This window comes from Pseudophryne corroboree, chromosome 4 (genome assembly GCF_028390025.1).
Source record: "Pseudophryne corroboree isolate aPseCor3 chromosome 4, aPseCor3.hap2, whole genome shotgun sequence".
NCBI lineage: Eukaryota > Metazoa > Chordata > Amphibia > Anura > Myobatrachidae > Pseudophryne > Pseudophryne corroboree.
In genome coordinates, this window is record NC_086447.1 from 386,973,799 (window position 1) to 387,117,977 (window position 144,179).

At 45.2% G+C, this 144,179-nt stretch overlaps 1 long non-coding RNA gene across 3 annotated transcripts; it reads left to right on the forward strand.

The window, feature by feature from the left end:
- Positions 1-1,065: 1,065 nt before the first annotated feature.
- LOC134911446 (uncharacterized) lies at positions 1,066-73,834 on the forward strand. Of its 3 annotated transcripts, none has more exons than XR_010176580.1 (3): positions 1,066-1,288; positions 4,156-4,333; positions 73,188-73,834. It is a non-coding gene; the product is annotated as an uncharacterized LOC134911446 (long non-coding RNA). The 3 variants fall into 3 exon arrangements; XR_010176579.1 differs by lacking the exon at positions 73,188-73,834 and adding an exon at positions 26,844-27,507; XR_010176581.1 differs by lacking the exon at positions 73,188-73,834 and adding an exon at positions 10,384-10,964.
- Positions 73,835-144,179: the final 70,345 nt, after the last annotated feature.

Sequence of the window (144,179 nt, forward strand, 5' to 3'; positions counted from 1 at the left end):
AGATAATCCCAGAGTGGCTCCTGATTGGTGAGCAGAATCAGATGACATGAATCAAGATTAGTGATGAACGGGTTCGGTTCCTCGGAATCCGAACCCCCCCGAACGTCACCCATTTTACATGGGTCCGAGGCAGACTCGGATTCTCCCGTATGGCTCGGTTAACCCGAGCGCGCCCGAACGTCATCACCCCGCTGTCGGATTCTCGCGAGATTCGGATTCTATATAAGGAGCCGCGCGTCGCCGCCATTTTTCACTCGTGCATTGGAAATGATAGTAAGAGGACGTGGCTGGCGTCCTCTCACTTTGTTTCAGGGGGCTGCAAATATCTGTATTCTGGGGACCAGCAGTATTATAGGAGGAGTACAGTGCAGAGTTTTGCTGACCAGTGACCACCAGTATTATACATTCTCTGCCTGAAAAACGCTCCATATCTGTGCTCAGTGTGCTGCATATATCTGTGCTCACACTGCTTTATTGTAGGGACTGGGGACCAGCAGTATTATATAGGAGGAGTACAGTGCAGAGTTTTGCTGACCAGTGACCACCAGTATTATACGTTCTCTGCCTGAAAAACGCTCCATATCTGTGCTCAGTGTGCTGCATATATCTGTGCTCACACTGCTTTATTGTGGGGACTGGGGACCAGCAGTATTATATAGGAGGAGTACAGTGCAGAGTTTTGCTGACCAGTGACCACCAGTATTATACGTTTTCTGCCTGAAAAACGCTCCATATCTGTGCTCAGTGTGCTGCATATATCTGTGCTCACACTGCTTTATTGTGGGGACTGGGGACCAGCAGTATTATATAGGAGGAGTACAGTGCAGAGTTTTGCTGACCAGTGACCAGGGCCGTAACTAGGTATGTGCCGATGGTGCCTTGCCCACAGCGCATATGCACTGTAGGCGCACCATCCGGCATCACCACCCGCACGGCCGCTCAATAAGAATAATTAATCTACCAGGACCCAGGAGGCGCCCACCGCACCGCAGCTCCGCACGAGTGAAGAAACAGGAAATAAACTACAGCTCCCAGCAGCCCTTGCTGCAGGAAGCTGTAGTTTATTTCCTGTTTCATCACTCAGTCAGCGTGGGTCGGGCATGTGATGCTGCCCTCGCGCTCTTACTGTTGCCGGCACCCCAGCGCAGCACTGCAGGAGAGGAGACAGAGAGACAGCCCTCACTGCTGGGAGCTAAGCTCTCCGGCTGTCAGGGGGCGGAGCCAATCTCAGGCAGACGTTACAGACAGAAGGCCCACACTCCGGAGGAGCAGAGGTGACAGGAAGTGTGTAAGTCTGTCTCTCTCTTCCAGCTCTCTCCTTTATCTCTACCTCTGATTAACACTCTCTCCTCTCTCTTATCTTTCTTATCTCTCCCCCTGTGTAACACTCCCCTCTACCTTATCTCTCCCCCTGTGTAACACTCCCCTCTACCTTATCTCTCCCCCTGTGTAACTCTCCCCCTACCTTATCTCTCCCCCTGTGTAACTCTCCCCCTACCTTATCTCTCCCCCTGTGTAACTCTCCCCCTACCTTATCTCTCCCCCTGTGTAACTCCCCCCTACCTTATCTCTCCCCCTGTGTAACTCTCCCCCTACCTTATCTCTCCCCCTGTGTAACACTTCCCCCATCTTATCTCTCCCCATGTGTAACCCTCTCCCCCTGTATAACTCTCCCCCCTACCTTATCTCTCCCCCTGTGTAACCCTCCCCCCACCTTATCTCTCCTCCTGTGTAACACCCCCCCTGTGTAATTCTCACCCTTACCTTATCTCTCCCCCTGTGTAACTCTCCCCCTACCTTATCTCTCCCCCTGTGTAACACTTCCCCTACCTTATCTCTCCCCATGTGTAACTCTCCCCCTACCTTATCTCTCCCCCTGTGTAATTCTCACCCCTACCTTATCACTCCACCTGTGTAACTCACCCCTACCTTCTTTCTCCCCCTGTATAACACGTTCCCCTACCTTATCTCTCACCCTATATAACACTATCCCCTACCTTATCTCTCACCTTCTTGTATAACACGCTCCGCTATCTTATCTCCCCCCTGTATAATCTCCCCTATCGTATATCTCAGCCTGTATAACACTCTCCCCATAAAATCTCTCCCGCCATATAACACTCTCCCCCACCTTATCTCTCCCCCTGTATAACTCTCCCCTACCTTATCTCTTACCCTGTATAACACTTCCCCTATCTTATCTCTCCCCCTGTATAACACCCTCTCCTTCCTCCTTGTTCCATCTGTATAACACCCTCTCCTTCCTTCTCTCTCCCTCTGTATAACACTCTCCTTCCTCCTCGCTCCCTCTGTATAACACCCTGTCCTTCCTTCTCTCTACCTCTGTATAACACTCTCTCCTTCCTCTTCGCTCCCTCTGTATAACACCCTCTCCTTCCTTCTCTCTACCTCTGTATAACACTCTCTCCTTCCTCTTCTCTCCCTCTGTATAACACCCTCTCCGCGCTCCCTCCGTATAACACTCTCTCCTTCCTCCGTGCTCCCTCCGTATAACACTCTCTTCCTCGTCTCTGCCTCTGTATAACACTCTCTCTCCTTCATCTTCTCTCCCTCTTTATAACACCCTCTTCTTCCTCTTCTCTGCCTCTGTATAACACTCTCTCCTTCCTCCGTGCTCCCTCCGTATAACACTCTCTTCCTCGTCTCTGCCTCTGTATAACACTCTCCTTCATCTTCTCTCCCTCTTTATAACACCCTCTTCTTCCTCTTCTCTCCCTCTGTATAACACTCTCTCCTTGCTCCATGCTCTCTTCGTATAACACTCTCTCCTTTCTCGTCTCCTTCTCTGTATAACACCTCTTCTTCCGCCTCTCTCTCCTTCCTCCTCTCTCCCTCTGTATAACACCCTCTCCGCGCTCCCTCCGTATAACACTCTCTCCTTCCTCCGCGCTCCCTCCGTATAACACTCTTCCTCGTCTCTCCCTCTGTATAACACTCTCCTTCATCTTCTCTCCCTCTTTATAACACCCTCTTCTTCCTCTTCTCTCCCTCTGTATAACACTCTCTCCTTCCTCCGCGCTCCCTCCGTATAACACTCTTCCTCATCTCTCCCTCTGTATAACACTCTCCTTCATCTTCTCTCCCTCTTTATAACACCCTCTTCTTCCTCTTCTCTCCCTCTGTATAACTCTCTCTGTATAACACACTCTCCTTCCTCCGCGCTCCCTCCATATAACACTCTTTCCTTCCTCCATGCTCCCTTCGTATAACACTCTCTCCTTTCTCGTCTCCTTCTCTGTATACCACCTCTTCTTCCGCCTCTCTCCGTCTGTATAACACTCTCTCATTCCTTCTTGCTCCCTCTGTATAACACTCTCTCCTTCCTCCACGCTCCCTCCGTATAACACTCTCTTCCTCGTCTCTGCCTCTGTATAACACTCTCTCTCCTTCATCTTCTCTCCCTCTTTATAACACCCTCTTCTTCCTCTACTCTCCCTCTGTGTAACACTCTCTCCTTCCTCCATGCTCTCTTCGTATAACACTCTCTCCTTTCTCGTCTCCTTCTCTGTATAACACCTCTTCTTCCGCCTCTCTCTCCTTCCTCCTCTCTCCCTCTGTATAACACCCTCTCCGCGCTCCCTCCGTATAACACTCTCTCCTTCCTCCGCGCTCCCTCCGTATAACACTCTTCCTCGTCTCTCCCTCTGTATAACACTCTCCTTCATCTTCTCTCCCTCTTTATAACACCCTCTTCTTCCTCTTCTCTCCCTCTGTATAACACTCTCTCCTTCCTCCGCGCTCCCTCCGTATAACACTCTTCCTCATCTCTCCCTCTGTATAACTCTCTCTCCTTCATCTTCTCTCCCTCTTTATAACACCCTCTTCTTCCTCTTCTCTCCCTCTGTATAACTCTCTCTGTATAACACTCTCTCCTTCCTCCGCGCTCCCTCCATATAACACTCTTTCCTTCCTCCATGCTCCCTTCGTATAACACTCTCTCCTTTCTCGTCTCCTTCTCTGTATACCACCTCTTCTTTCGCCTCTCTCCGTCTGTATAACACTCTCTCATTCCTTCTTGCTCCCTCTGTATAACACTCTCTCCTTCCTCCACGCTCCCTCCATATAACACTCTCTTCCTTGTCTCTCCCTCTGTATAACACTCTCTCATTCATTCTCGCTCCCTCTGTATAACAGCGCCACCTTTCTCCTGGATCTGATGCTCCGCCCCCCTGTAGTGTCTCTAGGGAGAGACATGATGACATGGGGGTTGATGAGGAGGCATTCCAGCTCACAGTGCAGCAGCCCAGTGAGTCCGGAGTCAGACCTCCGGTGACCTTTTCCCCACCTGCCGTCAGTCACAGAGCTTGAGGTGGTGAGTGATGTATAAAACAAGAATGTTATTTTATATTTCTCTACCTGGAGTAATGTGTAAAATGGGACTCTATCTGGTGTAAAGTGTGTAAGTGGCGCTACTGTGCGGTGTAATTTGAGTACTGGAGACTACTGTGCAGCGTAATATGAATTGGTATTATTTTGTGGTCACACCTCTTCCCCTAGAAGCCATGCCCCTATAGTTTTGGCGCGTGCCTACGATGCGCGCTGGCCCTGTTTTAAATATTGGGGGGGGGGGGGGGGGGGGGGGGCGCCGATGCTATTTCTTGCACACAGCACTAAAATGTGTAGTTACGGCACTGCCAGTGACCACTAGTATTATACGTTCTCTGCCTGAAAAACGCTCCATATCTGTGCTCAGTGTGCTGCATATATCTGTGCTCACACTGCTTTATTGTGGGGACTGGGGACCAGCAGTATTATATAGGAGGAGTACAGTGCAGAGTTTTGCTGACCAGTGACCACCAGTATTATACGTTCTCTGCCTGAAAAACGCTCCATATCTGTGCTGCATTGTAGTATATAGTAGGAGTACAGTGCATAATTTTGCTGACCACCAGTATATAATATATAGGAGTACGGTACAGAAGGCCATTGCTCTACCTACCTCTGTGTCGTCAAGTATATTGTCCATCCATACCTGTGGTGCATTTCAGTTTTGCACAGTTTGCTGACCACCAGTATATAATATATAGCAGTACGGTACAGTAGGCCACTGCTCTACCTACCTCTGTGTCGTCAAGTATACTATCCATCCATACCTGTGGTGCATTTAAATTTTGCACAGTTTGCTGACCACCAGTATATAATATATAGCAGTACGGTACAGTAGGCCACTGCTCTACCTACCTTTGTGTCGTCAAGTATACTATCCATCCATACCTGTGGTGCATTTCAGTTTTGCACAGTTTGCTGACCACCAGTATATAATATATAGCAGTATGGTACAGTAGGCCACTGCTCTACCTACCTCTGTGTCATCAAGTATACTATCCATCCATACCTGTTGTGCATTTCAGTTGTGCGCAGTATATATAGTAGTAGGCCATTGCTATTGATACTGGCATATAATTCCACACATTAAAAAATGGAGAACAAAAATGTGGAGGGTAAAATAGGGAAAGATCAAGATCCACTTCCACCTCGTGCTGAAGCTGCTGCCACTAGTCATGGCCGAGACGATGAAATGCCATCAACGTCGTCTGCCAAGGCCGATGCCCAATGTCATAGTAGAGAGCATGTAAAATCCAAAACACAAAAGTTCAGTAAAATGACCCAAAAATCAAAATAAAAAGCATCTGAGGAGAAGCGTAAACTTGCCAATATGCCATTTATGACACAGAGTGGCAAGGAATGGCTGAGGCCCTGGCCTATGTTCATGGCTAGTGGTTCAGCTTCACATGAGGATGGAAGCACTCATCCTCTCGCTAGAAAAATTAAAAGACTTAAGCTGGCAAAAGCACAGCAAAGAACTGTGCGTTCTTCTAAATCACAAATCCCCAAGGAGAGTCCAATTGTGTCGGCTGCGATGCCTGACCTTCCCAACACTGGACGGGAAGAGGTGGTGCCTTCCACCATTTGCACGCCCCCTAAAAGTGCTGGAAGGAGCACCCGCAGTCCAGTTCTTGATAGTCAAATTGAAGATGTCACTGTTGAAGTACACCAGGATAAGGATATGGGTGAGGAAATTGACAAGGAGGATTCTGATGGTGAGGTGGTTTGTTTAAGTCAGGCACCCGGGGAGACACCTGTTGTCCGTGGGACGAATATGGCCATTGACATGGCTGGTCAAATTACAAAAAAAATCACCTCTTCGGTGTGGAATTATTTTAACACAAATGCGGACAACAGGTGTCAAGCCGTGTGTTGCCTTTGTCAAGCTGTAATAAGTAGGGGTAAGGACGTTAACCACCTCGGAACATCCTCCCTTATACGTCACCTGCAGCGCATTCATCATAAGTCAGTGACAAGTTCAAAAACTTTGGATGACAGCGGAAGTAGTCCACTGACCACTAAATCCCTTCCTCTTGTAACCAAGCTCCTGCAAACCACACCACCAACTCCCTCAGTGTCAATTTCCTCCTTAGACAGGAACGCCAATAGTCCTGCAGGCCATGTCACTGGAAAGTCTGACGAGTCCTCTCCTGACTGGGATTCCTCCGATGGATCCTTGAGTGTAACGCCTACTGCTCCTGGCTCTGCTGTTGTTGCTGCTGGGAGTCGATCGTCATCCCAGAGGGGAAGTCGGAAGACCACTTGTACTACTTCCAGTAAGCAATTGACTGTCCAACAGTCCTTTGCGAGGAAGATGAAATATCACAGCAGTCATCCTGCTGCAAAGCGGATAACTCAGGCCTTGGCAGCCTGGGCGTTAATTCACAGGCAACTACAGACTTGATTGAGGTACTGTGTCCCCTGTACCAAATACCATCTAGGTTCCATTTCTCTAGGCAGGCAATACCGAAAATGTACACAGACGTCAGAAAAAGAGTCACCAGTGTCCTAAAAAATGCAGTTGCACCCAATGTCCACTTAACCACGGACAAGTGGAGCAGGGCAGACTCAGGACTATATGACTGTGACAGCCCACTGGGTAGATATATTTCCTCCCGCAGCAAGAACAGCAGCGGTGGCACCAGTAGCAGCATCTCGCAAACGCCAACTCGTTCCTAGGCAGGCTATGCTTTGTATCACCGCTTTCCAGAAGAGGCACACAGCTGACAACCTCTTACAGAAACTGAGGAACATCATCGCAGAATGGCTTACCCCAAAAGGACTCTCCTGGGGATTTGTGACATCGGACAACGCCAGCAATATTGTGTGTGCATTACATCTGGGCAAATTCCAGCACGTCCCATGTTTTGCACATACATTGAATTTGGTGGTGCAGAATTATTTAAAAAACGACAGGGGCGTGCAAGAGATGCTGTCGGTGGCCCGAAGAATTGCGGGCCACTTTCGGCATTCAGCCACCGTGTGCCGAAGACTGGAGCACCAGCAAACAGTCCTGAACCTGCCCTGCCATCATCTGAAGCAAGAGGTGGTAACGAGGTGGAATTCAACCCTCTATATGCTTCAGAGGATGGAGGAGCAGCAAAAGGCCATTCAAGCCTATACATCTGCCTACGATATAGGCAAAGGAGGGGGAATGCACCTGACTCAAGCGCAGTGGAGAATGATTTCAACGTTGTGGAAAGTTCTGCAACCCTTTGAACTTGCCACACGTGAAGTCAGTTCAGACACTGCCAGCCTGAGTCAGGTCATTCCCCTCATCAGGCTTTTGCAGAAGAAGCTGGAGACATTGAAGGAGGAGCTAAAACAGAGCGATTCTGCTAGGCATGTGGGACTTGTGGATGGAGCCCTTAATTCGCTTAACCAGGATTCACGGGTGGTCAATCTGTTGAAATCAGAGCACTACATTTTGACCACCGTGCTCGATCCTAGATTTAAAACCTACGTTGGTTCTCTCTTTCCGGCAGACACAAGTCTGCAGAGGTTCAAAGACCTGCTGGTGAGAAAATTGTCAAGTCAAGCGGAACGTGACCCGTCAACAGCTCCTCCTTCACATTCTCCCGCAACTGGGGGTGCGAGGAAAAGGCTAAGAATTCCGAGCCCACCCGCTGGCGGTGATGCAGGGCAGTCTGGAGCGAGTGCTGACATCTGGTCCGGACTGAAGGACCTGCCAACGATTACTGACATGTCGTCTACTGTCACTGCATATGATTCTCTCACCATTGAAAGAATGGTGGAGGATTATATGAGTGACCAGATACAAGTAGGCACGTCAGACAGTCCGTACGTATACTGGCAGGAAAAAGAGGCAATTTGGAGGCCCTTGCAGAAACTGGCTTTATTTTACCTAAGTTGCCCACCCTCCAGTGTGTACTCCGAAAGAGTTTTTTTATTGCAGCCGCTCACCATGTCAGCAATCGGCGTACGAGGTTACTTCCAGAAAATGTGGAGAAGATGATGTTCATCAAAATTAATTATAATCAATTCCTCCGTGGAGACATTCACCAGCAATTGCCTCCAGAAAGTACACAGGTACCTGAGATGGTGGATTCCAGTGGGGATGAATTAATAATCTGTGAGGAGGGGGATGTACACAGTGAAAGGGGTGAGGAATCGGACGATGAGGAGGAGGTGGACATCTTGCCTCTGTAGAGCCAGTTTGTGCAAAGAGAGATTGATTGCTTCTTTTTTGGTGGGGGCCCAAACCAACCAGTCATTTCAGTCACAGTTGTGTGGCAGACCCTGTCGCTGAGATGATGGGTTTGTTAAAGTGTGCATGTCCTGTTTATACAACATAAGGGTGGGTGGGAGGGCCCAAGGACAATTCCATCTTGCACCTCTTTTTTCTTTCATTTTTATTTGCATCATGTGCTGTTTGGGGACTATTTTTTTGAAGTGCCATCCTGCCTGACACTGCAGTGCCACTCCTAGATGGGCCAGGTGTTTGTGTCGGCCACTTGTGTCGCTTAGCTTAGCCATCCAGCGACCTTGGTGCACCTCTTTTTTTCTTTGCATCATGTGCTGTTTGGGGACTATTTTTTTGAAGTGCCATCCTGTCTGACACTGCAGTGCCACTCCTAGATGGGCCAGGTGTTTGTGTCGGCCACTTGGGTCGCTTAGCTTAGTCACACAGCTACCTCATTGCGCCTCTTTTTTTCTTTGCATCATGTGCTGTTTGGGGACTATTTTTTTGAAGTGCCATCCTGTCTGACACTGCAGTGCCACTCCTAGATGGGCCAGGTGTTTGTGTCGGCCACTTGGGTCGCTTAGCTTGGTCATCCAGTGACCTTGGTGCAAATTTTAGGACTAAAAATAATATTGTGAGGTGTGAGGTGTTCAGAATAGACTGAAAATGAGTGCAAATTATGGTTATTGAGGTTAATAATACTATGGGATCAAAATGACCCCCAAATTCTATGATTTAAGCTGTTTTTGAGGGTTTTTTTGTAAAAAAAACACCCGAATCCAAAACACACCCGAATCCGACAAAAAATTTTCAGGGAGGTTTTGCCAAAACGCGTCCGAATCCAAAACACGGCCGCGGAACCGTATCCAAAACCAAAACACAAAACCCGAAAAATGTCCGGTGCACATCACTAAAATGGTGGCGCCCATGCACTGCTGATGTGGGATGATCCAGGAGATATGCCAAATACTCCTCTGATTGGCATGCACCACACTCACAGATGCCTACGACAACCCTCTAAGTCACCTAAGGCCAAAAAGATGACAGGACTCAGAACCCCAATGTGTGACAAACATTACTGAATTAATATGAGAAAACATACATGTATAAAACGGTATCATATAAGATTAAATAAATGCAATGTGAAAACCAAAAATTTTCAAGACCCCGTTCATATGGTAGTTTACAACCTACTGTGAAAAGGGCACAGCTGAGATGAGTGGATTAAGTGGAGATGGGAATCACTGTGAGGCTGTACCGGGGTGTACTGTATAGGATGGGCATAGCACAAGTTCTAATAAAAAGATGAAGATTTTTGGACTGGTAGAAAGCCTGATCATGAGTAGTAGGAAAAATGAGAAGGCTTATAGCTAGAGATACTGTTGTTATCCAGCAAATTACAGACCAGAGGTCAATCTAAGAGGTGTGAGGCAGAGTGTTTTGAGATCTATGGAGGGGGTGTAGTGTTGAGAGTTTCATAGGTGAGGGCAAGCAATTGAACAATAAATACACAAATGAGTTGGCACCACTAAGGAGGAAAATGCAGAGCCCTTTTGTTCTCCCTAATCACAATTATATATAATTAATATTTATGTAGCATGGATCTTGACACTTAAAGGCCTATATGTTCGTCATAGAAAATAGAGAAAATATGCTAAAATTAAATGTTTATTTCGAAAAATATTTCCAAGGCTTACAGTTTCAAAAATACTTTGAGTGAGTGGACATACTGTACAGATTATAATGTAATTCAGTTTCAAAAATAGAAAAAGTCATTAAAGAAAAAGAGATTTCGTATCACTTACAGCAAGGCCTATATCTCTGTTGTGCAGGAGATCACAGAAAATTTAGATTGGAACATCTCAGCCGTACGACTTCTCCCCGAAAATGGACCGAGACATGGGAGAGTCTGATTCTTATGGTTCTATAACTCCGTCCTCAACCCCTACCTTATTGGATCACTGTAAACAAAGATTGCTGTGATGTGCTCACAGCCCTTTGTGGTTCCAATGCCGGGTCTTCCTGTCAAACAAATAGGCTCCCTTAATTACTTGCTTGGAGGATAGGAACCTGTGACTTGTCACTCCTCTGGCAGTTTTATGGTTTTATCGCAAAGAAAATTCTCCTGACAAATGACCCCTTAACCCAGGTGCCATCACTGGTCATAAAACTGTCTGAGATTTATTTGCCAATTTCCGGGACCTACAGTAATCTCTGAGTAAAGGGCTAGGTGAGAAATTGTTCTCCACACATCATATTGTGAGGACTATACATTCTTGTGTTATCTGGGAGGGTATATGTTCAAGATACCGGCTATCGGAATCCCGGCAGTTGGAATACCAACGCGCATCAGAATACCGACGCCAGAAGCCTGAACAAGTCAACATCCCGATGCCGGAATCCCAAAGATAAATATAGCCCAGAGGGTTAGGGTTAGGCTGCAGGTAGTGCAGGGATGGGGGGGTTTGGTGGAGGGGGTTTAGGTGCCAACCTTGGGAGTTGGGTTAGGCAGTGGGGAGAAGTGGTAGGGTTAGGCACCGCCGGGGGGAGGTTAGGTTTAGGCACTAAGCGGGAGGGTTAGAGTTAGGCTGCAGAAATGGGTGGGTTAGGTTTAAGTACTGCGGGTGGAGGTTATGGTTAGGCACTAAGGGGTGAGGTTAGGATTAGGCTGCCGTAAGATAGGGGTAGGGGGGGAGTTAGAATAGTTACCTCACCCCTGCCGGGATCATGACCATCTGGATGCCGGCGACGGTATTGGGATCGCTGACATCACGTCTGCCAGTCACGCATACGGAGCCCTCTGGGAGGGAGGAGAGCAAACCAACTGTCTCCTGGTTATTTCACTGATAATCACTTGGCTTGCTAATTACAGTGTTTCTTGACAGGCACAGAATAGCAGTGGACATACACTTCGAAAATACTAGAATACAATGTTGGAATAAAATACCAGAATATACAGAATATAAATTGATAGACCATACATTTTGATAATACCATATTTTGGAGGGCCTAACATGAGTTAACCTGACAGTGAGTTATTATAGGAATTTGCAGAGTTATTTGTTAGATCTGAAGCTGTGAGACAGTACAAGGGGCCTGATTCAGGTCCCAACGTACTTGCGACATATTTAACAAAGTACAGATGTTGGTACCTTGCGTATGCGCTGGGCCTGTACTGCACATGTGCAATATGGGTCTGCAATGGCATGCGCAGTAAGGCAGATTGACAGTACAAAATATTAAAGACGCAAACAGTATTTCTTGTTCAGGTGTTTACTCATGGCTGCTTTTGCACAGCAGCTGCTAAAGAACAGGGGTTAGTTAGAACCCAAAACAAAGTATACACAATAAACTTGAAACAGAGCTAATATATTACTAATGAATATACGATGGAATGGATTAGGAGTTTTCAAAAACATTTAATAAGACATGTTTATATATATATATATATATATATATATATATATATATATATATATAAAAATAAAAAAATAAAAAACATTGCATCTAGTGTCTGTGAAATAAACACATGATTGGTAATTTCATATGCATAAAAATAACATTAAATATTCAGCTGTTCTCTTTGACTGAGTGTCCTGCATTTAAATGTCCAGTTTCACAAAGTGCAATATAGAAAACCTTTTCCTAGTATAGCTCCTGGTAGATAACCCACTAAATTGCAATTGTGATATTTGCAATAAATTGACAAGCAGAAATGTTCAGCAGTACATAGTTACCACATCCACAGCTGATTATAGGGATTCCTTACTAGCGGATTTGAGTCACGCAAAGATGTACGTCCCTTGGCTTTGATGAATATTTGATGCTGTATGGTAAGGTTACCAGTATTGGTTGGTGTAGCCCAGATACTCTTCTGCTCTTAACATGCAAGGCTTGGTCCAGGCTTTCGAAAGTTCAGATTCAGTCCTACATAGCAAGAGAACCAGTGGGGGGCGCTGCATCTAATGCATTTTGCTGTGAGTCCCACAGTTTATATACCTGTGGGAAAGCTGTGGGACTCTTAACACTGTATAAGGCATCTGGAGAGAACTCCTTTATTGTCTGTCACATACAACCATTAGCTTTGACAGCATGCTGATAATGTGAAACATATTTGCACATTGGATGTTTTTTCTGGCAACAAAACTTGCAGAACTGAGTAGTATACGGTGTAAATGAATTATCCACATTATTCATTTTGTTCTCTTTAAAATTAGTGCGTGATTGTTGACCTTGCCATATATTGTTTTAGCTTTCATCATATTGCTGCTTCTCCTATACAAGTAATTGATTTACTGTGGGATCGCTTAGTTTGCATACAGAAAAAAAAAAGTCAAGCAACAAAGTAATGAAAAATAAACCAGAAGCATAAAGAGATTTCAGCAAAAACATACTTTGTGTTCATGGACTGGTTTCTGAAGAAGAAATGTACTTAGTTATTGTTCACATATACAGTATGGAGAAAATAAATTAAAAAAAATGAATGAAACTATAGAAATACCAAAAAGATTATGGAGGTTTGGGGATGTAACCGTAAGCCAACCTAAGTTCTTGATAAGTAGGTTCTCAGACTCTGAAGTCAAGAAAAGGCTAAGGTCAGGGCAGGTGAATATAAATCTGTCAGGAAGTGTAACCAACATAAAAGCAAGGGAGGGATCGGTAGGATTTACTGACAATCGGGATGCCGACCGTCATCCCGATCGTCAGTAAATGTGTAGCTCTAGTAAAATTGTACATCTACTTTTGCTGTTGTGGTCATGGTGTGGCCAAGGTAGGGGGTTTCCGGCAACTGGAAACCTCCCTGCTTTTGCCTATACAAGGATACTTGGTGTGTAGTCTGTTAGACAAAACTATAGCACAGGCCATCCAAAATCCAAGATTTTTATTTTGGAGAGATTCATCTAAGAGCAGACTGGAATAATATAACTGGTTTATTTTGTTCATAAACATACTTTGTTGCCATGACAAAGTAGAAGAGCCAGCTCCTGATGTTTGCCAGCTTTCATCAGAATAGTGGATGTAGGGTAAAAGCCATGCTTTATTAATGATCGCATACAATTTTTCAACCTGAGGGTCACGGGGATCAAAGGCATGAGAGCATAACTTCTGCGTGTTTTCTTGGAACTCAGTTGGAAGGACGAGGCATTTGCTAGACGTGGACAGATGAAGAAGCAACTCTGGGCCTAATTCATGTTTGTATGGAAGTGTACAGCCACAAGGAAGTGACTGTGCAATTCCATGTGTTTAAAATTCAAATGCAGTAGAAGACGTCTATAGGAAATAGACGCCTCCTGTCTCCACTCACTTGTCTCTGTGTGAGTGGGGTACGCCCTTTTGTCCTAGAGTTGTGGAAATTATCCTGATTGGTGTGAAACTGTTCTACACATTTGTTCCTTCCTTTTTGTTTTTAATGAATATTGGGATAACTACACGACACTTCAAGAGGAGAAAAAAACAATCAGAGAAGTTTCCAAGCTCCCATATGAAGGATACCATTCTTGTTCAGTAATAAGGGATGTATTTTGCATATTGAGTGTTTTACATGCGCCCTGGACACAGATAAATACCACTCCATTTTTTTATTGTACATTGTTTCTGTAAAAACGGTGATTTTTACTTTGGTGTTTATAGTGGACAGGCAGCATTGTGCCATATAGGTGAACAGTTCAAAAAAAATTTCAATTAGCTCTGTAAGTGTATATAGAAAATACTTTGGAAAATGTGCGCACTAAAATTGGGGTGCAGCTAAACAATCACACATTAATGTGCATCCACAGACACATTAGGAGAATGTATACAAAGAAAAAGCTGTGTAACAGATAATAGCGCTCTCCAGCCACCATGTACGGTAACAACCAGAAACAACTTTTGGTGATATACTTCAATATGAAAAATAATTCAATGGTGAATTATTCTTCATATTGAAATATATCACCAAAAGGTGTTTCTGGTTGTTCCATGGTGGCTGGAGAGCGCTATTATCTGTTACACAGCTTTTTCTTTGTAGCTCTGTAAGTGGAAAAGAGGGTCAACAATAACTTTAAAAGTACCAAAACCTTGGCTCAATCAGCAACCAAGCTAAAACAAAAGTTAAAATCCTTCAAAACTGGATTCCTCATCATCATCTGTATGTCCAAACAGAGCTTCAGCTTTAGCTGGTGTGAGGTTATCAGCATAGACATTGTCATCATCACTGAGTTCGCAGTCATCACCATCACTGCTGTTGTTCTCATACAAAGCGCCGTCTTCACTGCCATCCATAGCATTACTAATGCCACATTTCTTGAAGGCGCGTTGCACCATGTCCTCTGGAATCTCTTCCCATGCATCACGAACCCACTTTGCTATCAATTCTATGTCGGGCTTCATCAGATTTCCAGCTTTTGTCAGTCGGGCTTGACCAGATGACATCCATTCATGCCACATCTTTCACACACGGTCTTTGAAAGGTTTATTTAAACACACATCTAAGGGCTGCAATACAGATGTAAGCCCACCTGGAATAACGGCCAAAGTAACTTGAGAAGACTTTGCCAATTTTTTTATGTCATCAGATGTGTGTGCTCTGAACATATCCCAAACTAGCAATGATGTTTTTTTCTTTAAGGCTGCTCCTGGACGTCCGTTCCAAATTTCTTCCAGCCATTTTTTTGTTCCGTCTTCATCCATCCAGCCTTTAATATGTGCGCGCACTGTAATTCGTGGGGGGAATTTGGGGAAAAGGTCTTTTTTTTTTTAAATAATGACAGGCCGCAGCTTAGTTCTATTAGCCAAACATGACAGAACAACTGTGAAATGTTTTTTTTCATTTCCTGTGGTTCTGAGCAAAATAGTTTTTTCTCCCAAACTTGCCACAGTTCTGTTGCTTGGAAGATCAAAGGTCATATGTGTTTCATTCATGTTCCTAATCTCTCCCAGGTCATAGTTATGGATCCTTCTTTGTTTTATGATGAATGAATGGAATGACATCACTTTTTCATCAAGGTCTTTTGGCAACTTCTGTGAAATCTTTGTTCTTTGCCGCAAACATATGGCAAACCTATTCATGAAGCGGGTACACCATCCTGCTGACGCAACAAAATTTTCAATGCCTGGTACTTTTCATTTGTCATCTTTAGCCATTTGAAGGGCACGTAAGCGAATTCCCATGCGTGTTACGCAGTAACCATTTTGACGACACTCCATAACCCAATTATGCAATTCAGTCTCTAGAGCAGATGATGCAAAGAAAAGAGAAAAAGAGGTGCACTGTGGTCGCTGGACGGCTAAGCTAAGCGACACAAACACCTCAATATCACAGGAATTATTCGTTCTAATCAATGGTATTATTGGTCCAAATCACTGGAAGAAAATGACAAAATCACTGGAATTATTCGTTCTAATCAATGGTATTATTGGTCCAAATCACTGGAAGAAAATGACAAAATCATTGGAATTATTCGTTCTAATCAATGGTATTATTGGTCCAAATAACTGGAAGAGAATGACAAAATCACTGGAATTATTCATTCTAATCAATGGTATTATTGGTCCAAATCACTGGAAGAAAATGACAAAATCACAGGAATTATTCGTTCTAATCAATGGTATTATTGGTCCAAATCACTGGAAGAAGTCTGACGTTTTTGGGATTATGGAGACATAATGTTTTTGAATATAAATCCTAAAGCAGGTGGTGTATTAGAGCAAAAGAGTGCAAGAGACCAGCCATGCAGTTTCTGAAATATTATGACAAAATGTTACTGTATTTCATAAGCACTCATTCCTAACTCTGCTAAGTACTGTTTGGTATACTGTATCTGGCTTCCATGAGGTAGTTGTCCATTATTTCAGCTTCCATTGACCTTTTTGAAAGCGGTAGAAGTTATCGATTCTTTTTTTTCCCCCCTATTTTTAATTTTCTCCTGCATAGCCCAGTAAAATGTTGCAATGTTAAGTATTGACTTGTGCCTTCTGAGGGTCCACTTCTTCACCAAACCCAGCCAAATCTCATCCTGATTCCTAACCCTCTGTTCCACGTTCTCTATGTACCCCATCTGTGTTACCCATGTCTGTCTACCCCTCCCCTTTATATTGTAAGCTCTCATGAGCAGGGCCCTCTTCCCTCATGTGCTTATATACTATTGGTCACCAAAATGCTGCACTATAATACTATATATACTGCTCACAAAAATGCCGCACAGATATGGAATGGATACTTGCAGTGACACAGAGCTGCAAGATACAGCAATGGCCTACTGTACAACTATATACTGTTAGCTGCACTGTAATACTATATATACTGCTCACAAAAATGCAGCACAGATATGGAATGGATACTTGCAGTGACACAGAGCTGCAAGGAACAGCAATGGCCTACTGTACAACTATATACTGTTAGTCACCAAAATGCTGCACTGTAATACTATATATACTGCTCACAAAAATGCCGCACAGATATGGAATGGATATTTGCCGTGACACAGAGCTGCAAGATACAGCAATGGCCTACTGTACTGTACTACTATAATTATTATATACTGGTGGTCCCCAGTCCCCACAATGCAGCACACTGATCAGATATTTGCAGCACACTGAGCACAGATATGGAGCGTTTTCAGGGAGAGGAGGTAGATATTTTTAGCACACTGAGCACAGATTATTTGCAGCACACTGAGCACAGATATTTGCAGCACACTGAGCACAGATTACGGAGCTTTTCAAGGAGAGAATGCTGCCACGTCCTCTCTGTTCAATATCCAATGCACGAGTGAAAATGGCGGCGACGCGTGGCTCCTTATATAGAATACGAATCTCGCGAGAATCCGACAGCGGGATGATGACGTTCGGGCGCGTTCTGGTTAACCGAGTGAGGCGGGAAGACCCTCGGACCCGCGTAAAATAGGTGAAGTACGGGGGGGTTCAGATCCCGAGGAACCGAACCCGCTCATCTCTAGACAAAACCTTAAGTTTTAAACCAGCTTCGTATGACCTGCATTTTTGTTTTGGTCCGGGATTAGCAGTATTGGGATCGATTTCCAGGGCGGAGCAAGGGGGCGTGACCAAAGGCTACATCATTGGTCACAGCCCTGGAGAAGAGCTGCTGCATCGACGCTCATCTGACAGGGATGCGGTGCGCCTCAGGTAACTGCACACAGAAGCGGGCAGGTTCTTGCCCAGCACGGACAACACAGAGGCTGCAGATGCCCGCGGGAGAGACCGGAGTACCCTCATTCGAGACCTTCACTCGAGTATAAGCCGAGGGGGGCTTTTTCAGCATAAAAAAATGTGCTGCAAAAGTCGGCTTATACTCGTGTATATACGGTACTATAAGAAGGACCTCAAATACATATTTGACCAGAATTTCACATTTTCTTGAAGCAATTAAAGAGTATAAGTTGGACCACTGTTTTTTTTTTTCAACAATAACAAATATACTGTTTCATAATGGGGGATTGATTCATAAATGCACAAGTTTATTTATTTATTATTTATTTATTAACAGTTTCTTATATAGCGCAGCATATTCCATTGCGCTTTACACTTAAAACAACAGTAATAGAACAAAACTGGGTAAAAACAGACAGACATAGAGGTAGGAAGGCCCTGCTCACAAGCTTACAATCTATAGGGAAATAGGCATTGATACACAAGGATAGATGCTACCTAGTGCATAATGGTCCACCAGATTGCTAGGTTCTTAATGGGTTGTATGATATGATCACCCCGCAAAGTTGTCCAGGTGTCAGGAGGGCGTGAGAGTAAAGAAAGACATGTGATGTTATGTGTACTGTACAGAGAGGATGTAATTGGATAGGGAAGCATTGAAGGTTATATGGGTGGGTCTGGAATTTGGTAGACTTGTCTGAAGAGGTGAGTTTTCAGGGAATGTTTAAAGGTTTGGAGACTAGAGGCGAGTCTTATTGTGCGTGAGAGGACATTCCACAGAGTGGGTGAAGCCCGGATAAAGTCCTGTAATTTTGAGTGTGAACAAGTAATGCGTGTGGATGAGAGACGCAGATCTTGTGCAAAGCGGGTAGGTCAGGTAGGGAGATATTTTGAAATGAGTGAAGAGATGTATGTTGGTGCAGTTTGGTTAATAGCCTTGTATGTCAGTAAAAGTATTTTATATTTAATACGGTAGAATACCGGTAACCAATGGAGGGACTGACAGAGCGGATCTGCAGACGATGAGCGTCTAGTGAGGTAGATTAGCCTCGCAGCTGCATTCAATATGGATTGTAGTGGTGAGAGCCTATGTTTGGGAAGACCGGTCAGGAGACTATTACAATAACAGAAATTGAATATCTGCACACTCATTTATTCTTATATCGTGGGTGTAGGGGAACCGTCACCCCACAACCACTTAAATAAACCCCTTTTCCCCTGTATTTCAGACAATGCTTGTTAGGTATATGGGGGTGCTGTCAACTACAGTATGCGTATATCAAGGTTGGGAGGAAGAAAGAAGAAGAATCTGTATGGTTGACGCACTGAGAAGAAATTCAATCATAAAACATAACCTTTATTAAATATATTAAAATATAAAGTTGATACGACCCAGACAACAGTGAAACATAAGAGTTAAAATCAGACAAATCAACATATATGTGAATCCTAATAGATTGAAAGGTGCAAATAAAGAGTTAAAACACGTGTCCGCGTGTATGTCCTGTGTCTAATGATTATTAAGTTATATCTATTCCAATGTTATCCTAGATGAATCATTCATCTTGTTTTAGATCGATTATATGTCAACTGTCACAGGCAATGTTGATAGTTCACCCTATCCAGGTTGGCAGCTTTAAATGATCACTCCTATAATTTATATACCTCCTACTCAACAGAAGTATCTCCCGGGAACTCACTCCTCTTATATGGACTGTGAGTACAGGTAGGCATAAATATATGAATTTATTCAGAGTTACATTAGTTGTTCGTGTCACCGACTGTTACCACTGAGAATTCCTAATGTATATAATCCCAATTAGGAGTAGGTTGAGGGATGGGCTTTTATATAACACGGATATCACCTTTATTCTAGCATAAATCACAGTAGGTAATTAGACCATGCATCTAATGGGGAATAACTTGGTCCTGTTATATATAGGGGAAAGTTGCTAAGGGGACAAGGTGGTCCCAATGAAGATGATGTGGGGCTTTAAGGGGTATAGCAATCCCAATTTTAGCTATCTGCCCACGTATAAGCTATCTGCCCATGTATATTGCAGATATTCCCTGGTCCTATCATAACAGACTAAAAATATGTGGAAGATATTACTTCCCTCCGGGGTATGGCAGCCCCACTTATAATTTAGTGCTTGTCTGTATAGACCAGGAATATTCTGCTTAAATGCATACTTCCCTATATCAGAATAGATTCAGATTTTAGTATCTTTTATTAGTTTCATTAAGAGATGTCAAAAAATTCAAAAATGTGACTGCCTTAAAATAAGTCCCCATGCATTTCGGTCACTTGAAGTATATTTTGTTTTAATTACCACTGTATAATACAGATATTAATGTAAAGAGATATTAGGTATTCTAGATGTGAATATCCCAGTGATATCTTTTAGAGTGTCGTGCTATATATTTTAACTATAGCTATATATCTATCAGTAATCTGTCCAATAGTATTATAATTCCCAGCCTTTCCTCCTATATATACTCTCCTAGTGGTTACTGTAACAGTATTCAATTCATTTGGCTGCTATCTGATTTTATATGTTGCCAGTTCACTCACTGCCGCATTGATACATATGTGTCATTTCCTATTTCAGCCATCTGGTTTCCTGATCATGTTTCAATGTAACCAAGCTTTGTGGAGACCTTCATAATGCATTCAGTAACTGTGATAGTTAACACAAGATTAAGGGTCTGTAAATAAGGTTCTGATTGTCACGTATTCCACTGGTTCAAGTATAATAAATCAGATCCGATTATGTAAATAAATATGATCAGTGAACCTGGATATGACTGTCCCATTAGCAGTAATATCTATACATTTTTCTATCATGCTGTGGGGTTCCTTCCTCCACTATCATATAGTACTAACTGCATATATTAACCCTGTTGCTGAATGCTCTATTGCTAGTATAGGTGTCAATTTATGGGTAGCCTTGTATGTCTCAGAACACTACCATTCATATTCATATGACATTAACACATTGTGTGCGAAAGACACTACACACACGCGGACACGCTGTGCCCTACACGCGTGTTTCACTGCACTGAACGGCAGCTTCGTCAGGGAGCAAACCTGACGAAGCTGCCGTTCAGTGCAGTGAAACACGCGTGTAGGGCACAGCGTGTCCGCGTGTGTGTAGTGTCTTTAGCAACAATGTGTTAATGTCATATGAATATGAATGGTAGTGTTCTGAGACATACAAGGCTGCCCATAAATTGACACCTATACTAGCAATAGAGCATTCAGCAACAGGGTTAATATATGCAGTTAGTACTATATGATAGTGGAGGAAGGAACCCCACAGCATGATAGAAAAATGTATAGATATTACTGCTAATGGGACAGTCATATCCAGGTTCACTGATCATATTTATTTACATAATCGGATCTGATTTATTATACTTGAACCAGTGGAATAAGTGACAATCAGAACCTTATTTACAGACCCTTAATCTTGTGTTAACTATCACAGTTACTGAATGCATTATGAAGGTCTCCACAAAGCTTGGTTACATTGAAACATGATCAGGAAACCAGATGGCTGAAATAGGAAATGACACATATGTATCAATGCGGCAGTGAGTGAACTGGCAACATATAAAATCAGATAGCAGCCAAATGAATTGAATACTGTTACAGTAACCACTAGGAGAGTATATATAGGAGGAAAGGCTGGGAATTATAATACTATTGGACAGATTACTGATAGATATATAGCTATAGTTAAAATATATAGCACGACACTCTAAAAGATATCACTGGGATATTCACATCTAGAATACCTAATATCTCTTTACATTAATATCTGTATTATACAGTGGTAATTAAAACAAAATATACTTCAAGTGACCGAAATGCATGGGGACTTATTTTAAGTCTGTCACATTTTTGAATTTTTTGACATCTCTTAATGAAACTAATAAAAGATACTAAAATCTGAATCTAACCTGATATAGGGAAGTGTGCATTTAAGCAGAATATATTCCTGGTCTATACAGACAAGCACTAAATTATAAGTGGGGCTGCCATACCCCGGAGGGAAGTAATATCTTTCACGTATTTTTAGTCTGTTATGATAGGACCAGGGAATATCTGCAATATACGTGGGCAGATAGCTAAAATTGGGATTGCTATACCCCTTAAAGCCCCACATCATCTTCATTGGGACCACCTTGTCCCCTTAGCAACTTTCCCCTATATATAACAGGACCAAGTAATTCCCCATTATATGCATGGTCTAATTACATACTGTGATTTATGCTAGAATAAAGGTGATATCCGTGTTATATAAAAGCCCATCCCTCAACCTACTCCTAATTGGGATTATATACATTAGGAATTCTCAGTGGTAACAGTCGGTGACACGAACAACTAATGTAACTCTGAATAAATTCATATATTTATACCTACCTGTACTCACAGTCCATATAAGAGGAGTGAGTTCCCGGGAGATACTTCTGTTGAGTAGGAGGTATATAAATTATAGGAGTGATCATTTAAAGTTGCCAACCTGGGTAGGGTGAACTATCAACATTGCCTGTGACAGTTGACATATAATCGATCTAAAACAAGATGAATGATTCATCTAGGATAACATAGGAATAGATATAACTTAATAATCATTAGACACAGGACATACACCCGGACACGTGTTTTAACTCTTTATTTGCACCTTCCAATCTATTAGGATTCACATATATGTTGATTTGTCTGATTTTAACTCTTATGTTTCACTGTTGTCTGGGTCGTATCAACTTTATATTTTAATATATTTAATAAAGGTTATGTTTTATGATTGAATTTCTTCTCAGTGCGTCAACCATACAGATTCTTCTTCTTTCTTCCTCCCAACCTTGACTATTACAATAATCAATGCGGGAGATAATAAAAGCATGGATTAGAGTTTTTGCTGTGTCTTGTGTAAGATATGGTCATATTCTGGATATGTTTCTTAGATGTATGTAACATGATCTTGAGACAGATTGAATGTGGGGAACAAAGGACAGTTCAGAGTCAAGAATGACACCTAGGTAGTGAGCTTGTGGGGTAGGGATGATTGCTGAGTTCTCAACAGTGATATAGATATCAAGTTGGTAACTACTATTGGCCGAAGGAAATATAATTAATTCTGTTTTGGAAATATTAAGTTTGAGGTGGCGAGATGAAATGGCAGGAAGGCATTCAGTGACAAGTTTAATGAACACAAGTTAATAAGTTTAATACAGGTTGTGTTTTGTGGATTTCTTAAATCATGCATAGCTGAGTTAATCTATTTTGCTAGATAAGTAGTTATTCCACCTGCTTCAACAGACAGAAATCCTCAAAACATGGCTTACTGGGAAAACTTGAGGGTCGAGTTTAAGAACCACTAATTTCAAAAGAAACAACGTCATTTTAATTAAACTACCATCTCGTGTTCACATCTAAATAAGAGGCACTGGCAAATTAAATCTGCACCAATCCCCCCCCCCCTTCACTTACACACACAAAAAAAAAGTGCGGGTTCCCCTTATTAAAGCCTGACCCAGCTACAGCAATAATGCTATAGCAGGGGGGTGTGGGGTCCCCCTGCCAACACATCAACCACTGCTAAACTGGTCAGCCCACTGTCTCAGAATGTGGGGACCCCAAAAAAATAAAATGGGGTACCCCATCCCATAACCAGCTTACCTGGACTGTAAGGGCCCGTTGGCACCTATAGTCCGTCTGTAAAGAAAATATTAAAATAAAAACAGGACTCACGTTTTTAAAGTTTATTATACATCTTCTTCACCTGGGGGCAGTGACCTTTAAGCTCTTTTGCATGGCCGCCGACTCCCCAGGGCTTTCTCCAGTATCTTCACCTTGGGGACGACGGCCTTTAAGCTCTTTTGCATGGCTGTCGCCTCCTCAGGGCTTCCAGTGTTTTCTCCAATATCTTCACCTGGAGGCAGCGGCCTTTAAGCTTTTTTACATGGCCGCTGCTAACCAGGGCTTCCGGGCATCTTCTCTCTTCGATAGCTCTTGCGTGCTTCCTCCCCACCGGCGGACTGCCAGCCACTGCCTCGTGCTGGCTTATATAAATAATTCTGCCAGATGGGGAGGGGTGATGACATGGAGAGCCATGATTGGCTCATGGTGGCCATATTGAATTAAAAAAATGTTGCAGATGCCGAAACTCTGCAGAATGGTTGGCAGGGACTGCCAGCACAACCCTGTCCACCACCACATCACTGAACCTGAGTATCACATTCAGCCGGTACACTAATGGGGCTTATTTGTGGCAGAAACCTACAATTTAAAAATGTGTCTACCTTTTTTTGTGACATTTTGACCCTGTCGACCTTTTCAACTGTCTACTAATTCTTTGTTGACCTTTTGACCCTATTGACCTAATGCATGTCTACCATTAGTGGTAGACCTATTGACTGTAGACTCTTTAGTGTAGATCTAATAATCCACACCTGACAAATACTGTAAGCACAATTTACTTCATTTAATAATTTTTGCTGAATTTCTCAACAAGCAACTTTTAACCTTGGGGTGCTGTGAAAAGAATGCTGACACTCTAGGGTGCCAGGATTCAAGAAAGTTTGGGAATCACTGGTCAGGGGTGTTTTAAGAGAGGAGGGGGCCCATGTGCAGACTCCAGGTGGACCCTCTTCTGTCAACGGCGCCCTAGGATCCAGCACTGTGCTTGATCTGCATGCGCAGTTCTCCGGAAAAATAGCGCGCCATGGTCTGGAGACAAATTTTACTTCTTCACATGAGTGGCATCCATTTTGGAAGTGTTTTTTGCCATGGATGCTGCAGCTGCAGCACCCATCGCGGGACGCCGGAAAGGTAAGTATAAAACAACATGGGTGCAATTTCTGCAGTGTGGGGCTTCCCCTGGACCCAGGGGCCCATGTGCAGTGCACCCATGATAGAAATACTTATGCCACTGGTGTATGTGTTCAAATTGCTATTTATTTATTTGACTAACTAACTAACAACCAAAACTCAGGAATTTTGCAAAGGTCCGCACTGGTTGGAGGTATGTGTACAGTCATAGGCAAATGCAGGGAGGGTTTCTGATTGCCCAGAAACCCCTCTCCTCTTGCCAAGTGGCTTAAATAGCAATGATATATAATACAAATACTAGAGCTGCTGTCACGTCATGCAGTTTAAGGGACAGAGCAGAGTTGCTGCGCATGCCCAGTGTAGCAGCTTTATCTACCAAGTTTGCTGTGAGTGGAGCTGAGCCTTCAATCAGTGCAATGGACCAGAGAGAGCTACCAGGAAGAAGAGACAGGAGCCTTATCATGAGCTGGGAGAATGTGTGCTTAGAAAGTGCAGTACTGGTTCTATTATGTTTGTGTATTTATTATGGTTTGTTTTCCTTTTCCTGACCACTTATTTATATTATTTAAATACAGCCTATAGACCAACTATAATGTTAAATATTAATACTGTATTCCATCCAGTAACCAGTGTATAAGAAGATTAATGTGAACATTAATGTCCGGGGTCTGTACTAGGTACTTCTACTGCTCTCCCAGACTCCCAAACTTGCTCAAATGTTCTACAGCAGGCATTCCCAACCACGGTCCTCAAGGCACACCAACAGTGCAGGTTTTAGTGATATCCAGGCTGCAGCACAGATGGTTAAATCAAAATAACTGAGATACTAATTAAGTCACCTGTGCTGAAGCAATACTCTTTGGAAAGTTATCAAACAAATTTAAAAAAAATCACTGTTTTCAAATGTTACAGTAGCCACTATAATTTTTTTTAATGTTATTAATACAATGCATCTGATGTTATGAGCTGACAGTCCACAAATCACTATAAACATGACAAAGAAAAAAATTGGTATACGAGAAACATGCCATTAGCCAGCGAGTTTATACAACTTGCATGCAGTTTGCTCAATCTGTCTGGCCAAGACATGTCATTAGCTGTAAGTAACTAGCATTTAATTAAGGGGCCCAAACAATGAATTAATTTATTAATGGGGCACAATAATTTCATAGTATTGTTTTTCTGGGGCAAATTAAAAAATAAATAATAAAAATAATTACATTTTATTTATGCGGATAATGTATTTAATAAATACTAAACAGTCACTAGTATTTACAAATTAAACAAGTCATTAATATTGTTTTTCAATTGAGGCCATTTTATTTAACGATGGAGGCATGTCCATGCTGACACTTATAGCAGGGCTGTTTCTAGCCAATTTGGCTCCCAGTGCGAGATCTAAAAATGCGCCCCCCCCATGACATTAAAAAATGTGCCCCCCCCCCCCCCCCCCACACACACACCTAGATGGAAAAAAAAAACCTTGCGCGCGCTCCCGGCAAGGGGCGTGGCCTAATATAAATGGGTGTGGCCTCATTTAAATGGGCATGGCCTCGTCTGAAAAGACTACCTCACAATCCAGTTTTTGACCCTGCTCCAACAGATCACGACCACCACAGGAAAAAAAAATTCTACCATATTAAGCCCCACACAGTAATGCCCCCTGCACCATATTATGCCACACACCGCAATGCCCTTGATACATTAAATCCCCACACTACGGCAGGCAAGAGTCCCCATTTCACACATTACGGCAGGTGTCCCCATTTTACAGATTGAGAGAGAGAGAGAGAATACTTATAGAGGCGATTACCGCTCTTCGGCCCGCCTCACCAGTCGCTCCTCGCGCCAGCCTTTCCCTCTTCCTAACTTGGATCCCCCTCTGTACTCCACTCGAGGGTGGTGGGGGGGAGTTTCGCAGAGTGACGGGGTAGCGTCGTGATGTAATGACGCACCGCGTCATTCCGTGAAACTCCGCCCCCCGTGCGGGTTACTCGGGGAGAAATAGGAGGGGGAAGCAGGGAGCCACAGTTAGTGCCGCGGCGGGCGCCCAGTGCGGTTGCACTGCTCGCCTGCCCCAAGAAACGGCCCTTAGTAGTGCCACGAGTATGCAATGAAATTGGTAACCCAGGGATTTGAGGTGAGGTAAATGGCTCAGGAGGCAATGGCTAGCACCAGAGCCAGATTTATTGACCCCATAGTTGAGAGAGCTTACGTATATTCATGGATAGTCAGGGTGTCATGGTTCTTCAAGAAGTAGTCTACTCTCCATGCCCATGTCTAAACCTGCAATTCTCCATTCAGAAACAAGGCTCTCATCTAATGAACAATTCACCCAAAACACCCCCGATGCGCTGCATGCAGGGAAGGTGTGGAACGTGAGAGACATCGATGGGAACGAACAAGTGACGGGGTATACCTCCGTAAAGACATCTGATTATTCAGAGATGCGAATTACAATGGCAGCGCTGGGAACCAATGAGCAGCCGCTACAAGACTAATCAGTCTTGGGACTGTGCTAACGAGAGAGGACAATACAGCGTTACTGCCGACATACTAGGACACCAGCTTCACTCTATTCCTATGAGGATGGAGGGAATACATGATCCTGAACACTGGGATCCCGACAGGCGGTATATTAACCACATACCGGATGGAGGTATGGACAGCTGCATACACCCAGGAGAGTCAGGAGATTGGTAAGACAGACCACAGCAATATACCAATTAAAGTTTAGGATGCCATTTGCAAGAACTTTTAAATGAACCGATAGATCTTGCTAAACCCACGGAGGACAGATCCACCTCATGAGGGTAATAAAAATCTTATTACATAAAATCTGTCCCCATCACAACACGTGGAATATCATAAATGGACTTTTTGAAGATTGACACATACCATGGCAATATCTGGACTTTTCGATAGGGCTATTTGAGAGTGAATTGTATGTGTATATGTGCAGTGTTTATTTTATATCCTATATTTATGTAAAAATTATTATTTTTAATAATAAAACCATATATTTTATACTATATGCTCAGGTTTATAGGGACAAATACTATCTGCGCAAACCCCTTTTGTTTAGGAGAATGTCGGTTTGGAAAAAGTGGGGAAGGGAATAGTGTGAAGGACAGAGAAAAATGGAAAAGTTATGAAGAATGGATAGTGAGAGAGACCATAGTGGTCAGGTGCAATGGTTTGCCGAAATGGTGCAGCCGATAGGTAAACTAGTGCCCTTACTAGCATAAACTGGAGTCAAAAACAAGAAAATACCTTGGCGCACCAGGGGTTACAGAGAGAGTACCAGAAAGAATAGGTCAGACTGATTGAATCTAAATTTATTTATGTATAAAACATATTAAAACATATTAAAATCATGAAATTCCATTTAGAGAGTTAACATAATTTTTTCTTAGCATAATCTGATAAACACAGTGGTGTAGTAATTCTGTCAATTTACTGCCTTTCACAGATAATCATACATTGGTGTTAGTGTATCAATGCCTATTACTGACATAATTCAATAATCGCCCCAAAGGCGTAAGAAGAAGTCCCGAGACCTGTTCATCCCACGTAGTTGACACTCAATGTCCTTTAGAAGAGCAGTCTCTATTTGTGTGGACTTTTTTATATATATATATATAGCCGTGTGCTGCCTTGTCCCCGCAGTTCAATTTGGTGGCTCACAAACCTTTTAAAACGGTTACGGGTCACTTCACCCTTCTACTGCGGCCGTTTTTAGTGTACAGGTAACTCCCAGCACTCTCCTATATTGCCCACTATGAATGTATGGGCTGGCGCTTGTTAGGTGATGGTACGTGTAAATTATTGCATTTAGAGTCCTCCGCTTCCGGGGATACGTCTCGTCAGCAGGTCAGTTTGATATATTTTTACAACAAAAGTTTCTCTTATGTAATGAGAACTTCGCCCCTGCAAGGGAGGAAAGAGTTAACATACACAAAACGGGACACCATAGTAAGGACCAATCACTGGAAAGCTCCAGGCATATAAGACATTCTCTATGGCATGGCATCTATCCCTGACGAAGCCCTGTATGGGAGAAACGCGTTGGATCGCTGCATGCTAATCACGGGAGCCGGAGCCTAACCTGACCTGCCGCTGACGAGACGTATCCCCGGAAGCCGCGAAACTGGAAGCCACTGGCCTGCGCTCCACGCTTGCGGGCCAGGCGATACAAGGTGTATCGGAACTCTGGGAATCGGCTGGCCGGACCCACCGGAGGTCCACGAGGTACAACAAGGTACGGACCCGGGAGAGGAGGGGACGGAGGACTCTAAATGCAATAATTTACAGGTACCATCACCTAACAAGCGCCAGCCCATACATTCATAGTGGGCAATATAGGAGAGTGCTGGGAGTTACCTGTACACTAAAAACGGCCGCAGTAGAAGGGTGAAGTGACCCGTAACCGTTTTAAAAGGTTTGTGAGCCACCAAATTGAACTGCGGGGACAAGGCAGCACACGGCTATATATATATATATATATAAAAAAGTCCACACAAATAGAGACTGCTCTTCTAAAGGACATTGAGTGTCAACTACGTGGGATGAACAGGTCTCGGGACTTCTTCTTACGCCTTTGGGGCGATTATTGAATTATGTCAGTAATAGGCATTGATACACTAACACCAATGTATGATTATCTGTGAAAGGCAGTAAATTGACAGAATTACTACACCACTGTGTTTATCAGATTATGCTAAGAAAAAATTATGTTAACTCTCTAAATGGAATTTCATGATTTTAATATGTTTTAATATGTTTTATACATAAATAAATTTAGATTCAATCAGTCTGACCTATTCTTTCTGGTACTCTCTCTGTAACCCCTGGTGCGCCAAGGTATTTTCTTGTTATATGCTCAGGTTGTATACGTTTTATTTTCAGTCTGTTCAGTGGAGTGTGACACCACCCATACCCCCTTTTTTTGTAATGAGACAACTAGTAACAAGAGTGCTAAGTTTAAGACGTCAGTAGTGTCCAAAGTAAAGTCACAGTGATAACACCGAGAGGAATGGCAGTCACAGACACATGACCACAGGAATAAAGCCAGGAAAGTGTCACGTGCCCATCACTTTAACAAGGGGAATGGCTGTGGTCAGCGAGAAGAACACTGCAGACGTGGAATGAGCAAGTATCACACAGAGTATGGAATTATGAGATACAGGGAAATTGCTGGAGTTACTGTATGTGCTCTACAATTGTTCAATGGGGTCAATTCAATTTGCCGACAGCTGAATAGCTCCCAGCACTATTCAATACAGCGCCAAGTGACACTTAATTGGTGGGATTTCCTCTCGCATCCCCCGGGTGTAGAGATGTGCCCTGTGGGTACATCTGTGGTGCTGTCCCTAGCTGGGGACAGCGCTGGGGCAGCTTGTCTGTCCCCAGCGCTGGGTGCGTGGCGGCGGGTGTCCGGTGCAGGGATTACCCTTTTCCCTGCACCGGACCAGAGGCGTTTGAATCTTGGCGCCCTCCGGGAGCCAATCGCGGCTCCCGGAGCGGCAGCCAATCGGAGAGGGACGCGGCGAGCCAATCGGCGCTCGCCGCGTCATAGGCCCCGCCCCCGGCGTCTGACGTCAGACGCCGGGCGGGAGCCTGAAGAAAAGGCCGCGCCGAAGAGCGGCAAGGAAGACGGGCGGGAACAGCGAGGACGGTCGTCGGCGCGCCGGAGCGCAGAAGATCCCGGCGGCGCGAGGAAGAAGACGGAGCTCGGGTGGCCGCGGAAGAGGCCTGAAGACTCCAGCCCTGGGAAAGAAGATGTCCAGCGGCGGCTGGACGCGGCGATGCGATGGCGGCGCCGCTGGCCAGGACGGGCCAGCGGCCGAAGAGGGCACCGAAGATCCCTGGAGCAGGTGAGGCCTCAGTGAGGCAACTTCACCCCCTCCCTTTTCCTCCCTCGACCACCAGGGACGGGCATTAGGCCCGAGGGCACAAGCCAGGCACTAGGCCTGTGGCACAGGTAGGAGAGTGGGGGCCATTTTCTGATTAGGTGGTTTGGGCATTAGGCCCAAGCCACCCTCTCCCGTTGGCACCAGTTAGGCGGGCACTAGGCCCGGGGGCATATCAGGCACTAGGCCTGTGGGGCATTAGAGGGCGCTAGGCCCTAGTGTATTTTGGCCAAGTAGGTACAGATAAGGTGACCCTGGGCACAAGGCCCAGGTCACCCAACGGGCAGCAAGTTAGGCGGGCGCTAGGCCCGTGGGCGAAGTCAGGCCTCCGGCCTGTGTGCAGTTAGGGGGCGCTAGGCCCAGTGAATCAGTGTTTCCCCGAGGTGAGTACAGGTGGCCCTGGGCGCTAGGCCCAGGCCACCCTGAGGTGTTAAGTAGGCAGGCCCGCTCGGCCTGAGCCCCTAAGGAGAGAGTACGGTAGGTGGGTGAGCTGTGCGGCCCCCACTACTGGGTGTTCTGAGTCGGGTAGATAAAGGGACCGTACCGTCGCTTGCATTGTGTATCGTGATGTATGTTACCGTGCGGGGCGATGTGTGAGCTCGTTAAGTGTGTTAGTTTTGTTGCACCACACCCACAGAGCTAGTTTGAGGGCTCTGCCGTTGTAGTTAGTATAGGGTGTGACACTAGGTTAGAGTTAGGCCCTGCACGGCTGTTTGCTTGTTTGTTTATCTCCTTACAGGGACCTGTAAGAGAAGAAGACGTTCGCAGTGCGAAACTGACGGTGAGTAACATCTGTGTGAGTTTGTCCCTTGTCTGTCCCCGAGCGCCGGAATCGGGATTGCTCACGGACGTGAGAATCCTTTTCATCACACTACGTGCGAGAGCGCGAGTGTGTGAAATCTGGGTGGCTGAGGCTTCGTGCCGGTGATGACCATTCACCCAACCGGTGAAGGTCGCGGTCACCCCTGGGGTATCCCCTGTCCCCGTGGAAGAAGGATCGATACCCCCTTTAAGGTATATTATTCTCTCCTCAGCTCGGTCGTCGGTCAGCTCCGAGAGGGAATCGCCGTGTCCGGATCCGACTGAAGATTTCCAGGTCCGTTGGAGGTTCCGGTACCTGAAGGTGAGAGAGAGTGGCGCCTGGTGAGTACAGAGTCTACACCTGCACGGCAGCAGGCACCACCACACAGCAGCCGCACCTCTCACACTTGGCGTAGTCGGCAGGATCAAAGAGACCGGATCACGGACACGATGGAAAAGCGTGGAAAAGAAGAGCGCCGGGAGAAGGGGCGCAAGAAGGCCGCTGTGACGCCCTGCAAGAAATGTCGGCAAACAGGGCACTTTGCCAGCGAGTGTACTTGGCGAGAGACGTCCCCAAAGAAGGTGGTCCAGGAAGCGGACCGAAGACGTCAGAAGGGCTAAGCGAAGAAGGAGTCCTGGTGTTTGCTCTGCGGAAACTACGGGCATGAGCACAACAGTTTTCCCTGGGACGAAGAGTTGAGCGAAGACGAGGTTGATCCCCGGTGTGAAAGCTGTGGAGATCCCCGACATCGGCTCCTGGAATGTCCATGGACGGAAGACAGGACGGACTACGAGGCCACGGTGAAGCAGATGACGGAGTCTCGTCAGCAGCTTTGGGACCGGGTGGCTGCAGAGCCTGTGTGTGCGCTCTGCGAGGCGAGAGGACATGCGCTTCCCGATTGTCCGTGGGATGAAGACCGGATGATTGCGGATGGTCGCGCCCAGAGATGGGAGGAGGAAACCAGGGAAATGGAGCGGAAGGCCTTGCTTGAAGTTAATTCGCAGGTGCCCATTTCCTCTGAGCCGGAACCAACGGGTGAAGATTCCCCAGTGAAGGAGGTGGACCAGGAACCCGTCTTGGAGAAGGTGGCAGTGGCCCTCCCTTGTTGGAAGTGTCGGCGACCAGGACATGCGGCCAGTGAGTGCCCCTGGGAAGATGCCGCGGACCTACTCTGTCCCAAGAAAGTGACCCCAGTAAGGCAGAATCGTTTCCCGCATGAGGCGGAGGTGGACGACTGGGAGGTGAAGAGACTACGCTGCGAAGAAAAGCGTGAAGACCCAGTGACTGAGACGTCCGGAATCTCCCCACGATGGAACCGTCCACGACCAGGACGTGCAGAACAGGAGTGTCCTGGGTACCAAGAGATGCCAGCGGAAGCAAAGGAGTACGCTGAGGAAACAGAGGTGCCAGCGGAAAGGACTAAGTACGCTGAGGAGGAAAATAATACCCCAGTCCAGGTATCGGAGGAAGACTCGGACTACGGTGAGCTGTCCACCGACGAATCCCTTCAAGAACAGACGGAGGACGACTCTGGCATCGGAAGCGCCGACGAGAGTGACTGGCAGGATCGGGTGAAGTCGTGCTCCCAGTTGAATGCCCTCCATGAAGAGGAGGAGATAGTCCTGGAGCAATACCTGCCGGAAGTACCGAAATGGACGGACGTACGGGGACAGGATCGCGATGCCGTGGGAGGACCCGTTCCAGAGGAAGACACCGGACCTTTGGAGATGCCCCACGAGGAAATTCGACATATGATGGCTGTTGCCCGGGAGGAAATGGATGCCCCGGAGGATTCCGCTGTTGGGTGGTGGTCGGTACCACGCCCTGAAGACAGGGACGATGTCCCAGACGATCTGGAAGGCCAAGAGTGGGGAACTGCTGTCCCCGTGGAGGAAGATTCCCCTTGGTGGCCCACGTTGAGCGACCGTGGGGAGATGCCACTTCCCCAGAGGATCCACCGATGGAGGTCAGGAGGAACGAAGAAGAGGAACCCGGAGCTGGAGGTGGAAGGATGTGGGGTCACAGCCTGTCCGGGCTGGACCCTTGAACACAACCTCGCCGGAGGGACCTCGGAATCCCCTGACCCGCGGACAATGGACGTCGTGGAGAACTTTGTAGGGACTATAAAGGAAAAAGGGGGGGGAAATGTAGAGATGTGCCCTGTGGGCACATCTGTGGTGCTGTCCCTAGCTGGGGACAGCGCTGGGGCAGCTTGTCTGTCCCCAGCGCTGGGTGCGTGGCGGCGGGTGTCCGGTGCAGGGATTACCCTTTTCCCTGCACCGGACCAGAGGCGTTTGAATCTTGGCGCCCTCCGGGAGCCAATCGCGGCTCCCGGAGCGGCAGCCAATCGGAGAGGGACGCGACGAGCCAATCTGCGCTCGCCGTGTCATAGGCCCCGCCCCCGGCGTCTGACGTCAGACGCCGGGCGGGAGCCTGAAGAAAAGGCCGCGCCGAAGAGCGGCAAGGAAGACGGGCGGGAACAGCGAGGACGGTCGTCGGCGCGCCGGAGCGCAGAAGATCCCGGCGGCGCGAGGAAGAAGACGGAGCTCGGGTGGCCGCGGAAGAGGCCTGAAGACTCCTGCCCTGGGAAAGAAGATGTCCAGCGGTGGCTGGACGCGGCGATGCGACGGCGGCGCCGCTGGCCAGGACGGGCCAGCGGCCGAAGAGGGCACCGAAGATCCCTGGAGCAGGTGAGGCCTCAGTGAGGCAACTTCACCCCCTCCCTTTTCCTCCCTCGACCACCAGGGACGGGCATTAGGCCCGAGGGCACAAGCCAGGCACTAGGCCTGTGGCACAGGTAGGAGAGTGGGGGCCATTTTCTGATTAGGTGGTTTGGGCATTAGGCCCAAGCCACCCTCTCCCGTTGGCACCAGTTAGGCGGGCACTAGGCCCGGGGGCATATCAGGCACTAGGCCTGTGGGGCATTAGAGGGCGCTAGGCCCTAGTGTATTTTGGCCAAGTAGGTACAGATAAGGTGACCCTGGGCACAAGGCCCAGGTCACCCAACGGGCAGCAAGTTAGGCGGGCGCTAGGCCCGTGGGCGAAGTCAGGCCTCCTGCCTGTGTGCAGTTAGGGGGCGCTAGGCCCAGTGAATCAGTGTTTCCCTGAGGTGAGTATAGGTGGCCCTGGGCGCTAGGCCCAGGCCACCCTGAGGTGTTAAGTAGGCAGGCCCGCTCGGCCTGAGCCCCTAAGGAGAGAGTACGGTAGGTGGGTGAGCTGTGCGGCCCCCACTACTGGGTGTTCTGAGTCGGGTAGATAAAGGGACCGTACCGTCGCTTGCATTGTGTATCGTGATGTATGTTACCGTGCGGGGCGATGTGTGAGCTCGTTAAGTGTGTTAGTTTTGTTGCACCACACCCACAGAGCTAGTTTGAGGGCTCTGCCGTTGTAGTTAGTATAGGGTGTGACACTAGGTTAGAGTTAGGCCCTGCACGGCTGTTTGCTTGTTTGTTTATCTCCTTACAGGGACCTGTAAGAGAAGAAGACGTTCGCAGTGCGAAACTGACGGTGAGTAACATCTGTGTGAGTTTGTCCCTTGTCTGTCCCCGAGCGCCGGAATCAGGATTGCTCACGGACGTGAGAATCCTTTTCATCACACTACGTGCGAGAGCGCGAGTGTGTGAAATCTGGGTGGCTGAGACTTCGTGCCGGTGATGACCATTCACCCAACCGGTGAAGGTCGCGGTCACCCCTGGGGTATCCCCTGTCCCCGTGGAAGAAGGGTCGATACCCCCTTTAAGGTATATTATTCTCTCCTCAGCTCGGTCGTCGGTCAGCTCCGAGAGGGAATCGCCGTGTCCGGATCCGACTGAAGATTTCCAGGTCCGTTGGAGGTTCCGGTACCTGAAGGTGAGAGAGAGCGGTGCCTGGTGAGTACAGAGTCTACACCTGCACGGCAGCAGGCACCACCACACAGCAGCCGCACCTCTCACACGGGGGTGCGAGACAAAATCCGACAAAAGTGCTGGGATGCGGCCGGTGCTAGGCTGATTCTGTCGGGAATCAGCATCGCGCTGGGGAGTTAAGTCGGAGAATCCCCGTTCTCCCGACAAATCAGCCTGTTAAGGCCGGGAGAATGGGCATTCGCCGACTTAACATGAGCAGAATTGAACAGCGACAGGAGCTAATTCCCAGTGCTATTCAACTGTCGGCAAATTGAATTGACCCCAATATTTCTTAAAATAAAATTTAATATATATGTTTGTAATAAACATTATAAAGATGATACTGTTTGAAACAATTTTTGAATTATAATGAATTAATCATCATCTATTAATACTTGTATTTAGCAATATCAATAAAAATGTAAATATTAATAATTTATTATTTTACTGTATCCTGTATAACAAAAGGCTAACGCTGCTCATCACTTCTTTGGGGGGAATCCCGACAGAGCAATTCAAGTGTTGCTCTGTTTGGGCTTATGCAGCAAACGGCACTGACATTACTGTTTTGTTATTCCGTCATTTTGGCGGGTTGGTAACTAGTATATTTATAATTGTTGTAAGATATTATAGCTGAAGAAATAACTTACTGATGCACCTTCAACAGTAGCGGACTTCAAGCAGGACTTTTGCCCGGGCCGCCGCCTTCTGGAGGGCGCCGGCGCCGTCCGGAGGGCGCCGCACCATGGCAAGATCCGCTGCTGCTGTGGTGCCCCCCGCTGCCGCTGCCCCGCTGTCCTGTGAAGGGAAACTAGACGCTACGCGTCTAGTTTCCCTTCGTGGGCTGCCCGCTGTGAAGGGAAACTAGACGCTACGCGTCTAGTTTCCCTTCCTGGAGAGGACTTTAACTGTAATGATGTGCGATGCGCGATGATGTCATCGCGCACCGCACCACAAAGGTCCTCTCCACGAAGGGAACTAGACGCTTAGCGTCTAGTTTTCCTCCGTGGAGAGGACCTTTGCTATGCGGTAAGCGATGACGTCATCGCGCACCGCACATCCTACTACAGTACAGGGGGCGTAACGGACCACGCCCCCTGTATGAAGCCACGCCCCTAATGCTGCCCAGGGCGCAAGAAGCCCCGGAACCGGCCCTGACCTTCAATAATAACACTGTGTAACATAAGAGGGCAGAATATTGTTACAGTTGATTCATCAGTCCTGCATGGTAGATAAAACAAGCGGCGGGTTGTAATGGAGTCCTAGATTCCTGGAGGTGGGAGATGCCAGACAATCTTGGATGTTTTTTAAGGGGGCAATCACTTACAAGACATGGTTTTGCCTTGTAGGTGTTTGCTACTTTAAAAAAATGTCTGAGATCGTCTGGCATCTCGCACCTCCAGTGATCTTGGACTCCATTACATCCCACCAAAGGTGTCTAAATTACTATAAATAGAAAACTTTAAATGCTTTGTTTGAAAGACTAATTACTACTATGGGGATAATTCTGAGTTGATCGCAGCAGCAAGTTTGTTAGCAATTGGGCAAAACCATGGCCCTCATTCCGAGTTGTTCGCTCGCAAGCCGCTTTTCGCAGCAGTGCACACGCTAAGCCACCGCCCTCTGGGAGTGAATCTTAGCATAGCAGAATTGCGAACGAAAGATTCGCAAAATTGCGAATAGAAATTTCTTAGCAGTTTCTGAGTACCTCGAGACTTACTCTGCCACTGCGATCAGTTCAGTCAGTTTCGTTCCTGGTTTGATGTCACAAACACACCCAGCGTTCGCCCAGGCACTCCCCCGTTTCTCCAGACACTCCCGCATTTTTCCAAGAAACGGCAGCGTTTTTTCACACACACCCATAAAACGGCCAGTTTCCGGCCAGAAACACCCACTTCCTGTCAATCACACTCCGATCACCAGAACGAAGAAAAATCCTCATAATGCTGTGAGTAAAATACCAAACTTCTTAGCAAATTTACTTGACGCAGCCGCAGTGCGAACATTGCGCATGCGCAGTTAGCGGAAAATCGCACCGATGCGAAGGAAAATAACGAGCGAACAACTCAGAATGAGGGCCCATGTGCACTGCAGGAGGGGCAGATATAACATGTGCAGAGAGAGTTAAATTTGGGTGGGGTGTATTCAAACTGAAATCTAAATTGCAGTGTAAAAATAAAGCAGCCAGTATTTACCCTGCACAGAAACAAAATAACCCACCCAAATCTAACTCTCTCTGCAAATGTTATATCTGCCCCCCCTCCAGTGCACATGGTTTTGCCCAATTGCTAACAAACTTGCTGCTGCGATCAACTCAGAATTACCCCCTATAGGTACACATATTACTCAGATACAGTACATTTTCATGTTAGAAACATAAGCAGTCATTAGTTATGAGCTTTTATGCCTGCATGTTATTATTGCATATGGTGTATTCCCCAAATGGTTATCACTGTGGAAATACTGATGCTCAATAATAATTAATTAATTAATTAATTAATTAACTAATAATAATAATAATAATAATAATAATAATAATATTGTCTTATATGCAGCTAGTGAGAAGAGCAACACTTCATGGCAAAGTGTTCTGCATATTCTTTTATGCAATGCTGCCATCTTTTGTTCTTATTTGGCATAGTACATCTCAGTGCAGGGGGTATGTTTATCAAATTGTAATATCTTAACTAAGGATATGCTTATAGCGGTAGGCAACATTTACGTAGTTTCCAACCAGTAAAGCATCTCCAGAGAATAGTATGTAAAAATAGCCACAGCTCACACACCTTGTGCACTCTTTACTAACCATAAGGTTATGGTTCTCTGTGTTCTATAGTAAAATTACTGTAAATTAAAGGGCTGTGTATGTATACTACTCACTATATACATATACATATATATATATATATATATATATATATATATATGCATATAGCCATACAAACTCATGAGCTTTGGAACTATGTAGGATGTCTTTTTTTCTATTATATGTGACATGATGATTTTCGTGGAATGATTTTGGGTATCTCACATTACCATATACATCAATATTAACTATGAAACTGAATAATATGAGACACCGCAGCACTTCCTGAATGGCAAAAGTAAGTTACTGTAGTCTGCTTACAAACTATTTTTATATCCTGAAAAAAGTATTTAAATAATGTGAGTTATATGTTATGCATTTACTTGCTCAAAAACAACAGGGTACAGTCTACTTTTCCCTATTTTTCTCTTTTTAACCCTGGGCAGTCAGGAGACGTTAATAGGCCTGCCTTTTGCTAGTACCTATAGATTCAGTATGAAGCTGATACTGTAGTAGCCAATTTCTGCCCAGTGTAAATTGTGTTCACCCTTAAAATAGACTAGCAAGGCCAAGCATACATTTATATATTATATATATATCAAATAAAGACACACCATGGAACATTGTCCTGTATGCCAATTATCAGAAATATTATGGGACACCCCATTTTACTGCAGAATTTTCATCATATTAAGAGGCACTCTGTAATATGATAGTCATCTTATGATTTAGCTCTGTATTGAAAACTTGCCATTAGATTATGGGGCTCTGTTAAGTTGTCTCCTTTTATATACAATTATCAGTAATTCTAATTTCTTCATAAGATACTCGATCTCATTGTATTTGGTATAATATTTCATCTGAGTTGTAAATAAATTTTTTAAAGGTTATTCATAAATGTAATGAAAACCTGAAAGTTTGGTTCCTAAGACCAAAATGTTTTGCAAAATGAATCATGTCAGTTAAGCCTCTTTCAGACATGTTGTTGGAAACTTGCCAGGTCTAAAAGCTGGCAAATTCCCAGATCACAGCTCAGAGCCAGATTAAGGGGGACACCTGTGGGTAAGTACCCCCATGCCCATCATCTAAAATCTCTGTTATGATCCGATCTGAGGCTCTGCACTTCTGTCTCCCTATAGGTTGCCCTGGCAACCTACGAGCAGCAGCGCAGGTGCCACATGGCAGTATAGGACAGCTGAGCAACGGCTCAGCTGTCCAATAATGTGTAAAGTAGCAGCCTGCATTTCAGTTATTGGTACCCACAGTAAGCACCCTGATACAGTAAATGGATCCACCCATAGCTGCAGGGAGACACATTGCAAGATGCTATCCACTGTGCACTGTTTGGCAAGTCTGATTCATTAAATGGCAGTGGATACTTATACATGTGTCTTTTTGCAGGCTGTGCAAAATATAGATTGGTTATTAATTCCTGTGTATGGGGCTGGAAGACCAGGGAATGGTGTGCAGAGAAACCAGCTGTGAAAGGGTACTGGGAATTTGGCATGCCACTTAATTAAGCCTGCTAAGTTTGTGTATGAAAAGCAGGGAAACATGGAGTTGCTGATACAGTTGATGCATGCTGAGTTTACAGAAATAAGAAAAGATAGGCAGCAGCGGGAAGTGTTACAAAAACTTGCACCCTCAGATGATATTGAGGCATTTTTGTGCACCTTTAAATGCACTGCCACATGGTTAAAGTGGCCAGAGGAGGAAAGGGCTGACAGGTTAGCTTCCTGCTTCATAGGGAAGTCGCAACAAGCTTATATTGACTTGACGATATCTGAAGCTAGCTCCTATCCTTGTCTGAAGGAGGCTATACTTAGCAGAGTTGGGGTGAAAAGCCCCAGTAAAGCCCAAGAGTTTCATGAGTGGCGTCTGAGACCCCCAAAAGTCCAGCTGGACAAATTAGCCAGATTGAGTACAGCATGGCTACAGCCAGTGAAACATACTGAAACATATTGCTCCATGTATAGTAGAAATTGTTGCTTTAGACCATGCTATATGGTCAGGATCGGTTCTAGACCTTGTGGCGCCCAGGGCGAAAGTTTCCTTTGGCACCCCCCACCACCACCCATTCGACAGGTAAATCAGAGTTGGTCTGTGCCTTCAGCGCGTGCTCAAAAAGAGGGGTGTGGCTTCATAGGGAAGGGGCATGGCCACAGTTATGGCCCCTGTAGTTGTGCCCCCGGTAGTTGTGCCCCCTGTTGCTGTGCCCCAGTAGTTGTGCCCCCAGTAGTTGTGCCCCCAGTAGTTATGCCTCCAGTAGTTGTGCCCCCAGTAGATTTGCCCCCAGTAGTTATGCCCCCATTAGTTATGCCCCAGTAGCTGTGCACCAGTAGTTGTCCCCCCTGGAGCTGTGCCCCTTGTAACTGTGCCTCCTGTAGCGGTGCCCCCTGTAGCTGTGCCCCCAGTAGTTGTGCCACCTGTAGCTGTGCCCCCTGTAGCTGTGCCCTCTGTAGCTGTGCCCCCCAAAAGTTGTGCCCTCAGTAGCTGTGCCCCCAGTAGTTTTCCTCAGTAGTTGTGCCCCCTGTAGCTGTGCCCCCTGTAATTGTGCCCCCAGTAGCTGTGCCCCCAGTAGCTGTGCCCAGTAGATTTGCCCCCAGTAGTTGTGCCTCCTGTAGCTGTGCCCCCTGTAGCTGTGCCCTCTGTAGTTGTGCCCCCTATAGCTGTGCCACCAGTAGTTGTGCCCTCAGTAGCTGTGCCCCCAGTAGATTTGCCCCAGTATGTCACGAACCGGTCTCTCACCTCTGCGGGTTCTGGGGTTCGTCCGTTGCCAGTGCGGGTGCTCGCGGTGCTGTGCGCCCGTGTGGGGACGCGGCGTGATCAGTGGCACAGGTAATGCAGAGTCTGGGAACTGGGAGTGCAGGGACCAAATGGCCTAAGGCACTGCGGTGTGTCTGCTGTATAGGAGGTGGCCATGTTGGAGACCAAATAGGTAATACAGAGCACTTGTGAAAACACCTGTGGGCAGGTGTAAGCCAATCCCGTGCTTGTGCTGCCTTTAAGTAGGCTGGGATTATGTTACTCTGGGCCAGTGCTTTGTTGTATCAACGCTGTGCTCTAGCTCTGAGCTCTCTCCGTGCATTCCTGTGTGATTCCCGTGGTCCAGATATCGCCTCCGTTCCCAGAGGTCCGTCTGCAGCCTTGACTGCTAAAGATCCACCGGCTCTCCGCTGTGCTGTCAGTTAATTGCACACCTACTGGAAACAGTTGGATTCCCAGAGTCTTGCATGAGGTTACCTTGTCTGCCTGCCTTCAACCATACAAAGTTTGGAGGATTCCACTACCCTCAGCTGTTCGTTTGTTCTACTCTGCATTTGACCCGTTCATCACCTTGTCATCTGCTACAGTTTTCACAGTGATCTCTGGAACCCGCAAGTAACCCAATTCAGTACTTTTATTTTTTATGTTACCATATCAAGGATAATTCTTCACAGACTCTCAGTTAACTCTCAAAACTTAATTGCAAATCCTTACAGTTATTTCTTCATGTCTGCATTACCCAGTTAAACACATTCTGCAGTTCAGCATCAAAGCTTGTTTATATTTGGACAATTCAACATTTATTCATCAGCTTGTTTTATATACAGTTCCATGAACATTTCTTTTATTTGTTTTTGAGATTTATCCTGCATATTATTTCTGCCATTCCTGCAATACTTCAGTATAATATGATGATTAACAACTTGTCATTTAACTCTTTACTGAATTGTTATTTTTAATAAATATATGAAACGGAACTTTCTTCATCCTCCCTGCTTTCTTCATACCCCAGCACCTACACCTGTGGTTGGTCCCGGGTTAACGGATTCACAAAAACACCCAGACCTGACACAGTAGTTGTGCCCCCTGTAGCTGTGCTCCCTGTAGTTGTGCCCCCAGTAGTTGTGCCCCCAGTAGATTTGCCCCCAGTAGTTGTGCCTCCTGTAGCTGTGCCCCCTGTAGCTGTGCCCCCAGTAGACTTGCCCCCAGTAGGTGTGCCCCCTGTAGCTGTGCCCTCTGTAGTTTGTGCCCCCTGTAGCTGTGCCCCCAGTAGTTGTGCCCTCAGTAGCTGTGCCCCCAGTAGATTTGCCCCAGTAGTTGTGCCCCCTGTAGTTGCACCCCCCCTGTAGCTGTGCCCCCAGTAATTGTGCCGCCAGTAGATTTTTCCCCCAGTAGTTGTGCCTCCTGTGGTTGTGCCCCCTGTAGCTGTGCCTCCTGTAGCTGTGCCCCCAGTAGATTTGCCCCAGTAGTTGAGCCCCCAGTAGCTGTGCCCCAGAGTAGATTTGCCCCCAGTAGTTGTGCCTCCTATAGCTGTGCCCCCCAGTAGCTGTGCCCTCAGTAGCTGTGCCCCCAGTAGTTATGGCCCCAGTAGTTGTGCCCCCAGTAGCTGTACCCCTTGTAACTGTGCCCCCTGTAGCTGTGCCCTCTGTAGTTGTGCCCCCAGTAGTTGTGCCTCAGTAGCTGTGCCCCCAGTAGATTTGCCCCCAGTAGTTGTGCCTCCTGTAGCTGTGCCCCCTGTAGTTGTGCCTCCTGTAGCTGTGCCCCCAGTAGATTTGCCCCCCAGTAGTTGAGCCCCCAGTACCTGTGCCCCCAGAGTAGATTTGCCCCCTGTAGTTTTGCCCAGTGTAGCTGTGCCCCCAGTAGTTGTGCCACCAGTAGATTTGCCCCCAGTAGCTGTGCTCCCAGTAGTTGTACCCCTGTAGCTGTGCCCCCTGTAGCTGTGCTCCCAGTAGTTGTGCCTCCTGTAGCTGTGTCGCCTGTAGCTGTGCCCCCAGTAGATTTGCCTCCAGTAGCTGTACCCCCAGTAGATTTGCCCCCAGTAGTTGTGCCTCCTGTAGCTGTGCCCCCAGTAGTTGTGCCCCCAGTAGCGCCGCTTACAAATAGAAAAAAAACACACAATACTTACCAGCCCCGCTCCTGCTTCCCGACCACTGCTGCGCTGCCCTCCATCTCTGACCACCCGCTCCTCTCTATGGGAGAGACGTCATGACATCTCTCCCATAGCAGTGCCATACAGACACTAGAGGTCAATTATGACCTCTAGCTTCTGACAGTGGTGCCGGCTGCAGTGGGTGCCCACACAGCCCACGGTGCCTGCTGTAGCTGGGGAGCAGGGTGTGGGTGGGTGGCCCGCGCCTGTGGGGTGACTGTGGCCGCACCCGCGGGCCGCAGCGCACCGGGTGCCCGCTCTGCTTGCCCTTGTCTAGAACCGCTCTTGTATATGGTTATTGGACCGTTGCATACAACAGTGGGCCCTTCAGGATGACCCTCAAATGTTTGAGGAGTTAGCCATGGCAATGTTAGGGTCTCCTGCCCTGTGCTGCCACGTCGTCATGGCAACCGGGAGACAAGTGCTAGTGGAGTAACCTGAGCGCAGCTGATACTCCGGTTCGGGTCTTTTGCTGTGCAGTGGTTATAGGCTCTGTGCACGGCAGGGGATCCGGTGCTGGTTTTTGTGCTCACAGTCTGTGAGGTCTGAGTGGGGCGTGGACAGCACCTGCTTTATAAGGCCTCTTTTCAGGGTAAGCAGATGCTGCTGAATCTTTGTTGGTTAGTCAGTTCATGAACGTTAGCCAGTACTGTGTAGCTTTGTATTTGTTTGTTGCTTACTGCAAATAGGCCTGGGAATTTGGTATTACACTCTGCCAATCCAGACCTAGCAGTAAGACTGGAGTCAGTCGTTTAGCTTGCTGGGGTTCTGTTACTACTCTGTGAACTTAGCAAGTTTGCGGCTGTATTCTAAGACTTGCCTGTCTAATCCTGTCTCACTGTGCTAGGTGTCAGGGGTCAGTTTAGTGGCAGTAAGCTAAAACCTGTGCACTGCAAGTGAGAATTTGGATTGTGGAGATTCTCCTTGTGTCTATCATTCCATCTCTGACCAAGGAGTTTACTGCCACACCCGTTGGTAACCCTTTAGGGTTTTGCTGTTGCCCTTAGCAACAGCATTTCGGGTACTCTACGTATTAAAACACAACATCTTGCTTTTTCCATCTTAGCAGTTCTAATACAAGGGAGATACCCAGTTCCTTAGCCTCTGGGCTTCTCTGTTCACTTTGTGTGTATTTTGTTACCCTATCACCTTCTGTGTACGTTATGTCATATCCCCCAGTTTGTCTGTGAGTCCATCTGTTTTGCATAACAGTTCAAACACCAGTACATTCCTGCAGACACTGGAGTGCATAACAGTTCTGACACCAGTACTTTCCTGCTGGCACTGGTGTGCATAACATATTCAGCAGCCTAATACTCCTGTTGAAATTTTGTGGGAATATGGAGCATACCCCTCAAAATACGTTGCAACAGGTGGTCGATCAGGTGCAGGTCCTGACTCGACAATTTAATGATTTGTCCATTAAAATGCACACCTCCCAGGCTGCTGGCGGAGCTCCCGCAGCAGCAGCACCTGCAGGGGTTAAGGAGCCGAAAGTAAATCTCCCGGATCGTTTTTCTGGAGATCGCTCGCAGTTCTTTTGTTTCAAGGAGAGCTGCAAGCTATACTTCCGGCTTAGGCCTCAGTCTTCTGGGTCGGAGATTCAGCGGGTGGGCATAGTGATTTCCTTGCTACAAGGAGACCCACAGGTCTGGGCATATGGGTTGCAGCCTGACTGTCCGTCGCTTAACAGTGTTGATGCTTTTTTTACGGCACTGGGCATGTTGTATGATGACCCTGACAAGACGGCCTCAGCCGAGGCTCAGATTTCGATCCTTAAGCAAGGGCGCAGGCCAGTTGAGGTTTACTGTACGGAGTTTCGGAGGTTGGCCCATGATACCCAGTGGAATGACCCAGCCCTGAGACACCAGTACCGAAGAGGTCTTTCTAACCAGATAAAGGACCAACTGGTACAATATCCCTTGCCTGATAGCTTGGATCAGCTCATGCAGTTATCCATCCGGGTGGATAGACGGCTGAGAGAGCGTAGGCTTGAAAGGGAGACTGAGATTTCCTTCCTTCCCAAGGGAACCTCAGACTCTGAGGAATTTTCTGAGGAGCCTATGCAGATTGGGGCTACCCGCCTCTCCTCGCGTGAGAAGACGCGGAGGAGACAGCAGGGGTTGTGTTTGTACTGTGGGAATAAAGGTCATGTGGTAGTATCATGCCCAGAAAAGCCGGAAAACTTCAGGGCCTGAGGGTGATGGGAAATATCCTGTCAGGCCAGAAGTCAGAATTTCCCAAGAAGACTTTTATCATTCCGGTGACCTTGAAGATCCTCGGTCAAACTGTCAAGACTGAGGCCTTTGTGGACAGTGGGGCCGACGGGGTTTTTATGGACCGCCAATTCGCCCTGAAACACTCTGTTCCCTTAGTACCCTTGGCATCGGAAATTGAGATTTGTGGGTTAAACGGGGAACCATTATCCCAAGGTAAAATTACCTCTTGCACTAGCCAGATTTCTTTGTTTATTGGAGCTACACACTCTGAAAAATTGTCCTTTTATGTGACTGTCTGTACTTTTGCCCCATTGGTGTTGGGGTTACCCTGGTTAAGGGCCCACAATCCTCAATTTGACTGGGTCTCTGGGGAGATTCTTAGTTGGGGTACTGATTGTTTCAGGAGTTGCTTGAGCCTTCCAGTCAGGCTCTCGCAGCTAAGTTTGCCAGGATTGCCAGGGTGTTATGCAGATTTTGCGGACGTGTTCTCCAAAAAAGTTGCAGAGGTACTACCTCCCCATCGCCCCTATGACTGTGCCATTGATTTGTTGCCAAATGCTAAGCTTCCCAAGAGCAGGTTGTACTCCCTGTCACGTCCTGAGACTCAGGCTATGGCAGAGTACATTCAGGAGAACTTGGCTAAGGGATTTATCAGACCTTCACAGTCTCCAGTTGGGTCGGGGTTCTTCTTCGTGGGTAAAAAGGACGGTTCGTTGCGACCCTGCATCGACTTCAGGGAATTGAACCGTATCACGATTAAAAACTCATACCCACTGCCTCTCATTTCGGTCTTGTTTGACCAGCTTCGTACTGCCACCATTTTTTCTAAGATTGACCTACGCGGTGCGTACAATCTAATCCGAATAAGAGAGGGGGATGAATGGAAGACTGCCTTTAATACCCACTCAGGGCATTATGAATATTTGGTGATGCCTTTTGGGCTCTGTAATGCCCCGGCAGTCTTCCAGGATTTCATGAATGATGTGCTCAGGGAATATTTGGATAGATTCTTAGTTGTATACTTAGATGACATCCTAATCTTCTCCCATTCCCTGGAGGAACATCGGAAGCATGTACGCTTAGTCCTCCAGAAACTCAGAGACCACCGGCTTGGGGCAAAGCTGGAGAAGTGCGAATTTGAAGTTCAGCAAATCGCATTTCTAGGATATATTATCTCCCCAGAAGGTTTCCAAATGGAGGGTTCCAAGGTACAGGCAGTCCTGGATTGGGTGCAGCCCACTAGTTTGAAGGCGCTTCAGCGTTTCCTGGGCTTTGCAAATTTTTATAGACGATTTATCGCTGGATTTTCGTCTATAGTGGCGCCCTTGGTGGCACTCACTAAGAAAGGGGCGGATGTTGCTCACTGGTCTTGTGAGGCTAAAGCGGCTTTTGCCCGTCTCAAAAGGGCATTTGTTTCGGCCAAGGTGCTGCGACACCCAGATCCAGAGCGTCCTTTTGTGGTGGAGGTGGATGCCTCTGAGATGGGTATTGGGGCAGTGCTTTCTCAGATGGGAGTGTCTGATAATCGCCTTCATCCCTGTGCTTACTTTTCCCGTAAATTTTCGCCTGCCGAGATGAATTATGACGTGGGTAACCGGGAATTGTTGGCTATTAAGGATGCACTCGAGGAGTGGAGACACTGGCTTGAGGGGGCTAAGTTTGTGGTCTCAATTCTCACTGACCATAAGAATCTGGCATATTTAGAGTCAGCGAAGCGTCTCAATGCCAGGCAGGCACGATGGGCTTTGTTTTTTGCTCGCTTTAATTTTTTGATAACATATCGCCCTGGGTCAAAAAACATCAAGGCTGATGCGCTCTCGCGGAGTTTTGCTCCAATCCAGGAGACCACCGAGGAGCCGTTGCCCATTGTTTCCCCATCATGTATTAAAGTGGGCATTACCCAGGACCTCTTATCATTAGTCCTTAGAGCACAGGAGCAGGCTCCTCCAGACCTTCCGGTAGGTCTTTTGTTTGTGCCTCCTAGGTTAAGACAGCGAGTGTTCCTGGAATTCCATGCCAAGAAGTCGGCAGGTCACCCGGGTATTGCCAGAACTCGGGAGTTGCTATCTAGGGCGGTGTGGTGGCCCTCGGTGGCTAAGGATGTGGATCAGTGGGTTCGGGCATGTGACATCTGTGCCCGAAATAAGACTCCTAGAGGGGTTCCTGTTGGCCCATTACATCCACTCTCTATCCCATCTAAGCCATGGACCCACATTTCAATGGATGTTGTGGTGGACTTGCCCAAATCCTCGGGGATGACAGCCATCTGGGTTGTCGTTGACAGGTTTTCGAAGATGGCGCACTTCGTTCCACTGGTTGGGCTGCCATCAGCCAGACGCCTGTCTGAATTATTTATGCTGCATGTTGTGCGTCTCCACGGGTTGCCACTTGATGTGGTCTCTGACCGCGGATCCCAGTTTGTGGCCAAATTTTGGAGGGCATTTTGTTCCGATCTCCAGATTTCTGTCAGCTTGTCGTCAGGCTACCATCCGCAGTCTAATGGGCAGACTGAAAGGGTGAACCAGTCCTTGGAGCAGTTCCTCAGGTGTTATGTCTCCAAGTGTCAGACTGACTGGGTTGCTCATCTGTCCATGGCGGAGTTTGCCTATAACAACGCGGCTCACTCTGCTACAGGGATCTCTCCCTTCCTTTGTGTGTATGGGCATCATCCTAAGGCCAATTCTTTTGACCCCGTGGACTCCACGCCTGGTGGTTCCTCTGTGGTTTCGGTCCTTAGAGGTATTTGGCGGAAAGTGAAGAAAGCCCTTGTGTCTGTGTCATTAGTGACCAAAAGGGTTTTTGATAAGCGGAAAAGACCCTGCAGCTTCAAATTAGGAGACTTCGTCTGGTTGTCTACCAAGAATTTGAAGTTGAGACAGCCATCTCATAAGTTAGGGCCCCGGTTCATCGGCCCTTATAAGATCACCAGGGTTATCAATCCGGTGGCATTTCAGTTAGATCTGCCCCGTTCTTTGGGTATCAATAAAACATTTCATTGTTCCCTTTTAAAACGGGCGATTAGTAATCCTTCTACCAGTGGAAGACCTTCCCCTCTTCTGATACGTGGCCAGAGCGAGTTTGTTGTTGAAAGGATTCTTGACTCCAAGGTGGTTCGGGGTCGGCTGTCATTTTTGGTGCACTGGAAGGGGTATGGCCCGGAGGAGCGGTCGTGGGTGCGCAGTTGTGATCTTCATGCCCCCAGACTGATACGCTCTTTCTTCTCGCAGTTCCCCGATAAACCCGGTGGTAGGGGTTCTTTGACCCCTCGTCAGAGGGGGGGTACTGTTAGGGTCTCCTGCCCTGTGCTGCCACGTCGTCATGGCAACCGGGAGACAAGTGCTAGTGGAGTAACCTGAGCGCAGCTGATACTCCGGTTCGGGTCTTTTGCTGTGCAGTGGTTATAGGCTCTGTGCACGGCAGGGGATCCGGTGCTGGTTTTTGTGCTCACAGTCTGTGAGGTCTGAGTGGGGCGTGGACAGCACCTGCTTTATAAGGCCTCTTTTCAGGGTAAGCAGATGCTGCTGAATCTTTGTTGGTTAGTCAGTTCATGAACGTTAGCCAGTACTGTGTAGCTTTGTATTTGTTTGTTGCTTACTGCAAATAGGCCTGGGAATTTGGTATTACACTCTGCCAATCCAGACCTAGCAGTAAGACTGGAGTCAGTCGTTTAGCTTGCTGGGGTTCTGTTACTACTCTGTGAACTTAGCAAGTTTGCGGCTGTATTCTAAGACTTGCCTGTCTAATCCTGTCTCACTGTGCTAGGTGTCAGGGGTCAGTTTAGTGGCAGTAAGCTAAAACCTGTGCACTGCAAGTGAGAATTTGGATTGTGGAGATTCTCCTTGTGTCTATCATTCCATCTCTGACCAAGGAGTTTACTGCCACACCCGTTGGTAACCCTTTAGGGTTTTGCTGTTGCCCTTAGCAACAGCATTTCGGGTACTCTACGTATTAAAACACAACATCTTGCTTTTTCCATCTTAGCAGTTCTAATACAAGGGAGATACCCAGTTCCTTAGCCTCTGGGCTTCTCTGTTCACTTTGTGTGTATTTTGTTACCCTATCACCTTCTGTGTACGTTATGTCATATCCCCCAGTTTGTCTGTGAGTCCATCTGTTTTGCATAACAGTTCAAACACCAGTACATTCCTGCAGACACTGGAGTGCATAACAGTTCTGACACCAGTACTTTCCTGCTGGCACTGGTGTGCATAACAGGCAATTGAGCGGTACCTGAACCTAGAGAAATTGAATAAAGCTTCCCAAGAGTTTCCACCAGTACCTAAGCATAGGACCAGGGTCCCAGTTGTTAAACAAACCAACCCACCTCCACTTGTGTGTTTTGACTGTGGCGAGCCAGGACATATACATCGAAACTAGCCAAAGCAGAGTTAGCCAATGGATTGCAGCACAGGGGAAAATCACTCGTTCTGTGATCAGCATGGTGGCTGGAAGCATTTTCCCAGCAGAAACTACCCTGTTTCATCTAATGGTGCAGGTGGAAGGATGGGAGGTTTGGGCCATAGTTAACACTGGCAGTAAATTATCCCTTGCCTCTGCCAACCTGGTTACTCCCGGGGCTGATCAGGTGTTACCCACTGTGTGCTATGTATTCATGGGGATATAGAAGAATACCTACAGGTGCACCTGCCGGTGGTGAAAAAAGGACGATCATTAAAAATGGTAGCTGCAGTATCCAACAAACCACCTGACCCACTGATTTTGGGATGGGACTTTCCACTCTTACAAGAGGTGTTTACATGGCATAGCAGAGATGAGCAAATAAAGGCTTTAGACAGTCAGGAAAGCAAATCTGCAGGTTGCCAAAGTTCTATGACTGTAAAACCCTCTTTGGCTGGGGAGCGGCAAGGGGAAAATGAGACTGAGGGGGCTTGGTCTCCCATTTATGAGAGTGTGTATTTACAGAACTTTGGCCAGGACCAGCAGAATGATGGTAATTTGATAAATGCATTTAAAAATATTGTGGAGGTAAATGTAAAGTAGTTACTGCTTTGCCACCAGAAGGTGTGTCATATTTTATGTTGAAAAATTATTTATTGTACTGGGAAACCTACTTGCAGGGCAAGCGAGTAGACGAGCTGCTAGTTCCCCAGAAACATGAGCAAATAGTACTAAGGGCAGCTCACATGCATTTATGGGTTGGCTGCTTGGGGGAGGAGAAGACTCTCCAGTGTATCCAGTTTTGGTTCTTTTGGCCAGGCATTCACACGGAAGTAAAGACATATTGTAAGGAATGCCCAGAGTGCCAAAAGACAGCACCCTTACTTCCATCATTTCCATACCTTTTGAGCGAATTGGTATGCATCTGAAAGGGCAAATGGAATAACCCGCTCATAGGCATCAGTATATACTAGTGGTGGTTGACTATGCTACCAAGTACCCGGAGCTATTGCACTACTTAATATGAAGTCTAGTACTATTGCTCAGTAACTACTGATACCATGGACCCAATTGGGAATTCCAAAAGAGGTCCTGATAGACCAAGGTACCCCTTTTGTGTCTAAATTGATGAAAGATCTATGTCATCTGTTGAGGGTGAATAAAATGAACACTTCAGTTTACCACCCGCAGACAGATGGATTGGAACTGCACTTCAACCAAACCCTAAAGCAAATGATACATAGGGCTGTGTTCCAGGAGAAGTGAGATTGGCACCTAATTTTACCATTACTAATGTTTGCAATTCATGAGTTGCCCCAAGCTTCCACAGGGTTTAGCCCTTTCAAGCTTCTCTATGGTAAACAGACTACAGGTATCTTAGATTTACTGAAAGAAGGGTGGGAACAGCATGCCTCCCCAGAGCCTAACATTGTTCAATTTGTGTCCCATTTGTATGGCCACTTAAGGCAAATTGAGCCACTTCAGAACGAGAATAAGGTTAAGGTTCAGCAGCATCAGATTTGTGATGCTACCGCAGTTAACCGGTCATTTGATCCAGAAGATAAGGTACTGGTTCTCATGCCTACCAGTGAAAGTAAGCTGTATGCTCAGTGGCAATGTTCCCTATGAGACCATGGAGGCAGTAGGACCTTTTAATTATAAAGAGTGCCAGGAGGGTAGAAGAAAGGAGGTACAGATCTACCATATAAAATAATTAAAACAATTGAAAATAATTACCAGTCAGTCCTCTTTGGTTGATAGGAAAACTCCATAGTAACATAGTTAATGAGGTTGAAAATAGTCAAAATGCCCATCAGGTCCAACCTATAATCTGTCTTAAGCCGAGTTCATTATAATGTCCCAACTGAAATAATGTTTTATGTTTAGTTATAAACTGTAAATCATGTTCCTCCCAGATTAACAATGTCAGTATTTTAAATGCTATAACCTTGGATATCTTTTTCAGTCAGAAATTTATCCAATCCGTTTTTAATTGCATATATAGAGTCCACCATTACCACCTTCTCTGGCAGGGAATTCCAGATCCTTATTGCCCTAACAGTGAAGAACCCTTTCCTACGTTGCAAATGGAATTTCCTATCTTCTAGCCTCAGCGAGTAACCTTGTGTCTTATACAAAGTTCTTTTATTATTATTATTATTTATTACCAGTTATTTATATAGCGCACACATATTCCGTAGCGCTTTCCAGAGAATATTTGGCCATTCACATCAGTCCCTGCCCCAGTGGAGCTTACAATCTATATTCCCTACCACATGTACACGCACACACTTACATACTAAGGTTAATTTTTGCTGGGATCCAATTAACCTACCAGTATATTTTTGGATTGTGGGAGGAAACTGGAGTACCCAGAGGAAACCCACGCAAGTACAGGGAGAATATACAAACTTCACACAGTTGGTCCATGGTGGGAATTGAACCCATGACCTCAGTGCTGTGAGGCAGTAATGCTAACCATTACACCATCCGTACTGTCCACTGTAACACCCTGGCCTTTGCAATCACTGACTGGGTAATGACAACTTAAAACAGCAGTATCACAAGGAATTTCACACATACCACATACAGCATTAGACAATACATCCCCCGCTATAGTGCACTGTTATTTCAGAGTTCCTTATCTTCTGCATGCTATAGCTTGACGGAAAAGGTACTTTTAACAGGTTCCAATTGGCACTTTCAGCAACGCTGGTACTTGTAGTTCCACAAACTGATTCTTGGTGAAATCACACACTTTGTTAGCTACTATTTATCAGTCTTTACCAAGAAACATAACACTGTAAACCATTACTTATCTCACATTCCTCCAAAGTGTGTCCCTCTGCAAACTGTCCTCTCTCCAGGGGTCAAAAAGGAAGGTTTAAAATGCATTATCCTCTGTAGGCCACTTAACTTCATCAGACTGGGGTTCTCCCTCTCCGTAGGGCTCTTTCTGTAATAAACAATTCCTCCAATAACTCTTTGTAATGTCCCTTTATATATTTGAAGATATTAATAATGTCTCCTCTTAGACGCCTCTTTTCTAGTGTATACTAATTCAACCTAGTAAGCCTTTCCTCGTACTCCAGTCCCTCTAGCCCTTTAATTAATTTAGTATCACGCCTTTGAACCCTTTCGAGTTCAGAGATATCTTTTTTATAATGTGGTGCCCAAAACTGAACACAATATTCCAGGTGCAGGCGTACAAATGATTTGTACAGCGGCAGGATTACATCCTCGTCCCTTGTCTCAATTCCCCGTTTTATGCACGCTAGCAACTTACTTGCCTTCTTTGCTGTACTTTGACATTGTATACGGTTATTAAGCATATTATCAATGAGTACCCCCAGATCTTTTTACAATACTGTTAACCCTAGATTTTCCCCATTTAATATGTAGGTTGCAAGTTTGTTTTTAGTCCCGAAGTGCATAACTTTGCATTTTTACATTTAGACACCCAGATTTCAAGTTTAGATAAGTCATTTTGTAGACTCCACAGCTATTTCCGAATTAATTACCTGGCACAGTTTAGTATTATCTGCAAAGATTGACACTGTGCTTTCCAGGCCTATTTCCAGGTTATTGATAAATATGTTGAGCAGTAATGGCCCGAGTATGGACCCTTGTCGTATTCCACTGACTACTGGTGCCCAGCTGGAGGACATCCCATTGACTACTACTCGCTGTACCCTGTTATCCAGCCAATTACTTATCCATGTACAAATAGTTTTTCCTAGGCCAAACTCCTTTAATTTGATGATCAGTCTCCTGTGAGGCACTGTATTGAAGGCTTTTGCAAAATCTAAGTATACCACATCCATTGCTTTTTCCTGGTCAAGATTGTCGCTCACTTCCTCATAAAAGCTAACTAAGTTAGTTTGACAAGATCTGTCCCTTCCAAATTCATGCTGGTTCTTGCTAATAAACTTAGTGGCATGCAGATACTCCTGTATGCTACTGTATCCCTTAAAATTCCCTCCAATAATTTCCCCACTATAGATGTCAAACTAACTGGTCTGTAGTTACCCGGATGATTTTTAGATCCCCTTTTAAATAATGGCACTACCTCAGCTATACGCCAATCCCTTGGTACCATGCTTGATCTAATTGAACTATTGAAAATCAAGTATAGGGGTCTTGCTAGTTATGACCTAAGCTCCATAAGATCCCTCGGGTGAAGTCCATCTGGGCCAGGTGATTTATTAATATAATTTTGCTTAGTCTCTCCCGGACTATTTCTTCACTTAAACAAGTATCTAGCCACAAATCATTGCTGTCACTATCATTATGCACTACTCCCACCATCAGTTCTTCTCTGGTGAACACCGATGAAAATTATTTGTTCAGTATTTCCGCTTTTGTTTCATCATTTATCAATACTCCAAATTCATCTTTTATTGGACATACGTTCTCCTTTTTTAACCTTTTACTGTTTATGTATTTAAAAACCTTTATGATTGGTTTTGCTCTCTATAGCGATTTGCTTTTCGTTTTCAACTTTAGCTGCTCTTATTGCTTTTTTGCAACTTTTATTGCATTCCTTGTAGTACTGAAATTACTCCTCCTTTCCATTAGATTTAAAGTTTGCTGCCCATGGGAATGAATTTGTGAATATTGCTATCTAGCAACCCTTTTAACATATCCCACATTTCCATAGTGTTCTTGCCATGAAACAAATCTTCCCTGTCAATGTCGTTTAGTGCACTTCTCAGCATACTGAAGTTAGCCTTCCTAAAGTTATACGTTTTGGTTGATCCCTTATAGCTATGTTTCTTGAAACTGATTTCGAATGTGATCATATAATTTTACCTCTAGTTGGGTCTTCGACTAGTTGAGACATGTAGTGACCCTTTAATGTATTTAAGAACCTGTTGCCCCTAGCCTTACCACATGAATTGTTATTCCAGTTTATATCAGGATAATTAAAATCCCCAATCACCAGGATGTCGCCCAATCCCGCAGCCTTTTCAATATGCTGCAAGAGTTGTTCTTCCTCATGTATGCTAATATCCGGCCGCTTGTAGCATGTGCCTATGACTAGTTTATTTGCATCAATACCCCCACATAAGATTTCTACCCATATTGACTCCACATTATCTCCAATCCCCTAGTAGATAACCTCCTTTAAGTATGGTTTAAGAGATGGCTTAACATAAAGACACCTCCTCCTATTTTGTTAGCCCTGTTTCTCCTGAAAAGAGAATACCCCTCCCAGTTTGCCACCCAGTCGTGAGAGTCATCCCACCATGTTTCCGTAATACCTATAATGTCATACTCAGCCTTTGATGCTATCAATTCCAATTGCCCATTTTACCTGCTAGGCTTCTTGAGTTCGCAAGCATACATTTTAGTTTAGTATTTCCCTTGTCCGTTTGTTTTTTTAAGGGTATCCTATCATTGTTTACAAGTGCCTCCCTAGAGTTACTCTTACTGACAGTTCTTCTGCTCCCTCCCTCTTCTCCCCCCTTATACTTACCATTCTCTCTGATCAACTCATTTGGTCCTTCTAAACTCTCCAGCCCAACATAAATATTTTCCCTTATGCTACCTACATCATTTTCTATATGCTGTAATGAAGACCTGCAATTGTTGTTAGCTAATGTTTTGGCAATACCTTTGGTAATACCCTTTTTAGTACCCTTGTAAGTACACGTGCCGGCTGTTCTTTCCCTCCCCCCCTTCTCCACCCCCATTTAGTTCACTAACACCATCTTTGCTATTCTCACTGCATGACCCGTAGTTTCTAACTAAATCCTCCCCCCGAGGTTCCTAGTTTAAAAGCTCCTCCAACCTTTTAACCATCCTTCCCCCCAGCACCGCAACCCCCTCCTCATTCAGGTGCAAAATCCATCGTGACAAAAAAAGATGGCGCCTGACCGAGAAGACCTTCACACACACTCACCCACTCTCACTCACTCACTCACTCCAACACACACACCGGTGGCAGCAGCAGCGTTCCTCTTGCCGCACGCTCCGCTGCGCTCAGCCCCGGAACCTGCCCTGACTTCCGCCGCTGCTTCACTTCCAGTTTCCGGTTTCCATCAGCGTCCCAGCCTCAGCGTCTCCAAGCGTCTCCAGAATGTCAGGTACCTATTGAAGACACAGTGGGTGCTAGCCAGAAACAAAAAGTGGTGGACTTTGTAGAACGTTATCAGGATGTGTTTTTAGCCCTCCTAGGGAAAACCCAAGTGATACAGTATGAAATTATCACTCCACCTGGGGTGGTTATAAAATAAAGGCCCTACTGTATTCCCGAAGCCAAACAAGTGGCTGTAAAATGGGTAGTGGAGGAGGTGGTGCGCCAAGGGGTTATAGAGGAATCAACCAGGAGCGTTAAGATTTTGTAACGATTTTCACAAATTAAATAAAGGGTCCCAGTTTGATACCTACCTTATACCCCGGGTTGATGAATTAGTTGAAAATTTAGCAAAAAAATAGTATCTTACCACTCTTGACCTAACAAAAGGGTACTGGCAAATTCCTTTACTGAAAACAGCCTTCTCTAACCATGACAGCTTATTTCAGTATAAGGTATTGCCATATGAGTTACATGGGGCTTCTGTGACTTTCCAGAGAGCTATGAACAAGATGCTCTGGCCTCATAGGGAGTATGCTGCAGCTTATTTGGATGACATTGTCATTTTTAGGTCTGACTGCAAATCACACCTTCCAAAAGGAGAGGCAGTATTACAGTGTCTACGGGCATATGGGTTCACCGTTAATCTGGAGAAGTGTGCCAACGGAAGGGTGGAGGCAAGGTACCTAGGATATATTGTGGCAGAGGGCAAGTTAAAACACAGCTTAATAAGGTGGAAGCAGTCCTCACATGGCTTAAACCAAAATGCAAGTCACAACTCCAAATGCAAGCACCTAACTGAATGCCTGAAAACAGTTTCCAGATAAAATAGTGTGGTCTAAGTCGGTAGAGACTGCTTGGCAGGATATGAGGCAAGCATTGTGCACAGAGCCTTACAAGCTCCAGATTAAGGGAAGCAGTTTTTATTACAAACTGATGCCTCAGGAACAGGGTTATGGGTAGTCCTTTCCCAGGAGGTAGATGAAGAGGAGAAACCCATCCTCTACCTTCGCCAGAAATTGCTGCCCAGAGAACTGAAGTACTTAACTGTAGAACAGGAGTACTTGGTGATCAAGTGAGCAATAGAATCCGTAAAATATTATTTGTTGGGAAGAGAATTTAAGTTGATCACAGACCATGCACACTTACAATGGATGCACACGATCAAGGAAGTAAATGCTCATGTGGCCCGCTAGTTCTTGACCTTACAAACATTCATATTTGAGGTGCAGCATCGTCTGGGGAAACAACACCTCAATTCAGATGCCCTTTCCAGAAAATATATATGTTCAACCCTGTGGTGAAGCTAGGGTAGGAGGAAGAAGAGGGGTGAAGAAGGGGAACTCTGGAATATATTGAAGGGTTATGTTCCCGAATGGATGGCACAAATAGAGGTAGGTAAGGCAGAGAGTTCGCCTAGTGAATTCTAAGCTATACCAGGGTTGTTGAAGCTAAAGGGGAGGGAATGTGGCAGGGATAGCACACAAATATAAAATGCAGGATGTCAGATTCAGGCCAGGTATTCTGTGTGCAAAGCTGAATAGCAGGCATGAGTACAATCACCTGTGTGCAGGGGGCGTAACATCATTGGTGCAGCAGGTGCATTGCACCAGGGGCTCACGAGGACAAAGAGGCAGGCCCGGCACTACCCGCTCAGCAAATGGATGCAAAGCAGGTAGGCGCCAGGCTGGAGAGGCGCTCTCCCTGCTACATGACACAGAGGGGCAGAGCTACACAGGACCAGGCTGCAGAGGAGGACAGAAACTGCTATGGCCAGCCAGATGGTAAGTTGCGGGAGAGTAAGTGAGAAAGTGTGTGTGTGAGTGTGTGTGTATCTGTGTGTAAGTATGTATGTGTGTATCTACAGTATGTATGTGTGTGTGTGTGTGTGTGTGTATATGTGTGTGTATCTATGTGTGTGTGTGGGAGGGGGGGGGGTCATAATTTGTATAAATGCCACTTCTGAGGGCATTATATGTAACCGGCGCTACTACAAGGGCTATTATGTGTTTAACTGGCACAACTACAGGGGCTATTATGTGTGTAACCGGCACCACTACAGGGGCTATTATGTGTATAACCTGTGCTACTACAGAGGCTATTATGTGTATAAGCGGCGATACTACACAGGCTATTATCTGTATAACCAGCGATACTACAGGGGCTATTATGTGTATAACCAGCACTACTAAAGGGGCTATTATGTGTTTAACGAGTGCTGCTACAGAGGCTATTATGTGTATAACCAGCGCTACTACAGGGGCTATTATGTGTAACAGTGACGCTACTACAGGGGCTATTATCTGTATAACCAGCGCTACTACAGGGGCTATTATGAGTATAAGTGGCACTACTACTGGGGACATGTGTATAAGTGGTCTACTACAGGGGCTATTATGTGTATAAGCGGCAATACTACAGGGGCTATTATGTGTATAACTAGCGCTGCTACAGGGGCTATTATGTGTAAAACCAGTGATACTACAGGGGCTATTATGTGTAAAACCAGCACTACTACAGGGGCTATTATGTGTATAACCAACACTACTACAGGGGCTATTATGTGTAAAACCAGTGATACTACAGGGGCTATTATCTGTATAACCAGCGCTACTACAGGGGCTATTATGAGTATAAGTGGCACTACTACTGGGGACATGTGTATAAGTGGTCTACTACAGGGGCTATTATGTGTATAAGCGGCAATACTACAGGGGCTATTATGTGTATAACTAGCGCTGCTACAGGGGCTATTATGTGTAAAACCAGTGATACTACAGGGGCTATTATGTGTAAAACCAGCACTACTACAGGGGCTATTATGTGTATAACCAACACTACTACAGGGGCTATTATGTGTATAAGCAGTGATACTACAGGGGCTATCATGTGTATTAGCGGAGATACTACAGGGGCTATTATGTGTATAACCAGCACTACTAAAGGGGCTATTATGTGTATAACAAGTGCTGCTACAGAGGCTATTATGTGTATAACCAGCGCTACTACAGGGGCTATTATGTGTAAAAGCAACGCTACTACAGGGGCTATTATCTGTATAACCAGCGCTACTACAGGGGCTATTATGAGTATAAGTGGTGCTACTACAGTGGCCATTATGTGTATAAGAAGCAATAATACAGGGGCTATTATGTGTATAAGTGGCGCTACTACTGGGGACATTATGTGTATAAGTGGTCTACTACAGGGGCTATTATGTGTATAAGCGGTGATACTACAGGGGCTATTATGTGTATAAGCGGCTCTACTACAGGGGCTATTATGTGTAAAACCAGCGCTACTACAGGAGCTATTATGTGTATAACCAGCACTAATACAGGGGCTATTATGTGTATAACCAGCACTACTACAGGGGCTATTATGTGTATTAGCGGCGATACTACAGGGGCTATTATGTGTATAAGCAGTGATACTACAGGATCTATTATGTGTATAACTGGCACTACTACAGGGGCTATTATGTGTATAAGCAGCGCTACTACAGGGCTATTATGTGTATAAGCGGCGCTACTACTGGGGACATTATGTGTATAAGCAGCGCTACTACAGGGGCTATTATGTGTATAAGCAGCGCTACTACAGGGGTTATTATGTGTATAAGCGGCGCTACTACAGGTGCTATTATGTGTATAAGTGGCGTTACTACAGGGGACATTATGTGTATAAGCGGCGCTACTACAAGGGCTATTATGTGTATAAGTGACGATACTACAGGAGCTATTATATGTATAAGCAGCGCTACTACAGGGGCTATTATGTGTATAAGCGGCGCTATTACAGGGGCTATTATGTGTATAAGTAGCTATACTACGGGGGCTATTATGTGTATAAGCGGCGACACTACAGGCGCTATTTTGTGTATAACCAGCACTACTACAGGGGCTATTATGTGTATAACCAGCGCTGCTTCAGGGGCTATTATGTGTATAACCAGCGCTACTACAGCGGCTATTATGTGTATAAGTGACGCTACTACAGGGGCTATTATTTGCATAAGTGACGCTGCTACTGGGTACATTATGTGTACAAGTGGCGATACTACAGGGGCTATTATGTGTTTAAGCGGCGCTACTACATGGGCTTTTATGTATATAAGCGGCGATACTACATGGGCTATTATGTGTATAACCAGTGCTAATACAGGGGCTATTATGTGTATAACCAGCACTACTGCAGGGGATATTATGTATTTAAGCGGTGATACTACAGGGGCTATTATGTGTATAAGCGCCGATACTCCAGGGGATATTATATGTATAACTAGTGCTAATACAGGGGACAATATATGTATAAACAGCACTACTATGTGCGGAGTAATGTGAATAAGGTTGTGCTTCCTTGTGAGACCACACCTCTTTTTCGATGCACGCTGTCCCTTTGTAAAATATGGAAGGGTGCAAATTTATTGTTTGCAGGGGGGCACCGAACACTCTAGCACCGGCCCTGCAAAGGGGCATGCTGACCAGACCAGCAATGAGTTATCCGCTGGCCCAATGTCAGATGAATGGCCTAGTGAAAAAATCAGGGTGGGCCCCACTGCCTAAGGGACCTGCACTTTACCTTAGGGGGGCAAAAGCTGACCTTGTGTGTACCAGACTGATAGAGAAGTCCTGCCACCTATCAGTGCTGATGATCACAGCTACATAATGCCTCTAATGAACAGACAGCTGTACATTTTTTTTCAGATTCGCTTCTGTCTGTGAATTAAGAACAGCATACACCCTGGTGTAACTGACACTGTCAGAGTCTGCCTGACCCAGTGACACACTGAGGAAAGCACAAGGGGAAGGGGGTCCCTCTCACAGATCAGGGGCAGCTTTGTTCCTGCCCCCACCAAGTACATGTCCCCAGTTCTCCGAACTGCGTAGGACATTGTGCTTGTGCAGTACACTTGTCACTTACTACCTATCCCTTTCACCCTTTTCTGTCATCCACTGCCTCCCCATCACTCACTGCCTCTCCCTGTCACCCTATGCCTCCCCCTTCCTTCCACTGTCACCCTCTGCCTCCTCCTGCCTTCCGCTGTCACCCTCTGCTTCTCTATGTTAACTTCTGCCTCCCCCTGCTTTAAACTGTCACCCTCTGCCTCTCCCTGTCACCCACTGGTTGGGGTGGAGAAGGGGGGCCCAAATTATATTTTTGCAGTTGGTCCCACCACTCACCAGTTCTGATAATGCCTGTGTAAGCCTGATAAAAGAAGCAGCAGAGACACTAGGAAACAGCTCCTGATATAGAAGTAGTCAGCCAGGCCATAGGAGGGGTGTTTGGGAACTACATTAGGAACCACTGGATCTTTGTATCAAATCCATTGAGAAGACTGTACCTTGTTATTAGGGTGGCCAATCCTGGGCCATTTTTTCAATCTAGGGAATCAGGATTATCAATCCCAGAATTCTTGTGATACCCCGGATTGGCTGCTTTTCAATGTATCTCATCCCTCTGCCCTGACCAGCCCAGATAACTCACCATAATCTGGATGGGAGGGAGAGTGGGACACTTGCTGTGAAGTCCGGCGGCCAGTGCAGGGCGCCGGAGAGGTCCGGCAGCTGGGCGGGCGGGTGCAGGGCGGCAGTGAGATCCGGCGGCTGGGCGGGCGGCTGGCTGTGCAGCGTGACCTCTGACTTCACGTCATGCTGCACAGTGCGCCCAGCCAGCGCGAGGTGGAGCTGAGAAGGGGGAGCCGGCCAGCGTCTGAGCCTCCTGAGGACACTCAACGCTGCCCGGCTTAGAAAATACTAAAGTGGTGGCCAGTCCCAAAATCCCCGGGATTGGAAGCTCCAATCCCGGGATTGAATCCTGGACAATTTTAGTCCGGGATCCCGCCGATCCTGATCACGTGATTGGCCACCCTACTCGTTATGGAGACCATATCTCCAGAAGGATATATATACATTAGAGAGTGTACAAAGAAGGGCAACTAAAATGGTGCATGGCCTACATCACAAAACTTACCCGGAAAGGCTAAAAGATCTTAACATGTATAGTATGGAGGAGAGAAGGGAAAGGGGAGACATGATAGAAACTTTCAAATATACCAAAGGTTTTAACAAAGTTCAGGAGGGAAACATTTTTCAAAGGAAGAGAAGTATTAGAACTCGAGGACATACACTGAAACTGGAGGGAGGCAGGTTCAGGGGAAATTTAGGGAAAAATTATTTCACAGAAAGGGTAGTGGATAAGTGGAATAGCCTCCCATTAGAGGTGGTAGAGGCTAAGACTGTGGAGCAGTTTAAACATGCTTGGGATAGGCATGTGAATATCCTTACAAGGAATTAAGGTTCAAAGAGGGTTGCGTTTACCTAAAGGATATAAAAAATGGGCAGACTAGATGGGCCAAGTGGTTCTTATCTGCCGTCAAATTCTATGTTTCTATGTTTTATGCTGTGACTTCTGTTGCTATTTGAAACTGCCTGTTAAACCTGACCTGCGAATCCTGCAAAAAACTGTGTAACCTGCCTGGAAAATAAAGTGAATTAGACTTTAATAAAATGAGTTGGATTTAACCCCATCTATGTGGTTATGTCACAATACTGTATATGTATGTTGATATAATTAATCTGCCTGCCTCTTTATTAGGGGCTCCGCTGTCTGAAGTGCTCCGAGGCCCCTATAGCCTTAATCCAGCTTTGTCTCAGCCCTGACCCTGGTAAAGACCAGGGCTGGTAACAGGAGACTTAGGACCTAATTCAGTAAGGATTGCAAAATTTGTGAATCGCAATCCGCCAGATTATCGAACGACTGCGCATGCACAGCGTTCACATTGCGCACATGCAAGTAAAAATAGTGACAGAAATTGCGTACACATAGTGATCCCAATACAGCCGCTATTTGACTGACAGGAAGCTGGCGTTTCTGGACGGAAACCTACCATTTTCTGGGTGTGTCTGAAAAACCCTGGCATGCCCAGGCGTTTTAAAGAAGGGCCTCTGATGACAGTGATGACCACTTTCAGCCTCTTGTGTCACAAAAATTGTGGATGACCTTGCTTGGCACAGATAGGAAAAATCTTCTATGTTCCAGGAATTACGTATTGTTTTGCAATCAGCCCGCATATTGTGATGCATTCGCAATTTCTGCAATGGGCGTTTTTTCTCTATTTCTGGGCTGCAACTATTTGATCGCAGCAACAGCTTTTTAGCAGAAACTGCAATCCTTCCTGAATGAGGTCCTTAGTACCAGGTAGTTTGCATTCCATGTGCAGAAATTTCGGGTTGATGCCTGTTCACGTGCAAAAACCTGGGATTTAGCTGCATGTGTGAAAAGGGTAATAGTCATCTCTAATAACATAGCGGGAGATTTATCAATGCTTGGAGAGAGATAAGGTACCAACCAATTAGCTCCTGACATAATTCAAACAGTCTGTAAAATAACAGAATCTTATTATTTGGTACCTTATCTCTATTCACTTTATCCCTCTCCAAGGTTTGATAAATCTCTCCAAAATGTCAAAAAGTCCTGCTCTTCAACGTTGACATTAAGTATTCTTGGAAATTGTTCTGAATGTTTTCTGAACTTTATTAAAACAGGAGAACTAAAACATGTAAATCACATTAATGACATTCATATTTTAGTCCAAAATCTGCTGAGTGTTCACACTGAAGATTCCCAGACTGTTCTGTCAGCTGAGATGAAGATTTACATAGAAATGGATGTTTAACATATTTTTCCTAGTCTCAAAGTATTAAGATAAAATTGAAACATCACCGAAACAGTGTTTTATTCATTTTAAAAGTCTAAATGCCTACAATCATTAAACCAACAGAACATTAGAAATTTTCTCTTACATTCAGGCATTTTCTAAATCACACTATAAATTTCACACTCTTGAGCCTTTATAACAATATCAATTTGGATTCATTTTTAGGTTATTGTATAAAGTAAAAAATTGTTAAGTATGACATTCAATACAAATATAGCAAGCTTAGTTAAGACACATTAACACTATAATAAAACTTTTTATATATAAAACAAAAAGTGGACAAATGATAATACTAACACATAGCCATATGCTAAAAGTAATGATAACGTTGATATATGTTGACAAAGTAGACATATATTAAATAATTGCTGTACGATGCCCCCTTCTGCTTCTATAGGGGCTCCAGTCTTTCTGTGCAAGCTGTACCTCATGACCTCTGCTCCTACTCCACTAGGTCCTTTGTGCCCTCTTCTTTGCCCTCTACTTCACTCAATGTCATAGCTGTCCTTCCCCTCCTGCAGTATGTAGTTTTCAATTACTCCCGTGTTCCTTATGTATATACATAGTAACATAGTAACATAGTATCTAAGGTTGAAAAAAGACAATTGTCCATCGAGTTCAACCTATTTGTGGTCTCCTATGCACGATTATTTTGTAGAAAATTTTGACTGAAGTTGATGACTGCCCTTACGTTTTACCCCTCTTTTTTATAATAACCATAGTGCGTGACTATGCCCCGTAACCCTGAATATCCTTATCCATTAGGAATTTATCTAACCCATTCTTAAAGGTGTTGACTGAGTCTGCCATTACTACTCCCTCAGGCAGGGAATTCCAAACACGTATCGTCCTTACCGTAAAAAAAGCCTTTACGCCGTATTGTGCGGAATCTCCTCTCCTCTAACCTGAGCGAGTGGCCACGAGTTCTCTGTGTTGATCTAACCAAAAACAGGTCCTGTGCAAGATCTGTATAATGTCCCCTTATATATTTGTAAATGTTGATCATGTCCCCTCTTAATCTCCTCTTTTCCAGTGTAAACATGCCTAGTCTTGCAAGCCTTTCCTCGTATTCCAGCGTCTCCATACCCTTAATTAGTTTGGTTGCCCGCCTTTGAACCTTTTCTAGCTCCAGGATATCCTTTTTGTAGTAAGGTGCCCAGAATTGTACACAGTATTCAAGGTGTGGCCTCACAAGTGATTTATATAACGGGAGTATAATACTCTCGTCCCTAGCATCAATTCCCCGTTTTATGCATGCTAATATCTTATTAGCCTTCTTTGCTGCAGTTCTACATTGGGTACTACTGCTTAGTTTGCTATCTATGAGGACACCTAAGTCCTTTTCCAGTACAGAATCCCCTAATTTTACCCCATTTAGTAGGTAGGTGTTATTTTTGTTCTTGTTACCACAGTGCATTACCTTACACTTGTCTGTATTGAAGTGCATTCTCTATTTCGCTGCCCAAGCTTCTAATTTAACTAAGTCGCACTGAAGCGACTCAGCATCCCCTTCCGCATTTATAACTTTACACAATTTGGTATCATCTGCAAAAATTGACACCATGCTCTCTAGACCTTCTGTTAGGTCGTTAATGAAAATATTGGACAATAGCGGTCCTAATACTGAGCCTTGCGGCACACCACTTAGCACTTCAGTCCAAGTTGAAAAAGATCCATTAACCGCAATGAGCTGCTCCCTATTATCTAACCAGTTTTTGACCCAAGTGCATATTGTGCTTCCTAGCCCTGATTCTTGTAGCTTGTAGATAAGTCTCATGTGTGGTACAGTGTCGAATGCTTTGGAAAAATCTAAAAAGATTACATCCACCTCTTTACCCTGATCTAGGTTTGCGCTTACTGTTTCATAAAAGCCAAGTAAATTGGTTTGACAGGATCTGTCCTTCATAAACCCATGTTGATTCCTTTTAATGACCTTATTGACTTCAAGGAACTTCTGAATACTATCTCTTAGAATACCTTCCAATACTTTCCCCACTATAGATGTAAGACTAACTGGTCTATAATTACCTGGTTCAGCTTTCCTTTCCTTTTTGAATATAGGCACTACTTCCGCTATACGCCAGTCTTTGGGAACCATACCTGATATTACTGAATCCTTAAAGATCAAAAATAGCGGTTTTGCAAGTTCAGAGTGAAGCTCCATTAGAACCCTTGGGTGAATACCATCGGTACCTGGTGACTTATTAATCTTTAAATGTTTTAATCGGTCACAGACTACTTCCTCGCATAAATAAGTACCTATCAGTGGGATATTCTCATTATTGAGATTATGTGTTAGTCCCTGAATTGGGTCCTCTCTAGTAAATACTGTTGAAAAAAACTCATTTAGTGTGTCCGCTATGTCATTATCATTTTTGCTTAAGACTCCCAACTTGTCTTTTAAAGGGCCTATACTCTCCTTCTTTAATCTCTTGATATTAATGTATTTAAAGATTTTTTTGGGGATTCGCTTTGCTTTCCTTTGCTACTAGTTTTTCAGTTTCTACTTTAGCCCCTCTTATTTCCTTTTTGCATATTTTGTTACATTCCTTATAGTGCTGAAATGACTCTGCTTCCCCGTCAGATTTGTATTTTTTAAATGCTCTCCTTTTCTTGCCCATAAGTTCCTTTATCTTTTTGTTAAGCCACATCGGTTTATGATTTTTATTCCTTTTTTTGCTGCTCGTAGGAATAAATTTGAGTGTATTTTTAGCTAGCAGGAATTTTAGTACCTCCCATTTCTCCATAGTATTTTTTCCTAAAAACAAACCTTCCCATTCAATATCCCTGAAAAATACCCTCATCTTTTCAAAATTCGCTTTGCTAAAGTTTAGAGTCCTATTTGAGCCAGTATAGGGCTGTTTATGAAAACTGATATTGAATGTGACCATATTGTGGTCGCTGTTTTCTATGGCTTCCCCTACTATAATACCTGATACCAAATCCCCATTGTTTGTTAATACCAGGTCTAAGATTGCATTGTACCTAGTTGGTTCCTCAATTAGTTGAACTAAGTAGTTATCATTAAGTGTGTTAAAAAACATATTGCCCCTAGCAGTATCACATGAATCGTTTTTCCAGTTTATCTCTGGATAGTTAAAATCTCCCATCACTACTATGTCTCCTACTCCTGCTGCTCTTTCAATTTGCTTTAGTAACAATTCCTCATCAGATACGTTGATACCAGGCGGCCTATAGCATACACCCAATACTAACTTTTTTATTCCTTTTTCCCCGGACGCAATTTCTACCCATAATGTCTCGACGGTGTCTACAGTCCCCTCCTGAATATCTTCCCGCATATCAGGTTTTAAAAACGGCTTTACATAAAGACACACCCCTCCACCCTTTTTATTTAGTCTGTCTCTCCTAAACAGTGTATAGCCCTCTAGATTGACTGTCCAATCATGAGATTCGTCCCACCAAGTTTCAGTAATGCCTATAATATCAAACTGTTTGCTTGCTGCAAGTATTTCTAGTTCGCCCTTTTTACCAGTAATGCTTCTAGGGTTTACATACATACAACAAAAATAAGTATTTTCCCTTGCGTTAGGGACATCTTTCACCTTATGTAGCAATGATGACCTGTAATCGTCATTGGTTAGTGCTTTGGTAAAATCTCTTTTAGTACCCATGTTAGTAACCTTACCGCCTGCTCTTACCCTCCCCCCAACTTCTCCCCGATTTCGTTTACTACCGCCATCCCCACTATTCTCACTGCATGACCCGTAGTTTCTAGCTAAACCCTCCCCCCAGGCTCATAGTTTAAAATCTCCTCCAACCTTCTAACCATCCTTCCCCCCAGCACCGCTGCCCCCTCCTCAGTCAGGTGCAATCCGTCACGACAAAAGAGATGGCACCTGACTGAGAAGTCCGCCCAGTGTTCCAGGAACACAAACCCCTCTTTCCTGCACCAATCCCTAAGCCACACATTTACCTCCCTAATCTCCCTCTGCCTCCCTGGACTAGCGCGTGGCACGGGTAATATTTCGGAGAATATTACCTTAGATGTCCTTGCCCTATAGTCCCTATAGTCTTTCTTAAGGACATCCCACCTTCCGCTAATTTTGTCATTGGTGCCAATGTGCACCAAGACCGCCGGGTCTTTCCCAGCCCCTCCCAACAATCTATCTACCCGGTCCGCGGTGTGCAGTACCCGAGCACCCGGGAGACAACAGACTGTACGGCGATCACGGTCCCGGTAGCAGATTGCCCTATCTGCCTTCCTGATGATAGAATCCCCTACCACCACCATCTGACTAGGTACCTCACTATCTTTTATCCCAACTGCGCCAGAGGGACCGCTCTTCTGGATGCTAGAGGTAGCAGTCTCCTCTGGCACCATAATTTCTTCACTATCATCCTCCGATTCCTCGTCCAGTCGGGCAAATTTGTTCGGGTTTGATAGTTCGGAGATGTCGAGCCTCCCCCTCTTTTTCTTCCTTCTGTGACCCAGCTGGCTACCTGATCATCATATGTGTCTGTATGTCCCCCTTTAGACATCTTTAACATATCCATCCCTCTCATAGTTATTAAATTTTTCTGCTATGTCTCCTTACTTCCTCCCTTACCCTCTTCCTCCTGTTGGATGATGGACTCCTTGTAGCTGCTGATGTTTGCAGGGTCAGACTGGTTAGCAAGGGAGTCTGGTAATTCCTGGTGGACCCCACTGCTTCCAAGCTCCTCCTCTTTCTGTGAGAGGATGGGCTTAGCCTCTGCGATCATGCAGTCTAAGCGATCGTGGAGGTGGGATGGGGATGCTGCTTTATCCGAGAGATGTCAGGGAACAGTACACTGCTCCGGACCCCAGAAGCCATACCCCCAGTGCTCATAAGCCAGATTCACACTACAGCGATGTGTACCCAAACAATATGGCGGCCAATGGGCCAAAATATTGTTACCATGGTACACATCAGAACGATGTAATGAAGGATGGAACGACACTGTCATATGCAGTCAGGGTGGGATGAAGACTGAGGCTGGTTCTTATGGAGGTGCGCACATTCACTTGGCGAGTTGGTAAGACTTTTATCCTAGCATTGCTGTTGTCATATTTCTTGGCCAAACCCTGTCACTTGTGGAGGGGAACCAGAGGCTTTCACCAGCAAAGGGGCAGAATAAGGCTGTTAAGTAGTGAAGGAAAGGGCAGGAGAGTTGTTGCTGTCTATATTATATGGTGGTCACTGCAATGTTTTCTGCATTATATGGTGGTCACTGTGTTGTTTTGTATTATATGGCAGTCACGGCATTGCTCACTAAATTATATGGTGTTCACTGCATCGCTTTGTGCATTATATAGCGCCCATTGCAACGCTCCCTGCAGTATATAGCAGTCACCCGAATGCCCCTTTAATGTATAATAGGGTGGGCATTGCAAAGCTTTCTTCCACACCCCTTAAATCGGCTGGCCACATCTCTTAATAATTTTGAAAAATGCTCTATTGCTGAAATAAAGCATTTTCAATGTGTGAATGTTTTTCCATATTTGTACTTTTATTCTTAAATATATAGGGCCTGATTCAGGTTGGTTAGCAAACCAAAAAAGTACTCTATTGGGCAAAACCATGGTGCACTGCAGGTGGGGCAGATGTAACATGTGCAGATAGAGTTAGATTTGGGTGGGTTATATTGTTTCTGTGCAGGGGAAATACTGGCTCCTTTATTTTTACACTGCAATTTAGATTTCAGTTTGAACACACGCCACCCAAATCTAACTCTCTCTGCACATGTTATATCTGCCCCACCTGCAGTGCAACATGGTTTTGCCAAATAGAGTATTTTTTTGGGTTTGCTAACCAGCCTGAATCAGGCCCATGGTCTTTATTTTTGAACTCTTTATTTTGTCCACACTTTAGTATAAATGAAAGCCCGAATCTGGCAAACCAATTAAAGACTGAAATTACATAGCGATTTGTTAACCATTATGATTTGGGCAGGTACTACTGGGGCAACGATGAGCTGCAGTCGTTTTTTTACATATATAAATCATTGATAATAGATTATTTTTATCATGATAATAAGCGGCAATAAAATAATGTTACATATTACCACAAAGGGTGTATTTTTAAAAAATATATATACCTAATCTTTGAATTGTACCTCCTGCTTTCAAAAATAATAATCAGCTCCCTGACCATTTAATTTAGAAAAGAGGCATTGAAATTACACTGCTATAAATACACAAATAAACCATTTTTTTTATAATGTGGTTCTTGGTGTATATATATATATATATATTTTTTTTTTTTTCTTTTTTTCTTGTAGACTTAAATACCTTAAGGCAGGTATGCTTAACATGTGGCCTTCCAGCTTTTGTGGAACTACACATCCCAGCATACCTCACCACTGTTTGCTATCAGGGAATGCTAAAACTGCATGCTGGGATGTGTAGTTCCAAAGCAGCTGGAGGGATGCATTTTGAGCACCCCTGCCTTATGCTGTCATATATGTGATTTAATATATGCATATTTACTTTGTACAGCAATGTATTATTTTTATCCGTTATTTATATGACACCACAAGGGTTCCGCAGCATCTTACACAGTACATGAACAAATGAGCAAAACAAGAAAACCGTGCCTTACAAAAGAAAACAATGCAGGACAAGGACATGGTTTATAAATATTGCTGCATCAGCGATCACAACACTCATATAAGCAGCATGAAACAAGGATTAGGTGCCATTGTAGGGAGTATGGAGTAGATGCTAGTGAAAGTAAGTGAAACATAAGTGAATGAGTGAAGAGGGCCCTGCTCATAAGAGCTTATATTCTAAAAGGGAGGGGCACAAAGGCGGTGTAATGCAGATAGCATAGACAGCGAAGAAGGAACAAGTAGCAGTGGGTCAGGATGAGAGCTGGATGGCATTGATGAAGAAATGGGTCTTTAGAGCCCGTTTGAAGTTTTGAAGAGAGATGGAGGGTCTGATAGGGAGAGGGAAAAAATTCCAGTGGTAGGGAGGAATGAGAGAAAGTAAGCAGTTGGCATGAGGGGCGGCATGCATTTCTGGAGTGAAGTGGGTGGGAGTGTGAAAGGAGATTAGGTCAGATAATGTAAATGAGTGTGAGAAGCTTGAATTGGGCTTTGAAGGGGAAGGGGAGCCAGTGTAGGGCTTGTAGGAGAGGGGAGGCATATGTAATACGCTTGGAGAGATAAGATAAGCTGGGCAGCAGGATTAAGAACAGATTGGAGTGGAGAGAGGTGGGAGGCCAGATAGAAGAAGGTTACAGTGGTCCAATCTGGAGATGACCAATGAGCGGATGAGGGTCTTAGTTGCCTCCAGGGTCTGAACATAGATATATTTCTGAGATGGAAATGGCAAGACTGCGAAAGAGACTGAATGTCTTTAAGGAAAGGAAGGAGTCAGGGATAACTCCAAGACATCGCACTTGGGGGCTAGAGGAGATGGTTGTGCTGTCAATAGCTAATAAAATAGTGGGAGATGAGGTTATGTGGGAGGGTGGAAATAGCAATGCCAACTTTCCAATGGGATAGACTCACCTCCCATGCACTACTCAATAGAAGCTACAGAGGCGGAACAGACCAACATAATTACAATCAAGCACACTTTCCTTTTATTAATTCCTCTGGCTCTGCAGAATTGTGGAACTATAAAACACAATATGCACTGCCAGATACTGTAGCAAGCTGGAACTTAAAGTTCCAAAATAGCTGAAGAGCCATAGACTACATTGGTGTATAGCCAGTGGTGCAAGTGGGCGGGTACGGGTGGGTACGGCGTACCCGTAAGAATTTAGCCGTGGGTACGCCGTACCCACACCGACGGGCCGCCGCTCCTCTTCCTTCCCTCCCTCCCCCACGCCGCACCGCCGCACACGCCTCTGATGTGAGGGCAGGAGAGTGCAGCCTGCGCCTCTCGTTCCCCTCAGTCTCCGGTGGGTGTTTCAGTTTACTTCAGCGCCGATCCGTGAGCCAATCAGAGCTCGCACCCGCGAGCTCTGATTGGCTCATGGATCGGCGCTGAATTAAACTGAGACACCCGCCGAAGACTGAGGGGAACGAGAGGCGCAGGCTGCACTCTCCTTCCCTCACATGACAGACAGGAGGACAGCGACGGCAGCGGTGAGTAGGGGAGGGGGGCATGTTATACCTGGCACTGGGGGGGCATGTATACCTGGCACTGGGGGCATATCTGGCACAGGGGGGCATATATACCTGGCACTGGGGGCATATCTGGCACAGGGGGGCATATATACCTGGCACTGGGGGATATCTGGCACAGGGGGGCATGTATACCTGGCACTGGGGGCATATCTGGCACAGGGGGACATATATACCTGGCACTGGGGGCATATCTGGCACAGGGGGGCATATATACCTGGCACTGGGGGATATCTGGCACAGGGGGGCATGTATACCTGGCACTGGGGGCATATCTGGCACAGGGAGGCATATATACCTGGCACTGGGGGATATCTGGCACAGGGGGGCATGTATACCTGGCACTGGGGGATATCTGGCACTGGGGGGGCATGTTATACCTGGCACTGGGGGATATCTGGCACTGGGGGGGCATGTTATACCTGGCACTGGGGGATATCTGGCACTGGGGGGGCATGTATACCTGGCACTGGGGGATATCTGGCACTGGGGGGGCATGTATACCTGGCACTGGGGGATATCTGGCACTGGGGGGGCATGTATACCTGGCACTGGGGGATATCTGGCACTGGGGGCATATCTAGCACAGGGGGGCATATATACCTGGCACTGGGGGATATCTGGCACAGGGGGGCATGTATACCTGGCACTGGAGGATATCTGGCACTGGGGGCATATCTGGCACTGTAGGGGCATTTCTGTATCTGGCACGGGGGGCAATGTATATCTGACACAGTGGGGGCATTTGTGTATCTAGCACTGTGGGGCAATGTGTATCTGACACTGTGAGGCAATGTATGGCACTCTGGGGGCATTTCTGTATCTGGCACTGTGGGGCAATGTGTATCTGGCACTGTGGGGCAATGTGCATCTGGCACTGTGGGGCAATGTGCATCTGGCACTGTGGGGCAATGTGTATCTGGCACTCTGGGGACATTTGTGTATCTGGCACTGTGGGGCAATGTGTATCTGGCACTGTGGGGCAATGTGTATCTGGCACTCTGGGGACATTTGTGTATCTGGCACTGTGGGGCAATGTGCATCTGGCACTGTGGGGCAATGTGTATCTGGCACTGTGAGGCAATGTGTATCTGACACTCTGGGGACATTTGTGTATCTGGCACTCTGGGGACATTTGTGTATCTGGCACTGTGGGGCAATGTGTATCTGGCACTGTGGGGTTATATGTATCTGGCACTGTGGGGCAATGTATATCTAGCACTGTGGTGCAACGTGTATCTGACACTATTGGGGTCATACGTGTATCTGCCCCTCCCCCATATGTGTATCACGCCCCCATTTTCATTGGCCACGCCCCATGTGGCATTTGGCCACACCCATTTTTTTGCGCGCGCACCTTCGGCGCGCGCACACAGTACCCGTAAGACATTTTTTCTACTTGCGCCACTGTGTATAGCTAACCACATAGTACACTTGAGAGGAACTTCCATAATATTCATGGCACATAAATCCACTCGAAGTGTTGGGGAGGGGGCGCTGCTCATGCACTATGTGCCAATGCTTGCTGCTAGGCTAAAATATGGCAGGGATTCAATGGAACTGCAGCCCAGACTTTGCATTGTACTGTAGTTGCTTAATGCTGCACACTTTCATGTCCTACTTAGGTTAGCAGTAACCACTCTGGTTATTGGCCACACCCCTTGAGCAGGTGTCAAAACTTCAAGCTGTTTTCACACTATTTTTGTGGGCTCCATTGCATACCTTAAGTGTGCCTTTCATTTTTTTTATTTATTTTTTAAATCTTTTTCACTTCAACTTTCTGTGTCACCAGGCACGATTTAATACTGGGGAGGAAGAGGCCGGATGTAGCAGGCACTGACTATGGGACCCCAAGCTCCCCAGGCTGTAGGAGAGCAGGTGCCGTTACACATTCATTCTTGTTACACTGGGAGCATCTTCTGATGTTCACACACATTTGTATGTCTAGTTCCTTAAGACAATCACTTGCCTCAAGCATTCCTGATTAAGAGTCTGTGTTATTAATACTGACTACACTGTTGCCTCAGTCAGAATACATCTCCTTATATGTCAGAAACCTAGGGAAGAGATCTAAAAAGATGTTTCTGGTACTGTAAAATACAATGTTGTTGCAAATAAAAGAGAATATATTACGCTATACACAGTAAATATCGTTTTAGGTTACTTCCTCCTGAAGACTTCTCAGTCACCGTTCTAGCTGCTGCACTATTAATCTATAGCTTTTTATTGTCTTGTATGACAGACATACTTTTATACACCGTACATTTATATATAACATTTATTGTCAATGAATAGGAAGTAGTGCCACCAATGCGTGTGTTTTGGGTGATACAGGTTGAGTCTCCCTTATCCAAAATGCTTGGGACCAGAGGTATTTTGGATATCGGATTTTTCCGTATTTTGGAATAATTGCATACTATAATGAGATATCATGGTGATGGGACCTAAATATAAGCACATAATGCATTTATGTTTCATATATACCTTATACACACAGCCTGAAGGTAATTTTAGCTAATATTTTTTGTAACTTTGTGCATTAAACAAAGTGTGTGTACATACACACAATTCATTTATGTTTCATATACACCTTATACACACAGCCTGAGGGTCATTTAATACAATATTTTAAATAACTTTGTGTATTAAACAAAGTTTGTATACATTGATCCATCAAAAAACAAAGCTTTCACTATCTCAGTCTCACTCAAAAAATTCCGTATTTCGGAATATTCCGTATTTCGGAATATTTGGATATGGGATACTCAACCTGTATAAGAAAAACTCCACCAGCAACATTATAGCTCGAATACAATAATACAGTATTAATATTACAGTTCTTGGGAAACTAGGCTTGTTATGCAAAAATTATATTTTGAAATGTGATAACTGCAGGCAGTTCAATTTCATTTTATATGTCTGGTTGGTTATGTTTTTCATTATTAACAATGTCAGCTGCAGTTGCTGTATGTCAGAATAATGTATGTTTTGTGTGTAATTCCAGACTTTCTTGGTTTGTTCTATGGGTGCAAAATTACTATTAAAACATAATAAGACAACAGGGTATTACTGACACAACAATGCGTACCAAAAAAAAGAAAAAAGAGTCAATAAACAACTTAACTAATGTATGTCATATACAGCTATGGTCAAGTCATCATTTAGATTAGGAGTTTGTATCGTGTCTCTTCTGCTTGGATGGTATGCCATCATCTGGCAGATTTAAGAGCATATTTGAAGTGGAGAGCAAAATTATATACAGTATGGGATATAGTTATGTGGTCACAACCCTACAGTATGTTACAGTGAACTGATACTGTAGTAGTTCTCCTGAGGAGATAAAATAACTACTGTATGTAGGCAAAGTGATTAAGGATTAAAGTACTGTATATCTAAAATAACCATATTTTATTATACTAAGTCTGTATATAATAAAGTTATACATACTCTGGCTATACTACCAACATAATAGCAGCAGTGCTCAGCAAACAAGGCCATAACATGTGTGGTCTAGGCGGAGCTCATGCTAAAGGCACTGTGGCTGGTAGGAGGCTCTGTCTGGGACACACTTTGTGAAGAGACTGCGGAACTAGCCCTCGTAGTTCCCATTAATAATCAGATTTCTCTTACCGATGTGTCATGTGACTGCTGTAGTCACATGGTATACACACTGCACAGAGACTGCTGCTGTCCCATAGTCATGGGCAAACAGATACAGTGAAGTGAGTTGAGACACATGACTCAGCTCAGTGGAGTGTCTCGAGACAGTGTCCTGGTACATGGCTCTTTTGTAATGCATTGGAGACTGTGTACATGCAGTGAGTGCAGACCCTGCTGGCAGTGCTGGGACTCATGGAGAGAGTGACTCAGATGGTATCCAGTCTTTAAGTCGACCTAGTCATGTGTCGGCTTTCAGTCAGTGTCGACCTACTCACTATCGACCTTCAGTGGTCGACCTAGTGACTGTCGACCTGGACAGGGTCGACCCAATGAATCACACCTGACTCAGACATCTGGGAGTTGGTCAGCTATTCAGCTGCACTGGATGAATCATTAACGAATCTGATCCATCTCCACTGAGTGAGCACTGTCTCACAGTCAGTCAGTGACTCATACCTCTGCTATTCAGCTGCACTGGATGAATCATTGATGAATCTGATGAGTCTCCACTGAGTTGTGCACTGTTTCAACTCAGTCTCACAGGAAGTCAGGCACAGCCCTAACACGGAGCAGCATAACACTGCTCCCTTCCAGGGGGTGTCACCCAGGAGTGCTGCCACCTAATCACTGTGACTGACTGAGAGAGGCTACTGGGGGCTGTCTCAACACACCAAACTGTGAGTGACTCAAATCATTCCAACTTCTAAATGATTCGACTCATTGTGTTGAGACAGCAACTCAGTAGCCATCTCTACTGTCCCAGGTCCTGCATAAGGTAAGTTAAAGTGTCATGTGAGTCTAACTGTAAGCTGCACTAGGGGGGAATGTTGCTGCGCAGAGGGCTGTATTGATGTGCTAGGAGAGCAAGTTATTGTTCTGGGGGAGAATGTTAGTGTTCAGGGTGGCATGTTGGTGCGCAGCGTGGGAAAGTTGGCATGCAGGGTGGTATTTTATTGTGCAGGTGGGCATGTTGTACATGAGTATGTTGGTGTGGGTGTATGTTGGTGGGCCGGGGGCATGCTGGTGTGTAAAGGGGAATGTTGGTGTACAAGGAGGCATGTTAGTGTGCAGGAAGAGTATGTGCGTGTGCAGGGGCTGTATGACGTTGTGCAGGGGTCATATTAAGGTGGGTACACACTGGAAGATATATCTGGCTATCAATTGATCTGCAGATATATCTATGGACGGATCGGGCAGTGTGCTGTGCATACACACTGCCCGATCCGTCTGGGACTGACGTTATGAACTGGGCGGGCGTGTACACATGCCCGCCCAGTTCAGCTGTCAATCACCGTCGGCCGCCGCATCATGTGTACGGGCGGTCGGCCGACCGCCCGTACACACACAGCGATGCTCCAATATATCAGTAGATATATTGGTCGTCGGCTGTGCTGCGGGGCCGACGCAATACGTCTGTGAACGACGGAGTTCACAGACTTATCAGCCGTACACACTGGCCGACGGACCCACGATATATCAGCAGTTCAAGAGAACGGACGATATATCGGCCAGTGTGTACCCACCTTTGGTGTGCAGGACATATATATTGTTGTGGCAGGGGAAGGGGAATTACAGTGGGTGAGTTAAGGAGGCAAGGAGAGTGATGGTGAATGAGGGGTATTTCTGTGGGTGAGGCATCTCATTAGTGGCGGTGAGTGATGCATATTACAGTGGGTAAAGAAAGGGGTCATTTTGTAATATATCAATTCAAAGTTTAATTGTTTTACATTATTTAAAAATATTAGTAAAATTAAATCTGGTACTATATAAAGGGCCAGAGGGATGCTGACCGCTGGGATCCCGGCCACCGGCATCCCATACCCAACGCATGTATATATGTATGTCCTATCAGCCTCTGTGTATCAATCTCTGTGTTTGAACAAATTGTAATTAGCAAGTCAGGAAATTATAGGTGAGCCAAGCTAGAGGTATCATGGTCATGCCCATTCATAACCATAGATATGATATTTCATAAACTGTGTGTCTTCCCTAATCAAATGTATCAAAATGGCTGACATGCTGTCTCCTGTATGTGACCTGTTTACTGAGCTGCAAAAGGGGTCATTTGTAGAAGGATGGTCTATGGGCAGATCAAGGAAGTGAGCTAACGCTCTCGGACCAGTCATCAAATAGTATGTGAACACAACCGATTAAAGACTGCGCTATATATAAAAGTGGACACAGAATTACAAAGTGTTGCTGCTAAAATGCTGGGTATACTCCAAATTCCCTTCGTAATAAACATAAACAAAAAAGGTATCTTCCAGCACATCCGCTATTGTCATATCACTCAATTTATGAAATCAAAATCAAATTATGTAGGTGCAAAAATAAAAATCTTCTTTATTATTTGTGATAAAAAAGGGGTAGAAAATAATTGATAGAGATGAACATAAATAATTCAAATAAATTATATATATATATATATATATATATATATATATATATATATAAACTGGAGGACACCGGTGAAAAAAGGCTTGTCGACTGAAGGAAGATTACTAGATTGTCGAAGACTGAAGAAAACTGCTAAAGAATGAATGCAGAATAGTCGTGACTGATGAACACTGCAGTACACTGCTGAAGAATGGATGATGAGTAGTTGTGACTGAAGAACACTGCTGAAGAATGAATGATGAGTAGTCGTGACTGAAGAACACTGCTAAAGAATGGCTGCTGATTAGTCGTGACTGAGGAACACTGCGGATGTCCAGAAATCCCCTCTACGGGTACGGGGCACCCGGGGACGCCGCCCGCAGCGAGAACAATGGAGATGCAGCAACAGACAGTAGGAAGACTAAAAGAGCGGAACAGGAGACCTTAGAAGCACAAGAATAACCACAGGGAATTCATGAGGAAGCTCAGAGCTGGAGCTTCTGCACTAGGCAGCAACATGAAGCAATGGCAGCATGCAAGAGTGGGTTGACCCCTTTTGTAATAGGAAGCTGCCTCCCTTTGGATTGAGCATACCACAGAGCTCAGCAATTGGACACAGAGAACCTTGGTCTCCAACATGGCGGCTCCCATTGCTGCAGACACACAGGAGCACACCCTCTTACCAGCAGATTCCCTGTCTCCCACACTCCGGCAGTTGCACCATCACCGCTGCCAGCCCTGCCGAGCCTCACCACGGCCACACAGCACCGTCAGCAGCCGGACGGGCAGACCCTGGAGGTAAGCTCCTGGCTCCTGACACGTAGTAGTATCAGGGCCGGTTCTATGCCTTTTTGCGCCCTGGGCGAGAAATAGGGGCGTGGCTTCATGCAGGGGGCGTGGTCAGTTAAGCCCCCCTGTACAGTAGTAGCGCCCCTGAAATGCTGTGCGGTGCGCGATGACGTCATCGCGCACCGTACAGCAAAGGTCCTCTGCACGAAGGGAAACTAGACGTGTAGCGTCTAGTTCCCTTCGTGGAGAGGATCTTTGCTGTGCGGTGCGCGATGAAGTCATCGCGCACTGCACAGTAAAGGTCCTCTCCACGAAGGGAAACTAGACACTACGCGTCTAGTTCCCTTCACAGTGGGCAGCGGGCAGAGAGGGGCACAGCAGTAGCGGATCTTGCCATGGTGCGGCACCCTCCGGATGACGACGGCGCCCTCCGGAAGGCAGCGCCCCGGGCAAAAGTCCTGCTTGCCGTGGCAAGATCCGCTACTGAGTAGTATCTGTAGAGACGGGGGCAGAGAATTCTTAAATTATCAGTCCAGTCACCTCAATCAATCCTCCTAATGTAGTGTCCAGACGACGGGAATATGCAAATTAACGGATGCACTGGAAGTTACAGTTGTTGACTGTATAAAATATTGTGTTTAAAGTATCTGCTTCATTCATAAATAAACAGACCTCTGTTTAAAACCACTTAACTGGCATGGTCAGATTTCATGCGACTGCGCCGTCCCACCCTGATTAGGAGATCCATTCTGCAGATGTGCATAATATAATGTTTAAATATTTAGAAAAATACTTTTTAAACTTTATTAAATAAAATAAATTTGAAAAAACAATGTTATTAACAGTTTTGAAGGGAAAAATTGTCAGTTCAGTGGTTTTAAAGCCAGTTCAAGAAATAGATAAACTGTACTGTACTTTAAAACTGTACTGTTATGGTGTTAGTCATGTAAGTTTTCCATAATGTCACATATCTGTATAGTTTGTTCTTCGTCCTGGGTAAAGATTCCCACAAAAGTATCTGAGGCATCCTGTACCAAAGTTCCTGATGTGCAAAGTATCTGAAAATGTATAATGTTGACATAGGGCCTAACTCAGTAAGGATTGCAAACCCTGCTAAGTAGCAGAATTTGCAATCCTTGTGCTTGCATGCTGGGGGCCTCCCATCGCAGGTCAAGGCCGCCCAGCATGCTGACCGGCGCCTTCCCACCCCCCACCCCCCTTGACCAAGCAGAATTTAATTTACGATCGCACCGCAATCTCTGCTTGATCGCAAAAAATGGGGTAGCCTCCTGCTGGTGCAGCCTGGATGCGCCCGCAGGAGGGCCGCAGCCATTTTTCTGATCGCAGCGGCTGTACAGTATGTGATGTCACGCAGCCTCCCTGATCACGCCCCCGTTCACGCCGCCATGCCTCCATTTTGATGCCACGCCCCACATCCGCATAAGAAACGGAGCGTTGCCGCCCCCTGCCCCGCAAACACCTCTGCCTGATTGACAGGCAGAGGCGTTCTCATGTTCTGCGGGCGCTCACAGTATATGCAGGAGCATGCACAGGACGGGACCTGCGCATGCACCCAAATCCTTTTAGTAATTTTTGCGGTTGGATCGCGAATAGCCCATAGTGTCTGTATTGAAACCAAGGTGATATTTGTTAACTTTTGACCTGTACATTTCAGTAAATGAGCTTTATGCACTCACTAGTTCAGCGCTGGAGCACATGCCGAGGGCCTCATCCTTCCACTTGAGGGCATAGCAGCACTGGCACTTGTGGCTCATGGTACCCAGGGCTGTCTGTCTCATAAGTCACATTAGGTTCATACGCCATACCTGAATGAGCCTTAACCTTGCAAGGAAGTGCTCACCTTAAGGATAGAGAGACTTACCGGCAGCCCACCATGTTAGCCAACCAATAACTGAGACGAGAACACGTAATTTTGGGCAAATAAAATCAGTCACAGCTTTATTTCTTCATAACACAAACACAACCAATCGCAGGGCAAGGAAAGGAAAGTAGTGCACAAGGCTTATGTGACATTGTATCACCTGGGGTGTGCCCAGTCCAACCTCATAGGCACGTGACCATGCCCCCTACACCCGGGACATGCTCGGCCCAACCTCATAGGCATGCAGCCATGCCCTCTGCCACTTCTGCTAACCCTGGGTGTGTTCAGCCCAACCTTGTAGATGCGCAAAACAACCACGCCTCCTTCCAGCTACCATGCGCATAACACACTTGCACGGTGCGCAACCCATATGGCCGATGCCGCATTTTGCTGGAACCAGACATGCAGCCTACTAATCGGTGACTTATGCAAGGCATTCTGACAATCCCCCACTTACCAAGCCTTGCACACTGCTTTTCCCCACCGACATACTATGACAACCTAATATACACGAAATCACATCTGATATACATAAAGAATTTTTTTTCTTTGTTTTTTTTCTTTTGTTTATTTTTTTTTAATGAAAGAGCCATTATTGGAAAAGAACCCATTACATAACATACACAATACTCATGAATCATCAAGCACACACGTATCAGTTACTGGGCATTTCCCTTTTCTTTTTGTACACACAACTCTCCTCTTGCTGCCCCTTCTAACTTCTGCTGCTTCCTCCTTTTCCTGAACCCAGCCCTGCTGCTTCTCACTGGCAAGCAGGGTTAGATAGGTGCAAAAGGGGGGGTGGGGGGCGTGCTTACATACATACCCCCCCCTTGGAATACATGTTGGCCACTGAGCCGCCTCAGCTTTGCTAAGTGTTCCATAAATTCTTACTTTAAGGCTTAAGCACTTATCTTTGTCGGTGCATTTCGATAAGATCTGAGCATCTATTATATTCATCCATGTACAACAGCTGTATGTGAAGGTAAATGGTTACTTTAACAACTGCTGACTGCTCATATTACTTATGAATATGACGAGCACATTTGCACTTCTTCTTGTAAGAATGTTTGCAGTACAGAGCTGGCAGAGTTGCTGAGAATCACAGGAGTGTCCTGCCAGATTTGTTAGAAGTGCAGATTTCTCTTATGCATGGTTATGAGAGCACTTTTTCCTGGGAGCAAACATTTCACATGACCCACATAAACATTATCCTGTATCGTCACTCCTCTGTTCTTTCCTGTCCTGATCCTGAAGTGCATGAATTACAGTGTAAGCACAAGGCATTATTTTGGCAATTGCTAAGATAAATATGAAAAGATTACAGATTCAGTCAACGAGTCAGCAAGAAATCAATGTAAATGACGTATCAAGCCCATTTTGAGGGGAAGGGGGCATGGAGGAGCACAAACTGTTTAAAAGGCTATAACTTTTACTGTATGTAGCATATTAAATAAAAACAGACATGTTTAAAAAAGTTACAATACCTCTCTATTTTGGAATCAGAAAATTGAGACACCCATATGGTCAGTGACAGACATACATGTTTGGGTCCCTGAAGCTTGAACTGTTATGGGGCCCCCTCCGCAACCAGCAACAATAGGGCAACATTCAACAAGGTTCAAGCGGCCTTGATGCCCCTGCAAAGACAGCACACATCACTCAGTGCCAGCAAAATTATTACCTTATTAGATGCCTCCTTGTCTCAGGCTCCTTCTCACCTTTCATTGCTCTCAGCCTTCTGTCACGACTAGCGAGGTTTGAGGATCCGGCTGCTGAGACTTGCCCAAGGAGGTAGTTGGCTGTGGATGAACGAGACGAGGGGGTTGGATCTAGTTCCTTCTCATGGGACAAGGGGCAATGAAGAACGTAGGCGGAGCTAAGAGTCAGTGGATTGTAGTTCTTATGGACAGGGCTGTGGTAGAGAACTGTGGCTGGTGAACGATGACTTAAAGAAGTAGTTGTAGAGAAAGAACTGCGGGTTGTGGCTTGAAAGACGAGGTTGTGAATAATGAACTGCAGAACTGTGAATAGTGGTTAGAAACGTGGCTGGAGACAAAGGACTGTGGACTGTGGCTTGAAAGACAAGGCTGTAGATTATGAACTGCAGAACTGTGGATGGTGGTTAAAGACGTGGCTGGAGATGAAGATCTGTGGAGTGTGGCTAGAAAGACGAGGCAGAAGACCCAGGACCGACCATGCCCAAAGAGTCTTACTGCACCGGGTTTTCCAGGAGCGCTTCCACAGGCAGCAGCAGGCTAGGAACAGCAGGGCTGCAGCAGCAACAGAGAACCGGCCAAGCAGGGTCAGGAGCAACCAGAATATGGCAAGAATCCTGGAAGCACAGGCTAAAGTGCCTACAACAGGGTTTTAACTTGAAGCACTGGCGTCCCTGTCCTAAACCAGACCCCTTTTATAGGGAGAACTTCCCCTGGATTGGCTGGAAGAAACAGGAAACAAGAACTATGCCTCAAACTTGGTCTCCAACATTGCGGCGCCCAGTAATGCAGACCTTTCTGCATAGCCACACAGCTCACTGCCCCATGTCTCCTAGCAACGGCTCAGCAAGAGCGACCCGCTGCAGCGGCGTCCCGCCGCCACGAGCGGACCCCCTCACTGCCGCTACTGCTGCCCTTGGACCCGGCACAGCAGCCCACCTCCGCCACTGCCCGCATGCCGCCTGAGAAGCCAGCCCCGCGGCCCCAGCGTACCGGTAAGACTCTGGATGCTGACAGTACCCCCCCCCCCCCATTGCGGGTGGACTCCGGACACCTATATGGTTTAGTTGGAAACTTGGCATGAAATGTCCGAAGAAGTCTTGGAGCATGGACATCTTCTGCTTCTACCCAAGACCTTTCCTCTGGTCCATATCCCTTCCAATCAACAAGGTACTGGAGGCGACCATATCGTCTCCAGGAATCGAGGATCTTGTGAATCTCAAATTCATCTCCTTGTGCTGATTGGATCTTGGGTGATTTAGGCAGAGCAGCTCTGGATCGATTAAGTACCAACGAAATATGAAATGCATCAGGTATTCTCAAATGTGGAGGTAACTTCACTTTGTAGGCCACAGGATTTAAAACTTTTTCGATTGGGTAGGGCCCAATTAATCTGGAAGCAAACTTTTTAGTAGGAACCTTCAATCTTAGGTTACATGTGGAAACCCAAACCCGATCTCCCACTTTAAGACTTGGTACAGCTTTTCGCTTTAGATCTGCGTAGGTCTTATACTTATTGGATGTCTTGAGCAAAGCCTTGTGAATTTGTCTCCAGGTTTTAGTAAATTGGCAAAAGTGCTGATTCTGCGGCAGGGACCTCGAGCGTAGGCAGAAGTTGGAAGTCCGGAACTTTCGGATGAAAACCATAATCAATGAAAAATGGAGAAGATTTTGTGGCAGAGTGATATTGTTATGGGCAAATTCTGCGAATGGGAGGAAGTCCAGACAGTCGTCCTGAGAGGAGGACATGAATAAACACAGAAATGTCTCCAGGTCCTGGTTCACTCTTTCTGTTTGACCATCCGTTTGGGGATGATATCCTGAGGAGAAATTCAATTTCACACCGAGAGCTGAACATAGGGATCTCCAAAACTTGGCCACAAACTGAGGACCTCTATCAGACACAATTTCTTGCTGTAGACCATGGAGTCGGATGATCTCTGCTATGAATAATTTTGACAACTGGGATGCTGATGGAAGACTAGCCAGTGGAACGAAGTGTGCCATTTTAGAGAACCGGTCAACTATGACCCATACGGTATTCCATCCGCCAGACGCAGGCAAATCAGCATATATATATATTACATGCTGCCTGAGAAGCCAGCCCCGTGGCCCCAGCGTACCGGTAAGACTCCGGATGCTGACACCTTCTTCCTAGTATGGGCTCTCTTAGGCTCTGCCATTCCTGGAAATGTTACAAAGAGAAGTTCTGCAGACTGCTGGGAATTGTAGTTTAATTAAAACCGATACATGGTTCAAGTATGTACAGAGTACAAATCACAGATTGAGACTACAACTCCCAGCAGTTCCCGAGGTACTAAGTGATGTGTATCCAAGCTATAAGAGCGGCTATACTGTACTAGAAGCCTGGTTATCTTGGTGTTATTGGTGATGAGCTATAACCATACATTACATAAAAACAAGATCTGATTTTTGGTGGTAAAATGCACAAGCAAGACGAGTGATGTTTCTATCACTAGTATGACCTTATTTAATAACACACACTTAAAAGAACTCCATAGATTTTGTTGAAAAATTCACTCATTAAAAAAAAAAGCTTCAGGGATCCTCTAGGATTAGGGGCCCAGAAACTTAAGCTTCACTAGTTTCACAGTAGATCCGCCACTGCATATGGCACGTGGTTTATTCAGTATACAACAGTCGCACCTTCTTATTTTTTAAATAAAGCATTTATGGTATACTGTGGCTGATATTGAGCTGGGAGCAACGCAAACACAGGAGTTACTTTATATCTGGGCAAAACCATGTAGCAGTACAGGTGAGGCAGTTATACATGGCCTGATTTATAGTGCCACGCTAGGCTGATATCAATGCAAACGGGCAATGATTTCCTTCTGTGCGTGCATCTTAGTCACACCATGCATGCCGCCTGATTTTGTTCATAAATAGGCGTAGATTGAATTTAGACTCATGGGGGGATATCCTATTAGCCCCGGTAAAACATTGGCTGCGAAAAACGTATGTTTTCTGCGATTTTTTTTTTTTTTTTGCAGGCTATCCTGATTGATTGCCTGTAAAAAAAATGCCCTTTCTCCCAAAAACACACAGGTTCAGTGAAACCTGTGTGTTTTCGGTAGAAACAGACCCATTTTCACACGAAAATAGAGCTGATTCTGGGGATTAGGATTCTCTTGCCTGTTGCAGGTGAAACAAAATCCCCGATAAACCACATCTCGTGCTGGCTTATAATTTACCGGGGCTAATTGTCCCACCGGGGGCTATATAATTAGCCCCGGTAAATTATTCCCCATGGTGGCAGAAATATACCACGTTCCTGGATGGTGCCTGGGAGGTAACGGCGTGGCTAACATAACACACAGAGATGTTGTGTCGTAGGAGAGTGTTGCTGAAAGTACTTGTGTACAAAGACACTGAATGTCTCACATAGGAGGCCCTACTACATGCCATAGGGCCGGTGCTTATTTCAGTGGTGCGACCAGTAGTGCGTCTGGAGACACACCAAGCTGTATCTAAGTGTAATTGTAGTGTAACAGTAAAGCTGTCCAGCATTTGTGGGCTACATGCAAGAGCAGCCACTTTTATTACTGTATGCAAAAGAAAAAAAGTATTTGCACCCCTTGCATTGCAACATTGATTGTCCAATCCCCATCTCAGTCAATGCTCTGTAGTGGAAGGCAATGGACCTGTCCTTTAAATGCATCTGCAGAAATTACCACTGGCAAATGCACATTAAAGTACTGAAATACTGGAGGGATTGTTAGCTTGTGTTTTAATTTTGTTACTGCACTCTGATGTTTCTCCTGCAGCCACCGTTTTGTATCTTGATGTAGACGCTGTCTTAGTAGTACAGTTGTCTCTTTGTAGTTATGAAGAAATATCAACAGGTTGTCATTCCCAGGAAACGCTGAAGATCGAGTTTGTCCCCAGGGGACGACATTTGCTGAATGGCTGCCATATATTTTAGGACTTGGCTTAACCCCCTTATCAGTGCGGTGGACCTTCTGACACCTAGAACCTGCATTTGTCTGGGTTGAGCTTTAAGTTAGTGGCCTGGATCCTTTTTAGCACCTGATGGAGGCGCTCATTGTAGTCTTTAGTGCTGCAACACAGGTATCCTGCAAACAACTCTTCCATTCAATGTTAGAATCTTCACTGCCAGAGGTCTGGCCATAAGGCATACGTAAAAAAGCATATAATTCAGCTGGTGTCATAAATGCATTGAGCTGGGTAACTCTTTGTCCACAGGTATCTGTCAAAATCCAAAGTGTGCTGAAGATTTTTGCCTCAGGCATATCAGTGATAACTTTTTCAATAATTCTCAGTGGGTGTTGAGGCTTCAACTGTGCTTTCTTGAGGTGCGCAGGTTCTATGCATATTCTGACTGACCTGTCTTCTTTTACTGCAGCTACAATGGCTTAGACCCACTGTGTCACACACCACCTCTGTTGGGGTAATTACACCAAGCTTTGTCATGTCAATGTATATTCTGTATGAAGCTTTGTATTTTCAAATAGTATGTAAAAGTTAAATATTGAAATTAGCAATCCAAGTAATTGAACCTGCTAGGTTGTAAAGGAACTGTGTTACACCCTGCTACACCCACCGCAGGGGTTTGTGTGGGAGCTACAAAGGGCTTTGGCACCCTTATACACAGACACTATGGGGTATATTTACTAAAATGTGAGTTTTTTAGAAGTGGAGATGTTGCCCATAGCAACCAATCGTATTCTAGCTATTATCTTCTAGAAGCAGCTAGATAAAAGTCGAATCTGATTGGTTGTTATGAGCAACATTACCAGTTCTAAAACACTCCCACCTTAGTAAATTTACCCCTATGTCTCCATCTCCAGGGCATTTGGTCAGGTGAATCTCCTTCCTGACAAATCCATAAACCTGCCCAGAGTATTGACACGTCACAGGTTCTTAACCTTCAAACAGAATCAAGCAGGTAATTAAGTGCTTGTTTGACAGAGAAACCTTGTGTACAAGAATAAAGGAGGCTTTGCACACATGCCTCAATCAATTAATTTTTGTACTGAAGGTGTTAATCCCAGAGGTAAGGGCCAAAGAGCAGAACTGCAAATATAAAAATATCTGTTTAGCTGGATCTAGTATGCATTCGTTGGGGGACAACTACGAGTTGAGTATGCATATGTATTTTGACTTTGTGGAACCTCCCACAACAGATTCTTCTAAAATCTCTAATTTCTAACTTATTCCTTATTTTATTTCTGAAATTATTTACAGTCATAACCTGTATGTCATCTTTATTGTTTTAGTAATTAAGCTTTGAAAACATTTTCAGATTAAAATACATTTAAGCTACCCTATTCTCTGTGATTTTTATTGAACTTGCAAGCCTGTGAGGCCCAATGCTACATACTTATGTGTAAGTGTGAAATATTAATATTTGTGCAGAGAACATCAGAGGCCAAATGTAATAGAGTGGGAGTTTCAGAAAGTTAGAGATTTGGTAAGGTACCGTATTTCAGTTTTTATACAGTGGCAATCATTTACACTGCAAAACCAGGTTGATCTTGCAGTTTAAATGATTGCCACTTTAAATAAAAACTGCAAAACCTTACCAAATCTCTCACTTTCTGAATCTCTCACTCTATTACATTTGGCCCAAGGACTCCATATGTTGTCCTCCGTGGTGGCAGAAAACATTTTGGATTTATTTTAAGTGACTGAAGTGCGCACCGCCACGATCCAGCTGCTCTAGATTGCGGTATCGGAATGCACGCTGGAAGTGTGACACAATTGAACAGATCTTTGAATTCCTTTAGCTCTGGATTTTTCTTGTTGTACCATATGCACTTCAGCTCCCAGGTGTATCAAGCCCAGTTTAACACTATTAGGCAATCGATGTAGTAGTCAAACATCACGATCAATGTATTGGCACACACATGAACTCTAGTGTGGCTGTGCTCATGGTTTTAATGATTTGCCCTCTGTACGCCACAAGGTTTACAGAAATTGTCTGCTCAATTAGTGCCTGTGGATTTGTTCTGTGCAGGATGGTCTTGGACATAATATTGCATTTGGAAACAATGTAAATTTTTATTATGTTTATGTTGTGTTTGATACAGAGGCGGGTAAAGATTTCTCCCTTCTCAGCTACCAGATTTACACACTCGCAACATATGTTATTGGCATGTTCTGATACCAACTCAGGGGCTAATTCAGATGTGGTTGGAGTTGCCATCACTGCTTCTTCCTTGGAAGCGGCAGTGATAGCACTGTATGGTAACGCAGCATGCAGCTTCAGATCCCTGAGACACCATCGGGCCACTTGCAGCGCCCATGGTGCCAGATGTAATTGAGTGCGAGACGGACAGAGCTCCGAGATTCCGGCTGAACTCGTACATTTTTTTAAAGCAGCAAACATTTACACGGCAAAACCAGGTGACATCTTTGCTTTCTGATGGCTCAATATATACAAACTTTGTTTTATGTCCAAAATTATTAAAAATACTGTATAAAATTGCCTTCAGTCTGTGTGCATAAGATGTACATGAAACATAAATTAATTTTGTGTTTAGACTTTGATCCCCCAAGATCTCTCATTATGGTGTGCAAATATTCCAAATTCTGTAAACATCCGTAATCCAAAATACTTCTGTTCCCAAGTATTTTTTAAGTGGGAGGCTCAACCTGTAGTGACTTCCATGGTGAACAGTAGCATTAGGAAGCAGATACGTCTGTGTGAATGGTATAAGATCCACACTTAGAATTTGTCAAACCTAAATCACATTTTTTATTTAGAAGTACGTTCAGTATTCTATAACACCACGGTGTAGCATCAAATGCTTAACATAGGCAGCTCTCAGCAACACTAAACTTTATTTCATCACCACTTCACAATTTACCAATCTGTAAGAAGACTGACAGTCATGCACAAAGTGGTCACATCTGCGATTTCTCACACTGAGCATGCTCACAAGGCCAATCAACAGATCTGTAGGGCTATTCAAAGAAGTATGTAAGTCACCTGAATTTCCAATCATTGGGTGCAACTAGGGCATGTATAATTTGCTGTGCGAATTTACCGCCTTTACAGAGGAAAGCGTATAAAAAGATCCAGCACTTTCAGAGGGCTCTTTTGCATCTAGGATAGTGCTGGGTGCGTTACAGCCACATAGGTCTGGATGACTCAGAATACAAGTGGAAATCCACAGCTATTTTTAAGCATGCAATGTGGAAGCATATATGCATTGGTGTAGGAATAGTAGGTACAGGGGGTGCAGCTACTATGGGGCCCAGGATACCTCCAGGGTCCTGCCCTCATGCTCCCCCGTCACCTACTATCCTACGCCTCATCTCCAGTGGCCTGAGGAGGTCCGTGTCTTCTCTTTGAACAGTGTGCATAGCCCAACTCTACCCAGCATCAGTGAGGATGGAGAGATGGATCCGGCTAGGACACTTACAGCAGATGTGCCTGCAGCTGCACACTGCTAGAAGAGGAAAATCCATGAGCCACAGGAGGTGAGTGCTTTTGGAGTGCGGTGCATTTCGGGGGTGGGGATGCATTGGACTGTGGAGTAGGAAGGGGGGGGGAGACTTGTGTTGGTGTTTTGTGGGGGGGGGATGAAATATTTGCTATGGGGCCAATTATGCGTAGCTACGCCCCTGCATGGGTGGCACTCGATATCCTGGTAGTCGGGATCCTGGCGCTCAGCATACCTGTGCCGGGATCCTGACCGCCGGGATACTGACAACTATTTTCCCTAACCGCATCCCATTGAGGAGGCTGGCACTGTCTTATCAAGTGAAATTACACTGAGATTGACTACAATACTATTGCATTTGTGCCCAATATATATCATCTCGTTATATTATCACCTTAGGTTATCTGGTACAGTAATAACTTGTTACAGACTAGACCCATATATGATGCATTAATTATCAGATTATTTATAAAACTATTTGCTTTTTTGTGCCTTCCTTTGGCTAATTTAAACCTTTCATAATTGGATGTTAATATCACTGATAATTCCTATCAGATGGGGAAGACTTTGGGGGTCATTCTGATCCTTTCACACGCTGCTGTTTTTTGCAGTGGCGCGGACGGGTCGGTTCTGTGCATGCGCGGCGGCCGCAATGCGCAGGTGCGTCATTGCCCAACGACGGCCGTCGCTGGGCAACGACAAGAAGAACGAAGAAAGTGATCGCTGCTGCGATCGCAAGAAGATTGACAGGAGGAAGGCGTTCCGGGGTGTCAACTGACCGTTTTCTGGGAGTGGTGCGGCGAACGCATGCGTGTCCAGGCATTTGGATGGCGGATGTCTGACGTCAATTCTGGGACCTGCAACGCTGGATTCATCGCACAGGGTAAGTAACTCTTACCCTGGTCTTGTTCTACACAAAACTTTTTTTGTATAGCAGGGCTGCACAAGCGATCGCAGCCTTGCTATGCAAAAATACACTCCCCCATAGGCGGCGTCTAGTTGATCGCACGGGCTGCAAAAAGTTGCAGCGTGCGATCAACTCGGAATGACCCCCTTAGTTGGATGACAACCTCTTTTATGCAAAATTTATATAAAGTACAAGTTGCCACATCACAAAAAGATTGCAATTTATGATGGTTGTTAACTCTTCTATGAATGTTTCTGTCATTGATAGTGTTCTATCTTCTAATATACATACATTCCTTTTACTACAAGAGCAACCACCTACAGTATATATGTATTCAACCAACTGTGATGATTATTGTGCTGAGCCTTTTCCGGTATATAAAAAACTTTTGACAGTGACTTGTGATTTGGAATATTACTAACCCATCTATGCAGTGGCGTAAGTTCATCACAGTTGCCCGGAGGCAAGATAAATATTGGTGCCCCCCTATTTCCTATATTAAGATAAATATATGTGTGTGTGTGTGTGTGTGTGTGTGTGTGTGTGTGTGTGTGTGTTTCCTGAAAAAAATGTATATACTGTATTTGATTGTCTTTTATTTTAAATCACACATTTCTTAGCAGTCATACCCAGGATTAGAACCCATGACCTGTTACACTAACAGCAGACACTTTACTGATGGAGCTATTTGCTCCTGTAGAGGAAGCATGATAATTCTAACTATATGAAGTTACGTGTAATTGTCAGAGAAGTATCTTCGTATAGTTAAAATTCTCATATTTCCTATACAGGAGCAAATAGCTCCATTAGTAAGGCGTCTGCTTCCAGTGTAATAGGTCGTGGTTTCAAATCTTGGGTGTGACACTTGTAAAATGTGTACCTACAGTATAATGAAAAGGGTGTGATGTGTAAGGTGCAGGTACCAGTGAGGAAGTCGGCCACTGAAAAGACAGCAGCAGCTATCAATTAACTTAATTCAATGGTGTCACAAAATGGGAGGAAAGGTGCCCCCCTTCAGAGCAGGAACCCGGCGGCAGATGACTCCGTTGCCTCCCAGAGTTCTGCCTCTGCATCTATGCATTATTTCAGCAACTGAGACCAATTAGGGTTCTGGGTTGTTTTACATATAGTACTGGGAGGCGATCTGGAGACCGCCTGTCGGGATCCTGACGGTCACAATGACAACACCGGAATCACGACAGACGGTGGAATACCGGCGCCGCAGACTCTTCTCCCTCTGTGGGTGTCCACGACACCCATAGAGGGAGAATAGATCCTGTGGCAAGCGTAGCGAGCGACCGTGCCCGCAGTGCGGAAAGCGGAGCGAGCCTGCAATAGGCTTTCTAGTGCTCCCCCCACTGCCGGCATACTGGTGGCCAGGATCCGGCTGTCGGCATCATGATAGCCCGGATCCCGCCCATCGGTAAATATTATGTATTCCATATTACCTGCGGGTACTGCTTATATATATTTTTGTGCCTTTTGGGTTTGTGCTCATGTGAGAACATACCTTTTTATATGTACCACTATTTAATGCTAAGTTTTGTACAGAAACTGTTTTCTATTCTTGGTAGATGAGTGCCTCACCAAGAGAGTACTTTTCTTTTTCTCACACCTGTTATACTTCTTGCAAATGTCAGAAGAGCCGATGACCTGATGGCCCGGACCAGCATAACAGCCTGGCCGAGCAGCTCTGGTTGGCTGTATGGCTGTCAGACAGCCTGGGTCTGGGTGAACAGCTCTGCCTCCTGACGCTCTCTTTCTGCAACCTGACATACAGATGCCCCTTGTTGCGCACGCTTGCTAGAATGCCATCCCTGTTTACAACCACTGGTTGTCGTCGTTGAAAGAGTGTCCAAAGAGGGGCTTTGACTTAAATAAGGTAAGTACTGTACTGTGCAATAAGCACCTATGGGTAAAGTCATCATTTAACAAAGTGGATACATTATTGTTAAACCTCAAGCTGCATGTGAGTGAAGATCACAACACATTATCAAATTGCATTGTTACTCTCCTAGAAAGTCCAGGAGACTCCTGACAGACTCAAGAAAAAGCCATGTCATTGTTACCCAACCCACCCCTCCCTTACCCCCCACAGCCTGATGTCACTAATGCCAGCATTGAGCTGAAGAAGATGTAACTGCGAAGAGGTGGGTAACATGTGACCTTACCTCTTATCTGTGCTTGCTCTCAGGTATTTCCCAGAAGAAATGTTTAAGATGTAAGCAGCTATGCCACAAGATAGGCAGATAAGAAGTACACTTTAAATAAGTAAAACTCTTGAAAATGTTCAGAGGATGTTGAGAGCATGTAATGGGTTCTCTTTTGAAACACTCATTTTTAAAATGAAAAACATTTTTTAACTTCAATTCCCCCCAAACAAAAAAAGTAAAAAAATCGCATTTGTATTTGCTGTTACAAACTAGTGTTTAAGTAAATATGTAGGAAAGAACTCAACAGGGAGACATAACAGTCTGGAGGTCTCTTCCTGTTCATTATAGCTAGACAATCTATGTTCTCAGAGTTCTCAATATTAACAGGAAATGCTTAACCTGGAGGTCATGTGTTTTTGTAGAATGACGTCTAAAAGGTAAGTCTTTAGCTTTCAGTCATGTTATGAGCCCTGTGCGGGTTCATCTGATAATGAAGGCAAGCCATTTCATGAAAACAATAAATTAATGAGGGCAAAGAAGAGCAGACTGACTAGCAAGGACGTGTTGATTTATTGTATTCATCATGCTTTGCTGTTCTGCATTTACGCCTTACAATGGATAATATTTATATACCACTTCATCAACACTTTTCTTACCTGCACAGATAGATTACTTTCTGTTCAAGATGCAAACTGCGTAAGTGGCAGTGACGTGCGGTGAGGTCATTGGCTGGGGAGGCACATATTTTATATATATATATATATATATATATATATATATATATGTGTGTGTATACACACACACACACACACACATTATAGCACACAGAGTGAGCCGAATTTCACATTGTAGCACATTGAATGAGCCGAAATTCACATTCTAGCACACTTAATGAGCCGAAATTCACATTGTAGCACACTGAATGAGCCGAAATTCACATTGTAGCACACTGAATGAGCCGAAATTCACATTGTAGCACACTGAATGAGCCGAAATTCACATTGTAGCACACAGAGTGAGCCGAAATTCACATTGAAGCACACTGAATGATCCGAAATTCACATTGTAGCACACTGAATGAGCCGAAATTCACATTGTAGCACACTGAATGAGCCGAAATTCACATTCTAGCACACTTAATGAGCCGAAATTCACATTGTAGCACACTGAATGAGCCGAAATTCACATTCTAGCACACTTAATGAGCCGAAATTCACATTGTAGCACACTGAATGAGCCGAAATTCACATTCTAGCACACTTAATGAGCTGAAATTGTGACAGCAGGGACAGCCAGAGTGACGACAGGGAGAGAGAGAGAGAGTAACGACAGAGAGAGAGAGTGACGACAGGGAGAGAGAGAGTGACGACAGTGACATCAGGGAGAGAGTAACGACAGGGAGAGAGAGTGACGAAAGTGACAGCAGGGAGAGAGTGACGAGAGTGACAGCAGGGACAGAGTGACGAGAGTGACAGCAGGGACAGAGTGACGAGAGTGACAGCAGGGACAGAGTGACGAGAGTGACAGCAGGGAGAGAGTGACGAGAGTCACAGCAGGGAGAGAGAGAGTGACAGTAGGGACAGAGACAGTAACAACAGGGAGAGAGGGTGACAGCAGTGGAACATTACCTGACTGTGGTCACCGGAGGCACCCATGGGCAGCGGCGGTGAGGTCCCGCTGACGGTGACTGCCATTTGTTGCAGATGGCGGTGGGTGGTTGGCGGCGGTGAGCAGCGGGTGGTGGGCGGCTGAAGGTGGTGATCGGTGGGCGGCTGTGAGCTAGTATATATATATATATATATATATATATATATATATAATAATCGATGTGTGAGTAGCCATGTGAATCATAGTACCATATCATCGCAGTGGATCAGCAGCCAGCAGGACTCTCCTCACCTCAGGTGCTGCTGCCACTGTTCTGTGTGGCTTCCTTCAGTTCGGGACGCATGGGTGCCGGGGTGGCGCTCCAGTGATGTCACACGTCCTGACATCACACTATATATGCGGTGCAGGGAAGCCAAGGCTAGTGAGACAGCCTTCCACTGTGCCGGCATGACCAGCGCACAGTGCCGCGGGAGCGGCTTAAAAGGCAGTGGGTGGTCGCGGCCGCACGGGGGGGGGGGTTTGGTGGTCGCAGCCGGGGGTCACAATTAACTGATTACACAGTGAGGTGAGGTGAGGTGACACTGTTCGGCCTGACCGCCACTATGTCCGCACCGCCTCCGCATATGCCCGCCCCGCAACCACCCTGTGATGATTGACAGCGGCTCCAGTGACGGAGCCGCTTGCCAATAACATCTCTCCTCACTGACAGGGGCGTGCTTTCATGGGTGAAAGCACTCCCCTGTGTCACAGCGGCACTTCTAATGGTGCCGCTTCTTCATTGATTTCATACAAGCTTATTCAGCCCGCAGCATGGCCCTGCCCCCCGCTTTGTCCCCTGTGCCATTGACTGCTGGAGGCACCACTATCGGTGCCTCCCAAAGTCAATGTACAAGCCAAATTGCTTTAAATACTATGAAGCAGATACTTATGACACAGAATGTGTCATAAGTATCTTCTTTATATTATTTTAATCATTAATGGAATCACTAATGGCAGGGGAGGCACTGCCTCCCCTGACTGCACGTCCCTGGTAAGTGGCCGAGAATTGCAGTAGATGTCCAGCTAACTTTTATTGGTGAATGCAAACATGAGCAGAGTGTAATAATACTAGATGTACTTGTAAACACAGCATGGCATAGTTTCAGTTGTCAGTGACAGTGCTGATGGCACCCTGTGAAACATTGGTAAGGGGGGTGAGGATGTGTAGGTGCAGTCATGTTTTGACTCTCCCTGACTAGACAGTATCCCTCTTTTTGGTATCTGGTTGGAAGATAAACAATAAACACTGTAGAGAGACAGTGAACAGGTCGATGCCAGATGATCGACAGGGTCAAAAGGCCGACATTTGACTGGACTGATCGACATGCAAATTGTACACACAAGAAAAGGTCAGTACAGGGCATAGCCAGATAAGGAGGGGATGCAGAGCATACTGTACCCCAGACCCCCTTTGTCATGCCCCCCCCCCCCCCCCCCCCCGGCCAGAGCACACTGACATCATTAGCTTTCCCTCTTAAGAAACAGCAGAACCAGCAGCCAGAATGCAAGCAGGACAGTATGCAGTGCAGGCAGAGACACAGGTATATCAGGTTTCATGAGCTACCGACAGAACATTCTGACCAGAAGAGAGATAGGAGGGGGGAGAGAGCTGTAAGTGACACAGGGATCCCAGCTTTTCCTCCTCCCCGCCTGAGTCCTGTATAAGCTGTTATGCAACTAAACCATTTGGGTCTAGAGCTAGAGACACACACATAGAGTCCTCCTGAGTCCTGTCCCAGTGTGTAATTAGTACAGAGGCTGCTGCTATTCTTGCATGTGACAAGATAAATAATTTTTCTCTAACGTCCTAAGTGGATGCTGGGGACTCCGTAAGGACCATGGGGAATAGCGGCTCCGCAGGAGACTGGGCACATCTAAAGAAAGCTTTAGGACTATCTGGTGTGCACTGGCTCCTCCCCCCATGACCCTCCTCCAAGCCTCAGTTAGATCTTTGTGCCCGAACGAGAAGGGTGCACACTAGGGGCTCTCCTGAGCTTCTTAGTGAAAGTTTTAGTTTAGGTTTTTTATTTTCAGTGAGACCTGCTGGCAACAGGCTCACTGCATCGAGGGACTAAGGGGAGAAGAAGCGAACTCACCTGCGTGCAGAGTGGATTGGGCTTCTTAGGCTACTGGACATTAGCTCCAGAGGGACGATCACAGGCCCAGCCTGGATGGGTCCCAGAGCCGCGCCGCCGGCCCCCTTACAGAGCCAGAAGGCAGAAGAGGTCCGGAAAATCGTCGGGAGAAGACGTCCTGTCTTCAACAAGGTAGCGCACAGCACTGCAGCTGTGCGCCATTGCTCTCAGCACACTTCACACTCCGGTCACTGAGGGTGCAGGGCGCTGGGGGGGGGGGGGCACCCTGAGACACAATAAAAAACACCTTGGATGGCAAAAAATGCATCACATATAGCTCCTGGGCTATATGGATGCATTTCACCCCTGCCAGAATACATAGAAAAACGGGAGATAAGGCCGCCGATAAGGGAGCGGAGCCTATCTCCTCAGCACACTGGCGCCATTTTCCCTCACAGCTCCGTTGGAGGGAAGCTCCCTGTCTCTCCCCTGCAGTCACTACACTACAGAAAGGGTTAAAAAAGAGAGGGGGGCACTAATTACGCGCAGTATTAAAGATACAGCAGCTATAAGGGGAAAAACACTTATATAAGGTTATCCCTGTATATATATAGCGCTCTGGTGTGTGCTGGCAAACTCTCCCTCTGTCTCCCCAAAGGGCTAGTGGGGTCCTGTCCTCTATCAGAGCATTCCCTGTGTGTGTGCTGTATGTCGGTACGTTTGTGTCGACATGTATGAGGAGAAAAATGATGTGGAGACGGAGCAGATTGCCTGTAATAGTGATGTCACCCCCTAGGGGGTCGACACCTGAGTGGATGAACTGTTGGAAGGAATTACGTGACAGTGTCAGCTCTGTATAAAAGACAGTGGTTGACATGAGACAGCCGGCTACTCAGCTTTGGCCTGTCCAGACGTCTCATAGGCTGTCAGGGGCTCTAAAGCGCCCGTTACCTCAGATGGCAGATATAGACGCCGACACGGATACTGACTCCAGTGTCGACGGTGAAGAGACAAATGTGACTTCCAGTAGGGCCACACGTTACATGATTGAGGCAATGAAAAATGTTTTACACATTTCTGATAATACGAGTACCACCAAAAAGGGGTATTATGTTCGGTGAGGAAAAACTACCTGTAGTTTTCCGGAATCTGAGAAATTAAATGAGGTGTGTGATGATGCGTGGTTTTCCCCCGATAACAACTGATAATTTCTAAAATGTTATTGGCATTATATCCTTTCCCGCCAGAGGTTAGGGTGCGTTGGGAAACACCCCCTAGGGTGGATAAAGCGCTCACACGCTTGTAAGGGCTCTACCCACTCCTGAGATGGCCGCCCTTAAGGATCCTGCTGATAGAAAGCAGGAGGGTATCCTAAAATGTATTTACACACATACTGGTGTTATACTGCGACCAGCAATCGCCTCAGCCTGGATGGGCAGTGCTGGGTTGGCGTGGTCGGATTCCCTGACTAAAAATATTGATACCCTAGATAGGGACAGTATATTTTTGCCTATAGAGCATTTAAAAGATGCATTTCTATATATGCGTGATGCACAGCGGAATATTTGCCGACTGGCATCAAGTCTAAGTGCTTTGTCCATTTCTACCAGTAGAAGGTTATGGACACGTCAGTGGTCAGGTGATGCGTATTCCAAACGGCATTTGGAAGTATTGCCTTATTAAAGGGAGGAGTTATTTGGGTCGGTCTTTCAGACCTGGTGGCCACGGCAACAGCTGGGAAATCCACGTTTGTACCCCAGGTCGGCTCTCAACATGAGAAGACGCCGTATTATCAGGCGCAGTCTTTTCGTGGACAAGCGGGCAAAAGGTTCCTCATTTCTGCCCCGTGACAGAGGGAGAGGAAAAAGGCTGCAGAAATCAGCCAGTTCCCAGGAACTGAAACCCTCTCCCGCCTCTGCCAAGCCCTCAGTATGACGCTGGGGCTTTACAAGCAGAATCAGGCACGGTGGGGGGCCCGTCTCAATGAATTTCAGCGCGCAGTGGGCTCACTCGCAAATAGACCCCTGGATCCTTCAGGTGATATCTCAGGGGTACAAATTAGAATTCGAGACGTCTCCCCCTCGCCGTTTCCTAAAGTCGGCTTTACCGATGTCTCCTTCTGACAGGGAGACAGTTTTGGAAGCCATTCACAAGCTGTATTCCCAGCAGGTGATAATCAAGGTACCCCTCCTGCAACAGGGAACGGGGTATTATTCCACACTGTTGTGGTACCGAAGCCGGACGGCTCGGTGAGACCGATTCTAAATCTAAAATCTTTGAACACTTACATACAGAGGTTCAAATTCAAGATTGAGTCACTCAGAGCAGTGATTGGAAGAAGGGGACTACATGATGTCTCGGGACATCAAGGATGCTTACCTTCATGTAAAAATTTACCCTTCTCATCAAGGGTACCTCAGGTTTATGGTACAGAACTGTCACTATCAGTTCAGACGCTGCCGTATGGATGGTACACGGCACCCTGGGTCTTTACCAAGGTAATGGCCGAAATGATGATATTCCTTCGAAGGAAGGGAATTTTAGTTATCCCTTACTTGGACGATTCCCTGATAAGGGTAAGATCCAGGGAACAGTTGGAGGTCGGTGTAGCACTATCTCAGGTAGTGTTGCGGCAGCACGATTGGATTCTCAATATTCCAAAATCGCAGCTGGTTCCGACGACTTGTCTTCTGTTCCTAGGGATGATCCTGGACACAGTCCAGAAAAAGGTGTTTCTCCCGGAGGAGAAAGCCAGGGAGTTATCCGAGCTAGTCAGGAACCTCCTAAAACCGAGCCAAGTCTCAGTGCATCAATACACAAGGGTTCTGGGTAAAATGGTGGCTTCCTACGAAGCAATCCCATTCGGCAGATTCCACGCAAGAACTTTCCAGTGGGACCTGCTGGACAAATGGTCCGGGTCGCATCTTCAGATGCATCAGCGGATAACCCTGTCACCAAGGACAAGGGTGTCCCTCCTGTGGTGGTTGCAGAGTGCTCATCTTCTAGAGGGCCGCAGATTCGGCATTCAGGACTGGGTCCTGGTGACCACGGATGCCAGCCTGCGAGGCTGGGGAGCAGTCACACAGGGAAGGAATATCCAGGGCTTATGGTCAAGCCTGGAGACATCACTTCACATAAATATCCTGAAGCTAAGGGCCATTTACAATGCTCTAAGCTTAGCAAGACCTCTGCTTCAAGGTCAGCCGGTGTTGATCCAGTCGGACAACATCACGGCAGTCACCCACGTAAACAGACAGGGTGGCACAAGAAGCAGGAGGGCAATGGCAGAAGCTGCAAGGATTCTTCGCTGGGCGGAAAATCATGTGATAGCACTGTCAGCAGTGTTCATTCCGGGAGTGGACAACTGGGAAGCAGACTTCCTCAGCACGACCTCCACCCGGGAGAGTGGGGACTTCACCCAGAAGTCTTCCACATGATTATAAACCGTTGGGAAAAACTCGACAGGTATTGCGCCAGGTCAAGGGACCATCAGGCAATAGCTGTAGACGCTCTGGTAACACCGTGGGTGTACCAGTCAGTGTATGTGTTCCCTCCTCTGCCTCTCATACCCAAGGTACTGAGATTGATAAGATGGAGAGGAGTAAGCACTATATTCGTGGCTCCGGATTGGCCAAGAAGGACTTGGTAACCGGAACTTCAAGAGATGCTCACGGAGGATCCGTGGCCTCTACCTCTAAGAAGGGACCTGCTCCAGCAAGGACCCTGTCTGTTCCAAGACTTACCGCGGCTGCGTTTGACGGCATGGCGGTTGAACGCCGGATCCTGAAGGAAAAAAGGCATTCCGGATGAAGTCATCCCTATCCTGATCAAAGCCAGGAAGGATGTAACCGCAAAACATTATCACCGCATTTGGCGAAAATATGTTGCGTGGTGCGAGGCCAGTAAGGCCCGACGGAGGAAATTCAACTGGGTCGATTCCTACATTTCCTGCAAACAGGAGTGTCTATGGGCCTGAAATTGGGGTCCATTAAGGTTCAAATTTCGGCCCTGTCAATTTTCTTCCAAAAAGAACTAGCTTCAGTCCCTGAAGTTCAGACGTTTGTAAAAGGGGTACTGCATATACAGCCTCCTTTTGTGCCTCCAGTGGCACTTTGGGATCTCAATGTAGTTTTTGGGTTCCAAAAGTCACATTGGTTTGAACCACTTAAATCTGTGGAGTTAAAATATCTCACATGGAAAGTGGTCATGCTGTTGGCCCTGGCCTGGGCCAGGCACGTGTCAGAATTGGTGGCTTTATCCTGTAAAAGCCCTTATCTGATTTTTCATTCGGACAGGGCGGAATTGAGGACTCGTCCTCAGTTTCTCCCTAAGGTGGTTTCAGCGTTTCACCTGAACCAACCTATTGTGGTGCCTGCGGCTACTAGGGACTTGGAGGACTCCAAGTTGCTAGACGTTGTCAGGGCCCTGAAAATATATGTTTCCAGGACGGCTGGAGTCAGGAAAACTGACTCGCTGTTTATCCTGTATGCACCCAACAAGCTGGGTGCTCCTGCTTCTAAGCAGACTATTGCTCGTTGGATTTGTAGTACAATTCAGCTTGCACATTCTGTGGCAGGCCTGCCACAGCCAAAAATCTGTAAATGCCCACTCCACAAGGAAGGTGGGCTCATCTTGGGCGGCTGCCCGAGGGGTCTCGGCTTTACAACTTTGCCGAGCAGCTACTTGGTCAGGAGCAAATACGTTTGTAAAATTCTACAAAATTGATACCCTGGCTGAGGAGGACCTGGAGTTCTCTCATTTGGTGCTGCAGAGTCATCCGCACTCTCCCGCCCGTTTGGGAGCTTTGGTATAATCCCCATGGTCCTTACGGAGTTCAGCATCCACTTAGGACGTTAGAGAAAATAAGAATTTACTTACCGATAATTCTATTTCTCGTAGTCCGTAGTGGATGCTGGGCGCCCATCCCAAGTGCGGATTGTCTGCAATACTGGTACATAGTTATTGTTACCAAAAAATCGGGTTATTGCTGTAGTGAGCCATCTTTTCTAGAGGCTCCTCTGTTATCATGCTGTTAACTGGGTTCAGATCACAAGTTGTACGGTGTGATTGGTGTGGCTGGTATGAGTCTTACCCGGGATTCAAGATCCTTCCTTATTGTGTACGCTCGTCCGGGCACAGTATCCTAACTGAGGCTTGGAGGAGGGTCATGGGGGGAGGAGCCAGTGCACACCAGATAGTCCTAAAGCTTTCTTTAGATGTGCCCAGTCTCCTGCGGAGCCGCTATTCCCCATGGTCCTTACGGAGTCCCCAGCATCCACTACGGACTACGAGAAATAGAATTATCGGTAAGTAAATTCTTATTTATTGTTCTATGTGTATTTTAAGGTTAAGTTGTCTTTGTTCCACTACAAGAAAGGTTTATAAAATAGTTGTCTTTTAATTAGGTAGAGCTATAAACAGTACACAGGCATTATTAAACTATTATTTAAAACTAATATACACCATTGGTTTAAATTAAATATACACAATCTATACCTCCCACCATGACCGATTCCAGGAGGGACAAAATGCTCTCTACCTGGACTTCCTTCTTAATTTATGATTGCAGTCACCTGTGCTGAAGTACCTTTCTTAGCAATGAAATAGTTCGACACAGGTGATGCCAATCATATAGTGGGAAGTCCAGGTAGAGAGCATTTTGTCCCTGGAATAGGACATGTTGGGAGGTATGCACAATTTAATATACATCCCCCACCTTCCATCTGGGCCCCCCTGTCTTGTGTGCCCTGGGCTTAATACAGCCCTGGTACAGGGTTAGGTACCAGTGGCGGTTTAGGTGCGAGCTATCAGCACTGCCACCCGGGGTGCTGTGGCCTGAGGGTATGGCTGCCATCACCCCAGCAGTGCCATCTGATTTGCGTCTGACACCCCCCCCCCCCCCCACTGCCAGCGACATACTGTACACCTCCTGCACCATGCTGTCCACCACCTGACCCTCGCACCGCACTGTCCTCATCCCGGTCCCCACTTCCCACTGGTGACTTCCAGGCAGCTTTGCCTCTGGTGAGAGGATGCGACTGCGGGACTCTGGGGACAGCAAAGGAGAGGAGGCGGCTTGCTTCGTCGGAAGCCCAGGGACCTACTGCTGCATCCGGAGAGCTGGTGAGTGACACAGGCAGCGGATGACTGACACACGCACACACACTCTCATTCTCTCTTGGTGCAATGTGTATAAGGAGCTTTACCTGGCGCAATGTGTATAAGGGGCTCTACCTGGCGCAATGTGTATAATGGGCTGAATATGGTGCGATGTGTATAATGGGCTCTACCTGGCATAAAGTGTATAAGGTGCTCTACCTGGCACAATGTGTATGAGGGGCTCTATCTGGTGCAATATGTATAGCAAACTTTACCTGGTGCAATGTGTATAAAGTGCTCTACCTGGCACATTGTGCATAAAAGGCTGTTTCTGGTGCAATGTGTATAAGGGGCTCTAACTGGCGCAATGTGTTTAAGGGGTTCTACTTGGCACAATTTGTATAAGGGATACTACTGTGTGGTGTAACGGGACTGACGGACATAACTGTGTGGCGTAATGTGAATTGGAACTATTCTGTTGCCATGCCCCTTTACCATGAAGCCATGCTCCTATATGTATTGCTGTGAGACTTTGCCGTGCACTGGCCCTGTTTTTAATGGGGTGGAGGGGGCACCAAAGAAAACATTCGCCCTGGGCTCCACATGGTCTAGAGCCGGTCCTGTTAGGCACTTGGTTGGAGGGTTAGGGCTAGGCTGCTGGAGGGGACAGTTAGGGTTAGGCACTTTTGACTGTTGACCTTTTGACGCTAATGACCTACTGTATTGACGTTGACCATCTGGTGTCGACCTAATGCTTGTCAATCTGAATCTTTTAATCCATTTCTCACCCCCACCCCCTCCCACCGCCGCCCCTTAGCCATGGCAAACAAATTCAAACATCTGGCAATAAAACTATTGCAGGTGCAGAATAGAGGATACGCTATAGAACAGGCATTCCCAACCACGGTCCTCAAGGCACACCAACAGTGCAGGTTTTAGTGATATCCAGGCTTCAGCACAGATGGTTAAATCAAAATAACTGAGGTACTAATTATGTCACCTGTGCTGAAGCCTGGATATCACTAAAACATGCACTGTTGGTGTGCCTTGAGGACCGTGGTTGGGAATGCCTGCTATAGAATCTATAGGAGCAGTATATAGCATTCTGTAGTATATAGCAGATTTGTTTTTTGATTAATTTACATGTATACTTTATTCTGTGCATTTATTTATTTTTCAAGTTTGAGTGTTTTGATTTTAACATTATAAAATAAATGTAGAACCATATTTAAAAACAACCAGAGTCCATAGATATTTTTTACATTACACTTGCACCGGGGGGTCATACGAATATATCTTTGTACGCAGTATATAGCATTGTATTTAGTAAGTTTACCATCTGTCAATGGAATAATTAATAAGCCCATTATAAATAAAATAATTTATTATCTTATAAAGACATTGGCCCTCATTCCGAGTTGTTCGCTCGGTATTTTTCATCGCATCGCAGTGAAAATCCGCTTAGTACGCATGCGCAATGTTCGCACTGCGACTGCGCCAAGTAATTTTACCATGAAGATAGTATTTTTACTCACGTCTTTTTCTTCGCTCCGGCGATCGTAATGTGATTGACAGGAAATGGGTGTTACTGGGCGGAAACACGGCGTTTCAGGGGCGTGTGGCTGAAAACGCTACCGTTTCCGGAAAAAACGCAGGAGTGGCCGGAGAAACGGTGGGAGTGCCTGGCCGAACGCTGGGTGTGTTTGTGACGTCAACCAGGAACGACAAGCACTGAAATGATCGCACAGGCAGAGTAAGTCTGGAGCTACTCTGAAACTGCTAAGTAGTTAGTAATCGCATTATTGCGAATACATCGGTCGCAATTTTAAGAAGCTAAGATTCACTCCCAGTAGGCGGCGGCTTAGCGTGAGCAACTCTGCTAAATTCGCCTTGCGACCGATCAACTCGGAATGAGGGCCATTATACAAATAGGTGCATTTTCTATGCAAAGTGTATGCATCATCTGAGCTGCATTTATCACTTGGGTAACAAGGATTAACTGGAACTGTAAAGAGTGATCATTAAAGAAAGGGCTGACAAAACATAAGCGTTCAGAGTAAACATTGTAAAAACATAGATTAAGCATGTCTAGCACTACTGTTTACCAATAGGCAATGCAAGCCAGACCAATATACCGCAGGGCCGTCGAGAGTGGGGCTAAATTGAGGGAGGCAGACATGGCCACGCCTCCTAAAATGATTCACCATGTGTTGCTTAACCAGGGTTGTATTGAGGGAGGGAGCATCAGTGTGACCGCTCCTACATGCACATCATGTAGGGTGACAGGAGAGTGCTGCTGCTCAGCAGTAGTAACATCCCTGGACCCTAGACAGCTGGGCTGGAGAGAGAAATTGCAGCTGCCCAGGTAAAGAGTACCATCACTCTCGGTGCCCTTGATCTTGCATGTGTTCTGTAGTAGGTGTAAACATTTAGGGGCTGATTGATTCATTTGGGATCAAAGCAAAAGAAAAAGTAGCTATGCACCTGGGTAAATAATGCTGCAACACAAGGGGTGCAAATAAATTTTCGTACCTCCCAACATTTACTCCTGGGTGGTATGGGACTACACTTTTTGGAGCTTGATACCTACGGCCATAGTGCAGCCCTATAGAAGGCTATGGTTACTGATATGCCCTGGGACCCTAATAATCCTACAGAGATATAGTAAAATCTAAAAAAAAATCATTTTTCTGATATTTTACTACAAAAATAGTTTAATACATATTCTCCATAGAGTGGAGGACAGGACGGACAGGACCTGCGCAAATCACACAGTAATCAATGGTTAGTTTGAGTATCTTTATGAATATTGCACAGTGTAGTTAAAGAGCAAGTAAAACCGCTAGCTGACATCAATATACTGTATCCCGAGGGCCCAGGATCCTGGGGACCTGTGTGCACTACACACACTCCCATACCTCCCAACATAACCCTCTCCAGGAGGGACAAAATGCTCTGCTCCTGGACTTCCCTCTTAATGTATGATTACCACCACCTGTGCTGAAACACCTTTCTTATCCACTAACCCAGAGGTTCCCAAACTGTGTGCCGTGGCTCCCTGGGGTGCCTCGGGACACTTGCAGGGGTGCCCTGGGTTGGTGGTCCAGGACCAATTCAAATTATTCATGGTCAATATAATAGGCAAAACCAGTGCTGGCGGCTGTCAGTCATAAAATATGTGGCCAAACAGAAGCAAATCTTGTCCCTCACCGCACAACTGACCCTAAGGATGACATAAACGCAATCTACTTAATTTAATATTTCTTTCTAAATTTCTCAATAAGAAATTTTTGGCCTAGGGGTGCCGTGAAAAAAATTCTGATATTCTAGGGCGCTGTGATTCAAAAAGTTTGGGAACTACTGCACTAACCTGTTAAAAACAGGTGACAGCAATCCTAACTTAAGAGGAGAGTCCAGGAGCAGAGCATTTTGTCCCTCCTGGAGAGGGTCATGGGGGTCATTCCGATCGGGTCGGAACTGCGCATGCGCCAATGCCGCAGTGCGCTGGCGCATGGCAGCCGTCGTTGCCTAGCGATCGCCTCTGAGACAGAGGCGGTTGCTGGGCGGGAGGGGGCTGGGCGGCGGCGTTAGGCCGCCGTTTAAGGGGCGTGTCCAGACCGTTGGGGGGGCGGGCCCGGCGGGGCCCGGCAGCTGTGTGACGTCTCACGTAGCCGCTGTGGCCAGTGTCAGCGACAATCAACTCCCGGCCAGCCGCAGGAGCTGCGCTGGCCGGGAGTTACTCCACAAATATAAAAGCATCGCCGCTGTGCGATGCTTTTGTATTTGTGCAGGGGGGGCCGGACTGACATGCGGGGCGGACTAGCCCTGTGCTGGGCGTCCCCCCACATGTCAGGGAAGATGATCGTAGCTGTGCTAAATTTAGCACAGCTATGATCAACTCGGAATGACCCCCCATGTTGGAAGGTATGCACTCCACACATTGTAAATACACCAGTGCAGCAGACAATGGGGGTAATTCAGAGTTGATCGCAGCATCAAATTTGTTAGCAGTTGTGCAAAACCATGTGCACTGCAGGGGGGGGGGGGGCAGATATAACATTTGCAGAGAGAGTTAGATTTGGGTGGGTTATTTTGTTTCTGTGCAGGGTAAATACTGGCTGCTTTATTTTTACACTGCAATTTAGATTTCAGTTTGAACACACCCTACCCAAATCTAAAGGGGGGTACACACAGAGAAATCCGTGTTTAAAATCTAAGCAATCTGACTAGATTACTTAGATTTTAAGCACAGATCAGTCGTGTGTATGCCCCCCAGCGATAGCGATGCGCGGCCCCGCGCATCGCTATCGCCGGTGCTAGATTGAGCCTGCATGCAGGCTCAATCTAGCGGGTCGCTCACTTCAGAGCTGTGTTAAGTGAGTGGTCTCCCGGTCGCCCTACTGAGCGGGGGGGGGAGATGTGTGCGGAGCAGTCTGTGTTAAGATCGCTCAGCACACATCTCTCCCATCAGTACTGGCCTTCCTTAACTGTCTCTGCACATGTTATATCTGCCCCCCCCCCCCCCCCCCCTGCAGTGTACATTGTTTTTCCCAACTGTTAACAAATTTGCTGCTGCGATCAACTCTGAATTAGCCCTCTTGAGCGACTAACGACCAGCAGATTTGCACTATTAGGATTGCTTTAGTCATACATACACCAGAGTTTATTTGTTTGATCTGTATCAGATATCATGAGGTCACTGTCCTAAATATGTTGGAGGAGAGTCAGCGGTCTGTAATGGATTGGGGAGGTATTTTGGTTTGATTTGGCATGCCTGAGTAACAGTGAACATTGGGCCTGATTCAGGTGCAGCTGTAGTAAACACAGATGCTTCCTTGGAGGCAGCAGCAATGCTTACATACGGTAATGCAGCAGGAGGTGCCCGGTAACGCCTCTTCTTGCATGTATGTGTGATCCACTTCAGCTTCCAAGGACACAGAATAAAATTACTCTGCAACACCATCAGCCGGCTGAGTAACCCTGAGGTTACGCAGGACAGCCACTGCAGCTCCATCGATGAAGCCAGGAAATTGTGAGCAATGATGCAGGACCCATACTGCACATGCATAGCACGGGTCCTGCACATGTGCAGTATACCGGACAACGATACATTGTGTCTTTTCCCTTATAGCAACCGGACCTGAATCAGACCCAATACATTTTGCCTTCATGCTCCAGTAATGGTTTGAAAAAAGCAAAAGACATACTGTACTGTAGTTGCACAACTTTATCTGGTGACCACATCATGATCGATTCACACAGAAAACATTAACAATACTAAACTGCAAAAGTCACTCACATTTACAGTGGTTCAATCTGATACAGATAAAACCTCCACTGATCGCTTCAATACATATATCATCAAAATGAATTTATTTGAAACAAGTATAAGTAGGTCTATGTTTTGGTCTATGTTGTGAGGATTTGGTCACTGTGTCAGAAGCTGCCATGCTCCCTAAAGTGCAGTCTTGGAATAAATATTCTGCTGAGTGGTCTTTCCTCACTTTATTTGCATACGCAGCCATTGCTTATCTGTAAGCAATAGGACTAAACAAGATGGCTGCCTGAAGACTGCAGCTAAGATGAGCTTGTTGCTCAGAAGAGGAGTACGGTAACTGCAGAACAGGAGTTTGTATGTCCAGTTATGACAGAATGTCCAAAGCAGAATCTGGGTTCATTTCCAGAAGATGTATATTGAGATCCTACCTACCACAAGAAAATAGGAGATGAAAAGTGTGCTAGTGAGTTCAGATGAATATCATCTGAAACAGGGAGATGGTAGCAGTCAAACACACAGCTAGATATGCTCAATGACCTCTACCACAATGATACAAATGGAACCACTAGCTTTATTTCTTAATAAAGGCCCATCTTGCCTATCTCCTCAATCTTTCCTTCTCATCAGACACTGTCCCCTCTGCCTTCAAGCATGCTTTTGTCTCCCCATTCTTAAAATACCTAACCTTGATCCAACCACTCTCTCCAACTACTGACTCATTTCTCTCAACTCCTTGAGCGTATAGACTACAACCACCTCACTGTCTTTCTTTCTTCCAACTCACTGCTTGACCCATTCCAGTCTGGTTTCCGTTCTCTCCACTCCACTAAAACTGCCCTCATAAAAGTCTGCAATGACCTCCTTGCTGCTAAATCCAAGGGCCACTACTCTCTGCTTATTCTTGATATCTCTGCTGCTTTTGACACTGTGTTTTTTGTTTATGTAGCATTTTTCACATATCTTTTACACTTGTCCTCTTTCAAATACTCAACAGCTACTTTCACTTCCTAACACTCTGATTTTTCACTTTTATCCTTTATTTGTGCAATGCCCTGGGGTGGTTTGGGGGTGCCCTGCGCTCAAGATGCAAAACCCTATAATGTTCAGGACCTATCTGATGAGGTCACGGTGATGATTGGTCGGCAGGCTCATATACTGGCCAATGTATGTGAAGAACCTCAGCTATAAAGTATAATTAAATGTATTATAATTCTAATGGTTGTATGGTGCACCTGCTCTCTTGTTCCACTTCCTATACTGACCACGCATGTGCAGACCCCTGGCAGCACACTGAGGACATCGCAGAGACAGGTTCCTTTCACATTGAATATGCGATCATTGATAAATGGGCCCCCATGCCTGTTAATCATTAATGTGAAGGGGGAGGGGGGGTGCCTGAGGAACATTTCTCTTGTATAATGCCATAGTTTAGAAAGCGCTAAATTTACTAGTTCGTGAATTACCTATTTCTATAAGCAAATACTGCTTCTCACTCCATGTTTGCTACAAAGTCAAATCCTAATAAAATGATGCTGAATGCATTCAAAGACCTAACAAAGCAACAAAGTTAAAAGACATACAGTAAAGGTGTCCATAAACTAGATGATATTATGAGTGATTTGGCCATTTGCGATGGATCTGAACTGCAAATCGTTCATTCAGTGTCTGAGAACAATAACGATCATGATGCGCGGCCCCGCTGGTCATTGGTCAGAGCTTCTGATCTTCTGCAGGGAAGATCTGAAGCTATCGTCACCAACAGCATGCTCCTGTATGTAGCCACTCACAGATCTTAAGATATATCTTACCTGTATTGTACTATATTGTTTGCCCAGGACTGCCAGGGAGATGCTGGGGAAATCGTTAACGAGAATGCATCATTTACAGGTCGTCTAGTGTATGGGAACCTTTAACGTGGCTAATTGCCACACCAGCCAGATAAAATTAGCAGGGATTCAGCCACGCATGAATCCCAGAGGGTGTATTTGCTCGCAGATTCAGGAGCTGCAAGGAAAAGTCAAAAAGAAAAAGGCACAATCGGCGGTTCACACACAGGGAAAACCTATTTGCATGGAATCAATAAGTTTGTGACTAATAATCCATGATTTTAGGTGCAGGGAAAAGGTTATTTAATTGAACAGCCTTTCCCCACAGCTAATTGAATATGCCCCAGTATCATGACAACAAAAGCAAACATGTTTTCTGCTACAAGTTTTTCTGTATTTACCTATCAGGATTGCCGAGACACTGAGTCACCGAATAGGGGTTATTCTAGGTAAACTTTTTTTTTTTTTAAATCAGCATCAAAATATCAACATGTGCGGCAAGAATAGCAAAGCAAACTTGGACACTCTATAAATAAATTCATCTAAAAATATGTGTTAAACTTTTCAAAGGAGATTTGCATTCGCAGTTGGCACATACTGGCCATTATAAACATTGTTTTATATTTTTTAAAGCTATTACTACAGTATAATGGATTTTTGTAAGACACAAGATTATCTCATAGAACTCTGTCTAACTTTGTTTTAAAGATTGCTCCTTGATTCTTACACTATATTGGCACGTAACACCGATAGTATACATTTATGTACATGTTAACACTTATTTTTCCTTCATGAAAAATGTATAATATTTAGTCCAGTCTTTACTCTGGGCCTGATTCTGATTTATACACAGTACTGGTATTTACGTAGCTTATCGATTATTGGATGACTACGCATGTATATGTCTTGTGGCACCTGCACTGGCAAGAGAAATAGCTCCTGACATGTGCCTATGCATCTGTGCCCAGGTGTACGTCAGTCGCAGTTATGAGAACACGTCCTAACTGTACCGTCTACATTTCACCACTCCTTTCCTTCCAAGTGGTGCATGAACCGATTTGCTTTCTGAGACGAAGAAGTCTTCATCTCTACGATGGTAGATATTCTACCGATGTATTGTTGTGAGGCAGACAGGCTTTCCATACTTACAGGAAATGTGTACATCTTCACTTACATTACTCTGTATTCAGGGGTGTAGCGAGAACTTTGTGGGCCCCAAAGCAACATTTTGAAGGGCCCCCCGTCCCAATGCTTCTGGAGAGACACTTCTCTGCAGCAGTTGTTAATTTTATGCCCTATACTAGTGCCCTAGTTCATTTTCTGAACCACAGTAGAGCCTTATATAATTTTATGCCCTATAATAGTGCCCTAGTTTCTTTTATGAATTGTAGTAGTGCTTAAGTTCACTCTACATCACATTTCAGAGCTGCCAGTACAATTATGCCGCACAGTACCCCCAATTCACATTATGATCTATAGTGCTTCCCGTTCATAATGTGCCTCACTACAGTGCCCCGGTTCATATTATATAAAATTAAAATGTCCTCCAGTTCATTTTATACCACACTACAATGAGCAGGTCCACGGGCAAACCTAGATATATTGCAGGGCCCAAGGAAAAAGTTTAAAAGGACCCCTACGTGCCACTCAATGGCAAAAAAATGTATACAACACATGTAACTTTGACAGGGAAGGTGGGCCCCTCTCACCTCTGGGCCCCATAGCAGCTGCACTGCATGCACCTATGGTAGCTACGCCCTTGTCTGTATTTAAAACATACATTTCTCAGCCTGGGACCAACCAGGCTGAAAAAGGTGTTGCCTCTTTAAAACATCGGGAAGATTCGCCAGAAACTTGACAATGCCTGCAAGCCGCAGGTTATTACATTTACCCTATTGCCTTTTTACAGTCTCCTAAATTGCCCCTTGAATAGGTGCTGTGTTCAAGAACATTCTTGCAGGGGGATTGTATTCTATACATAATAAATGCAAAGTATTAAATATTTTTTAAATCTGCCATTTTATAAATCAAGATAAAAACCATTATTTAATCAACAAAAGAATTAATTGTTTTTTTTGTTTTGTTTCTTTATTACCCGTCTGCAGATAAAAGGAAGCCAGAGTTTTATATAATTTTCACATTACTGTGGTCTGTGTTTTACAATGCATTGTTCTCTTTCTTTTTTATAATTATTTTTAAAAAAAATCTAAAAAGAAACAAAATCATCTGTAAAGTGATATCTTACTGCAATAGTGGGAATAATGACTTATATTACATTAATATGACTGATCTGTTTATAAGTATGAATCATGGGCTCTATTTAATTGTTTCATACAATTGGGAACCCCTAGGAGGTACTTTACATGAAAAGGAAGCCCCAAGGCATGACAGGACATGAGGGTGTGAGCATACAGATTTACTCCAGCTGTAGACACACAGCAGAAAACCCACCAGCCGTGATCAGGAGAACTCGGGGTAATTGTGAATGTTTGCACAATAAGGTGTGAGGCTGGCTGGGTCAGTCCCACTGTGCAGTGTGTGTTTCTTCTCATCTACAGCGCTGTGAAGTGTGAAGTCCAATGAAGTATGATATTATGAGAGAGTTCCATTACATTAACATGAGAACTGTGAGGCACTTTTGGGACATCGCTGCATGTAGTAATAAAACATCCAGCGATCCCGTTTCAGTGACATCTCAGTTGTGAGTCTGTGACATTGTATTGCTTACATTTTATCAGGGCCAAACAATTTAGCAGAATCTGACAAAAGAATCATAATACAATAGTATAAAGCAGTTTATAGTGAACTAATCAGCCGGTACGATAATATATGGAGCCTGTGATACAAGATGAGCAGATTTCTGAAAAGTCCAAAAATGCTGACGCACATACAGTAACACAGGCACTATCAGGATGTAGTAGTGTGACAGCCGCCCCCCTCTAAATCCCGACAGTTGGCATGCCGACTAGCAGGGACTATTTCCACTTGTGGGTATCCATGACACCCATAGAGCGGGAATAGAACCTGTGGAGACTGCAACTTGCCACCGAGCCTGCAAGGGGCTTCATTGCATTGCCCCCCCCCCGCCAGCATTCTGCTACTGGGATCCCGCGGTCGGTATGCTGACTGCCGGGATTCCCAGCGCTGGTAACACATACCCAACCCGCACTTCCTAGCTGTAGTATTCTAGATTCATTTATACTCATATACTTTTCTGTGCATCTGGAATTTAAGTAATCAATCATCATTCCTAAGCAGCCACTTTGGTTGCCTTGTGGTAAATCCGCTTCTGCCAACAGGAGGTGTCCATCTCTGAATTAAGCCCTCAGTTCCCTTAACTTCATGATGTTTCACTTAATGAAAGTACAGTAATTACAGATGTTGCCAAGAAGTCAGTTGAATATACATAATCCACTACCATCCCTGCCATCTGTCGAAACTGAGAGGTATCTTGCTAGATGTTATTATTGTGAATTGGCATGGTAGTAATGCCAGCTGACCCCGACAACCTGTCTCCAAAGAGTTCAGTTTGGACAATCTGATGTCTGTGAGAGTGACAGCAAGGGGAACTGCATTAGCATACAAATAGTCTCCAGAAAACTCAAAGGATAAAAAATGCCTATGTATACATGGAAATTATAAAAATTGGGACAAAAATGCATTAAGTCTGCAAATTCTTAATTGCTGATGTATATAAATAAAAAACTATCACAAAACTTCCTCAATGGGGTAAATTTACTAAAATTCTTATTTTTCCGAATAAGGTTAAAGTTCAAACACTAATGACATCGAAAGTGTAAATTTGCAACTTTTTGAATTTATTACGACTAATTTACTAAGCTGTCGTATTCTGCATTTTCGTATTTACCGATGTCGATGTCATTCGTATTTTTTGGCAGTGTTTTACGGGAGTGAATTGTAAAACACTGCCGACTTTAACACAATGAATCTCGGCCGGATCTGTGAGATCCGTGCTGGGCTTCATTGTGCACCTTTCGTAAAAATTAAAACATTGTTAAAAATAAAAAATAAAAATGCATGAGGTCCCCCCTCCTAAGCAAAACCAGCCTCGGGCTCTTTGAGCCGGTCCTGGTTGAAAAAATATGGGGAAAAAAGTGACAGGGGTTCCCCCATATTTAATCAACCAGCACCGGCCTCTGCGCCTGGTCCTGGTTCCAAAAATATGGGGGACAAAAAGCGTAGGGGTCCCCCGTATTTCTGAAACCAGCACCGGGCTCCACTAGCCAGATACATAATGCCACAGCCGGGGGACACTTTTATATTGGTCCCTGTGGCCCTGGCATTACATACCCAACTAGTCACCCCTGGCCGGGGTATCCTGGAGGAGTGGGAACCCCTTAAATCAAGGGGTCCCCCCTCCAGCCACCCAAGGGCCAGGGGTGAAGCCTGAGGCTGTCCCCCCCATCCAAGGGCGGCGGATGGGGGGCTGATAGCCTTTTTGACAAAATGTGAATATTGTTTTTAATAGCAGTACTACAAAATACCCCAATAAAAACAGGAGACACACACCTTGACCACGCACTGAAAGGGGCCCCATGTTTTCACATGGGACCCCTTTCCCCGACTGCCAGGAACCCCCCTGGATGTCCATTTTTTTATTTTGCAAAGTACGTGGATTACAAAAAGAACAGAAGAGGACAGATCTACACTGGATTATGTGAGTAAAATTTTTCCCACAGGTACCCCATGGATTCTACATGGAGAAGAGGACCGACCCTCGTGTGAACATAGGTAAGTATGTATGTTTGGAGGTGTGGATGTATGTAATAAACTTTTACTTTCAAGGTGTGTGTCTCCTGTTTTTATTTGGGTATTTTTTTAGTAGTAGTACTACAGGTACCAGCGGGCCCGGTTTTCTTCCGCATGCTGGTACTTGTGGTTCTCCAAGTACCAGCTTGCGGGGGAGGCTTGCTGGGACTTGTAGTACTGCTACTAAAAACAATATTCACATTTTGTGAAAAAGGCTATCAGCCCCCCATCCGCCGCCCTTGGATGGGGGGGACAGCCTCGGGCTTCACCCCTGGCCCTTGGGTGGCTGGAGGGGGGACCCCTTGATTTAAGGGGTTCCCACTCCTCCAGGATACCCCGGCCAGGGGTGACTAGTTGGGTATGTAATGCCAGGGCCGCAGGGACCAATATAAAAGTGTCCCCCGGCTGTAGCATTATGTACCTGGCTAGTGGAGCCCGGTGCTGGTTTCAGAAATACGGGGGACCCCTACGCTTTTTGTCCCCCGTATTTTTGGAACCAGGACCAGGCGCAGAGCCCGGTGCTGGTTGATTAAATATGGGGGAACCCCTGTCATTTTTTCCCCCATATTTTTTCAACCAGGACCGGCTCAAAGAGCCCGAGGCTGGTTTTGCTTAGGAGGGGGGACCCTACGCATTTTTTTTCAACAAATTTAACACTTTCCCACCCCTTCCCACTGATAAACATGCACGGATATCATGGATCCGTGCATGCCTATCAGAACACGGTAAAAAAAAGCAGGTCTGTTTTATTTTAGCACTTTTTTACGATTTGTATTTTTTCACGGCAGTGTTTGGCTATTGCCGGCAGTGTTTGTGAATTACACTTTTTAGTAAATTACCGAGTTCTACCAAATTACAGGCGTATTTGACCGATGGTGTATTCATTCGTAATTTTTTTGTTTGAGTTCCAAAAAAATACGAATGCCCTCATCACTGCCGTGATTTGAGTTTAGTAAATTCCCGAGATGACACTTTAAAGAAAAAACACCATCTCGGTCAAAATCGGGAGCTTAATAAATTTCCCTAAATGAGTCTTAATAATGCCATAATCATAATGTCATATTTTAAATTCAAATATGTAGAACAATAATGTCTCTGTTAAATGCCCAAGAAAAGTTAAATCACGTCATTGGTTTTGGATTATTTTTACACCATAGATTAAATTTTACACCCCCATGAATTATTTATTTACTTTGTGTATGAGACGGCAGTGTCGGTTCTGGGGGACTCAATACAGTTAAAGAATACTTCACGTTATTGTGCTTTTTTCCAGGCAACAGACAATATGAACTATATACAGTTTAAATTTCTTTAATTTTTTTATCACTTTTTGATTACTGTATTTGCATTTTTGTATGTTATATATGTTTTTAATTATTTTGGAACCAATATGGAACGGCACTCAGAGGCTTTGATTCATGAAAAAAAAAGTGTATTAAAAATTCAGCAGTACATCACTTCAAAGTATCAACGTTTCAGTGCCAACATGCACCGTCGTCAGGATATGATACAGCACACAACAATAGACACATACAACATGAATACCATAACTCACCCTCCTGAAATACCTGTGTAGTCACCATTATTCCTTCCACCTGTGCACCGGGCGGGACAGTGGCTGGCTTGCGTGCGAAGGCGCATGCTGACAACGTCATCCCGTTGTCAAGGCAATACTCCAGCCAGCGGGGCGCCTCAGTGTGATGTCCTCCCATCATCAAAGCAACCACCAGCACGTGTCTCGGTAACCTTGGACGCTACCGCATCTCCAAGGCCCTCACCATCGCGCTGATAGTGCTGCCACCGTCTGCTCCATCACGGCTATGAACAATTAAAAATAAAAAATAAAAAACCATGACTACTGAGGAGACCAGTATCTGAAACATAATTGAAAAAAATTATCTTTTACCACCACACTTCTACTAATTGAGTTAGCAGACCCATATACTGGAACTATACCCCCCAAAACACATAAGAACAACTCCTGTACCATCACTAAGCTATAAGAAATTATCCAAGCAGCGCTATCAACCACTACCTATACTTAAATACCACGCATATATCATACTACAATGCTACCCAATTCACATGAGACTATTCCAGCAGATTTTTTCATTTAAGCCACGTGGGTCTACAGTGTCCAATCTCATTATCCACTGTACTTCCAGAATTAATAGATGTTTGTTTCTATCACATCCACGACGATTAGCTGGTAAATGATCTATAATCATATATCTGACACTGGCTAATGAATGTCCCCGTTCTGCGAAGTGTTTAGCCATAGGCTGATCACTGTCTCCACTGGATATTTCAGCTCTAATTGCTGAGTGGTGATGCGTAGCTCTCTCCTTGAATGGTCATATTGTTTTACCCACATAATAAGACCCACAGGGGCAAAGTATGATGTAAATAACGTAAGCAGTTGTACACGTTACTGAATGCTTAATGGCGATGTATTTTCCACTATGTGGGTGTCGGAAAGCCTTCCCTGTGTCCATGTGTCTGCAGGTTGTACAATGTATACACCTGTAACATCCCTTGCGATATGTGGTAGCTCCTTTCATTGGATTGTCCATAAAGCCCGTAATATCTGTGCGCACCACCCAATTCTTGATGTTCCTGACCTGACGAAAGCAGGCCATCGGTCTTTTATTTTTGAAGGCACATAGATCGGTGTCTGTACTGACAATTGGCCACAAGGCCTTAGTAGCTTTCTGAACAATATTACTACTAGTTGTATAGTTGGTCGCCCAAATAATTCGGTCATCTTCCTTACGTTTGTTGTTGTGGCCCGTCAGTAACTGATCATGATTTTTTTTTTTACTTTTACTTTATGCTGTAATAACAAATCTTCAGGATATCCCCGTTGGATGAATTTGATCACCATCTCATCCAGCTGTTTTTCCAATAGTAACTGATCACTATTAATTCGGGCCACCCTTAACATCTGTGAATACGGAAGGCCAGATTTGAGGGCTGTCGGATAGTGACTAGAGTATCTCAGTAATGTGTTTCGGTTAGTGCTTTTACTGTATACTGATGTGATCAAATTCCCGTTGATGTTAACAATATTTACATCCAGGTAGTCAATTTCAGAGAAACTCGACTATATGTAAATTGTATGGGACCTTTTAAATTATTAATTGACTCTACCAAAGTCCTAAATGTGTCCTCTGATCCAGACCAAAAGATGATGAGGTCATCAATGTACAGTAATTTACAGTAATCCGTTATTTCAGGAACATTCAAGATTATTTTTACGGTACATTGATGACCTCATCATCTTTTGGTCAATTTCAGTGTATCAATTGAATAAGGCTATAGTTGAGTACACACCTGAACAATTTGGCAATCTTGCACGATCCACCATACAATGACACAATATAGAATTATAGTATCGATGTTAGCAAGCCGCATTGTACGTTGATGTGCAGCACATCAGATGAGAAGATGTGACCGCACAATTGGTGTAGATGCACACACAATTTGAATCACAGGAATCGCCAATATATTGAATAATACATAGCCAGCTTAAGGATGGTTACACACTAGTGCTGCACCAAACCCCAGTGATAACACATGTCAAATTACATCAGGTTTGGTATGCAGTGTAAAGCTCTGTACACACCTATACAAACGTTAGGCCATTCTTTTGATTCTCAACCCGTTCATGCAATATCTCTGATCATGTTTTATTAGAATAAAACTGGACAAATCAAAATATCTGGTGTTTTGTGCAGTTTCATATTCATCAGATTTGATGCTACAATATATGACAAACAGTGTGTATGCACTAGTGACCGTTCTGTCTGACCATTGTTTGGATGCTCCACCAGCAGCTTGAAAGCTGTAGAGTATTTATGGTGCTACAATCTTTTCTTCCGAAATTGTGGACAGATGACGGTTGAAGATCACAAGTGAGATTTCTGAATATTAGTGAAATCGATAGTAAAATCGCATTGAAAGTGTGATTGTAGAGGTGTGTACTCAATTTTACAAGCACTTGCACTCAGATGTATGGGGGGCAGGGTCAGTGGAGAACACGCTATAGTTCCACATGAATTCACTTGTTGTGAACACAAATAAATGGAGCATGCAGTGTACAAAAATGGCATTGCAACAAAAATACTTATTACATGCAATAAGTTCATGCTTTTACTAAAATTAGTAAGTGCTATTTGTATTTTGGTGCAAGTGGGTAGGGGCCCTAAAACAGAGTTCTTCTGTACAGAAGAGCAGAAATATTGTTATAAAATTAACTAATTATTTCTAAAGATTACTATGTATGTAATTCAAATATATCAGACAGGCTTTATTATATATGACCAGAAAGATTTCTTCATGTGGATTAAATAAACCGTTATCTTTTAAAGTTTTTGAAGGAAAGATTGTATAACTTTTAGACGGCAGTTCATTTATAACTGGGCATTTCCACTAATCATCTAGAACTTGTATTCTCTGAACAATTTAATGGTGTGATTGGCTTCCTACACCATATGCAATCACAGTATTTGTAGAAAGGTCTTCCAAAAAAGAGGAAAAAAGGTACCAGAAAATAGATTTATTTTAAATGACCTCCTAAGAGATTAACATAAATACATAGACGTTTAGGAAAGATTGGTAATTGTCTTTGGAATCATGCACAAGTAGTGACTGATTGCTGATGTATGACTAAGGTCAGAAAAAATTAAATAAACCCTTACTTTTCTTGGGAAAGTGAAAATATATCTGGAGAGCAATTTATTTATTTATTTTTTAAATTAAATCTATATTATATTGGGGATTTAGTTCATATGCCGGTGTAGTTCATATGTAGTTCAGGCCGATGCCTGAATACTGAATGCTCAAAATGCCGCCAGTCGGAATGCCAACACACAAGGTCTATTCCCACTCGTGGGTGTCCAAGACACCCATAGAGTGGGATAGAGCCTGTAGTGAGCACAGCAAGCCACCGAGCCCACTGCATGGCGAGCACACCAAGCCCGCAAGGCACTATGTTGCGCTCGCCCCCGTTACCGGCATTCTGCTGTCAGCATCCCGGTGCCGGCATGATGACATACCATACCCAACACATATGTTGTATTTTCTTGTTGTTTATCCTTTTACTTATGATTTGCTGTTTTCTTGTAGCTATATCTTCAAATAACAACTCCTGGGTAACACGCATATCTGCACATTTATTGGCAAGCTGCTCAATCAGATTGTGATGTCACTCAGATGCTAAAAGGGAGGGGTAATTTTTTGCTATCCCTAATGCATTTTACTATCCCTAATGCACACTGAGTGAGAAATAACACAACATAATAATCAGATAACACGCATATCTCCCAACTGTAAAAATTCTGTTGGGTCACTCCCTAATTCAAGGCACTTTCCCATGCATTAAGGACTTTGGGACAGATTTAGTGTTGTACACAATGTCGATTTTGTATACAGTGGAGCTATTTTATTGCCACTGCACATGCGTATAAGTTGCACTGCACATATGCCACCATGGTCTTGTGATGGAGGTCGCAGTGAGGATTTATTCACAAAGTGAGTGACAATAGGGCAGCATCTGTGGGAAGTAACGGGGAGTGGTGACTCAAATGCTGGCATGTTGTGACCATTTCTGTGGTATGTCACAGCTGACTACATGTGACTACAATGTAGTCTACTACTATGCAGTTACAGCGGCTCCAGTGTCTTACTTCCAGCAGCCATGCTGTGTTACCATAGGGCCACCCAGATTGTTAATGTCTGCCAGATGGTTGCGTCAATGTGCACAAGCAGTGGCTGATTATGGGCATTTATATACAACTCCTGGCATCTGCCACATTTGCATATTTTCACACCATATACAGGCAGTAATTTGGTAACCCCCCACACACACACACACACATACATGTATAAGCATTGGTCCCCACAGGGGAAAAAATCACAATAGCCCCCACAGGGGAAATACACACACCATGTCCCCCACAGGGATAAAGGAAAACATACACATTGTCCCTTACAGGAAAAAAAAATCACACACATTGGCCTCCTTAGGGAAAAGAACACACACATTGGCCTACACAAAAAATGTGGCACCTAGGTTCAATGATTGCTCCCACAGGAAGACCAAAAATTACACATTGATTCATTTCCCCCACATCCAGAAAAAAATGGAACAAACATTGATTCCGCCAACTCCTATGGAAGACTGACCTCACGTGCTGTGCTGTCGCAGATAGCTGCAGAGCTAATCACGGGTGACCAGCCTCCAGTTGCTCCAGAAAATCCAAACCAATGAGTGTCTTCCTCCAGACAGTCCAGTGGGTTGGAACTTGGTTCCACTCCCTCCCTCACCATAATCAGCCTTCATCACCTCAGTATGTCATCGCCTTCCTCAGCCCTTCAACTCTGTCCTCAGCCCATCATCATTATCCTCACCCCATCACAATCCTCAGCCACAGCCCCATCACAATCCTCAGCCACAACCCCATCACCTTTCTCAGCCCCAGCCCGCATCAACATCCTCAGTCACAGCCCCATTAACATACTCAGCCACAGCCCCATCACCTCCCTCAGCCCCATCATTTTCCTCAGTCCCCAGCCCCTTCCTTTGCTCCATCACCTTCCTCATCCCCATAATTTTTCTCAGCCCCTTCCTCAGCCTCATAATCTTCCTCAGCCCCCAGCCCTAGCACCTTCCTCAGCCAGAGCCCTTATCACCATCCTCAACCTCTTCCTCTGCCTCATCACCTTTCTCAGCCCAATTTCCATCCTCAGCCCCATAACCATCCTCAGCCACAGCCCTCATCACCTTCCTCAGCCCATCACCACCCTTAGCTGCCAGCCCCAGTCACCATCCTCTGCCACAGCACCATCACTTTCCTCAGCCCATGGCCCTATCACCATCATTAGTCAGAGCCCCTGTCACCATCTTCAGCCACATTTCTATCACCTTCCTCAGCCCACAGTCCCTTCCTTAGATCCATAACCTTCCTCAGCCCCATAACCATCCTCAGCCCTAGAACCATCCTCAGCAACAGCTCCTATCACCTTCCTCAGCCCCATCACCTTCCTCAGCCCCATCACCATCCTCAGCCACCAGCCCCATCACCTTCCTCAGTCCCATCACCTTCCTTAGCCCACAGCTCACAGTCCCATCACCAGCCCACAGTCCCATCACCAGCCTCAGCCAGAGCCCTATCACCTTTCCTTGCCCACAGCACCTTACTCAGCCCCATCACCTTACTAAGCCCCATAACCATCCTCAGCCACAGCCCCATCACCTTCCTCAGCCCCATCACCTTCCTCTGCCCCATCACCATCCTCAGCCACAGCCCCTATCACCTTCCTCAGCCCCCAACCCCATCACCACCCTCAGCCACAGCCCCTATCACCATCTTCAGCCTCAGCCTCATCACCTTACTCAGCCCAATAACCATCCTCAGCCCCATAACCATCCTCAGCCCCATAACCATCCTCTGCCACAGCCCCATCATCTATCTCAGCCCCCAATCATCTTCCACAGCCCCCATCACCTTCAGCCCACAGCCACATCACCTTCCTCAATCCCCATCACCTTTCTCAGCCTCCAGACCCATCACCTTTCATCGCAGTCCACGGCACAGCCTTCCTCAATGTGATGTGGGACCTATGATGTCAAACTGCTGCACCCCTGACTGTAGGGTCATGCCCGTCCTGGACCATGTCTGCAAAGATCCCAGCACTGAACAGGCCAGGCTGAAAGGAAGCAGCACCATGGACAAGGGTCCTGCACAGGCCCCGTGAGGCAATTGTAGTGGACTGGGGTGGAAAAGCAGATGGCCAAGGGAGCCGGGCAGAGGTCTCAATACCCCTGAAATCCTGCGCCTGGAGCACATGATCCCTTAAATCCCCTAATTGCACATGCACACACGTGTGCTTTCTCACCAATACCTACATTTGTTATTCTGCTACCTTTTGTATCATTTGTTCCCTACAACCCCTATATATTTTAAATGCATACTGTATGTGCAGGAAAATCTGTTCCATGTCATTGTATGCTATGTATTTATGCTATGATCCCTCAAAAAACATTGATACGGGGTGGAGGTAATTTATGAACGCTGGGATTGAGATGAAATGAAAAGAGGTAAAGTTTTAACCAATCAGCTCCTGTCATTTTTCAAACATAGCCTGTAATGTGACAGATGGCAGGGCAGTATTATCCATAAGGCTGACTAAGTTGAAGCCTTGGGACCCTGCAGGGACTACGGGCCCATCAATTTTTCTTGCTGAGGCACTGTTACCTGCACCCCAGGGCTCTAATGATTAATGGCACTTTGCACTCTGTGCTGTAGCAGGGCACACTCGCAGTCAGCGGAGGTTTGTTTTAAGACAATGGGGGCAGGAAGACAGCAGACTAAGGGCTCTGTTCATAACGTAAAAAGAGAATTGTTACTTTACACTATATATCGCACCAGTTCAATGCAATATATAGCTTTGTTAAGTAGCATACTTACCTTTCTGATTATGCAATCCGAAAACAAGGGCTCCGGTGATCCTGTCTTCTGCTGTGGTGCTCTTGTTTTACCGTGGAGTCGGAAGTGTGTGTCATGCTCCAGCATCACAAGCTTCCCCATGCTCATTCAACTCTGCTGCATGGTTCCTGTCCTGCTCTTGCTGCTGGGGCTGCACTACAGGCTGGGCTATAAATGTAGCCAAGATTCAGCAGTGAGATTTAAAAGTGGAGGGCTAGTGGCCAGGTGAACTCTCTGATGCGGCACAAATCAGTGGTGGGGAGTGAGAGTAAGCTGTAAGGGAGCAGTTACTGTCTGTATTGGGGTGGCAGAGCAAGTGTAAGGGGGTGTTGTATTGGTGCAGCAGAGCACATCAACAGGCGGGAGGTTGGGGTGTGCAGCAGTAGGTCAGCAGACAGAGGTTGGGAAGCTGAGCGAGCAATCAGTACTCTATACATCAGCTTTCGGCAGTGACAGCGGGGTGGGGGGTTAATGGGTGTCATCGGCAGTCAGAGGTACCCAGGACTCAGCCTCTCTATGCTGAGTAGCCCAGGCACCTCTAATTGGATAGGTAACATGGAAGTGGTGAGGACGCAGGTGATTGGCTTGGTGTCACTGAAGGGGGAGGAGATAACAGGGAGAAAGCAGCTGTCTCTGCTGCTCTTCTCCCCAACCAGGCTACTTACAGTATGTCATCCTAAGATTGCAATTTCTTTTACAGAGCAAAATAAAAAAACTGATCTTTCCATGCTTCTATGAATCACTCACCCCATTCTACTGTATGGGGAAGTAATAGCTATTTTAATCAGGGGCACCACTGGAGAAATCTGAGATTTCTTCATGGTAACCCCTTCTGTGATTAGGAGTACACAAACAAAAAAAGCTCTGTTATCACTGATAAAGAGGTTTTCACTGCTTCATGAATAGGCCCCCAATAGTGCTATTTCAAGAGAGAAAAGAAAAGTTAGAACAATAGCACTGCGAGAAAAGACGTCAGCAGAGTTTATTTCAACTGGGTATTGGTGCCCATGTGAATACTTAGAGTGCAAATGATAGCATAAGCTCTGCTTCCCAAACATCAACTGTACTGTGGTGAAAGATTGACAAGCCGGAGGGGGCCTAAAATAACCAAAAGCCTAGGGGCCCGGACATGGGTTAATATGGCCCTGTTAGGAGGTGATTGGTTTGTACTTTATTTCTGTGCTCTTTATCTCTCTCCAAGGTTTGCTACATCTTCCCTTATAGAATGGCAAAAATTGTAATCACTTTTCTCATACGTCCTAGAGGATGCTGGGAATGCTTCAAGAACCATGGGGTATAGACGGGATCCGCAGGAGACATGGGCACTTAAAGACTTTGAATGGGTGTGAACTGGCTCCTCCCTCTATGCCCCTCCTCCAGACTCCAGTTTAGATTCTGTGCCCAGTGAGACTGGTCACACACAGGGGAGCTCTACTGAGTTTCTCTGAAAATACTTTATGTTAGGTTTATTATTTTCAGGGAGACCTGCTGCCAACAGGCTCCCTGCATCATGGGACTGAGGGGAGGGAAGTCAGACCTACTTCTGTGAGTTTCAAGGCTCTGCTTCTTAGGCTACTGGACACCATTAGCTCCAGAGGGTCTGATCGCTAGGTACGCCTAGATGCTCGTTCCCGGAGCCGCGCCGTCACCCCCCGCGTGGAGCCAGAAGTCAGAGGACGGGTGAGTAGAAGAAGACCAGAAAACTTCAGTGATGGCTTTGAGGTACCGCACAGCGGCCGCGCTGTGCGCCATGCTCCCACACACACAGGCACTGTAGGGTGCAGGGCACGGGGGAGGGAGGGGGTGCCCTGGGCAGCATATAAATCCTCAACAGAGACTGGCAATCGAGTATATAAGTGTCTATGCACTATATTTAACCCCCGCCAGTATAAATATATGTAAGTAATAGCGGGGCTGAAGCGCGCCATTAAGGGGGCGGGGCTTCCCCCTCACAGCTCATTTCAGTGCCTTTTTCTCCTCACAGAGACGCTGGTCCCTCCAAAGCACTGCTGTACAGATCAGAGTGAAAAACGAGGGGGGGGGGGGGGGCACGGTTGTTTGGTGCAATATAAGTTAAAAATAAAAGCACACTATATCATGAGCGCTGTGGAAATGATCAGGTAAACTCCTTCTGTGTTTCCCTGACAGAATGTACTGGGGTCTATCCCTTATAGCCTGTGTAATGTCGGTGGGTGTTTGGTACACGTGTGTCGGCATATCTGAGGCTGAGTGCTCTGCCACAAAGGGAATGACTCTGTCAGCACTGTCGACTCCTAATGGTGCTTGGTACATGTAAATAAATGTCAACATGTCAGTAGAGGTATATTTTTCCCAAGACAAAACTATATGGAGACACAGACGTGGGGGGTGACCCTGTCGGCACCAACAATATCTGACTGGGTAAAAACTGGCATGATAATGTGATGCATATCAGAAAGAGCTATACCTATATGTATATGTATGTATAGTGAGGTTACATAGGTCTGTGGCACGATCACAGACGTGATAATCTTTATGGAGGGAGTCATATTCATAGAATTGATTTCTCTCAGACCCCTCGGGATTGCAAAAATTTTATTTTGCCCAGTTATTACTCCCTGAGAGCGACTCGAATAATGTTCTTATGTCGACCATAATGTTTCCTGATTAGATCCACAAAATCGGCATTCAGTACATGTTCATACACATTAGAACGTATTAACGTCACTAGGGACCCTGCTGTTCCTGACAAAAGAATATAGGTATACGTGTTATATATTTATGGATATATGTGTGTATAGGTGCATTTAAAGGTATATATATGTATATATATAAAAAATTTATAGTGAATGCTGGGTCAAGGATTCCGAGTCTTTATTCTTTTCCCGCCGTGGATAGAATAAAGTGAGATTCACCCCCTGTTCTGGACTGGGCCCTGTCACAAAGGATCGTATGCAGGAAAATATGTGATACCCCAATTATGTGTCCACATGTACGTTGATTATACTTGCATTACATGCGCATGGGGGAGTAGTTGTATGCAGGGTACTCCTTAGGTTGTGTCATGTCTATATCATTGCAGCATACTGCCGTGCGACTACAAGGGATATAGGACTCTTGGGTTCGCGGGCCAATTCCATGGCGGTCTCGACTAGGAGGGCGTTGTGGATTCACCAATGGAATTCTGAGGCTGACTCCGAGAAGAACTGGAGTCTCTTCCCTATGAAGGTGAAACCTGGTTTGGGGATGGCTTGTCAAGTTGATCTCGGCAGATACCACTGGCAAGTCTACCTTCTTGACAACGGTTGGTGACGCATTTTTGTAGGATGCAGTCATTTCGACCGAATGGATACGGTTTTCCCTTTCTTTGCAGGTAGAGGAAGGTGAAAAGGTAAGAGGTCAGCAGCCTTTTCAAGTTCGCAGAAGCAGAAATCATCCTCTGTTTTTGCCACATCCACCGCATGACGCTGGGTCTATCTTGCGGGAGCCCACACTGGTGGGACCACGTCTAATACTCTTCAGTCAGTCCTGGAATGGACATGGACCAGTGAGTTTGAGAATAGAGTCCCAAGGAGGACATACTGGAGTTTCCAGACGATTCCCCTCATTGTTTTTTCAAATAGACCTTAACGATTCTCCTCTGGACGGGGAGGTAGTATGCGACGCCATACAAGAGTTGTGTCAGGATCAGGTCATTGTCCTGCTGTCCCGGTCACACAAAAAAAAACAAGCTGTTATTCAAGCTTTTTCGTGCTTCTGAGGTCGGACGGCTCGGTCAGAACAATCCTATATCTAAAATCCCCAAAATTTCTACTTAAGAAGTTGAACTACAAGATGGAATCTCTCAGGGCAGGGATCTCCAATCTGTAAAAGGAGAAAGAGGGTCTAAGTGCGGTTTCTTCCACATTAGGCTTACCTGGGTTTGCTATTCAGGATTGTCATTAACAATTCGCCGGAGTGATGGCGGTATGATGGTTTTCCTTCGATAGTAAAAGTGTCATTAATATTCTGTACTGGGACGCACTCCTGAGTACGGCGAGGGCAAGAAACAAGTGGTGCAAAACGTTGCTTTCTCCCTGACAGTTCTTCAACAAAGTGGTTGGCTCCTGAACTTGCCAGAATCACTGTGGAACCCAACAACGCGGTTGTCGGCGTTGGGAATAATGTTAGTTACAGAACTGTTGAGAGTTTGTTTCTTCCAGTGGAAAAAGCTCTGAGGATTCAGACAGATCTGCAACAGTGTCAATCCATCAATAAGTTCCGTTGATGAAAAAGATGGTTGCGGTCTACGAGGCCATTCAGTGAGCAGGTTAAATGCCAGAGTGGTTTTAGCGGGACCAGTTGGACATGTGGTCCGGGTCTCACCTGCACATGCACCGGAAAATAATCCTATCTTACAGGACCAGAATCTCTCTCCTGTGGTGGCTGCACAGTTCTCACCTCCTAGTGGGACGAAGGTTCGGGATCCAGGATTGGATCCTGGGGTCCATGGATGCAAGTCTCCGAGGCTGGGCAGCAGTCATTCAGGGGGAAAAATTTCCAGGGAAGCCAGGAAGCTTGTCTGCACATAAACATTCTGGAATTAAGGGCTAGTTACAACGGTCCTCTGCAAGCAGAACATCTTCTTCGCAGTCGGCCCGTCTTGATTCAGTCAGACAACATAACAGCAGTGGCGTACATAAACCGCCAGGGCGGAAAAAAAGAGCAGAGCGGCAATGGCGGAGGCCACAAAAGTTCTTCGCTGGGCGGAAAGACATGCAAGCGCTCTGTCAGCAGTCTTTGTTCCGGGCGTGGACAACTGGGAAGCAGACTTCCTCAGCAGACACGCTCTCCATTCAGGAGAGTGGGGTCTTCATCAAGAGGTCTTCACAGAAGTGGAAGGTCGTTGGGGAATTCCTCAAATAGACCTGATGGCGTCTTGCTTCAACAAGAAACTTCAGAGATATTGTTCCAGGTCGAGGGACCCTCAAGAAATAGCAGTGGACGCCCTAGTGATACCGTGGGTGTTTCAGTCGGTCTATGTGTTCCCTCCACTTCCACTCATTCCAAAGTTGATAAAGATCATAAGAAGAACAAGGGTTCAGGCAATATCCATTGTTCCAGACTGGCCAAGGAGGGCCTGGTATCCGGATCTTCAGGAATTACTCATAGGAGATCCCTAGCCTCGTCCTTTACGAAAGGACCTGTTACAGCAAGGACCATGCGTGTAACAAGACTCATCACAGCTGCGTTTGACGGCATAGTGGTTGCACGCCAAGTCCTAGCCCGAAAGGGTATTCCAAGGGAAGTCATTCCCACACTACTTCAGGCTAGAAAAGAAGTAATGGCGAGACATTTGGAGGAAATATGTGTCTTGGTGTGAATCCAAGAAGGCTCCTACGGAAGTATTTCAGCTGGGGCGTTTTCTCCATTTATTGCAAGCAGGTGTGGATGCAGGCCTAAAGTTAGGCTCCATTAAAGTACAAATTTCGGCCTTGTCAATTTTCTTTCAGAAAGAATTGGCCTCCCTTCCAGAAGTTCAGACCTTCGTGGAAGGAGTGCGGCACAGCCAACCTCCCTTTGTGCCCCAGTGGCACCATGGGATTTTAACGTGGTGTGGCAGTTCCTGCAATCTCATTGGTTTGAAAGCCTTTACTTAAGGTTGAGCGCAAATTCCTCACTTGGAAAGTGGTCATGTTGTTGGCCTTGGCATCTGCAAGGCGGGTGTCTGAATCAGCGGTTTTGTCTCAATGTCGCCAGAACGGCTCAGATTAGGACAATGGAGGCTCTTTTGTCCTGTATGATCCCAACAAGATTGGGACTCCTGCTTCCAAGCAGACTATTGCACGCTGGATCTGTAATACGATTCGGCATGCTCATTCTACGGCTAGATTGCCGTTACCGAAATCGGTGAAGACCCATTCTACCAGAACGGTGGGCTCATCCTGGGCGGCTGCACGAGGGCTCTGCATTACGGCTTTGCCAAGCAGTTACTTGGTCAGGTTCAAACACCTTTGAGAAGTTTTACAAGTTTGATACCCTGGCTGTTGAGGACCTCTTGTTGGGTCAATCGGTGCTGCAGAGTCATCCGCACTCTCCCGCCCGTTCTAGAGCTTTGGTATAAACCCCATGGTTCTTGAATCATCCCCAGCATCCTCTAGGACGTATGAGAAAATAGGATTTTAACACCTACCGGTATATCTTTTTCTCTTAGTCCGTAGAGGATGCTGGGCGCCCGTCCCAGTGCGTACTGTATCTGCAGTTATTGGGTATGGTTACACACATGGTGTGTTGCGTTTAAATCAGCCTGTTGCTGACGTTATTCATGCCGGGGCATGCGTTATGCTGTTATTGGTTGTGTGTACACACAGGTTGTGTTATGCTTTATGTCAGCATATTGCTGCATATTCTTCATGCCGTCGGCTGGTGTTCTATTGAATGTCACGTTCTGCGGCATACTGGAGGTGTGAGCTGGTAAGATGCTCACTGTGGTTTAACAATACATTCTTTCCTCGAAATGTCCGTCTCCCTGGGCACAGTTACTTAAACTGGAGTCTGGAGGAGGGGCATAGAGATGGGAGCCAGTTCACTCCCATTAAAAGTCTTAAAGTGCCTATGTCTCCTGCGGATCCCGTCTATACCCCATGGTTCTTGAAGCATCCCCAGCATCCTCTACGGACTAAGAGAAAAGGATTTACCGGTAGGTAATAAAATCCTATTTTTGTGTTTGGTGACATCTAATTAAATGGTTAAACATTACAAGTTGTCTCTTGACTGAGTGTTATTGTGCATGACTCATCCGCCACAATAACATCACATGTCTGTATTATTGTGCATGACTCAGCAGCCACAATAACATCACATGTCTGAGTCACCAGACTTAACGGTCAGGCTGACTAGACAGCAGGGGGTATATTTACTAAGCTCCCGATTTTGACCGATTTGGTGTTTTTTCTTCAAAGTGTCATCTCGGGAATTGACTAAACTTAAATCTCGTCAGTGATGACGGCATTCGTATTTTTTTGGAAGTCAAAGTTAAAAAATACGAATGAATACACCAATCGGTCAAACGCGGCTGTTTAGGTATACAACTCGGTAATTTACTATGCATTCGTATTTGAAATCTCTACCGTGAAAGTGCATTGGCGGGCGTGAAAAAAAGCGAATCGTAAAAAAAGGCTGGAAAAAAATAGACCTGCTTTTGAGAAGCGTGTTTGTTTACATGTGTTTACAATTCTACATTAATCACACTTTCATTTTTGGTCCTTTAAAAGGGAAACAAGCACATTTTTAACATCTCTCACTCTGAAATGGCTGCCGACGTGTGTAGTACTGGTTTTTTTTTTGCCTATGGGATACCTGAGAGTGCTCCAGCAGGCTACAATAAACCAGGGCCACGAAACTGACCATGGTCAGCATGTTGTCCAGGTTCCACGGAGGCTGCGCAGGGCTCCTTTTTTTAGGGGGCGTTTAAACTTTAACGCATTGGCCGATGACCAGCTCATACAGATGTTCTGGCTACATACAAACAGCGTTTCCCGTCTGTATGACCTTGTCAAACTGGGCCTAGACCCTGAGACAGCACGCTCTCGCTCTGTCTCAGGTCTGGACAAACTCCTGGCTGTGTTGCACTTTATGGCTACTGTCAGCTTTCACGCTGTGACTGGCGATGTAATTTCTATCTCACAGGCCACCTTTTCTAAATTTTTAAATCAGGTAAGTTAACGCATACATACTCCTCTATGTCTAAGTTGTGCTTCTGTTATGTAATATAACACAGTATTGTATTTTAAACACGTCATGACACTCACCTTATATTTTGAAATGTCCACTCAGGTTTGGGATGCTTTGTATCCACACATAGATGCCTCTATCTGCTTCCCTACCCAGGAGTCGTAGTGGCATGCAGTCAGGGTATCTTTCTCTGAGCTTGCAGGCATGCCCAATGTGCTGGGTGCCATAGATTGCACACATGAAGTAAACAGTCAGCAAGTAGAGGAGATAGAAACATCTTGCCGCAGTGTGAGTACAGATGTAGGGAGGCAGGTAAGCCAGTAACTGATTATGCGTCATTTTACAGGTAAGTCTTAATTTATCTAACTGAACATTGGCTAACCCCAAACATAAAATATATGTATTTATGAATTATGTTTGTGAAGCGTTTTTGTTTGATATTAGGCATGTTGTTTACAATTACTCAATAAAATTTTCAGATTACACTGTCAGTCAATAACAAATTAAACATTACACATATAGCATTTGAGTTATTTATTATCTTAAACACTATAATTGTGATGGGCACAAATCTAGAATCGTGAGTTATATGTGACAATACTTTATTTATTTTTTTGTTGCTTGCTCATTTTTTTTGTTTTTTTTGTGGCTGCAGAGGATTCTGTTGGCACATTGGGCCGTGTTCTGCTTGATCGCCTGACTGGGGAGGAAATTGGGGTCTGGCTAGGTGTGGTTGTCCCCGAGCTTGAGCCTTGTTGCTGGGCTGCCAACAAATTGATGTTTTGGCTCAGGTTGTTGATGCTTGCTGTCAGTTGTGTTGTTGCGGCTGTGTTGTTGGCGACTATTCTGGACATACTTTCTGTGATTAGCTGATTGTTCTGGATTAGTTGTATGAGGGCTTGTTGCTGGAGGTTTTGTTCGTCCATGATGCGTTGAAAGCTTCCTATCATTTGGCTGTTGTCTGCTCTCATTTGTTCCATGCTATTGGCCACTCTGCCAAGTTGTACAATCAGTCTGCCTGAGTTTCTACTCAGTCTCGGTAGATGATGTGGCAGACTGGCAAGGTATTGGCTGTGGTTTTGCAGACAGGCATAGTGTTGGGCCTGTTGTGTGGACCAACTGGACCAAAAGTCTTGTCCCATTTGTGGCTGGGGTGGTGTTGGGCTCATTTGTTGGGTGGGGGTTGTTTGGGGTGGGGGAGTAATGTCAGCCGGCATGGTTGGCTGGTTCGGATCAACTGCTTGCAGGTGCAGTGTGAAAGTTTGCTGCAAGTCAGTTTCCTGCTGGGTATCCTGGGGCATGATGTCTGGATCTGTATGGGGTTGAAGACAGCCACAATTTAGTTACTGTTGGGCTTCTGCTTTTATTGTACTTTACGACAACATGCATTACTTCTTAATATGCATGTAGAAAATTATAAATAGAGTGTGGGCAAACTTATGATTATATTGGACATTATATTTAAAAAATGTGACTTCTTTGGTTCCCTACTCATTACAACAATCTTTAAGGTAAATGTTGGGCTATGAGCTTAATTTAATGGTCAAACACGTAGAACTGTAAAAATGCTACATTACACCCTTTACATATTCTGGTTAAAGCTTCCTTTTGGCCAAAAAACAGAATACATTAAATGTGTACAACAATACACTCATACATTGTTAAAGGCTGTCAGTCTTTCCCAGTAAACATTTTCAATTATAGTGAAAAAACATATACTTAAAAATATGGTTGGCATAAGTGGCCACACCTATTAAGCGCATATTGTTAATTAGAGATGTGTACCACGAAATCATGCTTACCATGGGGTCAAATTACTAAGATTATATTTGGTTTTAAGATGGGATGTTGTCCATAGCAACCAATAACATTGCAGGGATTATATTCGAGAAGGTGCTGTATTAATGTTACGGAGAATAGGATTGGTTGGTATGGGCAACATCACATCTTAAATAGAAGTCCCATCTTAGTAACGTTACCCACATGTGTTTGCTGGTGTTGCTTACTACAAAGATGAGTGTGTGCTTTTGTTTTTTTTGGAAAAACACTGTGGAAAATGCATTTAATTTTAATAAATAATATTTACTCACCAGACAGCTGAGGGGATTGTGGCTCATCGCTTTGTGGACTGGCCAAAATGGCTTCTGGTGGCTGAGCCAACACAGTTGAGATGCGCCGTTGTGGTGGTGAGGATGCAGGTGTAGTTACCGCCTCAAGACGGCGTCTCTTACTACCCATCTTCTGGAGACTGCCAGACCCCTGCGAATGTCGTCTTAGTGGAGTGCGGTGCGATGATGAAGTTCCTATGGGATAATATAAACATTATAATTCTGTCTTTCTATGTGGTCTATTCATGAAGAAGTGAAAAGTGTGGAGAAGTGAGCCAGTGGAGAAGTTGACCACGGCAACCAATCAGCATTAACGTAACATTTATAATTTGCATACTTTAAAATTATACAGAGCCACTGATTGGTTGCCATGGGCAACTTCTCCACTGACTCACTGCTCCACTCTTTTCACTGCTTCTTGAATAAAGCCCTATGTGTTTACAGAATATGTGTACCCACAACATTCTTACCTGCATCGCCAGCATCCGCATCTCTTGCCAGTGTGGTTTGTGTCCTGGCTGTGCTGGCTCTTTCGTATTGTTGAAATAGGAATTTTGACCTTATGATCATTATATTGTGAATACATATTTACTCCAAAACATTATTGTGATGTGGACATATGAAGAACATTAAGACAATTAAACTAAACTTGGCTTATACTTTTCTGGCTGACTTCATTGGGTGTGTATACTTTAATCATGAACCAATTACAACAAACAATCCATACCCTAAGGCAGGCATGTCCAAACTGCAGCCCTCCAGCTGTTGGGAAACTACATATCCCAGCATGCCCTGACACAGTTTTGTTGTCAGAGAATGGTAAAGCTGTGTCAGGGCATGCTGGGATATGTAGTTTCACAACAGCTGGAGGGCCACAGTTTGGACATGCCTGCCCTAAGATGCATAATTAACAATATTATACAACTACAAAACCAGCCGTGGAACTTTAACACAACAAGAATATTAGTCTGTTACAAACATAAAAATTGGAGCCACAAATAACTCACAATAAACAAATATATTATCAATAAAAAAAATTCAAATTATTCTGCGGCAATAATCGCATCTTGCACACAAAGGCCTATCCACAACAACATACATTAACCAAAAAAACATTAAATAAAATGTATTAAACATTCATGAAAACACATGAGTCACACTTCATTTAAATCAGGGGTGGGGAACCTCCGGCCCGAGGGCCGTATAAGGCCCGCAAAGCCGTTTGCTCGGCCCACCCGCTACTCTGTGAGACACGCCGCCGCTCAGTCCGGCGGCAGCGTGTATCAGCTGTCAGGACAGGGACTCAGGAGGAGAGCGCGGCGGATGGCGGCGGCGGCGGCGTGTAGGACTAGAAACCAGCCGGCGGTTTGTGAACCAATCAGAGCTCGCGGACCGGCAGCCAATCAGGAGCCGCGGCTGCCGGTCCGCGAGCTCTGATTGGCTCTCGAACCGGCGGCTGGTTTCAAGTCCTATACGCCGCCGCCCAACGTAGTCGCGCTCTCCTCCGTGTCCCGCCGAAAGAAGCAGCGGTAAGCAGGACGGGGGGCATCTGTATACCTAGCACTGTATGGGGCAATTGTATACCTGGCACTGTGGGGGGCATCTGCATACCTGGCACTGTGGGGGGCATCTGTATACCTGGCACTGTGGGGGCATCTGTATACCTGGCACTGTGAGGGGCATTTGTATACCTGGCACTGTGGGGGCATCTGTATACCTGGCACTGTGGGGGGGCATCTGTATACCTGGCACTGTGAGGGGAATTTGTATACCTGGCACTGTGAGGGGCATTTGTATACCTGGCACTGTGGGGGGGATCTGTATACCTGGCACTGTGGGGGCATCGGTATACCTGGCACTGTGAGGGGCATTTGTACACCTGGCACTGTGGGGGGCATCTGTAAACCTGGCACTATGGGGGCATCTATATACCTGGCACTGTGAGGGGCATTTGTATACCTGGCACTGTGGGGGCATCTGTATACCTGGCACTGTGGGGGGCATCTGTATACCTGGCACTGTGGGGGCATCTGTATACCTGGCACTGTGAGGGGCATTTGTATACCTGGCACTGTGAGGGGCATTTGTATACCTGGCACTGTGGGGGCATCTGTATACCTGGCACTGTGAGGGGCATTTGTATACCTGGCACTCTGGGGGGCATCTGTATACCTGGCACTGTGGGGACATCTGTATACCTGGCACTGTGAGGGGCATTTGTATACCAGGCACTGTGGGGGCATTTGTATACCTGGCACTGTGGGGGCAATTGTGGATCTGGCACTGCACTATTGGGGGCATATGTGTATCACGTCCCATTTTAATTGGCCACACCCATTTTTTTGGTGCGCGCGCCTACGTCGCGCACACACAATGCCTCTAACGGGCGGACCTACTGGGGGACAGGGTAATTTTTAAAGATTAGAATTTTTGTATGGCCCCCAAAGGATTTTATAAATATCCAAATGGCCCTCGGTAGAAAAAAAGGTTCCCCACCCCTGATTTAAATGGGAAAAAAAAAACACAAAAATTTTTAAAAAAATAAAATGTGATGCTGCAAAAGGGACAGGACAACTGCTAACTTCACAAGACAAAGGGAAACAACATAACTATTTATGCTAAAAAAAATCACCAACACATTTCAATAATTAAGCCACTTACAAACAGAATCAGCTACAATATATTTCACACAGCTAAGGACAAAGCACATATGTTAAAATAATATAAATATTGTACCACAAACTCACCATCCTGCCTTGGACGATCCGAATCCCGGACATAAGTCGCACCAACCACTTCTGACGGAATAAGGGACCGCACAGGCTCCTCCCAATCACGATATGATGCTCTGAAGGGATGGCCACCCCCTGTTTGCCTGGCAGACTTTGCCTCCTTGGCCATCTTCGCCTTGACACGGCGCTTGATATCGTAGAAACGCTTACGACACGTGTCCTCGGTCCTCCTCACCACACCCTCACTATTAACTGCCGCTACTACCTTCCCCCACAGAACACTCTTCCTGCGTGAAGGCAGCATCATGGGCAAACAGCTGATGATGATGTTTCATCAGCTCTTGCACCAATGCAACATTCTCAACAGCTGATGATGATGTTTCATCAGCTCTCGCACCAATGTGACATTCTCTGCATAGCTGAACTTTAAATTGCGCCCAGTCTTTGTAATGGTGCGTGGCTGCGGAGCCACAGCACCATCACTGTCACTATCACTCGAGCCCACAGCAGCAACCTCCCTCTCCTCCTCACTAACCTCCTCTACCTCACTCACCTCCTCCATCTCACTCACCTCCTCCACCTCACTCACCTCCTCCACCTCACTCACCTCCTTCACCTCACTCACCTCCTCCACCTCACTCACCTCCTCCACCTCACTCACCTCTGACTGGGACATATTCCGGACAAACAACAAATAACAATTATAAAAAAAAAAAACACAACACACTCCTCCACTACCACTACACACCACACACCAAACACACACACACACACACACACACACACACACACACACACACACACACACACTCACAAACAATGACAATAGACTGAATTTTTTTTTTTACAAAGACAAAAAAGTAAACAGACTTTTAAATAACTACACAACAAGTATGACAAGACTACTTACACACACAGTACAACACTCAGCAATCGCAAAAAACCACCTCCAAACCACAAAATACTCCAAACTACTTACCAACACCAAACACCACTTCCTCTCACCTCTCCACTAGCTAAACCCACGAGGTTCGGACGGTTTGGGGCGGTTTTATAGTAATGAGCACAGACACTCCTCCATCAGGAAACAAACCAATCACGGACGAGTGACAAAAACGAAAGTTAGAAAAAAACTGTTTATCTTCTAACACCTGTATCCTGTTATCTTCCTTAAAACCTACTATGGTTTGAAGTCAACGTGTGGACTAACCTCCTTGCTCACATCTGTTATGCACCTATCAATTTGTAGGCATCAGCTAATAGGTTGTAATGGTATATGTGCATAAAAATTTGTACCATGTAATTGTATGTTATCTATTCATGTCTTGATCCTTCAATGACCATTGATACAGAGGGGTGGGGGGTGTTTATCAAAACCTGTACAGAGATAACATAGAAAGAGATAAAGTTTCAACCAACCAGCTCCTAACTGCCATTTTAAGAGGTGTGAAATTGGTTATAGGGTAACACTTTCCTTGTAACTAGATATGCACGGACCCCTGTGTTTTGGTTCTAATTCATTCTCGTGTTTGATTTTGCTAAAATCATCCTAAAGTGTTTTGATTAGGATTCAGTTTTTGTTTCAGTTATAGATTCCTTTAAAATAGATAAAAATCAATAAACGTAAAAAAAAAAAAAACCGCACACCTCTACTTGTAACTATTTATTCAGGGTGCAAATACTTGGGAGTACATTACTTCGAGCAAGAAAACACTGACAGGCAAGGGAATCCAATTTTTTATCACATTTTTATTTTAGAATTGGGTTAAAGAACAGCAAAGGAAATAAATGTTTGTTTTCATAGCTTCCTGCAAGACACACAGAATCATATTATTTCCAAAGAAAGAGTTAATACAGTATAGCTGCAGCCCCTAATCCAGATTTATCATTTCAAAGATGAATGCTTCATGGGTTGCTCTATGTTCCAGCCAATCTTAGTTTAACTGTCCTATGGGAATAACATCATTTAAAATTGTTTGCTCTTTTGAAAAAGTTTGAGAGCTTAATTGCAAAAGGAATAGCAAGGCATGTAGTGATGGCTGACAAGTGTGTGCTAGAAGTACGGTTTTACTCTCTGCTCCCAATGAACTATTACAAGTCTTATATATTCCACAAAAATCATGGATGTACTTATCCATGGATTGTATAATCATCCTACACTTTATGTAAAAGGGTTTACTGTGGTTTGTATCATTGTGGGAACAGCTGCATACAATGACGTAGCATCGGTTGCTGGTGACTCGCTTATCGCCCATGTACAGTAAGTAGTCCTATGGTTACTCAGAAATGGCAACGGAACTATGACAGTGGCGTCAGTGAAAGTGCGTATAAGGATGCAGTTGCTGAATCTGGCATGGCTATAAACTCGTCATGACACACCAGCATTTTTCTAATCACCCTCCATTAACAACCACAAATGATTTCTAACTTTCAATCGTCCTGCATCCTAATCCTCTCTGCGAGCAACATCACAGAGGCAGCGGTACACATGTGTCATGTGACTCAGATGCATGCGTGGTTATAAAAGCATCGGAAAATTTGTGTACAAATCAGTTCTGAAACTCTTGAATCTTTTTTAACTATTTCATCCTGTAACATCAAAAGTTTGCATGTGGTTACAATTCAACCACTTGCCTGGCGTGGTCACATCAGATGTTAGCTACCTCATCAGACTGGGCTTTCCCTGACATGGTTGCATCGTACTGATGTTCGGTACATGTGCAGGACCCGTACTGTGCATGTGCAGTATATGCGTAGTTGGATGCACTACAGATGCAGACGCCTAGTAAGAAAGTCTGCAGCCATTTTTGGGGCATGGAGGTGGTGGCGATGGACTCCTTTTCCCAAAATGGAGGCATGTTGCCTCCATTTTGTAGGAGTGCTGAGGCCAGGATCTCCATCTTCCGACAAAGATTTCCTGGCTTCTTGGCAGAAGCTGTGGAGGGCAGTTTGCATGACCCTATGGGTCATGCAGCCGGCCAATGGTGTAGCAAGTGATCCGATGCTGCGTCCTCGTACACAGCACTGGATCACACATGCATGCAGGAGGTGTCTACTGTAAATGCTGATTTACATACAGGACTAAAGCAACACTTTAAAAAGACATTTCATACACTTTAAATGAAGCCGCTGCGGCCGCTATACTTAATCCACAACCTACGTACCTATTACACCATTAGCGTACAGAGTCCCGTACCGTGTACGGACTTTGCGTACAAATGCTGCGCTGACTGTACAAAGTACACGCAGCGCGTACACACCCAAAGATAAACCGTGAACCCTTAACAACTATGCATGCGATAGTAATACACTTTAAACCTTAGCAGGGAAAGGAAAAACACGACACCAGATTGTATTTAAGCTGCTGGGTTCCGACACCACAACATATTATTACTGAAAGGGGGTTACAATCACAAAGCAATACAATACAAAAGAATAATGGCTACAGTCAATGGTACATACTTTTGGTTTCGCTTGCGCTTCCCGGTCCGGTCCTCAGTCATCAAGGGTGATGACCTTCAGAGTCTGTGATAGTGACCTGGCATGCAGCTGGCTCTTTATACAGTAGATCAAAACATAATACAATAGACACTGTGTGCTCTTCTTCCATTGGTTCGGGGGTGGGACATATCCTGTGCACCGGGGATCATTGGTCAGCTCAAGAAGTGGGCGATGGCTAAGACATGAGATGTGATTTCTGTTGTTTGCATCTGAGTTCCCGCCTCATGACCAGTTAAACCCATCACATTAATCATACATAAATCTGGTATTATTAATAACTTAATGTTTTAATATATAATAATATTCTTATTCCCACCAGATTAATGTTTACGTGACTCTGAACAATATGATCCCACACATGATATGATTATCTATTTCCATCCTCAAAATATACATATATCCACATATATCCATATACTCATATATATATATATATATATATATATATACATACATACATACACACACACACACATACTCCTGCTATTACAATTTGTTAGGAATTACATATATATATATATATATATATACACAAACACATACATCTCCAAGAGTTTAGACTATGAATGTTAATATCTCAGATTTCTAAATGTCTGGTTTGTATTTTTGTTAGCTATTGCTAATTGAGTTTCTCCCAGCCTAGGTTCCTGGGTATTGTCTCTTTGTTTGTTTTGTCTTCAGGTAAGACAATGACAATCCAGTACTTATTGCTTTCAATAAAAACTCGGCTACCCTAGTAAACAAAGGTGTTTGCCATTGTATTTTAGTCTCTGGGGATTTAATTTATGTGTAACCGATCTTCATGCTAGTTAGAAGAGGAAGCAGACAGTGTGGGATTTATGCAATATATAGATTAGATTTATGATATGTCTTTGTGGCTTTTCCATGTGAGTACAAATTCCACTGTAATTACTCATACCACACTCTAATGCGCAGGACCGCAGGAGCGACCATATGCACTTTGCGAATATGTGCACGCACAGCCGAATACGTACGCACACGGAGGCCATCTATGTGGTGTTTGTATGTAATGTGTGTGTTGTAATATTTTCTGACTTCGACAGTCCACCCTTTGGCAGTCATCAATAACTGCCACTAACTAATCAATAAACAGAAAAAATGTTTACCTATACAATATATACAAAAGCTTGGATGATCGGGGAAGAGTTGTAGTTGGGAAATGTATGACCTAGTGGGATAGTAAAAAGCATGTATGTATGAATCCATGTCTGAGGGGCATGTATCATCGTGCCGTATATGTTCTAGATAAGCTTCGAGGTATTGCGAAGTATACATTAAATCCTTCTCATCCCATATTAAGGGTCTGTAAATGGGCCAACGAACACTACCGAGCTCTTTTCGGCTTCTTGTTCCAACAAATGGGGTGCACATTTAGTTGATGATACATGGAGGGGGAAACATATGTGAGTGCTAGTATATGTGGATATCACCTGTCGACTATGTGTGCCATTAGCTGGAGGTTGCAGAGATGAAGATAAGACACATATATAAAAATACATTCACATAAACATTTTGGGTAGGGCTGACGTCTTTTCCGGATGGATGTATCTGGGCAGAGGGGGAGACAAAGAAAAATGGGTGAAAGAAACAGGTCATGAAATTAATTTGCAATCCTTATCATAACACTGTCTCTATGGATAGGTCATAAATTAAATCTGCTGCTATAACAGCGCCCTCGCTCCTTAGACTCATCAAATTTGTGCAGTGCTTGCGCCGCATTAGAATTTGAACACACCTAAATATCGAACCAATAATTATGACGACTCCCAGGATACAAAGGAGAAACTTCCCAACACTCATAATGACATTTTTAGCCCATTCTCCTAAACCTGAGAACCATTTGCGTGGGTTCAACCATGAGATCCAGCCGGTCAGTTCATTACTCACAGTCGCTAAGGTAAGGTTGTGCTTCCTCCGGAGCTCCCTCTTCAACTGCAAGATATCGTCCATCTTTTGATCGATGATCTCCGTTGGGTCGTCAGTGCTGTTTGTAATATAAGTACAGCACTTCACACCATATTGAGTTGCCAGAGTAACACAGTACCCACCTGTCACGGCTGTGACATAATTAAGGACCATCCTGTGCTGAATCAGTTCCTTCTTGTAAGCTTGTAACTCCCTTCCCGTATACCTGAAGGTGTCGTCAGTGATATTATCTATCAAGTTCGCTAGCGCATGGATATACCTATAATTTATAGTTCCTCTGGAAGTACGGGTAATGTCAAATGCGAGAAGGAACTGAATCCCGGTGGATTTGTGGATCAAATCAGAGGCTGCGTGCTCTGTCCTATCTATGAGGTGTCTCTTGATGATGTGTTCATAGTGAGTATGAGTATAAGGAGCCTGAGCACTGCGGTGAATGTCTTTAATTTTATCATGGATTATGGTCATGACCTCTGGTAGTACTCTCCCAATATAGCACAATCCCTCTGAGCTCGGGGCAAGCCACTTGTACGCCTTCCTCCTACATATGAAATAGGCATCATCTGGGAGAACATAGGGGACAAAATATAGCATCACCATATTACAAATTTTCCAAGTAAAGAAACCAATCCATATTTCTCCCATCTGCTCAGTACAAGTATCGGGCTGGATGATATGAGCACAATACCCTGACGATACTTTTCCAACCCACATGGTCTTGCTTCCACAAGTATACCTATACCGGAAATACCTCCCACTGTTGGCTATTTGGAGTACAAGTTCAGAGTCTATGGGTATCCTATCATCTCTGTATGAAAAGGTAATTGTCTGGTTATTCCACGTCACTTCCCAATTTCCCGGTTTTCGGTAACAGGAAATATTAAAACACAATAAGGACCTGTCTACATGATACTGGTGGAGCTTCAAACAAGGGGGCCTAGAGATATTGAATTTCTTGTCCACCGGTCTCCCACCCCGCAATTCGAGTACCTTATCTATTGCTAAAGTGTATGGTACTAATCCTGACTTGCTCTGACCTTGAGGTACTTGTGAGCACACCCAGCATTCTGTCTGGTTTAAGACCTTACCCACTAGTGAGTGGTAATCACTCAACGGATGGTGGTCCATGTCGATATTAAGGTTGGACTGACATCTCTGGATGCACCCATCTTCTACTATATTCTCACAATTCCTACAAATACAATATTCATCAGACAATAACCCCTCACAGTGCCTCCGGGCTTCCTGGCTACTAGAGCGCTTACTGATACCAGCCTTTACTAGAGTGATGTGCTGCTCCTGAGATCCTACAAATTCATACTCGCCATCAGATCCCATTCCAGATCCCTGCTTGACCTCTCTGGGACCATCACCAAAACAAACTGTCCTGATCAAAACCAGAATTACTAACAGAACCCGAATCGCAGTCTCTTGTGATCGATCCATTTCGTTAGAGGAAAGGAGGAAAATAAGAAGGAGAAAGAAAGGAAAATGCAGGGGGAGGTGAAAAAAGAAAATGGTACGACAACCGTTCTAGATCTTGTTACTCTCTGTGCTCAGATGCCCTTCAACAGTCCTGCCTCTCAACTTTCCCGGAACAAACACTCCAGTGATACGAGATTCTCTATACTCTGCTCTTTGTCACGAGTTCTCTCCGGGTCAGCGACCTTCTTGCAGTGGGACGAGTGGACCCAAGTCTCTCTTTTGGCGACCTTCAATGCTGTTGTGCTGGTTAACAAGACTTGATATGGTCCTTCCCACCTGTCTATGAGGCAACCTGAGCGTAAGAAATTTCGAATCATCACATAATCCCCAGGCTCAATGTCATGACAATTACTGTTCGGTAGGTCAGGGATCACTAGCTTTAAATTTCTTTGTTGATTTCTCAGCTGCTGGCTCATCCCAACCAAATATTTTACAGTCACTTCATTATTATATTTCAAATCATTCTGGGGGTCTATCATTACATGAAGTTGTCGACCAAAAAGAATTTCAAAGGGTGATAAGTTAAGGGGAGACCTAGGAGTGGTTCTGATGCTGTACAACACCAGTGGCAAAGCTTCTGGCCACGACAATCCAGTTTCAGCCATTAATTTGCTCAGCTTGTTCTTAATAGTGCTGTTCACTCTCTCTACCTTTGCACTTGCCTGTGGACGGTACGGAGTATGCAGCTTGCTATTAATTCCCATCAGTTTGCACATGACCTGAAAGACTTCACCTGTAAAATGGGTACCCCTGTCACTTTCAATTATTGTAGGGATACCATATCTACACACAAATTCCTGCACAATTTTCTTTGCAGTGAACGTGTCAGTATTTGTGGAACGCTTCTACCCAGTTGGAAAATACATCAATACAAACTAACACATATTTCAAATTCCTACAGGGTGGTAACTATATGAAGTAAATTTGTATTACCTGAAAAGGTCCGTCTGTAGGAGGGATATGGGATGGCTCTGTTGGTATTGTCTTTCCAATATTCTTCCTCAAGCAAGTAAAACACATGTCTCTCTTACCTGCATGAGAAGAGAATCCTGGCGCCCACCAGTAGGCTCTCATCAGCCTGCACATACCCTCTTTGCCTAGATGAGTCAGACCATGTGCCACCTCAGCTAGACTTGGAAGATATGCTCTGGGGGCTGCTGGCTTACCATGTCTACCTGTCCACAGTCCTGAGGACTCCTGGCCATACCCCTTTGTCCTCCAGACTGCCTCTTCCTGTAGGGAACACAATTTTTTTAATTTTAATTTACTATCGTGTGTTATCAGTTGTGTGAAGTAAACCGTCTCTAGATGAGAGAAGAGAGAGGAAAAAAATAGTAAATAAAAAAAAGAAAATGTCAGGTTTGGAAATGTCAGGTTTGGCATTCACCAACAGGCTGTCACACCATCACGCATATCGGTGTCTGTACACAGTCTCCCTTCACCAGTATTCTCATTCTCCACCCTTTGTGCATGACCAGGCACACTGCATTAATACTGGTGTCCTTATGTCCTTATGCTGGTGAGATATACTGGATTTGGGCAGAGCTCTGAAGGACCGATTAGGCATGTGGCATTTGAACTGGAATCGGGTCCATGTATTGTACCCTCTTGTCGGTGAATGTAAGAAATGAGGCGGAAACTTTGAAGGAAAATCACATAGATGTTAGTAACAGATAAGTTTGTAGAGGCAAAGAGGATTTTATAAAATTTGACAACTGGATTGTGCACTATGGGGAAGTGATTCTCTACTGTCTATACCCCTAAAAAAAAAATCTGTGTGTCTTATCTCTACTGGGACTATCCCAGCCATCAATCCAGTGTCCTGTCCATCCTAAGTTCATAGGGAACCCGGTATCTGTGAGATAATTTTTCTCTACCTGTGATGGACATGCATCTAGAACAGTTTAATGCAACATTACTCTTCGTGGGTATCCAACATACTTTGTGCTTCCTGGGCGGGAGCACAGTATATAAATATCATCTCTAACAAAACTCCTGTTATGTTAATCAGGGGCCATTTCTGCTAGAGAAAGAAGCAAAAGTTTAGAGGCCTCCTCTTAACCCCAGCAAGTTCTGTCAAAAGGGTAAAGTTGCATTTATTCTGTTCTTCCCATTAACCGAATCTGTGTTTTCTATATGGCTCGTGATTCCTTACTATATGTCCCTTGATCCCGTCTATGTGTTTAATACTGTGGCTTATTTTCTCTGTCTAGGGGTCTA